The 136,263-nt window shown below is 44.7% G+C and overlaps 2 protein-coding genes across 3 annotated transcripts in view; one reads left to right on the top strand and one right to left on the bottom strand.

Annotated features, from left to right (window-relative positions):
- BABAM1 (BRISC and BRCA1 A complex member 1) overlaps nt 1–9,957 on the bottom strand; it is a 21,840-nt gene extending 11,883 nt beyond the window's left edge. Inside the window, exons 1-5 of one of the 2 annotated variants that reach the window (XM_075264198.1) lie at nt 9,853–9,957; nt 6,737–7,069; nt 2,783–2,841; nt 2,575–2,695; nt 744–822 (exon numbers count right to left, since the gene is read on the bottom strand). In XM_075264198.1, coding sequence (XP_075120299.1) covers nt 744–822; nt 2,575–2,695; nt 2,783–2,841; nt 6,737–6,991 — 514 coding nt within the window. In that variant the 5' untranslated portion in view covers nt 6,992–7,069; nt 9,853–9,957. Of the gene's footprint in view, nt 1–743; nt 823–2,574; nt 2,696–2,782; nt 2,842–6,736; nt 7,076–9,852 lie in introns of both variants that reach the window. The other variant, XM_075264188.1, reaches the window with a different exon arrangement.
- An 8,634-nt stretch (nt 9,958–18,591) lies between these two features.
- On the top strand, nt 18,592–88,044 carry USHBP1 (USH1 protein network component harmonin binding protein 1). Its single transcript, XM_075281316.1, has 14 exons — nt 18,592–18,625; nt 26,686–26,820; nt 29,562–29,731; nt 33,705–33,866; nt 35,247–35,387; nt 36,471–36,556; nt 37,778–37,918; nt 42,291–42,391; nt 59,887–60,019; nt 61,092–61,350; nt 68,011–68,193; nt 69,536–69,624; nt 72,444–72,566; nt 87,873–88,044. Exons 2-14 carry the CDS (start codon nt 26,766–26,768, stop codon nt 88,042–88,044), a joined length of 1,815 nt encoding a protein of 604 aa, XP_075137417.1. The 5' UTR covers nt 18,592–18,625; nt 26,686–26,765.
- The last annotated feature ends 48,219 nt before the right edge of the window (nt 88,045–136,263 follow it).

Below are 136,263 nucleotides of genomic sequence, written 5' to 3'. Positions count from 1 at the left end.
CTCGCATCAGTACAGAGCCAGGTAGTGGCTCGCTTTGAGAGAGATCAAGACATGGCTCAAAACGGGTAATATGTCTCATTAGGGAGAGACAGTTCAGGGATTTATTAGACCATGCATGTGCTGCTAAGAATTCTGGGTAATGAATATGCAAATAAAACCTCATTGTTGGAAAAGGAGAATGAACTCCTAGATAGCTCAAAGAAACCTAAGGACATACTCTAATGAGAAGCAACCACCTCAAAACAGCTGTCTGTGGAGTTGTCCTAGTTATCTTGGCTGTAATTGCCCTATCATGCCTTTAGGTTTCTTTGAAAACCATTGCATTAATCTATAAAGAGCTACCTTGCAAAAAGTAGCGCTGGAACTCATTCCTAGGTCACAATATCTGCCTCAGGGGCCAAAAAATGTCCTCCCAATGCAGCTTTTTCATCCGTCACTTACAACAATGTGGTCTGCTGGGCTCTGTATGGAACCACAATTTTAGCGGCCCGCATATTCGTTATTTTAGTCCTCTGACAGAACAGCACAGTGGACACATGACGCTAGTGTGAACCTAGCCTCATCTGCATATTAATTATTCCAGCCAAAACATGTGTGGCATAGCCAATTTTGCAGCAGACAAGGAAGAGCAGGTAATGGAAGAAGATGGCTACACATGAATGGATATTTTGTGTAACACTTCTGGGGATTGTAAAAACAACATTCCTTAAAAGAGGACCTTTTACCACTTATGTAAAGGATACTGAATGATTCGCAGACATTAGTCTCCAGGTCATAGAGGCAACTACATACTTCTCGGGGGTCTGAAGTAAATCCAGAGAGCTTGAAAATATTAAAAAGCAGAAACCAGAATATAAGACCAAAATAAGCAATACCAAATCTAAAAACTGGGACATTTCCAACCCAAGGCCGGGGCCCCACAGACCGGAAACGCCGTGATTTGCCCGCAGCAGGGATGCTGCGGGAAAAATCGCGGTGTTGTACAGTGCAGGCAAAGTGGATGGGATTCGTGCGAATCCCATCCCCACTTTGCAGAAAAGATTGCAGCACGGACACGCTGCAATTTGCAAAGCCGGTTGCGGCTTTGCAAATCGCAGCATGTCAATGATATCTACAGAAACGCCAGCGTTTATAGATATAATGTTAAAGAGCACCTTTCACCAGATTGGGCACAGGCAGTTCTATATACTGCTGGAAAGCTGACAGTGCGCTGAATTCAGCGCACTGTAGGCTTTCCCGATCTGTGCCCCGGGTAAAGTGTTATTGGTCCCGGTACCGTAGCGCTTTACAGTCAGAAGGGCGTTTCTGACAGTTAACCAGGGCCGCCCTTCTGCCCAGCAGCGCCTATCGCGCTGTACAGTATGAGTATTATCAGGAGAGGGAGAGGAAGGGGGGGGGGGGGGGGAGTTCCTCCCCGCCCCACAGTACAGTGCGATAGGCGCTGCTGGGCAGAAGGGCGTCCCTGGCTGTCAGAAACGCCCTTCTGACTGTAAAGCGCTACGGTACCGGGACCGATAGCGCTTTACCCGGGGCACAGATCGGGAAAGCTGACAGTGCGCTGAATTCAGCGCACTGTCAGCTTTCCAGCAGTATATAGAACTGCCTGTGTCCAATCTGATGAAAGGTCCTCTTTAAAGAGAAAGTCCACAGAGAAAAACTCTGTCAACTCTTAAAAGCGCTGTGGAAAGAACCGCAATGCGTTCACGCAGCGGTTCGTCCCGCAGCGCTTTAGTGCTGCGGATATGGCCTGTGGGGCCTTAGCCTAAGTCGGTTTTTACAAGGAAAAAAAAAAAAGTTTCAATTTAGGATTAGTGGGAGTCCAACACTCAGGACCCCAAAAATCAGTTGTCAGAGGCTGCAGCCTCTACATTGCATATTACACACTATGTTGTACAATGAATTGTAGCTGTCCTTGTTGAAGCACTTCAGCTCCTTACACTTGATTGGCATTGAGCTGAAACAAACTGAAATCTTGGAATTTTCAGTCTGACCACTGAGCATCTTGATAGTCCTGAGAGTATAGATCACTCTTCAGCAGTCATCTTATTATCAAAGTCAAGATTACAACTCAGAAAAATAGGGTTGGTAATCCAATTTATATGATAACCTTATTTAATCTTTATTGGCTTTCCATGTTGATCAGAAGCAGTACTGTTAGATAACACATGGCTAAAACCCTTTCAATCAGGCTGGATGGCAAACACAGAGACTATGACCAGTGGTTCTTAACCAGGGTTTGATAGAACCCTAGGCCATATGCACGGTTCATTTTGTGTACCAGTAAAAAAAACATATACCTAGGTCTTGAATTTGGAAAAAAAAAATCATATTTGATTTATGACTAAAGAAGGGTTCAGTGAATGTGCATATGAAACTGGTGGGTTCGGTACCTCAAACAAGGTTAAGAACCACTGGACTAGACACAGCTGTCCGTTATGATTCACTTTTTTTTAGTTTTAGTTTTCATTAGTTACCAAAGACATGATACATTCCCTGTGACATTGTATATCTGTCATTAAGCTCAGTAACCATTCTTTAAATTGTCAAATATTGGCTTTCCTTGCCTTTACTTACCCACATAGCTTCATTATTAGCAACTACAAGTGCAAATTCATGTCTCTTGTCGATCTTGTGCTTGGTGCGGACAAACATCTCAATCATTTTTTGTGAAGAATTGAGGGCATTGGTTTTGGCTCTAAGGGAAAAAACAAAACAAAACACATTTTTAGCTCCATAGTTCATCAAAATCACATCTGGCACAATATTTCCATAGACAGCCTACCCATTGAATGATTCCAGTTTCTGAGAAGACATTTCTTCTGACAAATCCAGACAGATGATCTAAAGAAGGCAAGTTGAAGAATTACAGCCAAATCACTATAGAAACATGACAATATGCTATGAACCAGACAGTGGAAGAGATTTCTGTTTTGAGACCATGCAGTACATCAGAATACCACCAACACCAAGGTTAGGCTTAAAGGACAATTGCCACTAATATTTTAATTTGTAGACAATTAAAAGTTACCCAATTTTTGTAAATAAAAATAAATAAAAATCTGCAGGTTCTCTCAAATCATCTTAGTGGTGACTCATGTACTCATTGTGTGCAGCTTATCATCAGGTGAACATTCTACTTACCATATTTAGATCAGTTTTGTGGTGAGTTAAGGGGGCATTCACACTACCGTTGGTGACCGTCAGTAGTGTCCGTTGCTATCGTCCCTTACAAGATTTTAGCAATGGACACTAGCTGAACCATCACAAATCTGTTAAAATTTTCATCGATTTCAATGGGCTTTTACCTTGTGTCTGTTAGTGACCGATAGTGTCCAGTATATACCCAATCCTTCAGATGTCTGATTTTTTTTTTTTTAGGGACAAAAAATCCTACATGCAGGTCAGTTTGTGTCAGTTAAAAAAACGGATTCGTGATGGATGTCAGGCGTCCGTTATTTTTTTCACAATGAAGTCTATGGATAATGGACGGACAGCCATCAGTTACTCTCCGTTTTTTTTCTATGCATGCTCAGAAAACAGAAACAAATTTAAAAAAAAAAGGACAGAGTAAAAAAAACACACTAACTGATAGTAATGTGTCTTTTTTTAACTGATTTATTAAATGAATCAGTTAAAAAATGGACACAATAACATCAGTTAGTATCCATTAATGTCTGCTATGATAGGTGTCTGGTTTTTTTAATGGACACCTTCATAACAGAATCCAAAAGTAGTGTGAACCCTGCCTAAGGAGATTATGACTGGATTTCTGAGAAGTGCCAGATCATAGAAAGTTCCTAAATTCATGGTTGTATCCTCTGGCAACTCATCAAGACAAAAGACATCGGTCATCACTGTAATGGTTGGGGGGGGGGGGAAATCTTTTACTCCCCCCCCTTTCATTTTTTTTTTTTTTTTTTTTTTTCTCCAATTCAGAAAGACTCTCTCTTTGGTACGGTTGTTAAGCCCTATACCTTCCATGATGTCCAATTGCCAAATATCAATTGGATAAATATCTCCTCTCAAAATATTTCATTATTAAAGTAGGCAATAATGTTTAAGTTTTAATTATCTGAAAATTTAACTATGTTCATGGAAAACGCCTTGAGGCCGGGGCCCCGTGGGAAAAATTGCAGTGTTTTACAGTCAAAGCAATGTGGATAGGATTCTAGCAAATACTATGCTCACTTTGCAGTATAAACCGCAGTGCGGACACGCCACGATTTCCAAAACCGGTCCGGTTTTGGAGATCACAGAATGTCGATTATACCTACGGAAACGCCAGCGATTTTCCCACTGGTATAATCGAAACAAAGTCCGCAGAGGGAACTACTGCCAAGTTTTTGTCTGAAGTGCAGCAGGAAGAACAGCGATGCGTTGTCACTGTGGTTTTTCCTGCAGCGCTTTTTTTGCTGTAGGACACCCTATGAGGCCTTAGCCTTAATCCAATAAATAAAAATTTGCTATAACAGACACTAAGTTCCCTATTTCCACCACACCAAACAATGTACACCTCTAACACCAATCAACCTTTCTTGGAAATAAATGGCGAGCTCCACAAAATCTATCCATGGATGTTCAGTAGTAGCTAGGGTGGAAAAAGTATTATTCACAAAGAGAGGTGCAAAGTACGTATAGCTTTTTGGGAAGAAACGAAAAAAGGACCTTTCACCACCTCCACCTTTTCAATAGTTGCCACTCCACTCATTTCAGCGCAACTGGAACTGTTTTTTTCTCTAGCACCCAAAATTTTCGAGCAATCATTTCTGTTAGTTTCAGCACAATTATTCTGTCTGTCTTCTCCAGCTCTTCTGGCAAAGAACATAAATAACTGTACTGATGGATTTGGAACGGTGGAGAAAAAATTCCAACTGCGCAGTAAGTGGAACGGCACCTATTGAAGGATGCAAAGGATGGAGGTGGTAAAAAGTCCTTTTTAAAAATGTGCAAAGAAACCATTTCAACCATCATTTAGCCCCATGCACACAACTGAGTGTGCCATACAACACGGGGCAGAGTTTGCAGTGAAATGCATTCGTATGACACTCAGAGTGACATCCGAGGGCATTCTGTGATGTACTCATCTCTCTAGGGCAGCGGTCCTCAAACTATGGCCCGCGGGCCACATGCGGCCCGCCGAGGACATTTATCCGGCCCGCCGCATGTGGCCCGCGCTGTCGTCTGGATCGCTCACTAACGGGGAATCCAATTCCCCGTTAGTGAGTGGATCGCCGCTTTCAGTTGTATGTGCATTTGCACATACAACTGAAAGCTGTCAGGGGCCGCCCGACCGCGGCCTACACTGATGGCTGATGGAAGAGAGTGACCTCTGCCCCCGAGGCAGGCCCAATGACGTCATCGCTCCTGCAGTCTGGAAGGAGGAGGACGCACCACGGCAGCTCTTCATGGGTAAGTAGGACAGTGTGTGTGTGATTGTACTGATGAGCATATAATACGGGGGGGGAGGGTACTCCCCCCACTGTATTATATGCTCATTAGTACCCTCCCTCCACTGTATTATATGCTCATCAGTACCCTCCCCCCCACTGTATTATATGCTCATCAGCATATAATATAGTGGGGGGAGGGTACTAATGAGCATATAATACAGTGGGGGGAGGGTACTAATGAGCATATAATACAGTGGGGGGGTACTGATGAACATATAATACAGTGAGGGGTACTGATGAGCATATAATACAGGGGGGGGGTAGTGATGAGCATATAATACAGTGGGGGGAGGGTACTGATGAGCATATAATACGGGGGGGGGGTTAGTGATGAGCATATAATACAGTGGGGGGAGGGTACTGATGAGCATATAATACAGTGGGGGGAGGGTACTGATGAGCATATAATACAGGGGGGGGAGTAGTGATGAGCATATAATACAGTGGGGGGAGGGTACTGATGAGCATATAATACAGGGGGGGAGTAGTGATGAGCATATAATACAGTGGGGGGAGGGTACTGATGAGTATATAATACAGGGGGGGAGTAGTGATGAGCATATAATACAGTGGGGGGAGGGTACTGATGAGCATATAATATAGTGGGGGGGTACTGATGAGCATATAATACAGGGGGGGCTAGTGATGAGCATATAATACAGGGGGGGTACTGATGAGCATATAATACAGTGGGGGGAGGGTACTGAGGAGTATATAATACAGTAGGGGGTACTGAGGAGTATATAATACAGTGTGTGTGTGGGGGGGTATTGAGGAGTATACAATACAGTGGGGGGTACTGAGGATTATACAATACAGTGTGTGTGGGGGGGTACTGAGGAGTATACAATACAGTGGGGGGTACTGAGGAGTATACAATACAGTGTGTGGGGGGGGTACTGAGGAGTATATAATACAGTGGGGGGTAATGAGGAGCATATAATACTGTGGGGTGGGGGCATACTGAGGAGCAGGGGTGAACCTAGCCTTTTTGCCACCTGAGGCAAAATATTTTGGCCCTCCAGTGTTTTGAGGGACAGTGAACTGGCCCTGTGTTTGAAAAGTTTGAGGACCCCTGCTCTAGGGGCTCTGTTCCGATGACAAGGAGCAGGGTAAGACCTGCTTTATGTTCACTGGTACGGAACCAACCATCAGAATCCCCATTGGAGGAGCATTGGGCCTATACATTCTGTTGGTTGTATGCATTAGGCCTTATTGCTTAAATATGTTCCTCTAGAATTATTACAAATTCTTAATAAATTTGGGATCTTATTTCTGTTACACACCACTTTTTCAGGACAGTTCACCCTTGGAGTTTTGACTTGGAATTCTACAGCGGGAGGAATGATACAACTTGGGGGAGCAGTGACCGGTTGGGAAGGATCTTCTGTCTGTGCTGCTTCACCCTCTCCCTCACTTCGGCTGCCCACTATAGGCTGTGGCGGTACTTCCCGGTCTTCAGCCCCCTCTGGGTTAGAACGTGTACGTGGTCTCTGTTCCAGTGTTCTTTCGCCATCTTCTGCAGGCTCTGAGGTATCCATGTTGCACGTCTCCTCTGTAGGGCTATCCAGCTTGGTAGTTGGATGTTTAGCCACCAATGGATATCAGCAAATGGGATACTGACCCTATGATACAAGAGATGTGTATTATAACATTGTGTCATTTACATTACCTTAAAGATATCTTCGTATGAACCACACCAGTGGCATAACTACCGGGGTAGCAGCGGTAGCAGCTGCCACAGGGCCCCGGGACATTAGGGGCCCGGCGACAGCCTCTACCGCTGCATTTTTTTTTTCTTAATCAGCCTTTACCGGCTGGAGTTACTCCAGATGGTAACAGTCCCTATTTACTTACCGATCCTGGCAGGGGCTGAGATCGATAAGTGACGCCGCGGGCTCCACAAACACTATTATATTCGGGGGTCTTTTCAGACTCCTGAGTATAATGATCGGAGACCGAGGAGAGGTAAGGAAACATAAAAAAAAACAGTGTTACTTACTAGAGATGAGCGAACACTGTTTGGAACAGCACTGTGTGTAGGGGCCACTATGGGGCATAATACTGTGTGCAAGGGCCACTATGGGGCATAACATTGTGTGTAGGGGCCACTATGGGGCATAATAGAGCACACATGAATGGCTTTGTATTACAGTGGATCATCTCAATATCCCATTTATTTTTCATTTCACAGCGTGATGGGATCCACATTTCTTGCTTACCAATAAGAGAAAATGTAAATGAAAATACTACTTAAAATTGATATTCTGTGTTTGTACTTCGCTCTCTAGTTCAATACACTATTGTGAAGCCTCACAACGCAATGTTCTAGATTTGAGAGTAAACATAGGAAATTGATTTTTATATCATTGTGCAGCTAGTGATCACCTCTGTAACTTGGTCCACACATCTCTATATTTTCAACAGCATCCAAATCCATTAATAAATTTTAACCATGTATTTTGTAGGTATCAGCAAGTTTTGCTTTAAACATTATCCTGGTGCATATGTATTGGGCTTTGTTTTACTGGGAAAATACAACAGGTTTTTTTTTTCCCCCTTCCACATTCAATACAACACTGGGGCACCTATATGAAGAGGACAGTCTGTAAATCACACTTTATGCCATAGGAAAACCCATCTTTATTTTTCTACCATTGTTTATGAACAACAGACTTCATCTTTAGACAGTAGGGTAGGGGGACATGTTCAGTTGGGATGTTACGAGGTGAGACAAGCAACAGAATTCAGTGTACGTGGAAGAGGATTAGTACTGCTTTACTGTCAATTATTGAGGGAGAAGTCCATTTCACCTCAGCAAAGGGACAGAGCCCTGTATGGCTAAATAATCTCTGATGTGATTACCTCCACCTGCACTATAAGACATTGTCAACATTAGCTATGATAGAACGCCATCATGTGAGCCTAAGGTGTGAGAACACACAGCAAAATCTCGTTTCTAATCCAAACCCTCCAGAAAAACCTCAACAACAAAAATGAATCAGTGCGTCACGGCCAGCTGTACAAGGCACGAGATGATGCTAGGTAAGCAGACTGGAGGGAGCACAGAGGACGCGACAAAGGCCAATGGGTTGTTTGGATGTGACAACAAGTGAAACAATGTTTACCGATCTGGTCTGTGACTGTGATAGGAGAGAGAATTGTGGGTATGTTCTGTTGAACTTCATATTAGTATTGCTGAAGAGCTTACCCAACTCATCGCTCTCACAATTTTATGCTTGGTTGTTACATCTTCTTCAAACATACAAATTTAACAGAAAGAACGTGTTTTCCCAGAGTTGACTCTTTTTCACCAAATCTCTATATTTTAAAATACTGTGACTCTGTGAAAAACATGTATCCATGTGTTGTCTATGGTTTTCATGGGCTCGCAGACTAGCATAGGGGCAATTGGTCTGCAAATCGTACCAAAACAGGACATCTCCATTTTTTTCCCCAGACTCACGGTTCATGAAAAAAATGTTCATATATATGAATACAAGATCAGCAAGACTGTGCGCTGTTTGTGGTAAAGTCGGACAGGTGAATAAGGTCTAGGGCTGGAATGCAGCCAGAATCTGGTAATGGCAAATTTAGTTATCAAGCCACAAGCTTTAATTCAGGGTGACATTGCTAATAAGGGAACAGAAGCCATAGTGCTGGCTCCCGGGTGAGGTTTTAGCAGAATTGACTGAACTGTTTACTGTCTTGTTAACGGTCGGATTTATTGGTTTGGATGCAAGGCAATTTTAAGTAAAAAAGAAAGTTTTCATTGTGTTTTTAACAACACAGTGCAAGGAGATGGATGCAAATGGACGGGGTTCCTTAGCTTACACTGTGTCACTCCTAGAGCAACATGCAGCAACCGTGTGCGTGTCGCCGGACCATGACTAAACAACATAGACAGCACCTGGATGACATCTGTGTGCCATATAGGCCTCTATTGATTGAGGTGAGGGAGCATGAGCCATAAAAAGGACAGGGATAGAACCAGTTATGAATTTAGTTCCTAGCCCCATACATGGGAAATGCACATTGTTTTTGAATGGGGCTACAGAAATAAATGGGTCAGTGTAAAAACTGGCGAGCACACTGACAGTGCACACAGTGCATAGGCCTTAATGCGGGCCAGAAACCTGCAGGAACTGTGCTCCTTCAAGACTGCTAAAGGTGTAAAACCTATAGTAGGTTACAACCTAAGAGGAAGGCTTTATTACCCCATACAGAGGCAGGAACAACCATTTCTATGGATAACCCATATCATGACCCCACAGACTGGAACCATCTATAGCATGAATGGGCCCTTGTACACAAAGCAACAGCCATGGCTACAGACCATATAGCTCGTCTCCCCCTATTATCAGACGTCACGTGCTCCACTCTCCGAATCACTCCGCCGCACTACTTACCTCTGAATGACCCTCGGGCTCGCCTTACTGCAGCAGCGGAAGCTTATGCCTCAAGCCTCTTTGCTTCTACAATGCTACACACAAGATGCAGACATATTAGAACAGGAAGTGTCTGTAGGGAGTGGTGGATTATGGGAATTGTAGTTTAGCGTGCGGCGCGTTACGGAGTGAATGTGTTTACACTGTGATGGCATATGAAGAGTTACTATCATGGGAGTTGTCAGTCAGGTTTACCGACCGTATACTCTTGGCTTCTGTCTTTCTTATCATGCTGAAATAAATTCACAAGTGAATGCTATTCTCATGCACACGCAGGGGGCCATGTGACGGGACAGAAGTGCTAACACTGTGATAGGGAGAATTTACACGGTTTCCTTTGTAAAAAAACAACAGATTTTTTTCCCCTAAAACATTCTGAAGTCTTTCTACAAATGATTTTAGCTTCATTTATTTGTCCAGCGCCTTGTTTTTTCAGCTAGCTGCACTTAACCCCTTACTGCCAGTGATATTTTTCAATTTTCGGTTTTGACTTCCCTTCATCCAAATCCCATAACCCTTTTATTTTCCCATTCAGGGCTTAGTGTTTGTGAGACAAATTGTTCTTCATAATGGTACCGTTTATTATTCTGTACAATGTACTAGGAAGCTGGAAAAAAAAATGTGCAACTTACTTACAGGCTTTGTTTTTACGGCGTTCACTGTGCAGCCAAAATGACATGTCAGCTGTATTCAATGTTTCGGTACGATTACAGGGATACCAAATTTATATAGTTTTAGTTACTTTTTAATACCTAAACAAAAATCTAAAACTTTGCAAAAAATTTTTTTTCTAAAAGTCACTGACACCTGTAACTTTTTTAGTATTTTCTTGTACAGGGATGCATAGAGCGGACACTTGTACGTTTTAGTTATACCGTTTTGAGGAATGCCTATTTCATTGAACACTTTCAATTTTTATCAGAAGCGAAAAAACGGCATTTGGCACTTTTCGATTGGGCACAGACCAATCTGATCCAGTGTGCGGCATAGCGTCTGAGCACTGACAGGCTGATCCCCACCGCTGTAACCTCTACAGCAGGGGTGTCCAATACGTCGATCTACCGGTCGATCGCAATGGACGTATGGGTTAATCACAGGATGCAGCCAGGGATCCCCGATGTCTGCTTGTTCTCAGTGCAGGCTGAGAGTCAACTCCCAGCCTGCACTGTGAACAAGCACTCTGGACACTTGCAGGCCGCTCTTAGGGATGGAGGGGGCCGGGGTGCTGCTTGTTCACAGCGCAGGCTGAGAGTCATCTACGGACACTGGCAGGCGGGGCTGCCGGTCTCCTGCTCTCACGCTCCACCCGGCCCCACCCACAAACACGCACCAGTCCCGCCCACAAACATGCCAGGCCCCACCCACAAGAAGTGGGTAGTAGACCTTTCTTGGTCATATAATAAAGTAGCTCACATGCTGACAAAGTGTGAGCACCCCTGCTCTACAGCAATGCTATCGTGTTTCCCCGAAAATAGGACGTACCCCGAAAGTAAGGCATGGCAGACATTTTGCTGCCTTGCCTAATATAAGGCGCTCCCCCGAAAATAAGACGTAGTGAATAGAAATAAATGGAAATAGCCGGCAAGCGGGGGGTTAATCGGCGTGCCGGGCGCTTCCATTCATTTCTATGGGAGCGCATGTGGGCACCAACCAGAGGCATTAGCGCTGGATGTCTGCTGACACCAGCAGACACCAGGTGGCTATGGCGGCCGCCCGACTCCCGGGTGGGCGCCATAGTTAAACATCCGGCAGCAGCATGCTCCAGGGCCGACGTCACGTTGGCATGACAGCCGGGAGCCTTGTAAAGGCTCCCCGGCCTGTCTGCAGTGCTTTTCTTTTGCAGGCTGCTCTATGCAACCTGCAAAAGAAATGACGATTTTTTTGCAATGCAATGCAATTGCAAAGGTCTGATCACTAATACAATGCATTAGTGATCAGACCTTTGCAATTGCATTGCAAAAAATCGTCATTTCTTTTGAAGGCAGGTTGCCTGTCTGTAATTTATTACAGGGGGTTAATAAATGCAAAAAAAAGAAATATATATATATATATATATATATATATATATATATATATTAAAAATTCAAATCAACCCATTTCCTTAGAACACATATAAAAGTATGTAAATACTGTGAAACACATACCGTACATGTTAGGTATCCCTGTGTCCAAAATAGCCTGCTCTACAAATCTATAAAAATATTTTTATACTGTACAGTATTTAATAAATGTTAATTTTTATATTTAGCAATATATGTGAATTCTTCTTTGAAAAAAATAAGACACCCCCTGAAAATAAGACATGGCACATCTTTGGGAGCAAAAATTAATATAAGACACCGTCTTATTTTCGGGGAAACAGGGTAGCAGCATTGCAAAGACAACCTCTGAATATTACACCTATTAAGAGTAGAAATTGTCTTAAAACACTAAATAATACGTTCGCGAGGCAATTCGGCCTGAAGATTGAGCATGTCTGTTCTTTTTTCCAGGAGGCGGAACAAACGGTTCCCGGGAAAGAGACCTGATCGGCTCCCATTGATTTCAATGGGAGCTGTCTTTTTGGTCAGGATTTTGAGGCTGAGTTCACACATAGTTTTTTCGTCAGGATTTTAAGGCAGAATCCTGACCAAAAAAACTGCTCCGGCATCCAGTCGCAGCTACTGGTTTTTTGGTGCAGAATGAAAATGGTGAGAAATTTGGTGCAGAATTTTCCACGTGGAAAAAAAAGCCTCCCATTGATTTCAATGGGTTCTGCTAGCTTTCTTTTCCATTGAAATCAAAATTCCACTAGTAGAAAAAAAAGCTAGCAAAACCCATTGAAATCAATGGGAGGCTTTTTTTTTCCATGTGGAAAATTCCACACTAGATTCCTCACCATTTTCCTCCGCAAAATTACAGAACCTGACATTGATATGAATGGAATCTGATTTCAGCGCACAAACTCTGACACGTGTATACGTGCCAGATTGCGCGCCCGTAATCTCCGTGTGAACGGGCCCTTATGCTGTGTTCACACAAAGTTTTTTGGTCAGGAATCTGACTAAAATTCCTCCTCCAAAAACCGCCTCACCATACAGTCCTATGGTGAGGCGTTTTTACAGTCCTATGGTGAGGCGTTTCACACGCAGTTTTTTGCTCAGGAATCCGCCTCAAAATCAGCCTCCCAATAGAGTTCTATTGGGAGGCTTTTTTTTAGAGACTGATTTTGAGACGGATTCCTGACCAAATTCTCTCTCTCCCTTTCCCTATCCCCTCATACTCACCAACTCTCTTCCTCTTTTTCTGGCCGTCGATTCCTTCACAAGAAGCCGCAGCTGGTGCCTGCAAAATAGAACGCCGGCAGAAACAAAATGAAGCAGTGTTCTATTGCGCATTCATGGCTTCTGCGGCTTACTATTGCATGGGCGCCTGTTCCGGATTCCAGGTGAAAAGCAAGAAGAGTGGACAGTGGCACCCCAAAGTCATCTCCAGGATGAGAAGACAGGTAGGGGTGAGGAGAGGGTTATTTGACCCATATTTTTTTGAAAACTGGATAAACCCTATAACTATAGAGTGTGCTTAGGAGCTGAGCAGACACTGTAGCCATGGGTTCTCTGCTATTTTAGGCCTGGTTCACATCTGCATTCAGTAATCTGTTCTGGGTCCCCCCTAACGGAATACCGAATGCATTGGCAAGTGGTGAGCTAATGAAAGCTCATTATAGCCTATGTGGTCCGTGTGCTTTCCAAAAGGTGTCCACACGGAACATGCGGACAGAAAAGTACTTCATGATCCACTTTCCTGTCCGCATGACTTGTGCAGACACCACTTGGGGTCTGTGTGCTTTCACTGCTCACCGCTTGTCAATGGGTTCGGTGTTCCGTTCGGATGGTCCCCATGCGGACTCCCCAAATGGATTACCGAATGCAGATGTGAACTGGGCCTTACACAGCAGGGACCCAACAGCAGTTCCGATGTTCAGACATGACTCTGATGAGGTAAATCTAACCATTCAGATGTCATGTTTAAACGAAACCATGGCATTAGAGTGGTTACTTTCTTCTTTTCCATTGGTAACGGGACTGCAGTGCCAATTCTATACAGTAGAATTGTAGTCTATGGCACATTCAATCTAAATATCACAAGTTTGAGAGTGATCTCATATAAATAAACATAAACACATTAGGTATTTCAGAGTCTGAAAATGCCCAAATTATTCAAATGTAATAACATTTTTCCCATATGTTGAATGCTGTAAACTGAAAGAAATTTTTATTTTCTTCAAAAAATTTGAATGTTTTTTTTTAATAGATATTAAAACATAAAATTATAAAGTTGGTTTTTTTTGCAAATTCCACGCCATTCTGAATTTTTTCCATTTTTCTAGTATATTGTATAGAATACTACATGGTGCCATAGTACAATTTGTCCAGCAAAAAATAAGGTCTATATGAATAGAAAGGTAAAAAAGTTATGTCTTTTGGAAGTCGGGGAGCAAGAAACAAATATGCAAAAATGGAAAATCACTGTGTCCTCAAGGAGTTAATGGATATGTTTACAGAAAGGAATTTCGAGAGGGTTTTATGGAAGTTTTCTGCATGAGAATCCTCTGCAAAATAACATTCCTGTGGAACCCGCAGCAGAAAGCTGATTTTTGGGTTTTTAACACAGGTTTCAGAAGTCTAGGTATACAGTGAGCAGTGCAATGGTGTGCCTACCTTGATGGTGGGGTAAGCAATTGTTATAAGGCTCTGGAGGAGGGGGGTCCCCAAGTTTCATAACAAAAATCCTTTTCTCTTGTTCTACTTATTGAGGTTTATGATAAGGTTGGTCAGACATATCCCCTACAATGCCTGGAGATTATTAAGCTTTAAATTAAAAAGCCTTAGTATATCAGTATATGGTCAAATAAGGGAGGCTGTAGATAAAGATGTAACTAAAAAGGTTACTGCCTGTTCAGCTGTACTTATGGACTCTATAGGCAGTTTTAACCCCTAGGCGCACAAGGACGTAACTACGTCCTGGAGAGAGCTTCCTTAACGTGCCAGAAGGTCACATCCCAGCTCCCGAGGCTTCTTTCTAGCAGGGAGTATGGCTGGGGATCGGGAACCCAGCAGCTGAGACTCCCATGTGACCCACGAGGGACCACTACGTGCCTCCCCTCTTCAGGGATCGCTGTGATTGATAGGTCTGTACAGACCCACCAACCACAGTGCAGCTATGCGCAGTACTGATCCTGAGGCACTGTCATAAAAGACACTGTCCCGGAAAAGGGAGATCGGAGTATCAGCTATATGAGATGGCTGACACTCCGATTTGACCAGAAAGGGACCTGTCGCAGCCTCCACTTTCCAGCGATCACCATTCACAGGACAGCCAGACAGCAGGGGAGAGGAGAGGTATTAGGTTTTTTTATTCTGTCAGGATCCATTAGGGGTATTAAGAAGTTCTTGGATTCATTTTAAATATGAGATCCTCATATTTAAAATTAATCCAAGGCCATCTTCATAGCCTTAATGTATCCTGAGATATGGGGCTCTAAAGTATCCCCCTCCTGCCTTAGGCAGCATCTTAGAGCTGAGGAAGGAGGAGCAGCCCTGCAGACTACACAGAGATGATAAATCATCATTATCGTCTGTGCATAACCTGTATCTGACCCCAGGATGGGTAGCATGGACTTCGGTCCAATTTATCCCTTCTCTTATCAATCAGAGAGCGTACTATTCTTTTGCGCTCTGATTGTCACATAGAGGTATAATGTAATACCCCGCTGAGCCTAATCCCAGCGGTAATACCCCTCCCAATATAACATAACCAGGAAGTTTATTAGCGCTGTGACCCAGACGTTTACCATCGTCCAGGTTGCAGCAGCAAAAGAGTTGCACCAAACACTAATACAACACGTGCACAAAAGTCATCAATAAAGTTTACACTTTTTCACTGTCCCTGTCCTGTCCATACCTGATCTTTATAGAGTAAAATACACAACCGCCTCTCTAGCGATATCTGTTACATGATAAAATAATAACAATAACGATTATTACTAGAGCTGAGCATATAAAACACCTGTGAAAGGCAGTTAGACAAATAACACATTTTCACCCATTTAACTCTCAATATAAAATCCCTGTTTTTAGCAGTTTTCAGATGGGTATAATAGCAGGTGGGGTTTTTTTTCTTTTTTTTTTTTAAGAACCCACAGTACAAATGAAAGCCCCAGATTTCCAGTAGTTTGGGGTTAAAACAACATTTCAATGGAAAAAAAAATTATCTTCTATATTCATGGCCCAATTCTGTGAAACATCTGTAGGGTCAAAAAACTCACTATACTCCTTGATAAATTTCTTAAGAGGTCAAGTTTCCAACATGGGGTCACATTTCAGGAGTCTCCACTGGCATCTTAGAGGTTCTGCAAATGCGACATGGTGCCTGAAACTGATCACATCAATATCTGTCCTCCAACAGTCAAATAGCTCTCTCTCTGTTCTAAGGTCTACCATGTACCCATACAGTAGTTTACGACCACATATGGGGTACTGGGATGTTCAGGAGAAATTGTGTAATGAACTGTGGGGTGCTTTTTCTCTCTTAACCCCTTGTAAAAATGAGAAATTTGGGGCTAAAGAGACATTTTCCTGGAAAGAGAGTAATTTTTCCTTTTCATGACCCAATGGTAGTAAATACTGTGAAACAGCTGTAGGGTCAAAGTGCTCATTATATCCCTTGATAAATTCCATGAGGGGTGTATTTTCTTAAATGCGGTAATTTAAGGGGCCATTCACATGGAGCAAAATGTTGCAGATACTGCGTGTATTATGACACTTTCCCGCGTTGGATCGGCGCCAGAGTCCGTGCGGTAGTTAAAAAAGTTAAAAAATAAAGAAGAATTAAAAATTAAAATCTTCCCTGTTGCCTAGAACATACAGTTAGGGCCAGAAATATTTGGACAGTGACACAATTTTCGCGAGTTGGGCTCTGCATGCCACCACATTGGTTTTCAAATGAAACCTCTATAACAGAATTCAAGTGCAGATTGTAACATTTAATTTGAAGGGTTGAACAAAAATATCTGATAGAAAATGTAGGAATTGTAAACATTTCTTTACAAACACTCCACATTTTAGGAGCTCAAAAGTAATTGGACAAATAAACATAACCCAAACAAAATATTTTTATTTTCAATATTTTGTTGCGAATCCTTTGGAGGCAATCACTGCCTTAAGTCTGGAACCCATGGACATCACCAAACGCTGGGTTTCCTCCTTCTTAATGCTTTGCCAGGCCTTTACAGCCGCAGTCTTCAGGTCTTGCTTGTTTGTGGGTCTTTCCACCTTAAGTCTGGATTTCAGCAAGTGAAATGCATGCTCAATTGGGTTAAGATCTGGTGATTGACTTGGCCATTGCAGAATGTTCCACTTTTTTGCACTCATGAACTCCTGGGTAGCTTTGGCTGTATGCTTGGGGTCATTGTCCATCTGTACTATGAAGCGCCGTCCGATCAACTTGGCAGCATTTGGCTGAATCTGGGCTGAAAGTATATCCCGGTACACTTCAGAATTCATCCGGCTACTCTTGTCTGCTGTTATGTCATCAATAAACACAAGTGACCCAGTGCCATTGAAAGCCATGCATGCCCATGCCATCACGTTGCCTCCACCATGTTTTACAGAGGATGTGGTGTGCCTTGGATCATGTGCCGTTCCCTTTCTTCTCCAAACTTTTTTCTTCCCATCATTCTGGTACAGGTTGATCTTTGTCTCATCTGTCCATAGAATACTTTTCCAGAAGTGAGCTGGCTTCTTGAGGTGTTTTTCAGCAAATTTAACTCTGGCCTGTCTATTTTTGGAATTGATGAATGGTTTGCTTCACCTCAATTGAGAGTTCCTTTGAGCGCATGTTGTCTGGTCACAGCAACAGCTTCCAAAAGCAAAACCACACACCATTTGAATGGGTGAGAGAGATGTCCGGCCATGAGCGGCGGTGAGCGTTTTGCGCTCTCCGCCGCGAAACCGGGATTTTTAATCCGGACACAGAGTCGGACATGCAGTACTCTGTGTCCACATTAAAAAATCCGGTTTCGTGGCGGAGAGCATAAAACGCTCACCGCCGCTCACGGCCGGACCCGGTCTGTGCTTTGCGTCTTCTGGCATGCAGAAGACGGAAAGCACAGAATGGAAAGAAGAACGCAGGTGTGAACCTAGCGTCATTCTGACACGTAAACATGTTCAGAGTGAATGGAGTAACTGCATTTCACCTAAAAATTTTATGCATCTTGCTTGGTGGGTTTGAAAAGTTTGTTGAAAATCGGGCATGACAAGGTGTTAACAGAACCACAGCTACAGACACTGTTCATGCAACTAAAAATGTCACAACCCTTGAGGGAAAGTAAAAAAAAACACTTATTTGTGTAAACTTTAAGGAAAAAAGTAGTATATGGTTTCATAAAACTGGCAAACAAGCAATCTGCTACTGTGCCCTCAAATGTCACCCAATTAGGACTTTGGATAGGACAATGCAAGAAAGGTCACAAATAATATACAATGTCACATGTTAGTTTTAGCATGTTTGTGAAAACCCAGCATAGTAAAATGACAAGCTCCCTAACACAGTTTACCCTGTACTCGCCCTCAGGAAGCTCCTTGCTATGAAATGAATGTCCCTGTTTCCAGATCACGTCCTGTTTCCTCTTCTGGTTTCCAGTGCGTTGCATACTCCTGGTTGCGTTGGATGGTCTGGATAATAGTGGTAAGTGAGTTTATTTATATATATATATACCTTGATAATAAGCTCAGAACATCAGTTCTGTTGTCAACCTATAGAACTGAAATTTAAATGTCGTGATAAACATTTACTGTTGCTTGATAACTTGTGCATGTATTGTAGGGGAAGATCCTTGAACAACATGTAAATACGTTTACTGCTGCACGCGTCTCTAGGTTTTATATAAAAGTATACTCTCTTCTTGTCTCTTGATTTTCTCTGAATAAACCATACACATAACCTGTTCTCACTGGTTCTAACACAAGAAAAAAGCCCAAGTGGATTGTAGTCCTCTATAAAAGTTTCCTATCGCTACATTCACAATAATAAACCACAGCATGTTTAGAGTTTTGTTCTCATTCTGTTTCATATAATAACATTTCTGCTTATATGCCGTTGTTTGTGAGACTCCCTGTATGTTCTATTATAACAAAGTAGGATATTTCATTATCCTGTTTCTTATATTATTTAACCACTCCCTAAGAGCTTCTACTGATGTTTAGAAATACGTGTGCACAACACCGTGCTTGTCTCTTAATGCAGTAGATGGACCCTAAACACACACATATATATATATATATATATATATATATATATATATATAGTATAGTACTCCTTGAATTACAGGTGATAGCTGTCCTCACTCATAGCCCTAGTGACCCTATACAGATATATAGCAAGAGGTATCCTTCTACCTAGACTTGTGCGTCCCACACTGACTACCACATTCTAGGTTACAAGATATTGCCTGCCTCGCTAATCTTTTCACAGAGGGCATACAGCTATCCCATATATTCTGACCCAATACTATTTTTGCTGTTTTAAAGAACATTAATAAAAGTGATGTTTTAATAATAGTATTTCTATGGTTGGGTTGTGTCCCCTACCTTCTGTGATTTGTAGAGGGAAATACAAGAATCTAATATATGCTGTGATAGTCAGGTAGGTTGGTAGTGGGACCTGTCATTCCAACCCCCTCCAGTCCACACATTGTGGATGTTTCTGCAGCATGTCAGCTGCTGTGAATTGTCCTCATCAGTGAGGTTTAAAAGGTCAGCTCCAGCAGCAAGACTTTGGACAGAGCTTGGCTGGAGAGTCAGCAAGAAGGTCAGACTGTTGGAGCTGTCTTGGTTGATGCAACCTACTATTGAGTCTGCTATTATAGGTGAGGTAACCTATGTTGAGTGAAAGCCTAGCCGGGCAGGTATTTATTTTTGTATTGTTTCCTTTTGTTGCTGCACTACCTTTTTGAGTGAAAATAAAACTCTACCTTTGTTGCTAGGTGGGGACACACAAGTCCAGTTTCTTCAGTCCCAAACAAAGGTAGAGTGCAGCAACAAAAGGAAACAATACAAAAATAAATACCTGCCCGGCTAGGCTCTAACTAAACATAGAATAGGCTACCTCACCTAGAATAACAGAAATCCAAAAAGCAAGTAGAATCATTCAGGACACAGCTCCCAAAAATATGACCTCTCTGTCAGCTCTCCAGCCAAGCTCTGCCAAAGTGTTGCTGCTGGAGCTGGCTTCTTAAGCCTCCTTGATGAGGAGACTCTCTGCAGCTGAGTCGCTGCCGGAACATCTTTATTCTAGGGCTAAATTTTATATATATATATGTATATATATATAGTGAGAAGATGACAGGTATGAACTCTAGAACTCTGTTGGGAGGCTGATTTTGAGGCGGATTCCTGACCAAATTCCTGACCAAAAAGCATTGTGTGAACTCAGCCTTAGGCTGAGATCAAACGTGTTTTTTTGGTCTGTCATTTGACGCAGAGGCTGCCTCAGATTCCGGATCATAAAAATGGGTAGCCACAACTGGATGCCAGTGTAGTGCACCGTCATCAAGTTGTGGCACTCCGCTACGGATTAGGCCCAAATGAATAGGCCTACGCGGGAAGGAGTGTCTTCAGGCAGACGTCCGGCCGCGGCATCCGCCTGAAGAATGAGCATGTTTCTTCTTTTTTCCAGGAACCGGAACAATCTGCTCGTGTTAAAAAGAAATGACCGGTTCCCATTGATTTCAATGGGAGCATTTTTTTGGTCAGAATTTTGAGGTGGATTTTGAGGTGGATTTCATCTCAAAATCCTGACCAAAAAACCCTGTGTGAACTCAGCCTTATTAGGGTCGGTATACAGTTAGGGCCAGAAATATTTGGACAGTGACACAAGTTTTGTTATTTTAGCTGTTTACTAAAACATGTTCAGAAATACAATTATATATATAATATGGGCTGAAAGTGCACACTCCCAGCTGCAATATGAGAGTTTCCACATCCAAATCGGAGAAAGGGTTTAGGAATCATAGCTCTGTAATGCATAGCCTCCTCTTTTTCAAGGGACCAAAAGTAATTGGACAATGGACTCTAAGGGCTGCAATTAACTCTGAAGGCGTCTCCCTCGTAAACCTGTAATCAATGAAGTAGTTAAAAGGTCTGGGGTTGATTCCAGGTGTGTGGTTTTGCATTTGGAAGCTGTTGCTGTGACCAGACAACATGCGGTCAAAGGAACTCTCAATTGAGGTGAAGCAGAACATCCTGAGGCTGAAAAAAAAGAAAAAATCCATCAGAGAGATAGCAGACATGCTTGGAGTAGCAAAATCAACAGTCGGCTACATTCTAAGAAAAAAGGAATTGACTGGTGAGCTTGGGAACTCAAAAAGGCCTGGGCGTCCACGGATGACAACAGTGGTCGCCGCATACTTTCTTTGGTCAAGAAGAACCCGTTCACAACATCAACTGAAGTCCAGAACACTCTCAGTGAAGTAGGTGTATCTGTCTCTAAGTCAACAGTAAAGAGAAGACTCCATGAAAGTAAATACAAAGGGTTCACATCTAGATGCAAACCATTCATCAATTCCAAAAATAGACAGGCCAGAGTTAAATTTGCTGAAAAACACCTCAAGAAGCCAGCTCACTTCTGGAAAAGTATTCTATGGACAGATGAGACAAAGATCAACCTGTACCAGAATGATGGGAAGAAAAAAGTTTGGAGAAGAAAGGGAACGGCACATGATCCAAGGCACACCACATCCTCTGTAAAACATGGTGGAGGCAGCGTAATGGCATGGGCATGCATGGCTTTCAATGGCACTGGGTCACTTGTGTTTATTGATGACATAACAGCAGACAAGAGTAGCCGGATGAATTCTGAAGTGTACCGGGATATACTTTCAGCCCAGATTCAGCCAAATGCTGCCAAGTTGATCGGACGGCGCTTCATAGTACAGATGGACAATGACCCCAAGCATACAGCCAAAGCTACCCAGGAGTTCATGAGTGCAAAAAAGTGGAACATTCTGCAATGGCCAAGTCAATCACCAGATCTTAACCCAATTGAGCATGCATTTCACTTGCTGAAATCCAGACTTAAGGCGGAAAGACCCACAAACAAGCAAGACCTGAAGGCTGCGGCTGTAAAGGCCTGGCAAAGCATTAAGAAGGAGGAAACCCAGCGTTTGGTGATGTCCATGGGTTCCAGACTTAAGGCAGTGATTGCCTCCAAAGGATTCGCAACAAAATATTGAAAATAAAAATATTTTGTTTGGGTTATGTTTATTTGTCCAATTACTTTTGAGCTCCTAAAATGTGGAGTGTTTGTAAAGAAATGTGTACAATTCCTACATTTTCTATCAGATATTTTTGTTCAACCCTTCAAATTAAACGTTACAATCTGCACTTGAATTCTGTTGTAGAGGTTTCATTTCAAAACCAATGTGGTGGCATGCAGAGCCCAACTCGCGAAAATTGTGTCACTGTCCAAATATTTCTGGCCCTAACTGTATCTCCCCAAGATTCCTCACATATGTGTGGTCCAGGACTGCTAGGGAGTAGGCCTCAGCTCAGGTGTGGCAGCTTGGACTCATTACTGGTCCTTAAAAGGCTGCAATGTCTGCAGTTTCTAGATAGAGAGTGGAGAGAGTCTGTCTGGAGTTATAGTCTGGTGAGCAGAATCTAAAAAAAATAAATCTAGAAAATCACATTGTATAATTTTAAATAACTAATTTTAATTTTATTGCATGAAATAAGTATTATGATACAACAGAAAAACAGAACTTAATATTTGGTACAGAAACCTTTGTTTGCAGTTACAGAGGTCAGACTTTCCAGTAGTTCTTGACCAAGTTTGCACATACCACAGCAGGGATTTTGGTCCACTCCTGCATACAGAACTACTCCAGATCTTTTAGGTTTGGGGGCTGTCGCTGGGCTAAATTGGGATTCAGCTCCCTGCAAAGATTTTCGATTGGGTTCAGGTCTGGAGACTGGCTAGGCCACTCCAGGACCTTGAAATGCCTCTTTTGGCAAGACTCCTTAGTTGCACTGACTGTTTGTTTTGGGTCATTGTCATGCTAGAAAACCCAGCCATGACCCATCTTAAATACTCTTACTAAAGGAAGGAGGTTGTTGGCCAAAATTTCACAATACATGGCCCCATACATCTTCCCTTCAATACAATACAGTCATCCTGTCCCCTTTACAGAAAAGCATCTCCAAAGTATGATGTTTCTACCCCCTTCACAGTTTGGATGGTGTTCTTGGGATTGTACTCATCCTTCTTCTTTCTCCAAATATGGCAAATGGAGTTGATACCAAAAAGTCCTATTTTGGTCTCATCTGACCACATGACCTTCTCCCATTCCTTCTCTGGATCATCCAGATGGTCATTGGGGAACTTTAAACAGGCCTGTACATGTTCTGGCATAAGAAGGGGGACCTTACTTGCCATGCAGAATTTTTAGCCATGACATCGTAGTGTTTTACTGACAGTAATCTTGAAGACTGTGGTCCCAACTCTCTTCAGGTCATTGACAAGGTCCCCCGTGTAGTTCTGGGCTGATTCCTGACCTTTCTCAGAATCATCCGTACCCCACAAAGTGAGATCTCGCATTGAGCCCCAGACCAAGGAAGACTGACAGTCATCTTATGTTACTTCCATTTTCTAATAACTACGCCAGCAGTTGCCTTCTCACCAAGCTACTATTGTCCTGTATCTCATCACAGCCTTGTGCAGGTGTACAGTTTTGCCCTTGGTGTCCTTACACAGCACTTTGATCTTGACCATCGATTCCCCTAACGGAATAACAATAGCAGATGTGAACCGGGCCACAATTTATCTGCAAAAAAATGATGATAAAATTATAGACTATCATATTTCAATGAACCCATACACATAGATGCCATCTTTTTTGTGGCTGTGTGCCCGGGCCAAATTGAAGAGCTGCAGATTATGGAGCAGGTCCTATATGTGTCCTATACCTGTCCTATATCTGTCTGCATTTGTGGCCCTGTCAATTCATTTTTAATCTATAGGTCATTGAAAACCACATCCGTGCTATATGTGTGCAGGAGGCCTAAGGCAGAAGCCCCACGTTGCGGAAACACTGCGTTTTTGTTGCACTTTTTTTTTTTTTTTCAGTTCTTTGAGCCAAAGCCAAGAATGGCTACAAAAGGAATGGGAAATATCTAGGAAGCTTCTTATATGTCTCCCCTCCCTTCTGCTAAATCTGTCCTGGCTTTGGCTCAGAAAAACGCAGCAAAATTTGCAACAAAAAGCTGCATTTCTGTAACGTGGGGCCTCAGCCTTAAAAGGGTATCCTCATGTACATAGTTTTTTTTTAATTTGTAGTTAATTAAAAATTAAACATTTTAGCAAATATAAGTAATTAAACATTTTGCAGAGTTTTAAAAATTTTCTCTAAATATCTTGTTGTCACAGTCTGTTATCTTGATTGGTTTCCAGTGGATAAAACCACGAATGCAAGAACATCAGAAAATCAGCCATGATTTCTTTATTGTGGCTGGGATATCTTCTGATACATGTATTGTCCCTGCCCGATAAACCGGCTACAATAAGAAATTTATAGCTGGGTTTCTGACAAGTGCCAGACCATAGAAAGTTTCTGCATTAGTGGTCGTAACCATTGGAAACCGATCAAGATAAAAGATGTCACCACTAAGAAAGTTAGAGAAAATCTTTAAAACTTTGCAGAATTTTTAATTACTTATATTTGCAAAAATGTTTAACTTTTAATTATCTACAAATATAGATATGATTATGTACATGGGAATACCCCTTTAAGGTGTTTCTTTACAGTTGGTGACACACTGTGTAGCCAGATGCAGCTATAGCCAAATCCAATCCCCGGGCACCAGTGGTGTCACTTTGGGGTAAGTGAGACACCCATTAATTCCTGGCTGTGGTTTTGCTGTTGCCACATCTCTAGGTCTTAAATTTTACTGAAATTAATCAGTGTTTCACTTACAAAAAGGTGAAAGTACCGGCGGCCGGGGATGAAGCATCCAGGGACATAGTGTTACCTCACTTTGCTACCACTCAAACACACCATACATTTACCACTAATTGTGGGTTGCACATTGCTTCTAATGGAAAAGTACAGGTGTACCAAGGCAAATAGCGGTAAACGTATGTGGCTGGGAGAACAGTATTACAACACCCCTATGCTGTGGTTTGTGCTATATGACTATAGTGTAGGGGTTGTCAGCCTTACAATTAATTATTATTATTATTTATATAGCTCCATTAATTCCCTGATGCTTTACATTTAAGGGTTTACATACGGTACACAAAATATACAAACAGATAATACTAACAATGACCGACTGGCACAATGGGACATAGGGTTTACAGTCTATGAGGGAAGAGGGATAGAGACAGAAGGTGAGGGGAGAGACTGTACAGATGGCGGTGTGGTGATAGTGTTATTGGAGGTTGTAGGCCTTCCTGAATAGGTGAGTCTTCAGGGTCTTCTTGAAGCTTGTGATTATGGGGATCAGTCTTATGTGTTTTGGTAAGGAGTTCCAGAGTATGGGGGATGCACGAGAGAATCTTGGAGACGGCTGTGTGAAGAGTGGATAAGGGCAGAGCGGAGTAGGTAATCTTCGGAGGATCTGAGGTTACGTGTGGGCAGGTACAGGGAGATTGGATCAAAGATATATGGAGGGGACAGGATGTGGATGACTTTGTATGTTAGTGTTAGTAACTTGAAGTCTATTCGCTGGGCAACAGGCAACCAGTGAAGGGATTAGCAGAGGGGAGTGGAAAATAAAGAACAGGGGTAGGGGTGTATTAAGTGAGCAGAACAGTTTAAGGTGGACTGGAGGGGGGCAAGAGGAACGCCTCCTGCTCCTGACAGTACTCGTCCATAGACTAGTACTGGGGGAGGGGTCTTTCCTCACTGCATAGCATCATCGCTGAGCGGTTTGGAACACCCCCTCTGACAGTACAGCACCATGGGCACTACTGTCAGGGGGGTGCGTTTGTCACAGACTGTCATAAACGCCCTTCTGACAGTGAAGAGCTATCAGTTATGGCACTGATAGCTCTTCCCCTAGGGCACATAACAGGAAAGCCGGCAGTGTGCTGAATTCAGTGCACTGCCGGCTTTCTAGCCGTATATAAAACCGCAAGTCTACATGTTATCTATACATTTATTTAAGATTCTAACACCATATAAAATTTCAGAAAAATGAATATAGTATAGAGTTTTAATACCCTGTCAAATTGCTGAACAGAACACCTCAGATGCCATTTTCATGAATGACTATTTCTACTGTGTATGGCATGTACAGGAAGGCAAAATAGTAACCTGCAATAGCAGTTCTACATAACAATAGAAGAAACTATGGCGACAGGAGCTGTTCTATACACCTTTTGTTAAAAGTAACACCACTCTCATGACTGAGGTTGCAGTACACACAATGTTGCAGTTTTATTACAGTTAACCCTCATTTCTGTCCAAAACTGTTTATACTATTTTATAACCTTTTTACTGTTTAGTGCACTATGCTATTTTTAATCATGGCATGTAGTAACATATAATAGGTCTATTGTTTAGCATCCTTACATAATTCTATGCATTTGTGGATTTGAAGGTTTTAATTATTGGCCACCATTGTTACCATAAAATAATTATTATTATCATGGTAAATGAATGTGCTGCTAGTACAACAGATTTGTAGCAATGACCTGATAATATTATAGACTGACAGAATAAAGTGATAATATGGATTCTTTTACAGATAGTGGAAGAACTAAGTACTTTTTTTTGCAAGAAAGTGGAAGATAATGAAATAAGGAAGAGCCATTATATGATAAAGCTATGGAAGAATCATCCAAATCAGAAAATGGAAGACAGTCATCACTGTTAAATCCTGGTAAGAAAGGTACCATAAATGTTATTAAAAAAAAATCTAAGTCCTTTTCTGCCATATAACGAAAACTATTATGAAAAAAATAATGGTATTTTAATGTATAACTACCATCACTTAGTGAGTCATTCAGGTCCAAAATGGCTCTCCAGCCAATAATAGCGCTGTTGTAGGTCTGTGGGTCTAATTTGACAGATTTGCATACAGACAACTGTAGTGTAGGCGGAGGCTGAAAATTTAATTCACAGGCAAATTCATAATGGTATTTGGTGGCAATTCCAGAGGAGAACTGTCTATAGGCAAATCTGACAAACCGGCTCTGCCCCTGGTGCATTTAGATGCATATTTGTACAAAGGTGATTTTCTCTGTATTGCTTCATCAGTTTGTATCTCCACGCAGCAATATCATTAAACCTACAATGATATAGTACTACAAAAAAGTGTAAGATTCATAGTAATATCTTAAATTTAGTAGTACAAAATTACTCACAGTAGAATGTATCTGTATATGCATCATAATACAGTATACAGGGATCAGATATGCTCGGAAGTACCTCCCTTCTGAAAATAAACGGTGGTCCTAGACTAATACCTACATTTAATGGACATTTATGGGATAACGTGTGAATATACTATAAATTCCAGATGGGAAAACCCATTTAAGGGCTCATTCACACTACATATACGGCAGCTTATTCTGAACGTAAAACACGTTCAGAATCAGCGGCGTATAAAGCAGTTCCCATTCATTTCTATGGGAGCCGGCACACGAGCGCTCCCCATAGATATGAATGGGCTGCTTTTTTCACTACGAGCAGTCCCATTGAAGTGAATGGGATATGCTGGCGTGTACGGCTAGCTCTGCTCATGCCGAGCCGTACACGCGGGCACTTCCCATTCACTGGGAGCTAATGAAAGCTCCCAGGCCTGTCATAGTAATATACTATTGCAGTTGGTCTATGAACAGCCTCACTAGTAATGTACAGAATATACCATAGACTGCAATACACTTGTATTGCAGTCTATGGAACTTGTAATCAAATGATTGCAGGTTCCAGCCCCTTAGGTGTGGGGTGGGGGCTAATAAAATAGGGGGGGGGGGGGGGAGTAAAAGATTAAAGTTCTAAATTACCCCCTTTCTCTACAATACATATAAATTATGAATTATACAAATTATAAATTATAATTAATCTCTCATTTAACAAAGAAATAGTATGTATTAGCATTTCACGTTGAAAGAAATTTAGGGCATGCTGTTTCTTGTGAATGCAAAGTCCCATTTGCATTCACTTTAATATGTTGTGTAAGCCGATGGCTGGTCAGGTAATGGAGGGGGTGTACATCTCACCCAGACTACTCAGGTGGGTGAGATGAGAAAACTCCAGAAAGAACATTTCTCAGCAGAAAACTATTGTCTGCTGAGGGTTATTTCAGAGTTCCAGTTACTGGGCTGGATTTTTAGGAATGGCAGGTAGGTTGGTAGTGGGACCTGTCATTTCACTCCCCTCCAGTCCACACTTTGGGGATGTTCTGGCAGCAACTCAGCTGTTGAGAGTCTCCTCGTCAAGGAGGCTTAAGAAGCCAGCTCCAGCAGCAACACTTGGGCAGAGCTTGGCTGGAGAGCCAAACAGAGAGGTCGTTTTTTGGAGCTGTGTCCTGAATTATTCAACTGGCTTTGGATTTCTGCTATCCTAGGTGAGGTAACCTATTCTATGTTTAGTTAAAGCCTAGCCGGGCAGGGATTTATTTTTGTATTGTTTCCTTTTGTTGCTGCACCATTTTGTTTTGTGTAAAAATAAACTCTACCTTTGTTTGGACTAAAGAAACTGGACTTGTGTATCTATGCCACCCCACCTAGCAACCCCAGACCCTGACAGTTGTATATTGTTGGTACAAAATCCACACCAGACAAACACAATTTTGTTCTAGAAAATCGATTCCACACATCAGCATGAAAGTTGAGAGAAATGAGAAAAACAAAGTATACCTTTTTTGAATGCTATGGTTTTAAGTATCAAGAAATAATAAAACACAACAGGTACATACAATTAGGTAAATACAACCTCATATGAATAGCAACACATGACATTACTCTGTGTCATAATTTATTTAACAAAATGTAGGGCAAAATGCAGAAGCAAGTACTTGAGTGAAATGTGAGGCCATCTATCTATCTAACAGCTAAACTTTGTCCGAAAATGATCCCAGGCATACCAACAAATCTACAATAGAATATCTGAAAAAGAAAAGAATCAAGGTATTGCAATAACCAGGCCAATGTTCAGACCTCAACCTAATTAAAATATTGTGGTGGAATTGTAAGGGGAATGTGTAGCCACAAAGTGACCTATTGTTAAAATCATGGTTTTAAACTATGTTCTGTGACTGGTGGATTCTGTGTCCTATCTACATATACAAGATAGCTGCCATCATCACTCTGCTGCTAAGTGAGTGCCAGTTGCAAAAAACTCTCCTATGAAAAACAGTAAGTCTCAGCTTATTATTTGGCTTCATAACTAGAATCAGAACTGCATGTTCTTTGGGTTTTTTTTTAATATAGATAACATGGAAATGTTTTGAAAAACTTACCAAAAATTATTTAAAAATATGTTTAGCATAAAACTTAAAGTTAATTTCTGGAAACACATTCCCTTTAAGATACAGTATTAGTTTCTACATTTTTTTTTCTTGTTATCAGTTGAACATGCCCACTAATATTAGTAAATACTCTTTAAACCATTTTTTAGCACATCAGAATGACCTGTTTCTGCAGCTGCAGGAAGTGATCTCTTCACTGGAAAGACATGTCCTCTCCTGGAGAAATTCTCCAGGAAATGTATCAAGGGAAGAAAGTGTGACATCCCCCTTTGATCTGTGTCCTGACGAAAAATCTGAAATCTTGCATGAATTCAACCAGGTATAATATTGTTACATATATTCCATGAGGTCTCCACTTTTTATCAATAATGTAATTTAATTGAAAATAAGTCACTGTGCAATATTGGCCTTATTTCTATGGTGCGTCATGTTCTAGTTCTCTGAATGCAGCCAGCAGTACAAACAATTGAAGTTTTTCATTCTGGTTGCCATAGTGCTTTCTAGATACAATTTCTCCCATGGTTTATACTGAATTATAGAAAGTGTTATTAGTCTGCTGATTTCTTTGGTAAATACAAGTAAATAAGTCTGATTGTTAGACAGTAGAGATGAGCGAACATTAAAATGTTCGAGGTTCGAAATTCGATTCGAACAGCCGCTCACTGTTCGAGTGTTCGAATGGGTTTCGAACCCCATTATAGTCTATGGGGAACATAAACTCGTTAAGGGGGAAACCCAAATTCGTGTCTGGAGGGTCACCAAGTCCACTATGACACCCCAGGAAATGATACCAACACCCTGGAATGACACTGGGACAGCAGGGGAAGCATGTCTGGGGGCATAAAAGTCACTTTATTTCATGGAAATCCCTGTCAGTTTGCGATTTTCGCAAGCTAACTTTTCCCCATAGAAATGCATTGGCAAGTGCTGATTGGCCAGAGTACGGAACTCGACCAATCAGCGCTGGCTCTGCTGGAGGAAGCGGAGTCTAAGATCGCTCCACACCAGTCTCCATTCAGGTCCGACCTTAGACTCCGCCTCCTCCAGCAGAGCCAGCGCTGATTGGCCGAATTCCGTACTCTGGCCAATCAGCGCTGGCCAATGCATTCTATTAGCCCGATGAAGTAGAGCTGAATGTGTGTGCTAAGCACACACATTCAGCACTGCTTCATCACGCCAATACAATGCATTAGCCAGTGCTGATTGGCCAGAGTACGGAATTCGGCCAATCAGCGCTGGCTCTGCTGGAGGAGGCGGAGTCTAAGATCGCTCCACACCAGTCTCCATTCAGGTCCGACCTTAGACTCCGCCTCCTCCGGCAGAGCCAGCGCTGATTGGCCGAAGGCTGGCCAATGCATTCCTATGCGAATGCAGAGACTTAGTAGTGCTGAGTCAGTTTTGCTCAACTACACATCTGATGCACACTCGGCACTGCTACATCAGATGTAGCAATCTGATGTAGCAGAGCCGAGGGTGCACTAGAACCCCTGTGCAAACTCAGTTCACGCTAATAGAATGCATTGGCCAGCGCTGATTGGCCAATGCATTCTATTAGCCCGATGAAGTAGAGCTGAATGTGTGTGCTAAGCACACTCATTCAGCACTGCTTCATCACGCCAATACAATGCATTAGCCAGTGCTGATTGGCCAGAGTACGGAATTCGGCCAATCAGCGCTGGCCAATGCATTCTATTAGCCCGATGAATTAGAGCTGAATGTGTGTGCTAAGCACACACATTCAGCACTGCTTCATCACGCCAATACAATGCATTAGCCAGTGCTGATTGGCCAGAGTACGGAATTCGGCCAATCAGCGCTGGCTCTGCTGGAGGAGGCGGAGTCTAAGATCGCTCCACACCAGTCTCCATTCAGGTCCGACCTTAGACTCCGCCTCCTCCAGCAGAGCCAGCGCTGATTGGCCGAATTCCGTACTCTGGCCAATCAGCACTGGCTAATGCATTGTATTGGCGTGATGAAGCAGTGCTGAATGTGTGTGCTTAGCACACACATTCAGCTCTACTTCATCGGGCTAATAGAATGCATTGGCCAGCGCTGATTGGCCGAATTCCGTACTCTGGCCAATCAGCACTGGCTAATGCATTGTATTGGCGTGATGAAGCAGTGCTGAATGTGTGTGCTTAGCACACACATTCAGCTCTACTTCATCGGGCTAATAGAATGCATTGGCCAATCAGCGCTGGCCAATGCATTCTATTAGCGTGAACTGAGTTTGCACAGGGGTTCTAGTGCACCCTCGGCTCTGCTACATCAGATTGCTACATCTGATGTAGCAGTGCCGAGTGTGCATCAGATGTGTAGTTGAGCAAAACTGACTCAGCACTGCTAAGTCTCTGCATTCGCATAGGAATGCATTGGCCAGCCTTCGGCCAATCAGCGCTGGCTCTGCCGGAGGAGGCGGAGTCTAAGGTCGGACCTGAATGGAGACTGGTGTGGAGCGATCTTAGACTCCGCCTCCTCCAGCAGAGCCAGCGCTGATTGGTCGAGTTCCGTACTCTGGCCAATCAGCACTGGCTAATGCATTGTATTGGCGTGATGAAGCAGTGCTGAATGAGTGTGCTTAGCACACACATTCAGCTCTACTTCATCAGGCTAATAGAATACATTGGCCAATCAGCGCTGGCCAATGCATTCTATTAGCTTGATGAAGCAGAGTGTGCACAAGGGTTCAAGCGCACCCTCGGCTCTGATGTAGCAGAGCCGAGGGTGCACAAGGGTTCAAGTGCACCCTCGGCTCTCCTACATCAGAGCCGAGGGTGCGCTTGAACCCTTGTGCAGCCTCGGCTCTGCTACATCAGAGCCGAGGGTGCGCTTGAACCCTTGTGCACACTCTGCTTCATCAAGCTAATAGAATGCATTGGCCAGCGCTGATTGGCCAGAGTACGGAATTCGGCCAATCAGCGCTGGCCAATGCATCCCTATGGGAAAAAGTTTATCTCACAAAAATCACAATTACACACCCGATAGAGCCCCAAAAAGTTATTTTTAATAACATTCCCCCCTAAATAAAGGTTATCCCTAGCTATCCCTGCCTGTACAGCTATCCCTGTCTCTTAGTCACAAAGTTCACATTCTCATATGACCCGGATTTGAAATCCACTATTCGTCTAAAATGGAGGTCACCTGATTTCGGCAGCCAATGACTTTTTCCAATTTTTTTCAATGCCCCCGGTGTCGTAGTTCCTGTCCCACCTCCCCTGCGCTGTTATTGGTGCAAAAAAGGCGCCAGGGAAGGTGGGAGGGGAATCGAATTTTGGCGCACTTTACCACGCGGTGTTCGATTCGATTCGAACATGGCGAACACCATGATATCCGATCGAACATGTGTTCGATAGAACACTGTTCGCTCATCTCTATTAGACAGTGTGTTGTGGCTGCATATGTATTGGGTTAATTGCTGGGGTGCACCTGTAAGTTTCCTATTTTAAGCAATGGCAAATAGAGGTGTAGCCGGGCAATTAGAAGGAATTGCATGCACCCACTAATTGTCAGACTGTACATGAACTTGCCATTACTTACAACACCTTGGCATCTAGGATGTTAAATTATGTCCGTTGTGACTAATGGGTTAAAGAGGACCTTTCACCACCTTCATCAATGCCAATTCAATAGCTGTTGCGCCACTGATTCTGGGACAGTTGGAGCAATCAATGCTGTTAGTTTTGGTGCTCTGTACTGTCATGTGGGCGGAAGCAGGCAAGGAGTGTGATTCTGAGATCTGACACTGGCTGCCTCTGATTGGAGCTCAGGAATGGCGGGGGTTAGAGAAAACAATTAAGAACTAGAATTGTTGGAGGTGTTTGGAGGTTTTTAAAAGGACATATTTGTTTTGCCTTTATAGTCAATGTTAACTGATTACAAAATCAACTTGCATGTGCCAGCCCTGTACCTTTGACGTTGCAGGACAGCTCCTGGCAAGATTGCGGGAGCTAACCTGTTCCTATTGCAGCAGTAAGCCTTGTGAAGGCTTCCAGGCCTGCTATAGGAATATTACTATTGAGGCTGGTCTATGAGACCATCGGACTCATCTTTAGGTATGAATAAAGGTCTATTTTTTTTAAAATTGCGGCCATGGACAGCTTTATAAAAGGGCGATTTGGGACACTAAACCCCAAGTATACATGGTCTGTAAGTCTATTTAAGATAGTTTTAAGCTGTGTCCTTAAGGAGTTAAATAACAGCAAAATTTGGCTATTCATAGTAGAGAAAATGTATTATAAAGTACTGTATGTATGCTGTCTATGGCAATAACAGTGTAAACTCTTTCCATACAGATTTCACTTGATGACGTTAAGGCTTTACAGTCTGAGATTACACGATTTCAAGAGAATAATGCATCACTGAGGGTCAAACTTAGGCTTACAGACAAGGAACTTGACAGGTCAAGAGCCACACTGAGCGTCTTTAAGGAGGAAAAGGACAAACTACAAATAAAGGTGCTTGCTTTGCTATGATTATAAAGATGTATCGCATGGTATACCATCATGGAAGAGCAAAGTAAAACTGTCTAGGTGCCAACAGAAAATCTCTGTGCTCCTACCATACATATTTTTTGTTTGTTGTCTTGTCTTTCTTTTTTTATGTTTACAGCTTGTATTAAAAATCATATGTAGTGAATTGCTTCCACTGGTATATATTTTGGTGGTTTTCCTTAATTTATCTCACAACTTCTACTCTTGCCCCTTGCATACAGTACTGTTTTCCAATTATCTTTACTGTCTTGTGAATCTCCAAAGACAACCTGACAGAATATCACTTTTGCTATTACAGTGGATAAACATAATGTGGTGCAATGTGAAAATAATCAAATAATGTGAACCAATTGTTTTTAGCATCAGTTTCAGAAAAGATACAGGGTGCACAATATTTTCCTCATTTTTGTATATTTTCAACTGAAATAAGGGGATTCTCCATAATGGCGAAGGCTGATTAAATAGTTTTTACAGCAAGAGCCGAGTAGATCTCAGATGTAGCAGAGCTGAGTATACGGTAAAGCAGGGACGAAGCAGAAGAGTAGATAGACGAGTCAATGTACAGTAATGCAGATGTAGCAGAGTCCAGTATACGGCACAGCAGGGAGGAAACAGAATAGTAGATACTATTGCTACATCTCCATGGATGCAGCCGGCGCGCAGGGGGTTAAGCGGCCGGACGCCGGCACAGGCTGTGTGCCGGCTGCATCCATTCATTCCTATGGGAGCGTGTTATTTGAAATGGCAGTTTCGAATAGTACTCGCTCATCTCTAGTAGCTAACATTGTTAGCTTTTTCCACAATGCTTGGCCAGTAGCAAAGCATTATGGGAAATAACCCGCGACCTCGATCATGCCTAAAAAGATCAGGATCGGAATTCCAATCACAATCGTGAAATTTACTCAATCGCCGATCGGAATCCGATCTTTTCCAATCCCGATCGCTCAACCTTAGTCAAGAGCAGTGTCATAAGGAGGTGAAGGCCCACCCCCTGTGCACCAATTGATTAAGTTGTATAAGACTTAAAAGTGGCTTCTCTATGCACAATAAGTGCTGTGTTGTGATTTGTAATGCAGACCTATTCAAGTTAATTGGGCATTGTTGCAGAACCAGTATATTGTCCTGTAGATAACGACTGTCAAGTTAAAGGCCATATATTAATCTTCTACCTTCAATCTATAATCTATCATATTTAAGATAATAGAATTTATTAATATCAGTGCTGAAGCTACTGCAGAAGAAACCATACAGAAGAAGTCACCCAATTTTAACAGAGAAAAAATAAAATAAAATCATGGATTTGGTGCCTGGGTGGTATCAAAACAATCTAAGTTTGTTTTGTAGGTGAAGAATTTACAAGATGTTCTGCAAGACAAAGATCTTTCCCCTACTACAGTATCTTCCCCTGGTAGACCTATATTGGAAGAATGTAATAGTGTTACATCTGAACATCATCATATACTGAGTGAGAAGAAGCCTCATCAGGTAAGACCTACAAGTCCAACATGACCTAAAAGAAAGGAAATAAATCAATAAAGTGTACCAATTGTTATAACTTGTTTTGCCTACATCAAATATACAGTATATGTGAATATATAAACTTTGTAATATATCAAGTTGTATCTTTCTCAAAGCTAGCAGCGTGTACTTCACCTTCTTTTACCCACAGATCTTATGTAACTGTAATCTATTTCATTCACTGATTTAATCTAGTGTATACCAGTAAATACTAGACATGCAGGATTTGGGCGCATTGAATTTCTAAGGAATTTTTCTTGTAGGAAATAAGCCTCTGCCAACAGCTTACTCCCCCTTGACCATTGAGAATATATGCACGTGTAGCCTTGCATATATGTGTAAGTGGGTGCGAAGGAATAGCATTGGCCAAGCACAATTTTACTGGAAGTTATCTAAGGTGTAGAATTTGGAGCAACATTTTAGAGCAGAGTTATCACACAGAAAAAGCCACTGTCATACATTTTGTCCATCTTTATACTGTGTGGTCTAAATTTGCACTAAGTGTTATTTACTGATTCAATGTCAGTGCTCTAGTGTAAAAAAAAAAAGTTGTAAACCTCAGGTTTGCAACTTTTAAAATTGCATTTGAGACACAAATTGTTGCAGTTGGCGTTTTTACACCGCCAATGCCACTTTCTGAAAAGGACAGGATATAATTTTTGTAAAGAAACTATCAGAAATGATACCTAAAATCTATGCCAGCTATGATAGGGTGTGCCTTCATAAATAAATCTCGCTCAATATTAGTAAGACATCTGCATCTGAGTCTCCACTCTGCACTGAGGACTTTGCTCTCTGCCAGTTTCAGTATAAAACTGGCTAAAGCCCAATGGATACCCGGCAGAGCCCATTGCAGTCTATGGGGTTCATGGTTGTCCACGGGCAACTGCTGATTTAGTGGATGGAGAGCCCAAAGCTAATGTGAACCAGGACTAAATTTGCCCCATTGTGTTAATATCTTCTGCTTTGTACATTCTTGTATATTGATTTGTTCTTTTTCTCAAACAGTCTCCTGTCTCAATAATACAGAGTGTCATTTGATATTTTCAGAACCTCCCTGGATCCTGGATTTCAGTGACATGTCCTCCTGAAATACATCCAAGTAATATGGAGTCTGAGATGAAATGGTTAAAAGGGTGAGTAAAAAAAAAGACATCAATCAATCAATCAATCAATCAATCACTCCTATGCTGTATAGTCACACTTGGCAGAGCAAGAAATATTATATTACCTTTCTAACTACTAGGTAAGACACAATGGGGGAGACTTATTAAGCAAAATGTCTAGCATGTTGGGCACCACATTTATCAATTTATGAAATATCTTCTACACTTTTTAGATACTTTTCCAACGTCAGCGAAAGAGGGTGTAGCCTCAGGAGAAAATTGTGTGGTTTCAAAGGAAAGGGCTTAGCCTTTGTGTGCCAAAAATGCGGCAAGAACTTTTAAGCCAACTAATAGGAGATATAAACCTAGGTTAGACGGTCTAAGAATATGCCAAACAGCATCAGACACTTTGATACATTTGGTGCAGTTTAAGGGTGCATTCACACTGAGTAAACGCTAGCTTATTCTGAACGTAAAACACGTTCAGAATAAGCGGCGTCTAAAGCAGCTCCATTCATTTCTATGGGAGCGGGGATACGAGCGCTCCCCATAGAAATGAATGGGCTGCTTCTTTCACTCCGTGCAGTCCCATTGAAGTGAATGGGGAGTGCCGGCGTATACGGCAAGCTCTGCTCATGCCGGAGCGTACACGCCGGCACTCCCCATTCACTTCAATGGGACTGCACGGAGTGAAAGAAGCAGCCCATTCATTTCTATGGGGAGCGCTCGTATGCCGGCTCCCATAGAAATGAATGGAGCTGCTTTAGACGCCGCTTATTCTGAACGTGTTTTACGTTCAGAATAAGCTAGCGTTTACTCAGTGTGAATGCACCCTAAGACTGCCTATTCTAAGATTCTAGCTGTTAGTGACCCAGATTTACTAATAATAAGAGTGCAAATGTAGACAGGCACTCTGAAAATGCAACAGATTTATTACAGTGGCTGGTGCTGGATGATAAATCTGGCATATCTTCACACTGTACAGTCTGCATTCATACCACCCTTTCGTTGGCTTACTTTATGCCAAAATTTTTGATGCTATTTTGTCACATTGTAGCTCCCACATCCATGTGTCGAAAAATTAGATTTCCCAAGTTGTGCCACACTGCATCAAAGATACACCACATTTACATCAGTGTCTAGTCATATCCACAATAGTAAATCTGGGACAGTATTAGTAAATCTGCCCCTATATTAATATTCATAGAACTCAGAAGTAGAAGAATAATATTGCCAATGGTTGTATTTTAGGCACCTTGACTGCTTAAAACAGTTGAATGAACAGCTCAGTGTGACTCTACGGGAGTGTAAGACTGATTCTGAAAAACTCAGTATGCACCTTGGTAAGCTGGAATCTACCTGCACAGCACTCCGACTTGGCCTGCAATCCAGGTGACTGTAATTACTATAAGAAGTGTAATTTGAAGGTGACTCTTAATGTGTAAAAAAAATTCACATTATACATTAATGGCCAGCAACAAATTCACTAGCATCTTAATTTTTTAAAGACTGCTACCATACATGGAAAGAGAATAAACATTGAAATCAACTAAACCGTTAAGGGTATGTTCTAGAGATGAGCGAATATCATTCGATTGAGTAGGTATTCGATCGAATATTACAGTATTTGACATATTCGATTTCGATCGAATACCACGTGGTAAACGCAGTAAGAATTCGTATCCCCTCCCACCTTCCCTGGTGCTTTTTTTGCACCAATAACTGGGCAGGGAAGGTGGGACAGGAAGCAGGAAAATGTAGGTATCGAAAAAAAATAGGAAAAAGTAATTGGCTGGATAAAGCAGGTAACCTCCGATTTATTAAGAATAGTGGCAGCCATATTCATGTCAGAGCGATTAGCTTCTGCTAAGCAGGAAAGCTGAAAACAAAAAGCTCTTTTCAGAGCTACACTGCAGGAAGAGTGTATATACTCAAACTTGCCAAAATTTCACAAAAGCCCTTTTTAGGGATCAAATTGATTACAAGTGGTATACACTATATATCTGTATCATAGGGGTGAGAATAAAGCTTCATACTGTCATCACCTGTACACATCTGCACAAAGGGACGAGGACGGGGACATTGAAATCCAGCTGGGGATCCAGGCCACAGTCGAGCTACTGCGGATCCAATGGCTACTGGAGAGGGGAAGCCAGCAGTGCCCCCTCGTCATTAGCACAAAGGGATGGGGATGATAAAGGGGGCGTGGAAATCCAGCTGGGGATCCAGGCCACAGTCGAGCCACTGCAGATCTAATTAGCTACTGGAGAGGGGCAGCCAGCAGTGCCACAATGTCAAGCAGGGTGCAGGGTACCCAGCTGAGGAGGCCTGAGCACCAGGAACCGATGTTACAGTGGATAGCAGATATTGCTTTCAGCGGCATTTGCACCAGCCAGTCAGCCACTACCTCCAGGTGTGTAGTAACACAACAGTCTGCCTCTCCTGGCGATGTAGTGGCTGTGGACCTGCAGCCGGCATGTCCCATCAACAGTACTAATGATAAGACACAGTTCCATGTTTCTGTGCCAGCTCACAAGTTCATCGTCCTCTTTGTCATCGTGCTCCTCCTCTTCCTCTTCCCCTTCCTGTTTTAGGGCTCACCCCAAGGGCCTGAAAATTATTGTTTTAGGGCTCACCCCAAGGGCCTTACAAATAATGTTTTAGGCTCACCCCCAAGGGCCTTACAAATAATGTTTTAGGGCTCACCCCAAGGGCCAAAAACTAAAACTCTGCTGATTAAAGGCTCAACTCACCCAAAGGGCCAAAAACTAAAACTCTGCTGGTACAAGGCTCAACTCACCCAAAGGGCCAAAAACTAAAACTCTGCTGGTACAAGGCTCAATTCACCCAAAGGGCCAAAAACTCTGCTACTACAAGGCTCAACTCACTTTAAGGGTGCATTCACACTGAGTAAACGCTAGCTTATTTTGTAGAGTAAAATTACACTTGTAAATTTTGCTATCCCATTGACTTCAATGATATTTTTTTACAAGTGTAAAAATACGCCTGTAAAAAATACTCCTTTAAAAATACGCCTGTAAAATGTCATTGAAGTCAATGGGATAGCAAAATTTACAAGTGTAATTTTACTCTACATAATAAGCTAGCGTTTACTCAGTGTGAATGTACCCTAAGGGTGCATTCACACTGAGTAAACGCTAGCTTATTCTGAACGTAAAACACGTTCAGAATAAGCGGCGTCTAAAGCAGCTCCATTCATTTCTATGGGAGCGGGGATACGAGCGCTCCCCATAGAAATGAATGGGCTGCTTCTTTCACTCCGAGCAGTCCCATTGAAGTGAATGGGGAGTGCCGGCGTATACGGCAAGCTCTGCTCATGCCGGAGCGTACACGCCGGCACTCCCCATTCACTTCAATGGGACTGCACGGAGTGAAAGAAGCAGCCCATTCATTTCTATGGGGAGCGCTCGTATCCCCGCTCCCATAGAAATGAATGGAGCTGCTTTAGACGCCGCTTATTCTGAACGTGTTTTACGTTCAGAATAAGCTAGCGTTTACTCAGTGTGAATTCACCCTAAGGGTGCATTCACACTGAGTAAACGCTAGCTTATTTTGTAGAGTAAAATTACACTTGTAAATTTTGCTATCCCATTGACTTCAATGACATTTTACAGGCGTATTTTTACAGGCGTATTTTTTACAGGCGTATTTTTTACAGGCGTATTTTTACACTTGTAAAAAAATATCATTGAAGGCAATGGGATAGCAAAATTTACAAGTGTAATTTTACTCTACAAAATAAGCTAGCGTTTACTCAGTGTGAATGCACCCTTAGGGCGTAAAACTCTGCTGGTACAAGGCTCAACTCACCCAAAGGGCCCACAACACTGCTGGTTAAAGGCTCAACTCACCCAAATGGCCAAAAACTCTGCTGCTACAAGGCTCAACTCACCTCAAGAGCCAAAAATTCTACTGGTAAAAGGCTCAACTCACATCAAGGGCCAAAAACACTGCTGGTGCAAGGATCAATTCACCCAAAGGGCCAATAACTAATACTCTGCTGGTAAAAGGCTCAACTCACTTCAAGGGCTTAATACTCTGCTGGTACAAGGCTCAACTCACCCCAAGGGCCTGAAGCTAAGTTTGGGAGGGCTCACCCCAAGGGCCTGAGAAGTAAATTTTTGTATGGCTCAGCTTAAGGGCCTCTAACTTAATTTGGAAGGGCTCACGTGAAGGGCCAGAAAAGTAATTTTTGGAGGTCTCACCACATCACTCACACACACACATAAACAATGACAGTTAAAGGTGGGGGCTGTTGGATTTCCCATTGCTTATGTCATCTCTGGTTGTCATGGGCAACGTGATTTAAAGGGGTGCATGCTAATGTTTCTTTAGCTTAAAATTTGTGTTTCTGTCCATACTAATGTAGAGGAAAGAAGGTTTCCAAGTATTTTTCCACTTTCCATATTGAGTTTGGAGTGTCTAGTTGATAGGCTGTGACAGTGGGATAATCCTGGGACTTAGGTGTGTTAGATGCACCCAGGCATGCTTCCCCTGAGTCAGCTGAGGAATCCACGGGAAGTTAGGGCATGTCGCTTTTTCCCGCTAGCGGGAAAAAAAGTGTACGACTCTTATAATAATAATTATTATTATTATTGTTTATTTATATAGCACCTTTAATTGGTGCTTTACATTTGGGGGTTTATATACAAGATATATAGACAAATAGACTGGCACAGTGGGATAGAGGGCACTGCCCGCAAGGGCTTACAATCTATGAGAGAAGGGGGATAGAGCCAGAAGGTGAGGGGAGGGACTGTTCAGATGGTGATGTGGTGACATAGTATTATTGGAGGTTGTAGGCCTTCCTGAATAGGTGAGTATTCAGGGCCTTTGAAGCCTGTGCTGGTTTTGGAATTCGCTGCGTGTCATCATCGTGGTTGTTACCGAAAAGCGGGTATGGGATTCACTAGAATCCCATCCACTTTGCTCTGACTGTAAAATGCCACGATTTGTTCAGCAGCATTTCTAGTGGGGGCAAATTAAGGCATTTACGCCACATGGGGCCCTGACCTTTAGGGTGCATTCACACGGAGTAAAGTGCCGCGTGATATGATCGTATACGCGGCTCCCATAGAAATGAATGGGAAGTGTTCGGCAGCCCTGCTGTAGCGCCGGCGTGTACAGCTGTGATACACGCTGGCGTTACGTAGTGTGAATGCACCCTTAGACAGATTTTGCTTTCCAATGCCCAGTGAAATTAATTTGAGGCAGTAAAACAACGGTAGCTGTTTTCTGCAGTGGTTTTTGCAAAAAATGCTCCAAAAAAGTGTTACAGATTTTTCTGCATGTCATTCATTTTAATGGGGGTTTGCAAGTACAGAAAGCAATCTGAGTAAATAGAGAAAACACAAAAAGTCCCACCTCCATACCAAGAAGTCCAGTGGCAGTACAGCCAATACAATAGGGGCGTGGAAAACACTAAAAAAATTGCAAAGAGAGGGAAAATTAGCCTCACAGCATTGCCGTACAAGCAGGTAAACCACATGCATTTAATAATTATTTATAGCTGTCCCCTAGAGAACTCCTTTAATGGCCAAACTACCCTCTGTCCTTAAACGGTTAAGTAAAATGTCTTAAATAAAGGATAAATGCGGAGCTACAAATTAAGCTGGGTATGGAATGCAGTATATTGTAATATTTATTGAATTGTGACATATACTCTTAAAGCTGACTTATATTTCATTGAAAATGATTTGACTGTGTAAACAACTAGTAATCTCTACTGTCTATCAATTCTCAGTGAGAGATGTCTGAAGACGTATAGTGTGTTGCTAGCTCTTGCAGAAGCAAAGCAAGAAATCATGCTTGGTCAGGTATCATCAGGGGACATCTTGAACTCAGGTACTACATTAGTCCTTCTGTTAGCATTTAATCAGTTCCATCCTTATTAGAGAAAATAGAAATGTAACTTTGTTGGCAATTTCAATATAAATTTCCCAGTGGTGAAGCTTGTAACCTGTTTTAGAGATGCGTTCTAAAAAAATAATGTGTGGTATACAAATGGCATGTACTGTATACAAAAACAGGTAAGTGTATTCAGCTCACCCCATTCATTGTCTGTAATCCAGTCTCAGTGTGCTCGGATACCAGCGGACCCAACCGGTTACACAATTCCAAGAAGGTTTTAGAGGTTTTGAAAGAGGAACTACATACCATAGAAAGTCAACTCAAAGAGTTTGAAAAGGATACAAATTTTGACACATGTAAATCCAAGATTGAAAAAAAGATTGATGATATGGAGAATATGATCATGGAGAGGAAAAAGAAAAAATTTGTCAGAGACTCTAATGATTATTCAAATGATACAGTATACTTGAATAAAACACCAAGACAAGGACATTTGAGATCGATTTTGAAAAATAAAAATGACATAAATAGAAAAGTTTCATTTTCATCATCGGAACATAGTTCTGATCGTTCTGATCGGTCCGGTTTTTCATATGGAGAAAACACGTATTCAGACACTTCTGCGGTATCTATACCACATGATACAAAAAGACAAAGATGGGGAAGGAATAAAGGAGAGTCAAAAAACGACCACGGAGAGCGGGGAGGAAACATAAGACCAAGGTCAAGATATTTCACTCGCTCCAACAAAAACTTCCATCATGTATAGACACTGACGACTCCAAAGCTTTATATACTTTGGAAAAATATGATAATGTGGTAAATCTTTCTTCATGTGTTTTGTCAGAAGAGGAATTGAAATTACTTTCAAGAGGATTGGGATTCGTACCCAATGAAGATTTCGATTTCTTTAATACAATCTTGGATATTAATAAATTTGTCAGACTCTTGACTGTGAAAAAACATTTCTTTACCTCCGATAAGGAAAATCCCAGTAGTTTGGAACATAGTGATAGCGATAGCGGTGTTGTTGACCAAGAAAATATGTTTATTGATTTGGGGTTTAAGGAACAAACTGCCTTATTGAGTCTGTTGCAATTACAAGAAACTAATATTCCATATAATGATCAGTCTATACAGTGGGTTGGAGCTGATGGCTCCAATCCTTCTTTTTATCCCTTGGGGTCCCGGACTCCCACCTATGCGCTGTTTCAACAGGCTATGGAACGGGACCTCGGGACCCTAAGGGATTCGATATTACAGCAACAAAAAAAGAAGAAGAATATGTCTAAAAAAGAATATGAAGCTATGATAAAACTTAGTAAGAACGAAGACATAGTTATTAAGAAATCTGATAAAGATGGAAAGGTAGTGTTAATGAATAAATCTGACTATAGAGATGCATGTTTAGATACAGTCCTATGAAAAAGTTTGGGCACCCCTATTAATCTTAATCATTTTTAGTTCTAAATATTTTGGTGTTTGCAACAGCCATTTCAGTTTGATATATCTAATAACTGATGGACACAGTAATATTTCAGGATTGAAATGAGGTTTATTGTACTAACAGAAAATGCGCAATATGCATTAAACCAAAATTTGACCGGTGCAAAAATATGGGCACCTCAACAGAAAAGTGACATTAATATTTAGTACATCCTCCTTTTGCAAAGATAACAGCCTCTAGTCGCTTCCTGTAGCTTTTAATCAGTTCCTGGATCCTGGATGAAGGTATTTTGGACCATTTCTTTCTACAAAACAATTCAAGTTCAGTTAAGTTTGATGGTCGCCGAACATGGACAGCCCGCTCTCAAATGATCTGAAAACAAAGATTGTTCAACATAGTTGTTCAGGGGAAGGATACAAAACGTTGTCTCAGAGATTTAACCTGTCAGTTTCCACTGTGAGGAACATAGTAAGGAAATGGAAGACCACAGGGACAGTTCTTGTTAAGCCCAGAAGTGGCAGGCCAAGAAAAATATCAGAAAGGCAGAGAAGAAGAATGGTGAGAACAGTCAAGGACAATCCACAGACCACCTCCAAAGAGCTGCAGCATCATCTTGCTGCAGATGGTGTCACTGTGCATCGGTCAACTATACAGCGCACTTTGCACAAATAGAAGCTGTATGGGAGAGTGATGAGAAAGAAGCCGTTTCTGCACGTACGCCACAAATAGAGTTGCCTGAGGTATGAAAAAGCACATTTGGACAAGACAGCTTCATTTTGGAAACAAAAATTGAGTTGTTTGGTTATAAAAAAAGGCGTTATGCATGGCGTCCAAAAAGAAACAGCATTCCAAGAAAAACACATGCTACCCACTGTAAAATTTGGTGGAGGTTCCATCATGCTTTGGGGCTGTGTGGCCAATGCCGGCATCGGGAATCTTGTTAAAGTTGAGGGTCGCATGGATTCCACTCAGTATCAGCAGATTCTTGAGAATAATGTTCAAGAATCAGTGACAAAGTTGAAGTTACGCCGGGGATGGATATTTCAGCAACACAATGATCCAAAACACCGCTCCAAATCCTCAGGCATTCATGCAGAGGAACAATTACAATGTTCTGGAATGGCCATCCCAGTCCCCAGACCTGAATATCATTGAACATCTGTGGGATGATTTGAAGCGGGCTGTCCATGCTCGGCGACCATCTAACTTAACTGAACTTGAATTGTTTGTCCAAAATACCTTTATCCAGGATCCAGGAACTGATTAAAAGCTACAGGAAGCGACTAGAGGCTGTTATCTTTGCAAAAGGAGGATCTACTAAATATTAATGTCACTTTTCTGTTGAGGTGCCCATACTTTTGCACCGGTCAAATTTTGGTTTAATGCATATTGCACATTTTCTGTTAGTACAATAAACCTCATTTCAATCCTGAAATATTACTGTGTCCATCAGTTATTAGATATATCAAACTGAAATGGCTGTTGCAAATACCAAAATATTTAGAACTAAAAATGATTAAGATTAATAGGGGTGCCCAAACTTTTTCATAGGACTGTATATTAAAGGACGAGACAACTTACAAACAACTTAAAACTAATCCAACAGAGGTTTTTTCAGGGGCTTTGACAAAATTGATTACTAAAGGGGTCAAATTAGGTATATTTTCAGAGAACCAATCCAAACATTTAATTCCACAATTCCCAGTCTTGCCAATATTCCACGGACTCCCGAAAACTCATAAAAATCAGAAATTTCCCCCCCTTCGTCCCATCGTGGCAGGGATGGGATCTATAAATGAAAATATTTGTTCATGGGTTGACAGGCTTTTACAGCCTTTGGTGAACCGTATACCTGGATATGTTCGGGATACAAAGATGCTGTTAAATGTTTTCAAAGATATAATGTGGGATGAAAAATATATATGGGTCACGAGTGACATACAGTCCTTTTATTCTAACATACCACATTCGTTAGCTCTTAGGGCATTGTCATTTCATCTGGAGAGATATAGTAAGTACTCTGATTGTCTATGCGAATACATAATAGAGGTAACGGAATTTTTGTTAACCCATAATTTTTTTCTTTTTGATAATCAGTTTTTTCTACAAATTAAAGGGGCCCCTATGGGGGCTCCCTTCTCACCTTCGCTCGCGAATCTCACGCTAGCATGGTGGGAGGAATTATTCATATTTACATCTGTTAATCCTTTTTTTGACAGGTTAGTCTGGTACGGACGCTACATAGATGATGTGCTCATCATATGGAGTGGGTCAGTAGCGTCCATACCAGACCTTATTGAATTTTTCAATTCTAACCCTATGGGTTTGAGTTTTACCTTTTCATGTGACTCGTACCAGGTTTCGTTTCTGGACATATGTCTTATGGGTAATAAAGATACAGGTAAGATAGATACTAGTTTGTATAGAAAAAGTACTATGGGAAACACATTATTGAGAGCAGATAGTCAACACCCAAATCATACAATAAAATCTATCCCTGTAGGTGAGATAATTCGTACTAAAAGAGCATGTTCTTCTGATACTATATACAAGGAACAATTGGGTATCACATTGGATAGGTTACGTTGTAGAAAATATCCGAAATGGAGTTTAGAAAGGGCAGTTAAGATAGGAGATGAAAAGACACGTGACTCATTATTGGTTGAAAAAACCGCAGGAAAGAGCAAAAGGGATGGTAGATTGACATTTTCGATTCCCTTTAGTAATCAGTTCTCAGCGATTAAAAAAATCTTCTATAAAAACCTTCCGATCTTGCAACAAGATCCAATAACCAACAAAATTATAGAGGAAGGAATACAAGTGGTAGCTAGAAGAGGGAATTCTTTGGGTAGTAGATTGTCACCAAGTTTATTTACTCAGAACAAAGTAGTTTCCAATACGTGGTTAACTATAAAAGGATTTTTTCCGTGTGGAATGAGTCGTTGTAATATGTGTAAATTTGTAAAGAAAACTGACAGATTTGTGAATAGGGATCAACAGAAAGTATATTATATCAAAAAACATCTTAATTGTAACAGTCAATATGTTGTATATGTGGTAGAGTGTACGGTTTGTAAAATCTTATATGTTGGATGCACTATTCGGAGTTTAAAGATCCGTATCTCTGAGCACATAACAGACAGTACAAAAAATGAAGAGAATATTTCCAGTTTATCAAAACATTTTCAAGTAGTGCATGGAGGCAATACTAGTACACTAAAATTTTATGCCATTGAACAGATCCCAAAATTGATTAGAGGTGGTGATAGGAGGAAAAAATTGTTGATTAGAGAAGCATTTTGGATAATGACCTTAGGTACAAGATTCCCTTCAGGTCTTAATATCCGTTCAGATCTATCATATATTTATTAAATACTCACCTTGTTTGTATTAAGTAGTTGTATTTTGAAGTCCCGGAGATAAGGTGTTTGGTTACGGGTCCAGATTAAACTACATTTCCCTACATGCTCCGCTCGATAATATGATAGTCACATGATCGGACTATTTCGTATTACATAAGTGTATAGTCTAGAGGCGGTGAGATCATGTGACTAAGAATGTTGAATTATGGGTAATCACGTGACTGAGGGAGCATGGATGTGGAATTTATACTGAATATGCTAAATCGGAAGAAGGTAAGGACCATATACTTAAGTTTTTTATAAGATTTGGAACAAACAAGTATGTGAAGCTAGGTTTGGGATAGAGTTAACATATAAATATGCGTCTGGCTTATAAACTAGAGTGCCTTGGATAAATAGGGAGATTTAAATATTTGTCTGTCATTAATATGAAATAACGCTATGGATAACGCATAATGTGTATACTAATAGAGATGAGCGAACAGTGTTCTATCGAACTCATGTTCGATCGGATATTAGGCTGTTCGGCATGATCGAATCGAATCAAACACCGCGTGGTAAAGTGCGCCATTACTCGATTCCCCTCCCACCTTCCCTGGCGCCTTTTTTGCTCCAATAACAGCGCAGGGTAGGTGGGACAGGAACTACGACACCGGTGACGTTGAGAAAAGTAGGCAAAACCCATTGGCTGCCGAAAACATGTGACCTCTAATTTAAAAGAACAGCGCCGCCCAGGTTCGCGTCATTCTGAGCTTGCAATTCACCGAGGACGGAGGCTTCCGTCCAGCTAGCTAGGGCTTAGATTCTGGGTAGGCAGGGACAGGCTAGGATAGGAAGGAGAAGACAACCACAACAGCTCTTGTAAGAGCTAAATTCCAGGGAGAAGCTTGTCAGTGTAACGTGGCACTGACGGGCTCAATCGCCGCAACCCAGCTTTCCCAGGATCCTGAATGGAATACACTGTCAGTGTATTCCCGTATACCCGATATATACCCCCGATACCTGTTCCAACGGTGTGCCCCCCCACCTTCACCCCAGAAATACCCTGCAAGTCCCCTAGCAATAGAATTGGGGCTATATACACCCACTATTTTTGCTACTGCCATATAGTGCCATTGTCTGACTGGGAATTCAAAGAATATATTGGGGTTACGTGCACCCACAATTTTTACTACTGGTATACAGTGCCAGTTTCTGACTGGGAATTCAAAGAATATATTGGGGTTATAAATACCCTCATTTCTTGCTACTGCCATATAGTGCCAGTTTCTGACTGGTAATTCAAAGAATATATTGGGGTTACGTGCACCCACAATTTTTACTACTGGTATACAGTGCCATTGTCTGACTGGGAATTCAAAGAATATATTGGGGTTACGTGCACCCACAATTTTTACTACTGGTATACAGTGCCAGTTTCTGACTGGGAATTCAAAGAATATATTGGGGTTACAAATACCCTCATTTCTTGCTACTGCCATATAGTGCCAGTTTCTGACTGGTAATTCAAAGAATATATTGGGGTTACGTGCACCCACAATTTTTACTACTGGTATACAGTGCCATTGTCTGACTGGGAATTCAAAGAATATATTGGGGTTATAAATACCCTCATTTCTTGCTACTGCCATATAGTGCCAGTTTCTGACTGGGAATTCAAAGAATATATTGGGGTTACGTGCACCCACAATTTTTACTACTGGTATACAGTGCCATTGTCTGACTGGGAATTCAAAGAATATATTGGGGTTATAAATACCCTCATTTCTTGCTACTGGTATATAGTGCCATTGTCTGACTGGGAATTCAAAGAATATATTGGGGTTACGTGCACCCACAATTTTTACTACTGGTATACAGTGCCAGTTTCTGACTGGGAATTCAAAGAATATATTGGGGTTACAAATACCCTCATTTCTTGCTACTGCCATATAGTGCCAGTTTCTGACTGGGAATTCAAAGAATATATTGGGGTTACGTGCACCCACAATTTTTACTACTGGTATACAGTGCCAGTTTCTGACTGGGAATTCAAAGAATATATTGGGGTTACAAATACCCTCATTTCTTGCTACTGCCATATAGTGCCAGTTTCTGACTAGTAATTCAAAGAATATATTGGGGTTACGTGCACCCACAATTTTTACTACTGGTATACAGTGCCATTGTCTGACTGGGAATTCAAAGAATATATTGGGGTTATAAATACCCTCATTTCTTGCTACTGGTATATAGTGCCATTGTCTGACTGGGAATTCAAAGAATATATTGGGGTTACGTGCACCCACAATTTTTACTACTGGTATACAGTGCCAGTTTCTGACTGGGAATTCAAAGAATATATTGGGGTTACAAATACCCTCATTTCTTGCTACTGCCATATAGTGCCAGTTTCTGACTGGGAATTCAAAGAATATATTGGGGTTACGTGCACCCACAATTTTTACTACTGGTATACAGTGCCAGTTTCTGACTGGGAATTCAAAGAATATATTGGGGTTACAAATACCCTCATTTCTTGCTACTGCCATATAGTGCCAGTTTCTGACTAGTAATTCAAAGAATATATTGGGGTTACGTGCACCCACAATTTTTACTACTGGTATACAGTGCCATTGTCTGACTGGGAATTCAAAGAATATATTGGGGTTATAAATACCCTCATTTCTTGCTACTGCCATATAGTGCCAGTTTCTGACTGGGAATTCAAAGAATATATTGGGGTTACGTGCACCCACAATTTTTACTACTGGTATACAGTGCCATTGTCTGACTGGGAATTCAAAGAATATATTGGGGTTATAAATACCCTCATTTCTTGCTACTGGTATATAGTGCCATTGTCTGACTGGGAATTCAAAGAATATATTGGGGTTACGTGCACCCACAATTTTTACTACTGGTATACAGTGCCAGTTTCTGACTGGGAATTCAAAGAATATATTGGGGTTACAAATACCCTCATTTCTTGCTACTGCCATATAGTGCCAGTTTCTGACTGGTAATTCAAAGAATATATTGGGGATACGTGCACCCACAATTTTTACTACTGGTATACAGTGCCATTGTCTGACTGGGAATTCAAAGAATATATTGGGGTTACAAATACCCTCATTTCTTGCTACTGCCATATAGTGCCAGTTTCTGACTGGGAATTCAAAGAATATATTGGGGTTATAAATACCCTCATTTCTTGCTACTGGTATATAGTGCCATTGTCTGACTGGGAATTCAAAGAATATATTGGGGTTACGTGCACCCACAATTTTTGCTACTGGTATATAGTGCCAATTTCTAACTGGGAATTCAAACTGCGCAAGGCTCCCGGAAAGGGACGTGGACGAGGCCGTGGGCGAGGTCGGGGGAATGGTTCTGGGGAGCAAGGTAGCAGTGAAGCCACAGGGCGTCCCGTGCCTACTCCTGTGGGGCAGCAAGCATTGCGCCACTCCACAGTGCCAGGGTTGCTTGCCACATTAACTAAACTGCAGGGTACAAACCTTAGTAGGCCCGAGAACCAGGAACAGGTCTTGCAATGGCTGTCAGAGAACGCTTACAGCACATTGTCCAGCAGCCAGTCAGACTCTGCCTCCTCTCCTCCTATTACCCAACAGTCTTGTCCTCCTTCCTCCCAAAATTCCCAAGCTTCACAGAACAATAACCCCAACTGTCCCTGCTCCCCAGAGCTGTTCTCCGCTCCTTTCATTGTCTCTCAACCTGCCTCTCCACGTCACGATTCCACGAACCTAACAGAGGAGCATCTGTGTCCAGATGCTCAAACACTAGAGTCTCCTCCATCTCCGTTCGATTTGGTGGTGGATGACCAGCAACCCACCCTCATCGACGATGATGTGACGCAGTTGCCGTCAGGGCATCCAGTTGACTGGCGCATTGTGCGGGAGGAGGAGATGAGACAGGAGTTGGAAGAGGAAGTGGTGGATGATGAGGACACTGACCCGACCTGGACAGGGGGGATGTCAAGCGGGGAAAGTAGTGTGGATGTTGAGGCAAGTGCAGCACCAAAAAGGGTAGCTAGAGGCAGAGGCAGAGGTCAGCAGCTTAGGCGAAGCCAGGCCACACCCGGAATCTCCCAAGATGTTACAGTTCGTACCCAGCCCCGAAAAACTCCCACCTCAAGGGCACGTTTCTCGAAGGTGTGGAGTTTTTTCAAGGAATGCGCCGAGGACAGATATAGTGTTGTCTGCACAATTTGCCTCTCGAAATTGATTAGGGGCTCTGAGAAGAGCAACCTGTCCACCACTTCAATGCGCCGTTATTTGGAATCCAAGCACTGGAATCAGTGGCAGGCAGCAACGGCAGGACAAAGGCCGCCTGCCGTTCACGCCACTGCCACTGCCTCTGCCACTGCCTCTGCCACTGCCACTGCTGACTGTGCTGGCGATGCACTCCAGAGGACGAGCCAGGACACCACTTCATCTGCCTCCGCCACTTTGTTGACTTCTCCCTCATCCTCCCCTGTTACTGTCTTATCTCCTTCTCCTGCACCATCAAAGGCACCATCAGGCGCTTCTTTACAACAACCCACCATCTCTCAGACATTGGAGCGGCGGCAGAAATACACTGCTAACCACCCACACGCGCAAGCCTTGAACGCCAACATCGCTAAACTGCTGGCCCAGGAGATGTTGGCGTTCCGGCTTGTTGAAACTCCCGCCTTCCTGGACCTGATGGCAACTGCGGCACCTCGCTATGCCGTCCCTAGCCGTCACTACTTCTCCCGGTGTGCCGTCCCCGCCTTGCACCAGCACGTGTCACTCAACATCAGGCGGGCCCTTAGTTCCGCGCTTTGCACAAAGGTCCACTTGACCACCGACGCGTGGACAAGTGCATGCGGACAGGGACGCTACATTTCACTGACGGCACACTGGGTGAATGTAGTTGAGGCTGGGACTGCTTCCCAAACTGGCCCGGTGTACCTCGTCTCCCCGCCTAACATTCCTGGCAGGGACACGAGAAGAACACCCCCCTCCTCCTCCTCCTCTACCGCCTCCTCCTCCGCCACCGCCTCCTCCTCCGCTGTTAGATTGACCCCAGCTACGAGTTGGAAACGTTGCAGCACTGGCGTTGGTAGACGTCAGCAGGCTGTGCTGAAGCTGATCAGCTTGGGGGACAGACAGCACACTGCCTCCGAGGTGAGGGATGCCCTCCTCGATGAGACGGCAATATGGTTTGAGCCGCTGCACCTGGGCCCAGGCATGGTCGTTTGTGATAACGGCCGGAACCTGGTAGCAGCTCTGGAGCTTGCCAGACTCCAACATGTTCCATGCCTGGCCCACGTCTTCAACCTAGTGGTGCAACGTTTCCCAAAGAGCTACCCCAATGTTCCAGAGCTACTGGTGAAAGTGCGGCGCATGTGCGCCCACTTTCGCAAGTCGACAGTAGCCGCTGCTAGCTTAAAATCTCTCCAGCAACGCCTGCATGTGCCACAACACCGGCTTTTGTGCGACGTCCCCACACGCTGGAACTCAACGTTTCAGATGTTGAATAGAGTGGTTGAGCAGCAGAGACCTTTGATGGAATACCAGCTACAAAACCCTAGGGTGCCACAAAGTCAGCTGCCTCAGTTTCACATCCATGAGTGGCCATGGATGAGAGACCTTTGTGACATCCTACGGGTCTTTGAGGAGTCCACAAGGAGGGTGAGCTCTGAGGATGCGATGGTGAGCCTTACAATCCCGCTCTTGTGTGTTCTGAGAGAATCCCTGATTGACATCAGGGATAACTCAGATCACACAGAGGAGTTAGGGATAGCATCCGATCCGTCACAGCTGGAGAGTAGGTCCACACATCTGTCCGCTTCACTGCGTTTAATGGAGGAGGAGGAGGAGGAGGAGGAGGAGGAGGAAGAAGAGTTGTCCGATGATGTGATGGTGATACAGGAGGCTTCCGGGCAACTTCGAATCGTCCCATTGTTGCAGCGCGGATGAGTAGACATGGAGGATGAGGAGGAAATGGAGATTGAACTTTCCGGTGGGGCCAGAGGAGTCATGCCAACTAACACTGTGGCAGACATGGCTGAGTTCATGTTGGGGTGCTTTACAACCGACAAGCGTATTGTCAAAATCATGGAGGACAACCAGTACTGGATCTTTGCTATCCTTGTCCCCCGGTATAAAAACAACATATCGTCTTTTATTCCGGTAGAGGGGAGGGCCAATCGCATCAATGCTTGCCACAGGCAATTGGTGCAGAATATGATGGAGATGTTTCCAGCATGTGACGTTGGCGGCAGGGAGGGCAGTTCCTCCAGTAGGCAACCAAGTTCTCACCGGTCCACACAAACGAGGGGCACACTGTCTAAGGTCTGGGACACCTTGATGGCACCCCCTCGCCAAAGTGCCGCCACGGAGGGTCCTAGTGTCACCAGGCGTGAGAAGTATAGGCGCATGTTGCGGGAATACCTTTCCGACCACAGCCCTGTCCTCTACGACCCCTCTGCGCCCTACACGTATTGGGTGTCGAAGTTGGACCTGTGGCTTGAACTTGCCCTATATGCCTTGGAGGTGCTGTCCTGTCCTGCCTGTCCTATCTGAGAGGGTGTTCAGTGCAGCCGGTGGCATCATCACTGACAAGCGCACCCGTCTGTCAGCTGAGAGTGCCGACCGGCTCACTTTGATAAAAATGAACCACCACTGGATAGAGCCTTCATTTTTGGGCCCACCTGTGTAAAGCACCCCAACATGAAACTCCATGTCTGTACTCAACCTCTCCAATTCCTCCGCATCCTCATACTCATCCACCATAAGCGTTGCACAATTCTGCTAATACTAGGCTCCCTCCACCCTGATTTCCCCCAACTCTGCTGGTTAGAGGCTCCCTCCACCCTGATTTCCACCAACTCTGCTGGTTAGAGGCTCCCTCCACCCTGCTTTCCCACAACTCTGCTGGTTAGAGGCTCCCTCCACCCTGCTTTCCCACAACTCTGCTGGTTAGAGGCTCCCTCCACCCTGCTTTCCCACAACTCTGCTGGTTAGAGGCTCCCTCCACCCTGCTTTCCCACAACTCTGCTGGTTAGAGGCTCCCTCCACCCTGATTTCCACCAACTCTGCAGGTTAGAGGCTCCCTCCACCCTGCTTTCCCACAACTCTGCTGGTTAGAGGCTCCCTCCACCCTGATTTCCACCAACTCTGCTGGTTAGAGGCTCCCTCCACCATGAATTGGTCCAAACTGGGCTGTTTAGCGGCTCCCTCCACCATGAATTGGTCCAAACTGGGGTTTTTAGAGGCTCCCTCCACCATGAATTGGTCCAAACTGGGCTGTTTAGAGGCTCCCTCCACCATGAATTGGTCCAAACTAGGGTTTTTAGAGGCTCCCTCCACCATGAATTGGTCCAAACTGGGCTGGTTAGAGGCTCCCTCCACCATGAATTTGCCCAAACTGGCCTGTTTAGAGGCTCCCTCCACCATGAATTTGCCCAAACTGGCCTGTTTAGAGGCTCCCTCCACCATGAATTGGTCCAAACTGGGGTTTTTAGAGGCTCTCTCCACCATGAATTGGTCCAAACTGGGCTGTTTAGAGGCTCCCTCCATCATGAATTGGTCCAAACTGGGGTTTTTAGAGGCTCCCTCCACCATGAATTGGTCCAAACTGGGCTGTTTAGCGGCTCCCTCCACCATGAATTGGTCCAAACTGGGGTTTTTAGAGGCTCCCTCCACCATGAATTGGTCCAAACTGGGCTGTTTAGAGGCTCCCTCCACCATGAATTGGTCCAAACTGGGGTTTTTAGAGGCTCCCTCCACCATGAATTGGTCCAAACTGGGCTGGTTAGAGGCTCCCTCCACCATGAATTTGCCCAAACTGGCCTGTTTAGAGGCTCCCTCCACCATGAATTTGCCCAAACTGGCCTGTTTAGAGGCTCCCTCCACCATGAATTGGTCCAAACTGGGGTTTTTAGAGGCTCTCTCCACCATGAATTGGTCCAAACTGGGCTGTTTAGAGGCTCCCTCCATCATGAATTGGTCCAAACTGGGGTTTTTAGAGGCTCCCTCCACCATGAATTGGTCCAAACTGGGCTGTTTAGAGGCTCCCTCCACCATGAATTGGTCCAAACTGGGGTTTTTAGAGGCTCCCTCCACCATGAATTGGTCCAAACTGGGCTGTTTAGAGGCTCCCTCCACCATGAATTGGTCCAAACTGGGGTTTTTAGAGGCTCCCTCCACCATGAATTGGTCCAAACTGGGCTGTTTAGAGGCTCCCTCCACCATGAATTTGCCCAAACTGGGCTGTTTAGAGGCTCCCTCCACCATGAATTTGCCCAAACTGGCCTGTTTAGAGGCTCCCTCCACCATGAATTGGTCCAAACTGGGGTTTTTAGAGGCTCCCTCCACCATGAATTGGTCCAAACTGGGGTTTTTAGAGGCTCCCTCCACCATGAATTTGCCCAAACTGAGCTGTTTAGAGGCTCCCTCCACCATGAATTGGTCCAAACTGGGGTTTTTAGAGGCTCCCTCCACCATGAATTGGTCCAAACTGGGGGTTTTTAGAGGCTCCCTCCACCATGAATTTGCCCAAACTGGGCTGTTTAGAGGCTCCCTCCATCATGAATTGGTCCAAACTGGGGTTTTTAGAGGCTCCCTCCACCATGAATTGGTCCAAACTGGGGTTTTTAGAGGCTCCCTCCACCATGAATTGGTCCAAACTGGGCTGTTTAGAGGCTCCCTCCACCATGAATTGGTCCAAACTGGGGTTTTTAGAGGCTCCCTCCACCATGAATTGGTCCAAACTGGGCTGTTTAGAGGCTCCCTCCACCATGAATTGGTCCAAACTGGGGTTTTTAGAGGCTCCCTCCACCATGAATTGGTCCAAACTGGGGTTTTTAGAGGCTCCCTCCACCATGAATTGGTCCAAACTGGGGTTTTTAGAGGCTCCCTCCACCATGAATTTGCCCAAACTCTGCTGGTTAGAGGCTCAATCCACCCTGATTTTCAAAACAAATGTTGGTGCCAACCTCAACTTACTACAAGGGCCAAATTCACTGCTGGTGACAAGCTCTCCTCACTGCAAGTGCCAAATACACATGTTTCAAGGTGTTTTCCTACTGTCAGAGAGGTGGTATTGAGTGTGTAAAGTGTTTAGTTGTTAGGCTGTGATGTTGGGGTAATAGAGGGTCTTTGGTGTGTTAGATGCCCCCAGACATGCTTCCCCTGCTGTCCCAGTGTCATTCCAGAGGTGTTGGCATCATTTCCTGGGTTGTCATAGTGGACTTGGTGACCCTCCAGACACGGATTTGGGTTTCCCCCTTAACGAGTATCTGTTCCCCATAGACTATAATGGGGTTCGAAACCCGTTCGAACACACGAACATTGAGCGGCTGTTCGAATCGAATTTCGAACCTCGAACATTTTAGTGTTCGCTCATCTCTATATACTAACTATCCGAAAAAATATAAATATAAATAAAAATAATAAATAAAAAATTATTAAATAACATAAGCATACAAAAGGATAAAAACTAGTATAGATCGCTATGTGGAGTTTATATGCGATTTAACGACATGCTGAAAATCTTTTGTGCAAGTTTACTGATGTGTAGTAGAATCTCTGTATTTAAATGTGGTATAACAAGATTAAATATGTGGGATATGAGTATATACATATGAGGTTTCAAGAAGGTTGTTGTATATATTGTTGGAGATATATATAGATATAGCAACAATGAGATATATGTTGGTACATTTAAGGGTTAATGTTTTTATGGGTGGAGTTTCAATTGGGGGTTTTAAAAGGAATGTTTGTCAGCATTTGAGTATGCCATGAGGAAGGGACAAGACGTGTCCCGAAACGCGTAGCCGTTTATGTTCATACCCTAATGTGGTTTCCAGTATATTTTTAATGGATTAAGAATAAAGATTTGGATATTTTTAGACTTCGGATAGTGCTGGAAAAATTTTTTGCTTCTTGGAGGCATGTACTGTACACTGGGAAAATCTTCTAAAGTATATGTTGACGTACCCATCAACATTATTGTGTAAGTGAACAATAAAAAGTTCTCTCCTTGGAATATACTTTTGACGAGCAACAACAGGATCCTGCACCCTGATTGTATTAAAATATACTGTCAACTATGCTTACACTATGTACCTTTTTTCAGTGTCAGTTAAAAGCAGAATACACCACTGAATGTCTATAAAAATATATATAATTTTAGCTCACTTCATATAATGTATGCCTGGCTTTTCTTGGGCATGAGTTATAACCGAAATCTATGCAGTTATTCTCTGACTGGCATAGATTTCATTTCTGGAGCATGGAACCTCCAGCGCTGTGTCTGATATAAAGGGGCTCTATCATTGGGAAAAGTCATTTTTAACTAATCACATCCTTGCATAGGCTTTAGAAGTCTATTCCACACCTACCTTTAGTATGTAAATTGCCTCAGTGGTTTCTGAATAAGTCCGTTTTTATTCATATGCTAATGACCTCCCAGCCAGCACAGGAAGTTCCCAGCAGCCTCCTCTCTCCTATTATCTCCTATGTGTGTGCAAACAGGAAGCTGAGTCATCATCATCAGCAGCAGCAGCAGCCTGTGCATAGGAAACAATAGGAGAGGGGGTGCACAATGCATCGTGCACCATTATAATTAGCATATGAATAAAAACGGACTTATTCAGAAACCACTGAGGCAATTTACATACTAAAGGTAGGTGTGGAATAGCATTTCTAAAGGCTATGCAAGGATGTGATTGGTTAAAAATGACTTTTCCCAATGACAGAGCCCCTTTAATAAGAGACCACAGCTGCTTCATTCAGGCACCTCTCATGCTAGCAGGGAAATTGTTGAATACTGGCATGTGAAGTGCCAACCTTAATAAATTCCTCCACTGTGTACTGCCAGCATGTACAGATGTAGTAATTTCCATGGGGTTGGGGTCATTTAAAAGAGCTGTGTAAAATAGGTCTGTTTCTACGACACCTAGAACACTGTTTCTGGTATGATATGAAAGCTGAAATTCTACTGTAGCTATAAAATCTAACAGATGACTAGATAAGAACTATGAAATATATCATATGATAGGTGCTTTCACCCTGAGCATTTTGGTGTTTTTATTTATCCAAATCCATTTAGCTGTTGCAAAGATAAGCCCTTTTAGTGATTATGCAAATTAGACTATACTAGCCAAATGGGCAGTAACACTTTGGTTTCTGCAGGGGCGGGGTCTCTGTGCTCTGTGTCAGCTACTTGGCTAATATATAACCTATTTTGCATTAACATCAAAAGATCTTCTATCTTTGGGCCAGCTGAACAGATTTGGAGAAACAAACACCAAAATGCTCAAGGTGACAGCGCCTATCAGATGATTTATTTATTAATTTACTAGTTTCTGCCCGCAACTTTGTCTGCGGGTTGTTGTTGGCAATGAGGCGCTAATAATTAGCCAAATATGGTTGCCGGTGATCCACCTGCGTCCACGTGTTGGCTCTCCTACATCTGTGCATATGCGTAGCAGCCCCAGCTGTATGCACATTCGTATGGAGAGCAGAGCAAACTGTGGTACCGCGTTGCCTCAGCTTGGCTACATCGGGCAATTCAGATCACAGGGGTTGTGTTGTGTGAGTGTCCTAGTAGTGTCTGTGTTAACAGTGTATAGAGTAGTATATAGTGGTATATAGAGTGTATACAGTAGTACATAGTGGTATATAGTAGTATATGGAGTACATACAGTGTAAACAGCAGCATATAGTGGTATATAGAGTATATACAGTGTATACAGTAGTATATAGTGGTATATAGAGTACATACAGTGTATGCTTTCACATTGTCCGACTACCTCCTGTTTAGCTCTGCCCCAAATTAGCGTGTAGATCCGCCCGCCACATAGCGTGATCCTATGGAATGGCTGAAGGGCCTGTGATGTCATCAAAGGTCCTCAAACGTTGTGTGTGTGTGTGTAAATTCATGCTTAACAGTCATGTAGTGACGTCATTTACCGGGATAAAAAGTAGTCTATATTAAATCGGGGTTCCTATCTACCTATGTGCCAAATCCATTCAGCCGTTTTTGTGTGATTGAGTAACAAACATACAAACTTTCACAGTTATAATATTAGTAGGATTAATGTAGATTAATGTGAGCCCCATATAGGGATCACAATGTGCGTTTTTTTTTTTCCTATCAGTATGTCTTTGTAGAATGGAAGGAAATCCATGCAACCTCGGGGAGAACATACAAACTCCTTGCAGATGTTGTTCCTGGCAGGTTTCGAACCCAGGACTCCAGCACTGCAAGGCTGCAGTGCTAACCACTGAGCCACCGTGTTGCCCCCCCATCAGATGATTTATGTGATTGGGCTTTATTTATTGCAGTATAAATTGCCGCATACAAATGTCTTCTGGTTGGTATAAAACTAGATACAGCTATTTAAAGTACCTCACCCACCTTTGGCAACGGCTACATCTGTACATACTAGCAATAGACAGTTTGTATGGATTCTCTCTGGCAACGCTTAGTTAGTCATAGCTAGGGACGTTTTTAGAGCTTGTCTTCTATGATAATAGGTTAATAAAGTTTATTATAAAAGTGTTCACCAAACACCGCTCTAAGCAATAGTAAAGGTGTGAAATGATCAAGCAGGAATGTATGTAAATACAACGTACATGATTAAAAACTGTCTGTAATATAGTAAATGATGTATGTAAATATAATTATGTATCTATCAAAATAAGGTTGGAAGTTGCTGCCAAAAGACTTGGAGATAAAAACCAAACTGTTCCTGATGGAGGTAAAAAAGATTTTTCAGAGAGAAAGGAGGATATCTGTTTCAGAAACAAGAAAAAAGGCTATGCAAACAATAAACAGGTAAGAAAATACAGTAAATAAAATAATCAATTTCCATGGTTTGAGGTGTGCAGTCCCTTTTTGTTATTAGATTACTTCCCCATTATACTGAACTGAGGCCTGATTCATATCTGCGTTCGTTATTCCATTCAGGGAGTCCACATGGGGACCCCCCAAATGGAATACCGAACGCATTGACAAGCGATGAGCTTATAAAAGCACATGGACCCCATACATTGTCTGCACGGAACATGTGGAGAGAAAAGTACTTCATGAACTACTTTCCTCTTTGCATGACTTGTGCGGACAGCGCGCGGAAAACAAACGGACACAATTATAGTCTAACAGGTCTGTGTGCTTTCATTGCTCACCCCTTGTCAATGCGTTCCGCATTCCCCATGGGGAGTCCTCAAACGGAATACCGAACGCAGATGTGAACTTTGCCTTACTGAGTATTGAGACTCTCAGAAATAAACAAGAAAACTTTGAGGAAACTAACAGAACTACGACAGAAAATTATTTGTTTTTGCATTTCTCTGTTCCCATTGAAATCTATTTACTTTTTTTATGCAGCATAAACTGGTACATACAAATATCTTCTAGTTGATATAAAACTGGAAATACAGCTATTTAAAGTACCCTGCCCAGCTTTGGCAACTGCTACATCTGTACATACTAGCAATAGATAGTTGGTATGGATTCTCTCTGGCAACACACATGTAATGCACATACCAGGTCTTTCTGAGCAAGAGCATGTATTTTCACCAGTTCTTTTAACTTTCTTCATATAAAAGCCTTGTGTTATAAAGCTAAGGATATTATTTGTATGTGGAAGATAATTGAAATTATTTGCATTCAATTAGGGTTGTAGCTACGGCAATCACATGGCACAGTCCATGGTTACCATTAGGGTCAGAATGATTGATAATTGAAAACTAAAAACTGGTGTCAAACTAAAATTCATGTGGTTTAATGCAAAGGCATAAGATACAAGGTGCAAATAAAATGAATGCTCCCACTCTAATGCAGATATACATATATTCTGCCAACACTGAGATTAACATACAAGAATAATGCATGCTTTTTTTTACAGCCCCTATGCTCCTTGGCTCAGTGAAGAAGAAGAGCAGATGCTGAAAGAATACATTCAGTCTCTAAAGTGGGACCTATCTTCCATTACAATGTCAGATTACTTCATCACTGATACCTCACATGCAAAGGAAGCTTCTCAGTGTGTTGAAATGATCAAAGCTAAAGTGGGCAGTGCCATCAGAGATTTATCAGAAGCTTCACCCTGTCTTCCAGAGAAACCTCCCCGAGCGCAGATTATGCAGGATCTCATGTATACTAAGGTGAGGCCAAACTATCATCAGATTCATCAATTGTATCACAGGAATCATGCATTTGTGTGTTTGTAAAAATGCCACAAGTTTCTACAAATTTATCAAAATTGCACACATAGCATGATAAATTTGCATACCTCCTAACCATTCCACATTCAGTGATAGAATCCTAGATTTCATGTGCTGTTCTAAGCAGTGAGTGGTAAGTCCGGGCTTCAGCTCTGTCTGTATTCTCAGATACATACAGTTTGTAGTTTCTGTTTGGAGCTAAATTCCCTATAATGCCTTGCATCCCAGGTCTTATGTACTTCCAAGGTCAGGTCAACCTGTTTCATCCACTTAGCCCACTCCCCACAGTTTGCTGTCTTTGTATGAAGATTGCTGGGACAGACCAGTGCAGAGCTGCAGTGAGTGCTATACTCTGCACTAAAGGAGAACTCTCAATGTTTACTTTCTTAGGCTATGTCTGTATAATGGTTACCTTCTGGCACACAGACATAGCCTGTAAATGTATGATGCTGCATAGTAAATGATGAGCACAACAAAACATAGGATTCATTGGTTAATTCAAGCTCATGTAAAACAGTTACAGACTATGGCCCACGTTTACTTATTCAGTTGTTGCCCAAAATTTCAAGACAGACACAAATTTTCATAAAATTTGCTGTCAAATGTTTCTATATTATACTAAAGTACATTTCTAAGCATTTCATAAGTTTTCAAATTTGTACTAACAAATACATCAAGTTTATGCAAAGACTCAATACGTCCAATGTTGACCCTAAAGCTGGGTTCACACAGGGTTTTTTGGAGCGTATTTTGACGTGCAAAATCTGCTCCAAAAAAGCTCTGGATGCCGTTGTAGTGCACACAGAGTTTTCTGGCATCCATTTGCGACATACCACTCCGGATTAGGCCCAAATGAATGGGCCTAGTCGGGAATGAGCCTTGCGCCACGCTCAAGAAAGGGCATGTTGCTTAATGTCGCCTGCTGAAGAGACCCCAGGACCAATGGGCATGTTTAACCACACTGATTGGTAGTTTGAGAACGACGTCATAAAAGGGCGGAGCATGTTTTGATATCATTCTTTATTTATGCAGTGTTCTAAGACAAAATTGTGAGTTTGTCCGCTCTCTTAGATAAAAAGCAATCTCTCACATGAATGGTCTTGGGATGCTTTAATGTTGGCATGGCAAAGGACTCATGGTAGAAACAGATACCTCTTTACCCCCTATAGTTATGTGCCTGTCGCTACCTTTTTACAAGAAGTACAAGGATTGAACTACAGAGGGCTGGGGTAAAGTTATTTTCTCTGTTTAGGACATCTGGAAGAATGATTGGAGAAGAAATTGTGTTTTTGTGCAAACAAAATTGCAACTTTTGTTATTTCATGCTGCCATAGCCACCTGCCTGAATGGGGGCATGGCAAGTGGTGTGGCACTGAAAACACTAGTTTTATAAATCTGCCTTTTTATTTATTATGACTGGGTTCATTATAGTTGCTTACTACTTACCTAAACTATTTACTTCATTCTTGCTTGTTGCACATGTAAACACAGTAGGATGTAGAGCTGTCTGCATCTATAGGTGGCAGCACGTCACTTTTTCCTGACGATACTTCTGACCAGTGGCGTAACAAAAGTCTTGTGGACCCGGGTGCAAACATTGTCCAGGGCCCCCTGATCCCTCCCTACAGCAATTTTTTTTAAAGTGACGGTTATGGGTGATGCAGCAGTATTTCAGGTACTTCAAAGGGATACAGCTGAAGTATCAAAAACTACAGTTATCAAGAATATAAGGAGTGAGCAGCGCAGCGCCCGGCATGTAAAAACAATAGAGGGAGCTGCGTGCTTTGGGAAACAGCTGATCTGCACAGTCCTAATAGTCTAATGCTTGGTTCACACATCAGTATGCCATCCGTCCGTTTGAATTCAGTTTGACGCTTCAAAACGGACTGATGCACATACTGATTGTATACTGAGACCTTTTTATGCTGATAGCAAACACTGTCATCCCCTGGAGGACACATAAGGGGATTAAAAGTAGCAATTGTAAACAGAGTAGAGATAAGGACATATAATAAATGTCCTTATCTCATATAATAAATGTCCCTATCTCTACTCTGTTTACAATTGCTACTTTTAATCCCCTTATCTGTCCTCTAGGGGACGGACAGCGATTGCTATCAGCATAAAAAGGTGTCCGTATACAATCAGTATGTGCATCAGTCCGTTTTAAAGTCTCAAACTGAATTCAAATGGATGGATGGCATACTGATGTGTGAACATACCCTTAGAGATATAAAGATCAGTGGGAGTTCAACACCTGTGGCCCCTGCTGATCAATTCTTTGAAGTTACTGTGGTGCTTTTGTGAGCGCTGTGACTCCTTCCCTATTCATATGGCAGAGCATCAATTTTATAATCACCAAATAATGCTATTACAGCCTGTAATAATAGTGCACAGCTGCTATAAAACAGATGATGTGTGATGTGAATAGTGTAGGGGTATATAAACAGCAAAAGCTACAGATGACAAGGAAACTCAATATCCACAGTAGCAAACCCACAATTGTATAAGGTATCGACAGAGTTGATAAAACTTAAATTTTAATTCTATTACTGAGAATAAAACCATGTGAACAAAATAATTAATAAAAACACATGCATGTATATGGTACTATCTACCGCATGGACAACACCTGAGGAAAATTTATGAACTCAGGAAAAATATAGCAAGTTTAAAACACTAAGGGTATGTTCACACAGAGTTTTTTGCAGGTGGATTTTGATGTGGAATCTGCCTCAAACTCCACCTGCAAAAATGGCTCCCATTGACTTCAATGGGAGCCACTCGCTTTTTTCCCCCCGCTAGCTAGCAGCCTAAAAAAGAAATGACATGACCTATCTTGCCGCGGATTCCAGGCTGAGTAATCATTGGCTCAAGACACACTCCTGTTTAGGCGCATTCATTCGGGCCTAATTAGGAGTGGGATGTCACAACAGAATGCCGATGCAGCACTGACTAGCCACGTGGAATGTTCACAAGGTGGAAAAGGTTTCCGCCAAATTTTCCTCCGTGTGAACATACCCTAAGAGGTGTTAAAATATAGTTGTCTACTGTCAATATGATAATGGTTACAAGCCCAGACAGATATATCCACAGTCAAGGCATAACAAGTTACGCTGGGTTCACACCAGCATTCGGCACTCCGTTCTCAGGTTTCCGTCTTCTGTATGCAGAAGACGGAAACCTGTCATGCCGAGTCTGGATGTGAGCGCCAGTGAGCGTTTTATGCTCTCCGCGGCAAAACCGTTTTTTTGAAACCGAACACCGAGTACTGCATGTCCGACTCCGTGTCCGGTTTCAAAAAAAAAAAAAAAAAAGGTTTTGCCGCGGAGAGCATAAAACGCTCACCGGCGCTTATGGCCAGACAATTTTCAAACCCATTTAAATTAATGGGTTTGGAAACATGCCGTCAGATTTCCGTCTCCTGCTCTGTTTTGTGCAGGAAATGGAAACCTGCAGAACGGACTACCGGGCACAGATGTAAACGAGCAGTACCACAGACAACCATACCTCATATATAGATAAAAGGACCAACTAGGGAGACTAAGAAAGCAATGATAATAAAGGTTTGATCTCACCAAGGGCAGGAGCATCAATCCAAGGTTCAGGCAATGGGATCATCCATTCTGGTATCAGGTGGAGCTTCAGTCTTCCGCTGACCCTATAATATATCTATACAGTCCCTAGCTCCAAGAAAAGCTCAAGAATAGTGAAGGGGCAGCACACAATATTATACACCCAGCAGTGGCCCCACACAGTATTATATGCCCAGCAGTGTCCCCCACACAGTGGTTTATTATATGCTCTCAACAGCCCCCCTCCGCACCAGTGCTATTATTATACTCTGGGGTCTCTTCAGACCCCAGAGTATAATAATCGGAGACCCAGGGAAGGTGAATATTAGTGTTTGTTATTTTTACTCTCCTTGCTTCACCTTTCCTGGGCATCCTTGCTCCAGCTATCTTCAGATGTCACTGCTGAGGCCTGTAATTGGTCCTCAGCAGTCATGTGGGAGCGCACTGACGTTATTATGTTGCTGTGCCCCATGTGACCACTGAGGCCTAACCACAGGCCTCAGTCATGTAATGTAAGAGCGAGGATACTGAGCCCAGTAGAGGTGAGTATAACTATTCATGATTTTAAGTCACCTGCCTAAGGCTAGCATTTATTGAAAAGGGGCCTGACGACATGCCGGGGCCATTTTCATTTACAATATGTATAGCGGTTAAGGAACCAGATCTTCCCTGACAACTATCATAGTGGTCCGAGGCCCCCAGCCATTTCCAGCTGGCCAAGGGCCATGTACCCCACTGGGCCTGGTTGCTGTCACATCCCCTGCAGCCACGATTGTTATGCCACTGCTGCTGGCTCCATCGATTTTTGTGCAGAAACAGATACAAGAACATTTGCTACATGTATTTCTGCATGCGTTGGACACTTTCAGCGCCTGTACAGAACGGGTCCAGGAGACAGGCAACAAAATACAGTCCTATGAAAAAGTTTGGGCACCCCTATTAATTTTAATCATTTTTAGTTCTAAATATTTTGGTGTTTGCAACAGCCATTTCAGTTTGATATATCTAATAACTGATGGACACAGTAATATTTCAGGATTGATTTGAGGTTTATTGTACTAACAGAAAATGTGCAATATGCATTAAACCAAAATTTGACCGGTGCAAAAGTATGGGCACCTCAACAGAAAAGTGACATTAATATTTAGTAGATCCTCCTTTTGCAAAGATAACAGCCTCTAGTCGCTTCCTGTAGCTTTTCATCAGTTCCTGGATCCTGGATAAAGGTATTTTGGACCATTCCTCTTTACAAAACAATTCACATTCAGTTCAGTTTGATGGTCGCCGAGCATGGACAGCCTGCTTCAAATCATCCCACAGATGTTCAATGATATTCAGGTCTGGGGACTGGGATGGCCATTCCAGAACATTGTAATTGTTCCTCTGCATGAATGCCTGAGTCGATTTGGAGCGGTGTTTTGGATCCTTGTCTTGCTGAAATCTCCATCCCCGGCGTAACTTCAACTTCGTCACTGATTCTTGAACATTATTCTCAAGAATCTGCTGATACTGAGTGGAATCCTTGCGACCCTCAACTTTAACAAGATTCCCGGTGCCGGCATTGGCCACACAGCCCCAAAGCATGATGGAACCTCCACCAAATTTTACAGTGGGTAGCAAGTGTTTTTCTTGGAATGCTGTTTTTTTTTTTGGACGCCATGCATAACGCCTTTTTGTACGACCAAACAACTCAATCTTTGTTTCATCAGTCCACAGGACCTTTTCCAAAATGAAGCTGGCTTGTCCAAATGTGCTTTTACATACCTCAGGCGACTCTGTTTGTGGCGTGCTTGCACAAACGGCTTCTTTCTCATCACTCTCCCATACAGCTTCTCCCTGTGCAAAGTGCGCTGTATTGTTGACCGATGCACAGTGACACCATCTGCAGTAAGATGATGCTGCAGCTCTTTGGAGGTGGTCTGTGGATTGCCCTTGACTGTTCTCACCATTCTTCTTCTCTGCCTTTCTGATATTTTTCTTGGCCTGCCACTTCTGGGCTTAACAAGAACTGTCCCTGTGGTCTTCCATTTCCTTACTATGTTCCTCACAGTGGAAACTGACAGGTTAAATCTCTGAGACAACGTTTTGTATCCTTCCCCTGAACAACTATGTTGAACAATCTTTGTTTTCAGATAATTTGAGAGCGGGCTGTCCATGCTCGGCGACCATCAAACTTAACTGAACTTGAATTGTTTTGTAAAGCGGAATGGTCCAAAATACCATCATCCAGGATCCAGGAACTGATTAAAAGCTACAGGAAGAGACTAGAGGCTGTTATCTTTGCAAAAGGAGGATCTACTAAATATTAATGTCACTTTTCTGTTGAGGTGCCCATACTTTTGCATCGGTGAAATTTTGGTTTAATGCATATTGCACATTTTCTGTTAGTACAATAAACCTCATTTCAACCCTGAAATATTACTGTGTCCATCAGTTATTAGATATATCAAACTGAAATGACTGCTGCAAACACCAAAATATTTAGAACTAAAAATGATTAAGATTAATAGGGGTGCCCAAACTTTTTCATAGGACTGTAGTCATTTGATTTAATGACTTGACTGCCATCTCAGTTCTTATGGATGTGGAGAGTTCTGGGGAACATGAAGTAAACAGTTTCAGTAAGTGATCTTCTATAAAGACCTAAATATATAGCTGGGGAGAAAACATTTGCCCCGGATTCTTGTTGTTTGGGGAGATGCCAAATAGTCACTTGTAAACAGAAGCTACAGCACTAGACATTTTCATTAGAGATGAGCGAACACTGTTCGGATCAGCCGATCCGAACAGCACGCACCCATAGAAATGAATGGAAGCACCTGTGACGCCAGCCGGCTACCGGCAAAGTCAGCTTCACAGGTGCTTCCATTCATTTCTATGGGTGCGTGCTGTTCGGATCTGCTAATCTGAACAATATTTGCTCATCTCTAATTTTCATGCTATTGTAACATGTTTTTAAGTTATAGTAGATTCATACTAGCGTCGGCCTATCTGCTGTTCTGGCACATTTGTTTTTGTCCTTTAGAAGAAATTATCTGAACTGAAAGCTAGCCTGCAACTACTTCAGACAGAGAAACGGACTTTGGAGTTACAATGTTTAACTCAGCAAGAGCAAGAAAAAGCCTATATGCTTATCCGAGATCACTTGCAGATGGAACATAATGAATTGACAAAAGAAGCATCTGGAAAACAGAAGAAAGACAAACAGGTAATGTATACTTCCACTCCTGGCTTTGGCTCACAAAACCTCAGCAAAATCTGTAGCAAAAAAAGCAGCTTCTTTGCAACATTTGTTCTCAGCCTAAGGGGGCATTCACACGGAGTAACGTGGCGCTGATTTTGGCACGATAACACGATCAATGGGTTAAAAAGCCTCCCATTGATTTCAAAGTGTTCTGTGCAGAAAACGAAACCCATTGTAGTCAATGGGAGTCTTTTTATCAGCACTGATTCTTACGTGAGTTGTCGTGCCAGAATCAGCACTGTTACTCCGTGTGAATGCCCCCTAACTTTGGTTGCTTTACTTCGTTGACACTTATGATACATGTCACAATAGGGCTCTTACCCCTTCTTCCGTATCACACTAAGCAGATGATTCCCAACACACCGATATTTACTCTGAAATAAAAAAGATGAGGCACTATATGGGTTTTCAGTGGGATTGGCCACAGCTTTATTTAACAGTATAACATTCAAATTATAAACCAGAATATCTCTCTTGTCTAGTGATTTTTATTTACTGTCTTTCAATGCTGTACTCTGCCCAGATGCCAAAGCAGTGAGGCAATGGGCATGTGGACAACTTCTCTTGGCAACTGGGCATGGACTCCTGCCAAGTGGTGACATCTAAAGAAAGAGGAAAAACAGCAGCCAGAAAGAAGAAAAACCACCAAGACATCTTGCTATTACCACAAACAAAGGGGCCGGGGTGGGTGGCTGCTCCTCTCACTGTGACCAATGTCAGAAGGCAAATGTGCAGTATATGCTACTGCAATATAGTTTCATGTTTACACTCCACCTCCCCAACTGACTTTGGGAATCACAGCCACTGCAGATTATAAACCGTAACTCCATCCCAAGATGCCATGCAGTCCCAAGCCTTTTCCTTGAGTTCAAGGCTATTAATATTCAGCTGGTTCATCTATTCTAACTTTGTCTTTGCTTGAAATGATTCCAGTTCTGTTTCAACATATAAGATGATGCTATGGTAACAGTCATTTTTTTAACTACTATATTTTATCAATTAAGGCTAAGTTCACACCTGTGCCTGCTTTCTGCTGAAAGATTCCATTCCCCTTCCACTTGAAAAATGTGAAGAGAAAAGCACTGTAAGCAACCCTTTTCACCCCTTTCAGGCAGAAACCCAGCAGACCCCATTAAAGTCTATCCGGTCCCAGGGTTTCTGCAGGTAACCATTTATTTTAAGCAGATTAGGTTTCTGTTCAGGGGATCCCCAAGCAGACTCCCCGAATGGAAATCCAAACGCAGGTGTGAACCTAGCGTAACATTTAAAAACATATATTGAGTAGACTTTTTTTTTTTCTACAAAGAATTTCACAGGTGGAGATAGAGAGTCTGCTGAAAGTAAGAAATTCACTTCATCATCTACCATGCAGCGACTACTAGATTCCTTGAAAACGTATGTATGCTATATTTATTCCTTTGCATAGTTGACAGAGCCAGCTATGTGCATTTAGTTTTATCTATGCTCTTTATGCTCCTAAAATAAGGGGAGCATGATATATACATGTAATGTACAGTATATAGTTTAGCCAGAATCAGAAGAGATTATGTGGTGGTGGTGGTGTGTGTGTGTGTGTGGGGGGGGGGGGGGCGTCATTTTTGCTGACCTAAGCCAGTCCAGGACAAGCTGTCCTGGACTGGCTTAGCATCACCATCTCGGCAGCCCGGCACGGGAAGGCGAGTGGTGGATTGGGGAGGCCCTGTGGACGCAGCGCTGCTCCAGCGGCCTCTCCTCATGCTTAGCAGAGAGTAGGTCCTCTCCCTGCCTGCTCTCTGCCTGCTAACGCCGCCCGTCCGCCCCGCCCCCTCCTCCCGAGGCGGGGGGGCTTTTTCACCCCTGGTTATTGTTCCCTAAAGCACGGAGCAATCTGGAAAGAAAAGTGTTAATTCAACCTACCAATGAGGTTAACAAGCCAACTTACAGATAGGTAACAAAACCCTACAAACAAGTATATCTAGGTAGTACCAGACAATGTACCAGAGAGGTGATTGGTCTGATGGAGGGTGTGCCAGTTTTCATAAATCTACCTCGCTGTGTTTTACAGTCCCCACAAAGTGAATGAGATTTCATTTAATCTCATCCACACATCCAGAAAAAAAGCTGCAAAAAACACACTGTGGCAGATTTATAATGTCTTCATAACCCCTGATTTAGTGGAGGTGTGCCTCATGTATGATGAAGTGCACGTCTTCTCTTTATTGACGCACACCCTCTGCCATGATTGGCATTGATTTCCAGCATAATTTGCGCTACATTTTTGACCCAAATGATATTGAATCTGGTGGGGCCAATCCTGAAAGTTTGTGTGTTTGGATGTTTGTGAGTTTGGATGTTTGTTCCTCAATCACGCTAAAACGCATTGACGGATTTGCGTGAAATTTGCGTTTCCACAAACATAGTTTTCGCTTGGGATTGAAACATAGGCTACTTTTGGTGCCACTAAACAACATGGCTTCCTAGCAGGAGACTCACAAAAGCAGGACTCCTAGCCCCAGCTATAGACTCACACACTGCCTGGCATTTCCTGCCTCAACCTGACTGCACACTCCTTACTGTCTCCTCAGGAGTAGCCCTCACTCTACTCACTCACATTTACATATAGCTTTCCACTACACACGGAGGCCAGTTGCTCCTGCCTGCAATTAAAATGGACTGGGATTGCAGGCATTAACACTTGACCCCCCTCCCCCTCAAATACCCCTCCCCCCCCTCCCCCTCAAATACCCCTCCCCCCCTCCCCCTCAAATACCCCTCCCCCCCTCCCCCTCAAATACCCCTTCCCCTTACCTTCAACATTGCAGACCGGCTCCTGCCTGCTGACCTCACAGGAGCCGACCTGTTCCGCTGCCAGCCAGGAGCATACTGAATGCTTCCACGCCTGTGTTTACAATACTACTATCGCAGCTGGGCTATGGACAGCCGCGATAGTAAGGCACACAATCTCTCATAGACGGCAATACACTTGGATTGCCATCTATGGAGACTTGCAATCAAATGATTGCAGGTTCACACCCCTCAGTGGAACGAAGAAAAAAGTAAAAAAAAAAGAAAACAATAAAAAAAAATCAAAAAATCATCCAACAACACATATAAAACTCCAAACTACTGTGATACATATACATATTAGTTACCATTCTGCCCAAAAATGCCCCGTCTATTAATAAATTATTTGCCCTACTCCCTCAATGTCACACTCACACGGAACAAACCACCATTTTGGTTCACACTTTGGACTATCAGTTCAATAAAAGCTCATCTAACCAATACACATTCCCCAGAATGCTATATCTACCGTTAATCTGGACCCGCCATATTGTGGTTGCAAAAAAAAAACCCTTAGGGAGCCTTCACACGGGGTAAACGCCCGTGTATTTTGCCAAAATACACATGTAAAAATACACGTGTCAAAATAAGACTCCCATTCATTTCAATCATATTTTTTACATGCCTGTAAAATGTCATTGAAGTCAATAGGAGTCTTAATTTTACACGTGTATTTGGCACAAATACACGCATTCACTCCGTGTCAAGGCTCCCGTACACTCAGTTCACACCACCGTCTGCTCTCCGTTCTTGCGGTTCCATCTTCTGTTGTCACACAGTTCGCCCCTAAGCGCGGCTGATGCTGGGTTCACACTACCGTTCAGCACTCCGTATTAGGTTTCCATCTTCTGCATGCAGAAGCCGGAAACCTGTCACACCGGGTCCAGCCATGAACGGTGGTGAGCGTTTTATGCTCTCCGCCGAAAACCCTTTTTTTAAAAAAAATCAGCCACAGAGTACTGCATGTACGACTCTGTGTCTGGTTTAAAAAAAAAAAAAAAGTTTTTGCAGCAGAGAGCAGAAAAAAGGTACAGTATGGACATGTCTACTTTACCATAGACCAGCTGAAAGTAACAAAATAAAAATCCTCTGAAAATAACAACAAATTGTCTGTATTACTACATACACACTTTTACAGTTTCACATGTCTGTGTCCGCCCAATTCTCAAATCACCGCAGACGAAGTCGCGGGTAAAAGCTAGTAAATAATAAAGCTGATGGGGCTCTCTGCAGGCCTTTGCCATGCCCCCTTTTTCAGGAAAGTGCCAAAGTTGGGCAGAATTTTAATAAAGTCTCAATTTTTTTCATGTGCAAAGGCCACAACTTGCACAAAAAAACCTGCAAAAACCTTACCTTTGTGTAAAGCTGATCTGTATGTCTTTTCATTTCAGGAGCAGTGAAATGAAAGTAAGAATTGAAGGTCTCATCTCAGAAGCAGAACAATTATCTAGTAAATCCTCTGCTGAGAATACCAAGTCTGCACAGATGATCAAAGATTTCTTCAAGGCTCATAGGTATAGAGATGATAGTTTTGTATGTGCAAAAGTGTTATGCAGGAGAAGGGAAACACTGCAAAGTAAGAAAGAATACATTCAGAGATCGAGGTATTCATAGTTAATTCATCTGGTGTGACCACCCGTCAGGGGAGGAGTCCTGGAAGTAATGACTAGAGATGAGCGAACACTAAAATGTTCGAGGTTCGAAATTCGATTCGAACAGCCGCTCAATGTTCGTGTGTTCGAACGGGTTTCGAACCCCATTATAGTCTATGGGGAACAGATACTCGTTAAGGGGGAAACCCAAATCCGTGTCTGGAGGATCACCAAGTCCACTATGACACCCCAGGAAATGATGCCAACACCTCTGGAATGACACTGGGACAGCAGGGGAAGCATGTCTGGGGGCATCTAACACACCAAAGACCCTCTATTACCCCAACATCACAGCCTAACAACTACACACTTTACACACTCAATACCACCTCTCTGACAGTAGGAAAACACCTTGAAACATGTGTATTTGGCACTTGCAGTGAGGAGAGCTTGTCACCAGCAGTGAATTTGGCCCTTGTAGTAAGTTGAGGTTGGCACCAACATTTGTTTTGAAAATCAGGGTGGATTGAGCCTCTAACCAGCAGAGTTTGGGCAAATTCATGGTGGAGGGAGCCTCTAAAAACCCCAGTTTGGACCAATTCATGATGGAGGGAGCCTCTAAACAGCCCAGTTTGGGCAAATTCATGGTGGAGGGAGCCACTAAAAACCCCCAGTTTGGGCAAATTCATGGTGGAGGGAGCCTCTAAAAACCCCCAGTTTGGACCAATTCATGGTGGAGGGAGCCTCTAAAAACCCCAGTTTGGACCAATTCATGGTGGAGGGAGCCTCTAAACAGCTCAGTTTGGGCAAATTCATGGTGGAGGGAGCCTCTAAACAGCCCAGTTTGGGCAAATTCATGGTGGAGGGAGCCTCTAAAAACCCCAGTTTGGACCAATTCATGGTGGAGGGAGCCTCTAAAAACCCCAGTTTGGACCAATTCATGGTGGAGGGAGCCTATAAACAGCCCAGTTTGGACCAATTCATGGTGGAGGGAGCCTCTAAAAACCCCAGTTTGGACCAATTCATGGTGGAGGGAGCCTCTAAACAGCCCAGTTTGGGCAAATTCACGGTGGAGGGAGCCTCTAAACAGCCCAGTTTGGGCAAATTCACGGTGGAGGGAGCCTCTAACCAGCCCAGTTTGGACCAATTCATGGTGGAGGGAGCCTCTAAAAAAACCCCAGTTTGGACCAATTCATGGTGGAGGGAGCCTCTAAACAGCCCAGTTTGGACCAATTCATGGTGGAGGGAGCCTCTAAAAACCCCAGTTTGGACCAATTCATGGTGGAGGGAGCCTCTAAACAGCCCAGTTTGGGCAAATTCATGGTGGAGGGAGCCTCTAAACAGCCCAGTTTGGGCAAATTCATGGTGGAGGGAGCCTCTAACCAGCCCAGTTTGGACCAATTCATGGTGGAGGGAGCCTCTAAAAACCCCAGTTTGGACCAATTCATGGTGGAGGGAGCCTCTAAACAGCCCAGTTTGGACCAATTCATGGTGGAGGGAGCCTCTAAAAACCCCAGTTTGGACCAATTCATGGTGGAGGGAGCCTCTAAACAGCCCAGTTTGGACCAATTCATGGTGGAGGGAGCCTCTAACTAGCAGAGTTGGTGGAAATCAGGGTGGAGGGAGCCTCTAACCAGCAGAGTTGGGGGAAATCAGGGTGGAGGGAGCCTAGTATTAGCAGAATTGTGCAACGCTTATGGTGGATGAGTATGAGGATGCGGAGGAATTGGAGAGGTTGAGTACAGACATGGAGTTTCATGTTGGGGTGCTTTACATAGGTGGGCACAAAAATGAAGGCTCTATCCAGTGGTGGTTCATTTTTATCAAAGTGAGCCGGTCGGCACTCTCAGCTGACAGACGGGTGCGCTTGTCAGTGATGATGCCACCGGCTGCACTGAACACCCTCTCAGATAGGACGCTGGTGGCAGGACAGGACAGCACCTCCAAGGCATATAGGGCAATTTCAAGCCACAGGTCCAACTTCGACACCCAATACGTGTAGGGCGCAGAGGGGTCGGAGAGGACAGGGCTGTGGTCGGAAAGGTATTCCCGCAACATGCGCCTATACTTCTCACGCCTGGTGACACTAGGACCCTCCGTGGCGGCACTTTGGCGAGGGGGGTGCCATCAAAGTGTCCCAGACCTTAGACAGTGTGCCCCTCGTTTGTGTGGACCGGTGAGAACTTGGTTGCCTACTGGAGGAACTGCCCTCCCTGCCGCCAACGTCACATGCTGGAAACATCTCCATCATATTCTGCACCAATTGCCTGTGGCAAGCATTGATGCGATTGGCCCTCCCCTCTACCGGAATAAAAGACGAGATGTTGTTTTTATACCGGGGGTCAAGGATAGCAAAGATCCAGTACTGGTTGTCCTCCATGATTTTGACAATACGCTTGTCGGTTGTAAAGCACCCCAACATGAACTCAGCCATGTCTGCCACAGTGTTAGTTGGCATGACTCCTCTGGCCCCACCGGAAAGTTCAATCTCCATTTCCTCCTCATCCTCCATGTCTACCCATCCGCGCTGCAACAATGGGACGATTCGAAGTTGCCCGGAAGCCTCCTGTATCACCATCACATCATCGGACAACTCTTCTTCCTCCTCCTCCTCCTCCTCCTCCATTAAACGCAGTGAAGCGGACAGATGTGTGGACCTACTCTCCAGCTGTGACGGATCGGATGCTATCCCTAACTCCTCTGTGTGATCTGAGTTATCCCTGATGTCAATCAGGGATTCTCTCAGAACACACAAGAGCGGGATTGTAAGGCTCACCATCGCATCCTCAGAGCTCACCCTCCTTGTGGACTCCTCAAAGACCCGTAGGATGTCACAAAGGTCTCTCATCCATGGCCACTCATGGATGTGAAACTGAGGCAGCTGACTTTGTGGCACCCTAGGGTTTTGTAGCTGGTATTCCATCAAAGGTCTCTGCTGCTCAACCACTCTATTCAACATCTGAAACATTGAGTTCCAGCGTGTGGGGACGTCGCACAAAAGCCGGTGTTGTGGCACATGCAGGCGTTGCTGGAGAGATTTTAAGCTAGCAGCGGCTACTGTCGACTTGCGAAAGTGGGCGCACATGCGCCGCACTTTCACCAGTAGCTCTGGAACATTGGGGTAGCTTTTTAGGAAACGTTGCACCACTAGGTTGAAGACGTGGGCCAGGCATGGAACATGTTGGAGTCTGGCAAGCTCCAGAGCTGCTACCAGGTTCCGGCCGTTATCACAAACGACCATGCCTGGGCCCAGGTGCAGCGGCTCAAACCATATTGCCGTCTCATCAAGGAGGGCATCCCTCACCTCGGAGGCAGTGTGCTGTCTGTCCCCCAAGCTGATCAGCTTCAGCACAGCCTGCTGACGTCTACCAACGCCAGTGCTGCAACGTTTCCAACTCGTAGCTGGGGTCAATCTAACAGCGGAGGAGGAGGCGGTGGCGGAGGAGGAGGCGGTGGTGGAGGAGGAGGCGGTAGAGGAGGAGGAGGAGGGGGGTGTTCTTCTCGTGTCCCTGCCAGGAATGTTAGGCGGGGAGACGAGGTACACCGGGCCAGTTTGGGAAGCAGTCCCAGCCTCAACTACATTCACCCAGTGTGCCGTCAGTGAAATGTAGCGTCCCTGTCCGCATGCACTTGTCCACGCGTCGGTGGTCAAGTGGACCTTTGTGCAAAGCGCGGAACTAAGGGCCCGCCTGATGTTGAGTGACACGTGCTGGTGCAAGGCGGGGACGGCACATCGGGAGAAGTAGTGACGGCTAGGGACGGCATAGCGAGGTGCCGCAGTTGCCATCAGGTCCAGGAAGGCGGGAGTTTCAACAAGCCGGAACGCCAACATCTCCTGGGCCAGCAGTTTAGCGATGTTGGCGTTCAAGGCTTGCGCGTGTGGGTGGTTAGCAGTGTATTTCTGCCGCCGCTTCAATGTCTGAGAGATGGTGGGTTGTTGTAAAGAAGCGCCTGATGGTGCCTTTGATGGTGCAGGAGAAGGAGATAAGACAGGAACAGGGGAGGATGAGGGAGAAGTCAACAAAGTGGCGGAGGCAGATGAAGTGGTGTCCTGGCTCGTCCTCTGGAGTGCATCGCCAGCACAGTCAGCAGTGGCAGTGGCAGAGGCAGAGGCAGTGGCAGTGGCGTGAACGGCAGGCGGCCTTTGTCCTGCCGTTGCTGCCTGCCACTGATTCCAGTGCTTGGATTCCAAATGACGGCGCATTGAAGTGGTGGACAGGTTGCTCTTCTCAGAGCCCCTAATCAATTTCGAGAGGCAAATTGTGCAGACAACACTATATCTGTCCTCGGCGCATTCCTTGAAAAAGCTCCACACCTTCGAGAAACGTGCCCTCGAGGTGTGAGTTTTTCGGGGCTGGGTACGAACTGGAACATCTTGGGAGATTCCGGGTGTGGCCTGGCTTCGCCTAAGCTGCTGACCTCTGCCTCTGCCTCTAGCTACCCTTTTTGGTGCTGCACCTGCCTCAACATCCACACTACTTTCCCCGCTTGACATCCCCCCTGTCCAGGTCGGGTCAGTGTCCTCATCATCCACCACTTCCTCTTCCAACTCCTGTCTCATCTCCTCCTCCCGCACAATGCGCCGGTCAACTGGATGCCCTGACGGCAACTGCGTCACATCATCGTCGATGAGGGTGGGTTGCTGGTCATCCACCACCAAATCGAACGGAGATGGAGGAGACTCTAGTGTTTGAGCATCTGGACACAGATGCTCCTCTGTTAGGTTCGTGGAATCGTGACGTGGAGAGACAGGTTGAGGGACAATGAAAGGAGCGGAGAACAGCTCTGGGGAGCAGGGACAGTTGGGGTTATTGTTCTGTGAAGCTTGGGAATTTTGGGAGGAAGGAGGACAAGACTGTTGGGTAATAGGAGGAGAGGAGGCAGAGTCTGACTGGCTGCTGGACAATGTGCTGTAAGCGTTCTCTGACAGCCATTGCAAGACCTGTTCCTGGTTCTCGGGCCTACTAAGGTTTGTACCCTGCAGTTTAGTTAATGTGGCAAGCAACCCTGGCACTGTGGAGTGGCGCAATGCTTGCTGCCCCACAGGAGTAGGCACGGGACGCCCTGTGGCTTCACTGCTACCTTGCTCCCCAGAACCATTCCCCCGACCTCGCCCACGGCCTCGTCCATGTCCCTTTCCGGGAGCCTTGCGCATTTTGAATTCCCAGTTAGAAATTGGCACTATATACCAGTAGCAAAAATTGTGGGTGCACGTAACCCCAATATATTCTTTGAATTCCCAGTCAGACAATGGCACTATATACCAGTAGCAAGAAATGAGGGTATTTGTAACCCCAATATACTCTTTGAATTCCCAGTCAGACAATGGCACTATATACCAGTAGCAAAAATTGTGGGTGCACGTAACCCCAATATATTCTTTGAATTACCAGTCAGAAACTGGCACTATATGGCAGTAGCAAGAAATGAGGGTATTTGTAACCCCAATATATTCTTTGAATTCCCAGTCAGACAATGGCACTATATACCAGTAGCAAGAAATGAGGGTATTTATAACCCCAATATATTCTTTGAATTCCCAGTCAGACAATGGCACTATATACCAGTAGCAAGAAATTAGGGTATTTATAACCCCAATATATTCTTTGAATTACCAGTCAGAAACTGGCACTATATGGCAGTAGCAAGAAATGAGGGTATTTGTAACCCCAATATATTCTTTGAATTCCCAGTCAGACAATGGCACTATATACCAGTAGCAAAAATTGTGGGTGCACGTAACCCCAATATATTCTTTGAATTACCAGTCAGAAACTGGCACTATATGGCAGTAGCAAGAAATGAGGGTATTTGTAACCCCAATATATTCTTTGAATTCCCAGTCAGACAATGGCACTATATACCAGTAGCAAGAAATGAGGGTATTTGTAACCCCAATATATTCTTTGAATTCCCAGTCAGACAATGGCACTATATACCAGTAGCAAGAAATGAGGGTATTTATAACCCCAATATATTCTTTGAATTACCAGTCAGAAACTGGCACTATATGGCAGTAGCAAGAAATGAGGGTATTTGTAACCCCAATATATTCTTTGAATTCCCAGTCAGACAATGGCACTATATACCAGTAGCAAGAAATGAGGGTATTTATAACCCCAATATATTCTTTGAATTCCCAGTCAGACAATGGCACTATATACCAGTAGCAAGAAATGAGGGTATTTGTAACCCCAATATACTCTTTGAATTCCCAGTCAGACAATGGCACTATATACCAGTAGCAAGAAATTAGGGTATTTATAACCCCAATATATTCTTTGAATTACCAGTCAGAAACTGGCACTATATGGCAGTAGCAAGAAATGAGGGTATTTGTAACCCCAATATATTCTTTGAATTCCCAGTCAGACAATGGCACTATATACCAGTAGCAAAAATTGTGGGTGCACGTAACCCCAATATATTCTTTGAATTCCCAGTGAGACAATGGCACTATATACCAGTAGCAAAAATTGTGGGTGCACGTAACCCCAATATATTCTTTGAATTCCCAGTCAGACAATGGCACTATATACCAGTAGCAAAAATAGTGGGTGTATATAGCCCCAATTCTATTGCTAGGGGACTTGCAGGGTATTTCTGAGGTGAAGGTGGGGGGGCACACCGTTGGAACGGGGATTTGGGGTGTATATATGGGGTATACGGGAATACACTGTCAGTGTGTTCCATTCAGGATCCTGGGAAAGCTGGGTTGCGGCGATTGAGCCGTCAGTGCCACGTTACACTGACAAGCTTCTCCCTGGAATTGAAGTTATATGTAAGCCCAATATATTCTTTGAATTCCCAGTGAGACAATGGCACTATATACAAGTAGCAAAAATTGTGGGTGCACGTAACCCCAATATATTCTTTGAATTCCCAGTGAGACAATGGCACTGTATAGCAGTAGCAAAAATTGTGGGTGCACGTAACCCCAATATATTCTTTGAATTCCCAGTGAGACAATGGCACTGCATACCAGTAGCAAAAATTGAGGGTGCACGTAACCCCCATATATTCTTTGAATTCCCAGTGAGACAATGGCACTATATAGAAGTAGCAAAAATTGTGGGTGCACGTAACCCCCATATATTCTTTGAATTCCCAGTCAGAAACTAGCACTATATACCAGTAGCAAAAATTGTGGGTGCACGTAACCCCAATATATTCTTTGAATTACCAGTCAGAAACTGGCACTATATACCAGTAGCAAAAATTGTGGGTGCACATAACCCCAATATATTCTTTGAATTCCCAGTGAGACAATGGCACTATATACCAGTAGCAAAAATTGTGGGTGCACGTAACCCCAATATATTCTTTGAATTCCCAGTCAGACAATGGCACTGTATAGCAGTAGCAAAAATTGTGGGTGCACGTAACCCCCATATATTCTTTGAATTCCCAGTGAGACAATGGCACTATATACCAGTAGCAAAAATTGTGGGTGCACGTAAACCCCAATATATTCTTTGAATTCCCAGTCAGACAATGGCACTATATGGCAGTAGCAAAAATAGTGGGTGTATATAGCCCCAATTCTATTGCTAGGGGACTTGCAGGGTATTTCTGGGGTGAAGGGGGGGGGGCACACCGTTGGAACGGGGATTTGGGGTGTATATATGGGGTATACGGGAATACACTGTCAGTGTGTTCCATTCAGGATCCTGGGAAAGCTGGGTTGCGGCGATTGAGCCCGTCAGTGCCACGTTACACTGACAAGCTTCTCCCTGGAATTGAAGTTATATGTAAGCCCAATATATTCTTTGAATTCCCAGTGAGACAATGGCACTATATGGCAGTAGCAAAAATAGTGGGTGTATATAGCCCCAATTCTATTGCTAGGGGACTTGCAGGGTATTTCTGGGGTGAAGGTGGGGGGGCACACCGTTGGAACGGGTATCGGGGGTATATATCGGGTATACGGGAATACACTGTCAGTGTATTCCATTCAGGATCCTGGGAAAGCTGGGTTGCGGCGATTGAGCCCGTCAGTGCCACGTTACACTGACAAGCTTCTCCCTGGAATTTAGCTCTTATAAGAGCTGTTGGTTGTCTTCTCCTTCCTATCCTAGCCTGTCCCTGCCTACCCAGAATCTAAGCCCTAGCTAGCTGGACGGAAACCTCCGTCCCCGGTGAATTGCAAGCTCAGAATGACGCGAACCTGGGCGTCGCTGTTCTTTTAAATTAAAGGTCACATGTTTTCGGCAGCCAATGGGTTTTGCCTACTTTTTTCAACGTCACCGGTGTCGTAGTTCCTGTCCCACCTACCCTGCGCTGTTATTGGAGCAAAAAAGGCGCCAGGGAAGGTGGGAGGGGAATCGAGTAATGGCGCACTTTACCACGCGGTGTTCGATTCGATTCGAACATGCCGAACAGCCTAATATCCGATCGAACATGAGTTCGATAGAACACTGTTCGCTCATCTCTAGTAATGACATGTCCCCCCCCCGCAGAGCCCTGGTCTCAGCATTATCCTGTCTATCTTTACTACTTGAGGAGAGAGAAATATTGAGCTACTCTACATCCACAGAAGAGTTGTGGGAAGTTCTCCAAGATGTTTGACACATCCTCCCTGCCAACTTCCTTCACAAACTGTGTGCAGGTATACCTAGAACAATTGATGCTGTTTTGAAGGCGAAGGGAGGTCACACCAAATATTAATGGCATAAATTTCTCTTTTATTCATTCACTTTGCATTTTTTTAATTGACAAAAATAAACTATTAATACTTCTACCACATATTTGAAGGCATTTTCCTTACTCCTGCGTAAACCTTTTACACAATATTGTTATATATATATATATATATATATATATATATATATATATTAACGCTTGTATATTACAGGTACAGAAGCCTATTCTTTTGAAGTCTACAAGCAGGGGTGATTCTATGACAGAAAGGGAAATAGATTTAAACCTCTGTGTGAAGGGTGGTAGTATTTAGTAGTAGTACACTTGTATATCTCTGTGGTTACATATAATGCATATCACATGTCTGTACTGAAGATGTACTCACAAAATGGCAGTATATCTTAAAGGGAGGCTGTCACTAGGTTTGGGGCGTCTAAATCATCCTTATGCTGGTGGGGTTCAGGACCCTGACCTTTGGTGACCTCATTCCCATCCTCCGCCCCACGTTTAAAAGTTTTATTCTGCCAGAGAAGATCCATGGCTCTCCTCTAGCAGCTCCCTGTGCATACACCGTACTCAATTGAAAATGGGTAATGTGCACCTCGTTTCATTGCATAGGCGCAGGTATACATTCACCAGCTTCAACTTCCCTCAGCACATGTGCCAGGAACTGCTACAGAATCATGATTTTTCTTTAACTTATTAAAACATGTGAAGAAAGCAGCAGATGGGACTAGGGTAGCCAGGTTTGGTCCCCTGAAGCACAGCAGCATTAGGATATGATGCTTATTTAGGGGCCCCAAACCAGGTGACAAGTTCCTTTTATAACCTTTTCCCACTGGAGAAATTTTTCGATTTTCATTTTTGACTCCCTGCCTTCCAAATCCCATAACTTTATTTTTCTGTTCACAGAGCCATATGAGGGCTTAATGTTTTTGAGACAAATTGTTCTTCATAATGGTACCATTTATTATTCTGTACAATGTACTGGGAAGCTGGAAAAAAATCAGAATGGGGTTAAAGAAAAAGTGCATTTGTCCGACTTTTGGGCTTCTTTTATATGGTGCTCACTATGCAACCAAAATATGTCACCTGTATTCTATGTTTCGGTACAATTCTGGGGATACCAAATTTCTATAGTTTTATTTACATTTTAACCCCTTAACAAAAAGGTACAGTTTTGCAAAAAAAAATTTAGCTTTCTAAAAGTCGCTATATTCTAACACCCGTAATTTTTTTTATATTTCTGTGTACAGAGAAGCATAGGGCTTTTTTTTTATGGCACCAGGTTTCCCTTTTTATCTTTACCAATTTGGGGAATATCAGAGGTGAAACAGCGAAAGAAAACACTGTTTGGCACTTTACTGTACGGTAAAAACATTTTTATAGCTTTGTAGACCCGGCATTTTCTGACACAGGGATGCTTTATATGTATGTGTTTCATAGTAAATTTAAATTTATAGTATTCTAGGGAATGGGGGCGAGTTGAACTTTTAATATATATATATATATATATATATATATATATATATATATATATATTTTATATGTATTTTATATATAATTGTGGGAGGACATACCTCCCAACCATCCCGATTTCCGCGGGACAGTCCCGATTTGGGTGACATGTCCCGCGGTCCCGGTTGGAGGGAGATATGTCCCGATTTCAACTCAGATCTGCGTCCAGAGGACGCAGATCTGAGTTGAACACATATGCGGCTGAAGCAAGGAGCTGACACAGGTCAGCTCCTCGCTTCCCCGCTGCCCGCCTCTCTCCCTGACACACGCGGCTGAAGCTGCTCGTGTGCTCGCTTCGCCGCTGCGTCTCTCTCTCTCGCTGACACATGCGGCTGAAGCGAGGAGCTGACCTGTGTCAGCTCCTCGCTTAGCTGCTGCCGCCGGCTCCTGGCTTGTAGACGCGATGTACAAGCCAGGAGCCGGCGGCAGCAGCGAAGCGAGGAGCTGACACAGGTCAGCTCCTCGCTTCAGCCGCATGTGTCAGCGAGAGAGAGACGCAGCGGCGAAGCGAGCACGCGAGCAGCTTCAGCCGCATGTGTCAGGGAGAGAGGCGGGCAGAGAGCAGCGAGGGAGCGGAGGCGAAGTTAAGTTTAATGTGGAGGTGGAACGTGAATCTGGGGGCAGATGAAGGAGAGGACGGCATGACACTGGGGGCAGAGATGGAGAGGACGGCATGACACTGGGGGCAGAGATGGAGAGGACATGAATCTGGGGGCAGAGATGGGGGACAGGAATATGGGGGCAGAGATGGAGGGACATGAATCTGGGGGCAGAGATGGAGAGGACAGGAATCTGAGGGCAGAGATGGGGGGACATGAATCTGGGGGCAGAGATGGAGAGGACATGAATTTGGGGGCAGAGATGGAGGGACATGACACTGGGGGCAGAAATGGAGGGGACATGAATCTGGGGGCAGAGATGGGGGACATGAATCTGGGGGCAGAGATGTGGGACATGAATCTGGGGGCAGAGATTGAGGGACATGAATCTGGGGGCAGAGATGTGGGACATGAATCTGGGGGCAGAGATGGAGGGACATGAGTCTGGGGGCAGAGATGGGGGACAGGAATATGGGGGCAGAGATGGGGGACATGAATCTGGGGGCAGAGATGGGGGACAGGAATATGGGGGACAGGAATATGGGGGCAGAGATGGGGGACATGAATCTGGGGGCAGAGATGGAGGGACATGAATCTGGGGGCAGAGATGGGGGACAGGAATATGGGGGCAGAGATGGGGGACAGGAATATGGGGGCAGAGATGGGGACATGAATCTGGGGGCAGAGATGGGGGACAGGAATATGGGGGCAGAGATGGGGGACAGGAATCTGGGGGCAGAGATGGGGGACATGAATCTGGGGGCAGAGATGGGGGACAGGAATATGGGGGCAGAGATGGGGGACAGGAATATGGGGGCAGAGATGGAGGGACATGAATCTGGGGGCAGAGATGGGGGACAGGAATATGGGGGCAGAGATGGGGGACATGAATCTGGGGGCAGAGATGGGGGACAGGAATATGGGGGCAGAGATGGGGGACAGGAATATGGGGGCAGAGATGGGGGACAGGAATATGGGGGCAGAGATGGAGGGACATGAATCTGGGGGCAGAGATGGGGGACAGGAATATGGGGGCAGAGATGGGGGACATGAATCTGGGGGCAGAGATGGGGGACAGGAATATGGGGGCAGAGATGGGGGACAGGAATATGGGGCAGAGATGGAGGGACATGAATCTGGGGGCAGAGATGGGGGACATGAATCTGGGGGCAGAGATGGGGGACAGGAATATGGGGGCAGAGATGGGGGACAGGAATATGGGGGCAGAGATGGGGGACAGGAATATGGGGGCAGAGATGGGGGACATGAATCTGGGGGCAGAGATGGAGGGACATGAATCTGGGGGCAGAGATGGAGAGGACATGAATCTGGGGGCAGAGATGGAGAGGACATGAATTTGGGGGCAGAGATGGAGGGACATGAATCTGGGGGCAGAGATGGAGGGGACATGAATCTGGGGGCAGAGATGTGGGACATGAATCTGGGGGCAGAGATGTGGGACATGAATCTGGGGGCAGAGATGGAGGGACATGAATCTGGGGGCAGAGATTGAGGGACATGAATCTGGGGGCAGAGATGTGGGACATGAATCTGGGGGCAGAGATGGAGGGACATGAATCTGGGGGCAGAGATGGAGGGGGGACATGAAACTGGGGGCAGATGAAGGGTGTATATGAAACTGGGGGAGAGATAGAGGGGGGACATATAATTTATGGGTGACTGTAGGAGGATTATACTGTGTGCGGGCACATGAAAAATTAACGAGTGGGCGGAGTCAACACTAAAGTGGGCGGGGCTAAATTTGCAGCGGCGCGCTACGCGCACCGCACATTTTGTCCCTCTTTCGGTTCTTCAAAAGTTGGGAGGTATGGGAGGATTGGCTCAGTGGTAGCAGCGATAGACCCAGACAGTCAGAGACAGACACAAAAAATTCCGGTATAAACAGTTTTAGGCTGTACGTTTATTATGGGGGAAAAAAACCTAGTAGAAAGTAAGTAAGCCTTAACTTCAGGCAAAACGGTTGCTTGGTTGAGCGGCTAACTAAACAGGTAATTTCCTAACTATACATGTGGCTTGCTCCAGCCACACAGGCAAAACTCAGGCAGAATACTGGTATCAGTTCACACTGAAGTCTCATCAGTCTTCACAAGGTATGACAGAACACCTCCTCTCTCCCCCAGGAACTGCTCAGTACTGAGGTCTTGTCAACTGTTATAGGCCTTTAATGAGACCCAGCTCCCCTCTGTGCAAGAAGGCTCCTCCCTAGCAGGACAAGAAGAGGTTAACAGGAAAAGTCTTCTCACAGCTAATGCTGGGTTCACACTAGAGTTCGGATTCTGTCCAGTAGGAGTCCGCATGAGGACCTCCCCCCCGGATGGAATACAATCGCAACTGCAAACGCTGAGCAGTTAAAGCACACGGACCCCATAGACTATAATGGGGTCCATGTACTTGCCGTGCACTACCCGCGTGGCAATTTATTAATTATTATAATGCTAATGAATTGCAATACATTGCAAAATATCAGCATTTGTATGACAGGCTGCCATACAAAGGAATGGCAGACAAGCCTGGGAGCTTTCAATAGGCTCCTGATCATCATGACTCGCTTCAGCAAAGTGTCACCTCGTTCAGCTTTGACCGAGATGCCAGTGGCCTTAATGCCCACAATCAGTGTGAGCACTGATCGCAGGCAATAGCACCGGCTATCAGCTATATAATACAACAGAGACCCGGCCATATTTAACCATATTTAAATACCCAACATCTGCCATGCTATTACAGCAGATGTTGTGAAGGTTAGTCCAATTTTTGCAAAGTTGCTTCACATTTTATTTTAGAAGCAAAATGATGCATAATGCAGGAGAGATGTATGCTCTTTAGAGGAACAGGGCTTAAAGGGGGATTCCCACAAACATAACTATATCTATATTTGTAGACAATTAAAAGTTAAACATTTTTGCAAATATAAATAATTTAAAAATTTGCAGTGTTGTAAAGATTTTCCTGATTGCCACTGGATACTACCAGGAATACAGTGACTTTCTATGGCCTGAGACTTGTCTGACAACTAGTCATGATTTCTTTATTGTAGCAGGGTCATCAAACAGAACCACTATATGCACAAGAAGATAGCAGCCCTGCTACAATAAGGAAATCATGACTGGGTTTCTGACAAATGTCAGACTTTAGAAAGTACTTGCATTCATAGTCATATCCATTGACTGTCACCTTTACAATAGTTAGAGAAAATCTTTAAAACACTGCAAATTTTTGAATTATTGCTCTTTACAATTAAGAATTATCTTTTAATTATCTACAAACATGCTTACCTTCATGGGAAACCCTTTTAAGGCCCCTATATGCCTCATGCTAAGTTAACACTAGAGCTGCGATTTCCGTTCTTTGGGTTTGCTTGGGGATCAGAAAAATGGAAACTCTGCTTAAAAAACAGTTACCCACAGAAACCCGCGGACCCCAAAGGCTATAATGGGGTTTGCTGGTTATATCCTGGATTCTACCGATTTTATACTGAAATACTGCTTGCTGGACTTTTCTTTCTGCTTATTTTAAATGGAATAGAGGACGGAATCCCGCTAGTGTGTACCCTGCCTTAGAGAAAAGTTGACAACAAATTAGTACAGGTGGAGTTGGCTATTAGCATGGGCAGGTTCTAGTTTAGGCCAGGGCTATATTGTAACTTTTATTAAACCTACACCCAGACAATAGGCGAATCATCAACAAATTTTAATATGTCTACCCTAATATAAAAACACAGCAACACCTGTCCAGTCAAAAGAAGACAAAAGTACTGCTGAGGTGTCATTTCTATGCGATGCCCTTGATACTGTTATGTGACTTGACCAATATATCGGGAGATTTCACCTTTGGTGTTTCCACACTGCTTTGTCTTTTTTTTTTTTTTTTTTTTAGTATAGCATGAGTACTTTTGTCTTTTTTTGTAACTTTTGTAGCTTTGTGGACTAATTTACTCTACTTAGTAACAATTGCAGTCTACAAGATTGCATAAAATTGGGAGAATTTAGTAGCGCTGGTGATTTTTACACCAGTTTTAATTCATTCCCCGCTAGGCACACAACTTATTAGAATTACCTAGAAGGTCTGGCCTCATATTAATTCTAGAGCATGAAGGTGTGTCTAGTCACAGATATACAACATTCAGGGACTGGCATAGATTTGTGATATAACTCATGCCAGTTTTCTGACATGAGTACTGTAGATCTGATGGACTGGGGCATCTTCAACACAGCACATCTAGATTCCCTCCCTGCTTTAGGAGCACAGGTAGAGATGCAATACAGTGCACCAAAAATGTGCAAAGTTGAGGTGCATTTTTTGCCAGTTTCTAGGTGCATTCAGCTTGGAAACGTGAGCCAGTGCATTCAATTGCACTTCAACTGTATCGTAATATCCGACATCAATTAGTAGGACTACAAAATGTCTCAGTGTAGCCCTGACCTTAATTTTACTGTCTTCCTCTTCAATGCAGGAATCTTTTTCTGACATACCAGAATGCTTGCAGGAAGTACCAGGAGCAGCAGCACAAACTGGAATCTCAGTCTGATCTTATGTCACAACAACAGCAGCGACAGCTACAAAAACTTACGCAAAGTATCCAGAATCTGCAAAAGAAAAAGGACACAGGGGAAACATCCTTGTAAGAGAAAATAGGACATTTAGTGTATCCATTATGTATCTAACAAAGAACTATCACCTTCTCCAACTACATCACTGATTCTTGCTTATTTTATTTTGAAGCTCAAAGAGATAAAAAGAAACAGCTCCTAGCTGCATACAGTGTATTACTTCATAGTAACTGTTAATAAAGGTAAAACTCTCACCTTCATAGGCTGTGAAAAATTTACAACTACTGTACTGTAGTAGCAGTAGAACCGATTGTCAGAGGGTTCCTCTCTGATGGTGAAGAGTAGCAGCAAGGTCCAAACACTCACAGGTGTTACAAATGGATACCAAAGGACAGCAGGAGATTCACCAGGAGTCGTCAAAAAGGACCGCACTTCACCAGATCGTTGAAAAGAGCAAATTGTCTTTTATTGAAGTCACACACACAATGCACATTTCAGGGTATAGACCCCTTTGTCAAGTGTCAATGGACTGGCGGCTCTACTGCTACTACAGTAGTTGTGAATTTTTCACAACCTACGAAGGTGAGAGTTTTACCTTTATTAACCCGCCAGTTGACCTGTGTTGGTACACAGCATCCCCATCAGGGAACTCCAATATCAGAAAGGGGTGCAGATCGTCTGCCATAAGTTGCATGTATCGAGCACTGGTCATTGATCCCTGCACCCGGACAGTAGGGCCCAATTGCGACCATGTGAACACGGCCCAGACCATGACGGAGCCACCTCCAACCTGGACACGTTCCTGTTGGCATGCAGGAACCATGGCTTCATGGGGCATACTCCACACTCTCAAGCGCCTATCGGCTCTGTACAACTGGAACCGTGATTCATCAGACCATGCCACATGCCGCCACTGTTCCATGGTCCAATGATGATGGTCGTGGGCCCATGCCAGTCTTCGAGCTCTGTGTTGTGGCATAAGCAAAGGGACATGGGTCAGGCTTCAACTGTTGAAGCCTATGCGGTGAAGTTCTCGGTGTACAGTCCTGGTGGAAATGGGGTCCTGGTGCCCTATATTCAAATCAGCGGCGATTTGACTCACAGTAGACCATCGAGAGCCCTGTATGACTCTGCAGAGGTGATGTGACGTCCCTTCATTGAACACTCGTTAACGACTGGTGCACTAGTTTACGCGGCTGCTAACATTTTCTCTGGGATATTGCAGGTCCACTGTCGACCTTGGAAGCTCAAATTGCCAGGTAATCTCCAAAATGCTATCCCCCATGCATCTTGCACTGATTATCATCCCACGTTCAAAGCCACGTAACTCGCGATGTGCTGCCATATTCACGAGACACCTGTCTGCATCAGACTGCTCAGATATCCTGGCGACACTAGCGCCATAGGCCACATTGCATCACATTGTTTGAGCGTCATATCCGACACAACCGGCACTGGGACATGCCTTTCCGTGAGTTTTGGCCACTGAGTGTATATGAACAATAAACACACATGTATCAATACAGAAATTGCAGTTATTATACAGAATTGGGTACAAGTACACAATAATAAATAGTGGGGTAAGGCAATCTTACAAGTGTTTACCAGGAGGATTTGATGGTCTCCTCATGTTTCTCCTTAATTTATACTCCTCAGAGGTGGACAAAACACTATTTCGAAGAAGTTCTGCAGTTATCAGGGATAAGGGGTTAGTGAAGAAGTTAATTAGCAGGAAGCTGAAGCAAGTAAACAAATGCAAGAGTTACCAGGAGCACCCAGAGAGACCCAGAAATCATTCAAAACATGGATAAAGGTATATGGGCATTTATTAACACATTAGTAGCACTGACAGACATTTTTTTTTTTTAACTTTTTTTGCCCCAAAAATCCCTTTAATATTTCAAATTGTAATGTGCTGTTTGTGACAAAGTAACAGACTTTTATATATGAAATATTGTAATGTGTTTTCTTGTTGAAGTTAATCTCAATAGGGTGTACATGCTATTTAATACATATTATTACTTTTCTGGGGTGTTACTACCAACCATCAAACTTAACTGAACTTGAATTGTTTTGTAAAGAGGAATGGTCCAAAATACCTTCATCCAGGATCCAGGAACTGATTAAAAGCTACAGGAAGCGACTAGAGGCAAAAGGAGGATTTACTAAATATTAATGTGACTTTTCTGTTGAGGTGCCCATACTTTTGCACCGGTCAAATTTTGGTTTAATGCATATTGCACATTTTCTGTTAGTACAATAAACCTCATTTCAATCCTGAAATATTACTGTGTCCATCAGTTATTAGATATATCAAACTGAAATGGCTGTTGCAAACACCAAAATATTTAGAACTAAAAATGATTAAGATTAATAGGGGTGCCCAAACTTTTTCATAGAACTACAGTATATCCTATTAATATAAAGGTGAATGTTTGTGAGTTTGTGGGTTTGTATGTTTGGATGTTTGTTCCTCAATCACAGCCAAATGGCTGAATGGATTTTGGTGAAAACATATTTGCCAGGAAGGAATGATAGGCTACTTTAAATGTGGGTCACTCACCCCAAATCGCCACCGTCACCCTCCAAACACCCCTCCGGGATCGGCTATAGGAGCTGGCATTCTGCCAGCGCTGCTCTGTCCACGCTCCTCCTATTGGTGCATGGCAGCTGTGGGCGGGCTATGTAGCCAGGGCTGCGGCACCATAGGTTGAGGCCTCAATGTGGGTGTGCCGATTCAGCAGTGACACAGAGAACAACATGGCGGCCACCCACAGGGATCCAGAGCCGCAGCTATGCCAGGCTGCCACACACATCGTGGAGGAGGCTGCTGCACCCGACCCAACAGATACAGGTCAGTGCAGCGGGGGGAGGGGGTGTCCTGGGGGAGGGGGGGTGTCCGGCAGGGAGAGGGTGTCCTGGGCGGGGGGGTCCAGGGGTTGGGGGTGTCCCCCGGTCGGTGTCCCCAGGTCCCCAGCTTCAGTTCCCCAGTTCCTGTGTGTGCTGGCTGACTGCATACACTTCGCGGCTGGCTGCCTGTGTGTCTTATATGAAGCACAGCAAGCTCCGGCGTCTGGTTGCTATGACGCTGGAGCTCACTCTGCTACATAAACGACACACAGGCAACAGCATGAGAAGTCTATGCAGGCAGCCAGCACACACAGGAGCACAGGAAAGAGACACAGGTGAGTGGTACTACACGGGGGCCGCTGTGGGGGGGGGGGGGGCACATGAGACTGGGGGGCAGAGATGGGGGGAGAAACTGGGGGTAGAGATGGGGGGGCCATGAAGCTGGGGGCAGAGATGGGGGGACATGACACTGGGGGGGCAGACATGGGGGGGAGAAACTGGAGGCAGAGATGGTGGGGGAGCATGAAGCTGGGGGCAGAGATGGGGGGGACATGAGACTGGGGGGAACAGATAGGGGGAAGAAACTGGGGGCAGAGATGGGGGGACATGAGACTGGGGGGCAGAGATGGGGGGAGAAACTGTGGGCAGAGATGGGGGGCAAGAAACTGGGGGCAGATGAAGTGAACTGGGGGCAGAGAAGGGGGGACATGAATCTGGGGGCAGAGATGGGGGGAAGAAACTGGGAGCAGAGATGGGGACAAGATACTGGGGGCAGAGATGGGGGGAGGAGAAACTGGAGGCAGAGATGGTGGGGGAGCATGAAGCTGGGGGCAGAGATGGGGGGACATGAGATTGGGGGGCAGAGATCGGGGGGAAGAAACTGGGGGCAGAGATGGGGGGCATGAAGCTAGGGGCAGAGATGGGGGACATGAGACTGGGGAGCACAGATAGGGGGAAGAAATTGGGGGCAGAGATGGGGGGGCATGAAGCTGGGGGCACATGAGACTGGGGGGCAGAGATGGGGGGGAGAAACTGGGGGTAGAGATGGGGGGGCCATGAAGCTGGGGGCAGAGATGGGGGGACATGACACTGGGGGGCAGACATGGGGGGGAGAAACTGGAGGCAGAGATGGTGGGGGAGCATGAAGCTGGGGGCAGAGATGGGGGGACATGAGACTGGGAGGCACAGATAGGGGAAGAAACTGGGGGCAGAGATGGGGGGCATGAAGCTGGGGGCAGAGATGGGGGCACATAAGACTGGGGGGCAGAGATGGGGGGGCATGAAGCTGGGGGCAGAGATGGGGGCACATAAGACTGGGGGGCAGAGATGGGGGGGCATGAAGCTGGGGGCAGAGATGGGGGACATGAGACTGGGGGGCACAGATAGGGGGAAGAAACTGGGGACAGAGATGGGGGGCATGAAGCTGGGGGCAGAGATGGGGGACATGAGACTGGGGGGCACAGATAGGGGAAGAAACTGGGGACAGAGATGGGGGGGCATGAAGCTGGGGGCAGAGATGGGGGACATGAGACTGGGGGGCACAGATAGGGGGAAGAAACTGGGGGCAGAGATGGGGGGCATGAAGCTGGGGGCAGAGATGGGGGGGACATGAGACTGGGGGGCAGAGATGGGGGGAAGAAACTGAGAGCAGAGATGGGGGGACAAGATACTGGCGGCAGAGATGGGGGGGGCAAGATACTGGGGACCGGCACCGATAGGGGGACAAGAAATATAAGTTGCGGGTAACTGCTAAAATATATATATATATATATATATATATATATATATATATATGCGAGTATATGTGAATGTACATGTATGAGTGTGTAGGTAACTGTTGGAGCTTTTGGAAATCGCAGCATGTTAGGGCTCATTCACATCTGCGCCCTGGGTCTCCGTTTTGCAGGTTTTCGTTTCCTGCCCGAAACTAGACAGGAGACGGAAACCTGCAGGCATTTTTCAAACCCATTCATTTGAATGAGTTTGAATAGTGTCCGGCCGTGAGCGCCGGTGAGCATTTTGTGTTCTCTGCGGGGAAACATTTATTTTTTAATCGGACATGTAGAACTTTGTGTCCGGTTAAAAAAAAAAAAAGTGTTTTGCTGCGGAGAGCACAAAACGCTCACCGTCACTCACGGCTGGACACGGTCTGCCAGGTTTCCGTCTTCTGTCAGCAGAAGACGGAAACCTGAAAATGTAGATCGGGCACTAGTGTGAACCCAGCGTCACTTATACCTACAGAAACACAGTGTCCCTATAGATATAACGGAAACAGAAAGTCCACAGAGGAAACCCATCTGTGATGATGCAACAGTCAGGACCTCTGCAGACCAGCTCTTCCAGGACAGCGTGGCTACGGGTAATGGTAACATTTCTAGGAGCCATGCTGATCACTTTCCATATAGTGTAGCAGTAGGTTTAGGTAGTGAATTGTTGCACATCGTATGGTGGGTGAGCAGCACGGCTCCGGGGATGTTATTACCTTTAGCCGCTCTGTCTCGGTATCTCTGGTCTGCAGGGGTCCTGATGGTGGGCCCCTAGAAACAGTTCCACTGGTAGGCCCTAGACACCCCAGTCCGACACTACACACAAGTCCAGATTTTTAGTCCAAAAAGGTAGAGTTTTATTTTTACTCCACAGTGCAGCAACAAAAGGAAAAAAAAAACAATACAAAATAAATACCTGCCCGGCTAGGCTCTGACTAAACACATAAATAGGTTACCTCACCAATAATAGCAGATTCAATTGCAAATTGAATGGTACAAGACACAGCTCCCACAGTGTGACCTTCCAGCTAGCCCTGCAGCCCAGCTCTGTCCAAAGTTTTGCTGCTGGATGGAGCTGACCTTTTAAACCTCACTGATGAGGACAACCCATAGCAGCTGACACGCTGCAGAGACATCCACAATGTGTGGACTGGAGGGGGTGTGGAATGACAGGTCCCAGTGCCAATCCTACCTGCCATTCCTAAAAAGTCCAGCCCAATACTGAGCATGTAACAAAATTCATTCCTGAACTTTCTCTCATCTTGTCCACCTGAGTTGTCTGGGTGATATGTACACCCCCTCCATTATTTTGCCGGCCATCGGCTTACATATCCCCCCCCTTTTCTCCAGACCGGAGGGCTGGGCACTTGTGGCCAACATACAATGGACTCTTGACAGGGTATCAGCATTTCCCAGTAATTTCCCTGGTCTGTATTCCACACTGAAAGAAAAATTCTGCAAGCACAGGAACCATCTGGTAACCCTAGCATTTTTGTCCTTATTCATCTTCATCCATGTAAGGGGAACATGGTCAGTGACCAATTTAAAGTTTCTACCCAGGAGGTAGTACCTTAGGGCATCCAGTGCCCACTTAATAGCCCAACATTCCCTCTCTACAATAGTGTAGTTTTTCTCTGTAGGGGAACAGCTTCCTGCTCAGGTACATCACTGGATGCTCCTCACCATTTACCACCTGGGACAGCACCGCTTCTAGACCTGCATTTGAGGCATCTGTCTGCACTAGGAACTCTTTTCTAAAGTCAGGGGTTATTATCAGTGGCTGCTGGCAAAGAGCAAACTTTAGCTTCTGGAACGCCTCTTCTGCCTCTGGTGTCCAGTGGATCATCACTGACATCCCACCTTTTGTCAGGTCAATGAGAGGCGCTGCAATAGAGGCAAAGTTTGTCACGAATCTTCGGTAGTAGCAGGGGCGTAACTACGGTAGAGGAAGCAGAGGCGGCTGCCACAGGGCCCGGGCCATTAGGGAGCCCGGTGACAGCCGCTACTGCTGCGTTTTTTTTTCTTTTTTTTAATAGGCCGTTACGAGCCCTATTCACTTGCCGATCCTGGGGCATAATACTGTGTGCAAGGGCCACTAAGGGACATAATAGAGTGCGGGTCTTCGACGTCGGTGTCGGTTGGGGGGGCCCATGTCAAAAGTTCGCCCCGGGCCCCGCCATTCCTAGTTACGCCACTGGGTAGTAGCCAGCAATGTCAAGAAATGCCCTGACTTGTTTCTTGGTTAGCGGTCTTGGCCAGTTCTGTATTGCCTCCACGTTATTGATTTGGGGCTTTATTACCCCTTTGCCAATGACATAGCCCAGGTACTTGGCTTTCTCCAGCCCTAAAGCACATTTTTCAGGGTTGATAGTAAGGCCTGCCTCACTTATGGAGTCTAGTACTGCCTGCACCTTACAGAGATGACTTCCCCAGTCTGGGCTATGAATGACCACATTGTCCAGGTAAGCTGCTGAGTAGTCATGATGTGGCCGCAAGATCTGGTCCATCAACCTCTGAAAGGCAGCAGGAGCTCCATGCAAACCAAATGGCATAACCCTGTACTGGAACAGACCTTCTGGAACAACAAAGGCAGTTTTCTCTTTGGCTTCCTCTGACAAAGGTATTTGCCAGTAACCTTTTGTAAGGTTCAGTGTGGTTATGTACCTGGCATTACCCAACTTTTCAATAAGCTCATCAACCCTGGGTATGGGATGAACATCACATTTTGAAATTTCATTCAGTTTTCTAAAATCATTACAGAACCTCCAAGTACCATTGGGCTTTGGTATCAAGACAATTGGGTTAGACCATTCACTTTTGGACTCCTCAATCACGCCCAACTCCAGCATTTGTTTAACCTCAGCTGACACTACCTCCCTACGTGCCTCTGGTATTCTGTAGGGTTTGAGGTTTACTTTTCTCCCAGGTTCTGTCTCTACATGGTGCTCTATCAGGTGTGTACGCCCTGGTAGATCGGAGAACTTGTGTCTATCTCTCTGCAGGAACTCTCTTGCTTCCTGTTACTGGGGCACTGGTCTCATTCACACGGACTGGAGGGATTGGTGGCAACGAATCACTCACCTCTGTATTTGAGGCCACCAAGGATTCCCTCTGGTTCCAGGGCTTAATCAAATTCACATGGTAGATTTGAAAAGGCTTCTTTTTCCCTGGTTGGCGAACCTTATAGTTGACTGGCCCTACTTTTTCCACAATTTCATATGGGCCTTGCCATTTTGCTAAGAACTTACTTTCCACAGTCGGCACCAAAATAAGGACTCTGTCCCCTGGATTACATTCACGGATTCTGGCAGAACGGTTGTAAATTCTGATTTGGGCCTCTTGTGCTCTTTGCAGATGCGCTTTTACAATTGGCATGACTGTTGAAATGTGGTCCTGCATTTGAGCTACATGCTCTATGACACTACGGTATGGCGAAGCCTCAGTTTCCCAGGTTTCTTTGGCTATATCAAGTAAGCCCCTGGGGTGTCTACCATAGATTAATTCAAAAGGGGAGAAAACGGTAGACGCTTGTGGAACCTCTCTAATAGAGAACATCAGGTATGGCAACAGGCAATCCCAGCCACAACCATCTTTTTCTACCACCTTTTTAAGCATATGCTTGAGAGTCTTATTAAAGCGCTCCACTAACCCATCTGTCTGAGGGTGATACACAGAGGTCCGAATGTGGGAAATTTTAAACAGCTTGCATAGCTCTTTCATCACCTTTGACAGGAACAGTGTGCCTTGGTTGGTCAGTATCTCTTTAGGTATGCCTGTTCTTGAAAACATATAGAATAACTCACAGGCAATAGTCTTTGATGTCGTATTACGCAAGGGAACCGCCTCAGGATAGCAAGTAGCATAATCCAAGACAACCAGAATATATTGCTAAACCTGTAGCTGACTTGACTATTGGACCGACCAAGTCCATACCAATCCTTTCAAAAGGCACTTCAATGATGGGACAGAGGAACCAAGGGACTACGGAAATGTGGGGCTGGGGCATGTACCTGACACGTAGGACAGGACGCACAGTAGTTCTTCACTTCCCTGTACACGCCTGGCCAATAAAATCTTTGGAGAATCCTCTCCTGTGTTTTTTCTGCCCCTACGTGTCCCCCAAGCACATGATTATGGATCTTATCAAGTACCACACGGCAGTATGGCTTTGGTACGAGAAGCTGCTCTACCATTTCCCCATTACTTTTTGCAACCCGATACAACAGGTCATTATTCATAGCAAAATGTGGGAATTGGTGGTCAGCATCAGGTTCCTGAGGCACATTGTTAATAACTAGAGATGAGCGAACAGTGTTCTATCGAACTCATGTTCGATCGGATATTAGGCTGTTCGGCATGTTCGAATCGAATCGAACACCGCGTGGTAAAGTGCGCCATTACTCGATTCCCCTCCCACCTTCCCTGGCGCCTTTTTTGCTCCAATAACAGCGCAGGGTAGGTGGGACAGGAACTACGACACCGGTGACGTTGAAAAAAGTAGGCAAAACCCATTGGCTGCCGAAAACATGTGACCTCTAATTTAAAAGAACAGCGCCGCCCAGCTTCGCGTCATTCTGAGCTTGCAATTCACCGAGGACGGAGGTTTCCGTCCAGCTAGCTAGGGCTTAGATTCTGGGTAGGCAGGGACAGGCTAGGATAGGAAGGAGAAGACAACCAACAGCTCTTGTAAGAGCTAAATTCCAGGGAGAAGCTTGTCAGTGTAACGTGGCACTGACGGGCTCAATCGCCGCAACCCAGCTTTCCCAGGATCCTGAATGGAATACACTGTCAGTGTATTCCCGTATACCCGATATATACCCCGATACCCGTTCCAACGGTGTGCCCCCCCACCTTCACCCCAGAAATACCCTGCAAGTCCCCTAGCAATAGAATTGGGGCTATATACACCCACAATTTTTACTACTGGTATACAGTGCCATTGTCTGACTGGGAATTCAAAGAATATATTGGGAATACAAATACCCTCATTTCTTGCTACTGCCATATAGTGCCAGTTTCTGACTGGTAATTCAAAGAATATATTGGGGTTACGTGCACCCACAATTTTTACTACTGGTATACAGTGCCATTGTCTGACTGGGAATTCAAAGAATATATTGGGAATACAAATACCCTCATTTCTTGCTACTGCCATATAGTGCCAGTGTCTGACTGGGAATTCAAAGAATATATTGGGGTTACGTGCACCCACAATTTTTACTACTGGTATACAGTGCCATTGTCTGACTGGGAATTCAAAGAGTATATTGGGAATACAAATACCCTCATTTCTTGCTACTGCCATATAGTGCCAGTTTCTGACTGGGAATTCAAAGAATATATTGGGGTTACGTGCACCCACAATTTTTACTACTGGTATACAGTGCCATTGTCTGACTGGGAATTCAAAGAATATATTGGGGTTATAAATACCCTCATTTCTTGCTACTGCCATATAGTGCCAGTTTCTGACTGGTAATTCAAAGAATATATTGGGGTTACGTGCACCCACAATTTTTACTACTGGTATACAGTGCCATTGTCTGACTGGGAATTCAAAGAGTATATTGGGAATACAAATACCCTCATTTCTTGCTACTGCCATATAGTGCCAGTTTCTGACTGGGAATTCAAAGAATATATTGGGGTTACGTGCACCCACAATTTTTACTACTGGTATACAGTGCCATTGTCTGACTGGGAATTCAAAGAATATATTGGGGTTATAAATACCCTCATTTCTTGCTACTGCCATATAGTGCCAGTTTCTGACTGGTAATTCAAAGAATATATTGGGGTTACGTGCACCCACAATTTTTACTACTGGTATACAGTGCCATTGTCTGACTGGGAATTCAAAGAGTATATTGGGAATACAAATACCCTCATTTCTTGCTACTGCCATATAGTGCCAGTTTCTGACTGGGAATTCAAAGAATATATTGGGGTTACGTGCACCCACAATTTTTACTACTGGTATACAGTGCCATTGTCTGACTGGGAATTCAAAGAATATATTGGGGTTATAAATACCCTCATTTCTTGCTACTGCCATATAGTGCCAGTTTCTGACTGGTAATTCAAAGAATATATTGGGGTTACGTGCACCCACAATTTTTACTACTGGTATACAGTGCCATTGTCTGACTGGGAATTCAAAGAGTATATTGGGAATACAAATACCCTCATTTCTTGCTACTGCCATATAGTGCCAGTTTCTGACTGGGAATTCAAAGAATATATTGGGGTTACGTGCACCCACAATTTTTACTACTGGTATACAGTGCCATTGTCTGACTGGGAATTCAAAGAATATATTGGGGTTATAAATACCCTCATTTCTTGCTACTGCCATATAGTGCCAGTTTCTGACTGGTAATTCAAAGAATATATTGGGGTTACGTGCACCCACAATTTTTACTACTGGTATACAGTGCCATTGTCTGACTGGGAATTCAAAGAGTATATTGGGAATACAAATACCCTCATTTCTTGCTACTGCCATATAGTGCCAGTTTCTGACTGGGAATTCAAAGAATATATTGGGGTTACGTGCACCCACAATTTTTACTACTGGTATACAGTGCCATTGTCTGACTGGGAATTCAAAGAGTATATTGGGAATACAAATACCCTCATTTCTTGCTACTGCCATATAGTGCCAGTTTCTGACTGGGAATTCAAAGAATATATTGGGGTTACGTGCACCCACAATTTTTACTACTGGTATACAGTGCCATTGTCTGACTGGGAATTCAAAGAATATATTGGGGTTATAAATACCCTCATTTCTTGCTACTGCCATATAGTGCCAGTTTCTGACTGGTAATTCAAAGAATATATTGGGGTTACGTGCACCCACAATTTTTACTACTGGTATACAGTGCCATTGTCTGACTGGGAATTCAAAGAGTATATTGGGAATACAAATACCCTCATTTCTTGCTACTGCCATATAGTGCCAGTTTCTGACTGGGAATTCAAAGAATATATTGGGGTTACGTGCACCCACAATTTTTACTACTGGTATACAGTGCCATTGTCTGACTGGGAATTCAAAGAATATATTGGGGTTATAAATACCCTCATTTCTTGCTACTGCCATATAGTGCCAGTTTCTGACTGGGAATTCAAAGAATATATTGGGGTTACGTGCACCCACAATTTTTACTACTGGTATACAGTGCCATTGTCTGACTGGGAATTCAAAGAGTATATTGGGAATACAAATACCCTCATTTCTTGCTACTGCCATATAGTGCCAGTTTCTGACTGGTAATTCAAAGAATATATTGGGGTTACGTGCACCCACAATTTTTACTACTGGTATACAGTGCCATTGTCTGACTGGGAATTCAAAGAGTATATTGGGAATACAAATACCCTCATTTCTTGCTACTGCCATATAGTGCCAGTTTCTGACTGGGAATTCAAAGAATATATTGGGGTTACGTGCACCCACAATTTTTACTACTGGTATACAGTGCCATTGTCTGACTGGGAATTCAAAGAATATATTGGGGTTATAAATACCCTCATTTCTTGCTACTGCCATATAGTGCCAGTTTCTGACTGGTAATTCAAAGAATATATTGGGGTTACGTGCACCCACAATTTTCACTACTGGTATACAGTGCCATTGTCTGACTGGGAATTCAAAGAGTATATTGGGAATACAAATACCCTCATTTCTTGCTACTGCCATATAGTGCCAGTTTCTGACTGGTAATTCAAAGAATATATTGGGGTTACGTGCACCCACAATTTTTACTACTGGTATACAGTGCCATTGTCTGACTGGGAATTCAAAGAATATATTGGGGTTACGTGCACCCACAATTTTTACTACTGGTATACAGTGCCAATTTCTAACTAGGAATTCAAAATGCGCAAGGCTCCCGGAAAGGGACGTGGACGAGGCCGTGGGCGAGGTCGGGGGAATGGTTCTGGGGAGCAAGGTAGCAGTGAAGCCACAGGGCGTCCCGTGCCTACTCCTGTGGGGCAGCAAGCATTGCGCCACTCCACAGTGCCAGGGTTGCTTGCCACATTAACTAAACTGCAGGGTACAAACCTTAGTAGGCCCGAGAACCAGGAACAGGTCTTGCAATGGCTGTCAGAGAACGCTTACAGCACATTGTCCAGCAGCCAGTCAGACTCTGCCTCCTCTCCTCCTATTACCCAACAGTCTTGTCTTCCTTCCTCCCAAAATTCCGAAGCTTTACAGAACAATAACCCAAACTGTCCCTGCTCCCCAGAGCTGTTCTCCGCTCCTTTCATTGTCCCTCAACCTGCCTCTCCATGTCACGATTCCACGAACCTAACAGAGGAGCATCTGTGTCCAGATGCTCAAACACTAGAGTCTCCTCCATCTCCGTTCGATTTGGTGGTGGATGACCAGCAACCCACCCTCATCGACGATGATGTGACGCAGTTGCCGTCAGGGCATCCAGTTGACTGGCGCATTGTGCGGGAGGAGGAGATGAGACAGGAGTTGGAAGAGGAAGTGGTGGATGATGAGGACACTGACCCGACCTGGACAGGGGGGATGTCAAGCGGGGAAAGTAGTGTGGATGTTGAGGCAGGTGCAGCACCAAAAAGGGTAGCTAGAGGCAGAGGCAGAGGTCAGCAGCTTAGGCGAAGCCAGGCCACACCCGGAATCTCCCAAGATGTTCCAGTTCGTACCCAGCCCCGAAAAACTCCCACCTCGAGGGCACGTTTCTCGAAGGTGTGGAGTTTTTTCAAGGAATGCGCCGAGGACAGATATAGTGTTGTCTGCACAATTTGCCTCTCGAAATTGATTAGGGGCTCTGAGAAGAGCAACCTGTCCACCACTTCAATGCGCCGTCATTTGGAATCCAAGCACTGGAATCAGTGGCAGGCAGCAACGGCAGGACAAAGGCCGCCTGCCGTTCACGCCACTGCCACTGCCTCTGCCTCTGCCTCTGCCACTGCCACTGCTGACTGTGCTGGCGATGCACTCCAGAGGACGAGCCAGGACACCACTTCATCTGCCTCCGCCACTTTGTTGACTTCTACCTCATCCTCCCCTGGTCCTGTCTTATCTCCTTCTCCTGCACCATCAAAGGCACCATCAGGCGTTTCTTTACAACAACCCACCATCTCTCAGACATTGGAGCGGCGGCAGAAATACACTGCTAACCACCCACACGCGCAAGCCTTGAACGCCAACATCGCTAAACTGCTGGCCCAGGAGATGTTGGCGTTCCGGCTTGTTGAAACTCCCGCCTTCCTGGACCTGATGGCAACTGCGGCACCTCGCTATGCCGTCCCTAGCCGTCACTACTTCTCCCGGTGTGCCGTCCCCGCCTTGCACCAGCACGTGTCACTCAACATCAGGCGGGCCCTTAGTTCCGCGCTTTGCACAAAGGTCCACTTGACCACCGACGCGTGGACAAGTGCATGCGGACAGGGACGCTACATTTCACTGACGGCACACTGGGTGAATGTAGTTGAGGCTGGGACTGCTTCCCAAACTGGCCCGGTGTACCTCGTCTCCCCGCCTAACATTCCTGGCAGGGACACGAGAAGAACACCCCCCTCCTCCTCCTCCTCTACCGCCTCCTCCTCCGCCACCGCCTCCTCCTCCGCCACCGCCTCCTCCTCCGCTGTTAGATTGACCCCAGCTACGAGTTGGAAACGTTGCAGCACTGGCGTTGGTAGACGTCAGCAGGCTGTGCTGAAGCTGATCAGCTTGGGGGACAGACAGCACACTGCCTCCGAGGTGAGGGATGCCCTCCTCGATGAGACGGCAATATGGTTTGAGCCGCTGCACCTGGGCCCAGGCATGGTCGTTTGTGATAACGGCCGGAACCTGGTAGCAGCTCTGGAGCTTGCCGGACTCCAACATGTTCCATGCCTGGCCCACGTCTTCAACCTAGTGGTGCAACGTTTCCTAAAGAGCTACCCCAATGTTCCAGAGCTACTGGTGAAAGTGCGGCGCATGTGCGCCCACTTTCGCAAGTCGACAGTAGCCGCTGCTAGCTTAAAATCTCTCCAGCAACGCCTGCATGTGCCACAACACCGGCTTTTGTGCGACGTCCCCACACGCTGGAACTCAACGTTTCAGATGTTGAATAGAGTGGTTGAGCAGCAGAGACCTTTGATGGAATACCAGCTACAAAACCCTAGGGTGCCACAAAGTCAGCTGCCTCAGTTTCACATCCATGAGTGGCCATGGATGAGAGACCTTTGTGACATCCTACGGGTCTTTGAGGAGTCCACAAGGAGGGTGAGCTCTGAGGATGCGATGGTGAGCCTTACAATCCCGCTCTTGTGTGTTCTGAGAGAATCCCTGATTGACATCAGGGATAACTCAGATCACACAGAGGAGTTAGGGATAGCATCCGATCCGTCACAGCTGGAGAGTAGGTCCACACATCTGTCCGCTTCACTGCGTTTAATGGAGGAGGAGGAGGAGGAGGAGGAGGAAGAAGAGTTGTCCGATGATGTGATGGTGATACAGGAGGCTTCCGGGCAACTTCGAATCGTCCCATTGTTGCAGCGCGGATGGGTAGACATGGAGGATGAGGAGGAAATGGAGATTGAACTTTCCGGTGGGGCCAGAGGAGTCATGCCAACTAACACTGTGGCAGACATGGCTGAGTTCATGTTGGGGTGCTTTACAACCGACAAGCGTATTGTCAAAATCATGGAGGACAACCAGTACTGGATCTTTGCTATCCTTGACCCCCGGTATAAAAACAACATCTCGTCTTTTATTCCGGTAGAGGGGAGGGCCAATCGCATCAATGCTTGCCACAGGCAATTGGTGCAGAATATGATGGAGATGTTTCCAGCATGTGACGTTGGCGGCAGGGAGGGCAGTTCCTCCAGTAGGCAACCAAGTTCTCACCGGTCCACACAAACGAGGGGCACACTGTCTAAGGTCTGGGACACCTTGATGGCACCCCCTCGCCAAAGTGCCGCCACGGAGGGTCCTAGTGTCACCAGGCGTGAGAAGTATAGGCGCATGTTGCGGGAATACCTTTCCGACCACAGCCCTGTCCTCTCCGACCCCTCTGCGCCCTACACGTATTGGGTGTCGAAGTTGGACCTGTGGCTTGAACTTGCCCTATATGCCTTGGAGGTGCTGTCCTGTCCTGCCGCCAGCGTCCTATCTGAGAGGGTGTTCAGTGCAGCCGGTGGCATCATCACTGACAAGCGCACCCGTCTGTCAGCTGAGAGTGCCGACCGGCTCACTTTGATAAAAATGAACCACCACTGGATAGAGCCTTCATTTTTGTGCCCACCTGTGTAAAGCACCCCAACATGAAACTCCATGTCTGTACTCAACCTCTCCAATTCCTCCGCATCCTCATACTCATCCACCATAAGCGTTGCACAATTCTGCTAATACTAGGCTCCCTCCAACATGATTTCCCCCAACTCTGCTGGTTAGAGGCTCCCTCCACCCTGATTTCCACCAACTCTGCTGGTTAGAGGCTCCCTCCACCCTGCTTTCCCACAACTCTGCTGGTTAGAGGCTCCTTCCACCATGAATTTGCCCAAACTGGGCTGTTTAGAGGCTCCCTCCACCATGAATTGGTCCAAACTGGGTTTTTTAGAGGCTCCCTCCACCATGAATTGGTCCAAACTGGGCTGGTTAGAGGCTCCCTCCACCATGAATTGGTCCAAACTGGGCTGGTTAGAGGCTCCCTCCACCATGAATTGGTCCAAACTGGGGTGGTTAGAGGCTCCCTCCACCATTAATTGGTCCAAACTGGGCAGGTTAGAGGCTCCCTCCACCATTAATTGGTCCAAACTGGGCTGGTTAGAGGCTCCCTCCACCATTAATTGGTCCAAACTGGGCTGGTTAGAGGCTCCCTCCACCATGAATTTGCCCAAACTGGGCTGTTTAGAGGCTCCCTCCACCATGAATTTGCCCAAACTGGGCTGGTTAGAGGCTCCCTCCACCATGAATTGGTCCAAACGGGTTTTTAGAGGCTCCCTTCACCATGAATTGGTCCAAACTTGGCTGTTTAGAGGCTCCCTCCACCATGAATTGGTCCAAACTGGGGTGGTTAGAGGCTCCCTCCACCATGAATTTGCCCAAACTGGGCTGTTTAGAGGCTCCCTCCACCATGAATTGGTCCAAACTGGGTTTTTTAGAGGCTCCCTCCACCATGAATTGGTCCAAACTGGGCTGGTTAGAGGCTCCCTCCACCATGAATTGGTCCAAACTGGGCTGGTTAGAGGCTCCCTCCACCATGAATTGGTCCAAACTGAGGTGGTTAGAGGCTCCCTCCACCCTGATTTCCACCAACTCTGCTGGTTAGAGGCTCCCTCCACCCTGCTTTCCCACAACTCTGCTGGTTAGAGGCTCCTTCCACCATGAATTTGCCCAAACTGGGCTGTTTAGAGGCTCCCTCCACCATGAATTGGTCCAAACTGGGTTTTTTAGAGGCTCCCTCCACCATGAATTGGTCCAAACTGGGCTGGTTAGAGGCTCCCTCCACCATGAATTGGTCCAAACTGGGCTGGTTAGAGGCTCCCTCCACCATGAATTGGTCCAAACTGGGGTGGTTAGAGGCTCCCTCCACCATTAATTGGTCCAAACTGGGCAGGTTAGAGGCTCCCTCCACCATTAATTGGTCCAAACTGGGCTGGTTAGAGGCTCCCTCCACCATTAATTGGTCCAAACTGGGCTGGTTAGAGGCTCCCTCCACCATGAATTTGCCCAAACTGGGCTGTTTAGAGGCTCCCTCCACCATGAATTTGCCCAAACTGGGCTGGTTAGAGGCTCCCTCCACCATGAATTGGTCCAAACGGGTTTTTAGAGGCTCCCTTCACCATGAATTGGTCCAAACTTGGCTGTTTAGAGGCTCCCTCCACCATGAATTGGTCCAAACTGGGGTGGTTAGAGGCTCCCTCCACCATGAATTTGCCCAAACTGGGCTGTTTAGAGGCTCCCTCCACCATGAATTGGTCCAAACTGGGTTTTTTAGAGGCTCCCTCCACCATGAATTGGTCCAAACTGGGCTGGTTAGAGGCTCCCTCCACCATGAATTGGTCCAAACTGGGCTGGTTAGAGGCTCCCTCCACCATGAATTGGTCCAAACTGGGGTGGTTAGAGGCTCCCTCCACCCTGATTTCCACCAACTCTGCTGGTTAGAGGCTCCCTCCACCCTGCTTTCCCACAACTCTGCTGGTTAGAGGCTCCTTCCACCATGAATTTGCCCAAACTGGGCTGTTTAGAGGCTCCCTCCACCATGAATTGGTCCAAACTGGGTTTTTTAGAGGCTCCCTCCACCATGAATTGGTCCAAACTGGGCTGGTTAGAGGCTCCCTCCACCATGAATTGGTCCAAACTGGGCTGGTTAGAGGCTCCCTCCACCATGAATTGGTCCAAACTGGGGTGGTTAGAGGCTCCCTCCACCATTAATTGGTCCAAACTGGGCAGGTTAGAGGCTCCCTCCACCATTAATTGGTCCAAACTGGGCTGGTTAGAGGCTCCCTCCACCATTAATTGGTCCAAACTGGGCTGGTTAGAGGCTCCCTCCACCATGAATTGGTCCAAACTGGGGTGGTTAGAGGCTCCCTCCACCATGAATTTGCCCAAACTGGGCTGTTTAGAGGCTCCCTCCACCATGAATTGGTCCAAACTGGGTTTTTTAGAGGCTCCCTCCACCATGAATTGGTCCAAACTGGGCTGGTTAGAGGCTCCCTCCACCATGAATTGGTCCAAACTGGGGTGGTTAGAGGCTCCCTCCACCATTAATTGGTCCAAACTGGGCTGGTTAGAGGCTCCCTCCACCATTAATTGGTCCAAACTGGGCTGGTTAGAGGCTCCCTCCACCATGAATTTGCCCAAACTGGGCTGGTTAGAGGCTCCCTCCACCATGAATTGGTCCAAACTGGGGTTTTTAGAGGCTCCCTCCACCATGAATTGGTCCAAACTGGGGTTTTTAGAGTCTCCCTCCACCATGAATTTGCCCAAACTGGGCTGTTTAGAGGCTCCCTCCACCATGAATTTGCCCAAACTGGGCTGGTTAGAGGCTCCCTCCACCATGAATTGGTCCAAACGGGTTTTTAGAGGCTCCCTTCACCATGAATTGGTCCAAACTGGGTTTTTTAGAGGCTCCCTCCACCATGAATTGGTCCAAACTGGGGTGGTTAGAGGCTCCCTCCACCATGAATTTGCCCAAACTGGGCTGTTTAGAGGCTCCCTCCACCATGAATTGGTCCAAACTGGGTTTTTTAGAGGCTCCCTCCACCATGAATTGGTCCAAACTGGGCTGGTTAGAGGCTCCCTCCACCATGAATTGGTCCAAACTGGGCTGGTTAGAGGCTCCCTCCACCATGAATTGGTCCAAACTGGGCTGGTTAGAGGCTCCCTCCACCATGAATTGGTCCAAACTGGGCTGGTTAGAGGCTCCCTCCACCATGAATTTCCCAAAACTTGGCTGTTTAGAGGCTCCCTCCACCATTAATTGGTCCAAACTGGGCTGGTTAGAGGCTCCCTCCACCATGAATTTGCCCAAACTGGGCTGTTTAGAGGCTCCCTCCACCATGAATTGGTCCAAACTGGGCTGGTTAGAGGCTCCCTCCACCATGAATTGGTCCAAACTGGGCTGGTTAGAGGCTCCCTCCACCATGAATTTCCCAAAACTTGGCTGTTTAGAGGCTCCCTCCACCATTAATTGGTCCAAACTGGGCTGGTTAGAGGCTCCCTCCACCATGAATTTGCCCAAACTGGGCTGTTTAGAGGCTCCCTCCACCATGAATTTGCCCAAACTGGGCTGGTTAGAGGCTCCCTCCACCATGAATTGGTCCAAACTGGGGTTTTTAGAGGCTCCCTCCACCATGAATTGGTCCAAACTTGGCTGTTTAGAGGCTCCCTCCACCATGAATTGGTCCAAACTGGGGTGGTTAGAGGCTCCCTCCACCATTAATTGGTCCAAACTGGGCTGGTTAGAGGCTCCCTCCACCATGAATTTCCCAAAACTTGGCTGTTTAGAGGCTCCCTCCACCATTAATTGGTCCAAACTGGGCTGGTTAGAGGCTCCCTCCACCATGAATTTGCCCAAACTGGGCTGTTTAGAGGCTCCCTCCACCATGAATTGGTCCAAACGGGTTTTTAGAGGCTCCCTTCACCATGAATTGGTCCAAACTTGGCTGTTTAGAGGCTCCCTCCACCATGAATTGGTCCAAACTGGGGTGGTTAGAGGCTCCCTCCACCATGAATTTGCCCAAACTGGGCTGTTTAGAGGCTCCCTCCACCATGAATTGGTCCAAACTGGGTTTTTTAGAGGCTCCCTCCACCATGAATTGGTCCAAACTGGGCTGGTTAGAGGCTCCCTCCACCATGAATTGGTCCAAACTGGGGTGGTTAGAGGCTCCCTCCACCATTAATTGGTCCAAACTGGGCTGGTTAGAGGCTCCCTCCACCATTAATTGGTCCAAACTGGGCTGGTTAGAGGCTCCCTCCACCATGAATTTGCCCAAACTGGGCTGGTTAGAGGCTCCCTCCACCATGAATTGGTCCAAACTGGGGTTTTTAGAGGCTCCCTCCACCATGAATTGGTCCAAACTGGGGTTTTTAGAGTCTCCCTCCACCATGAATTTGCCCAAACTGGGCTGTTTAGAGGCTCCCTCCACCATGAATTGGTCCAAACTGGGTTTTTTAGAGGCTCCCTCCACCATGAATTGGTCCAAACTGGGCTGGTTAGAGGCTCCCTCCACCATGAATTGGTCCAAACTGGGCTGGTTAGAGGCTCCCTCCACCATGAATTGGTCCAAACTGGGCTGGTTAGAGGCTCCCTCCACCATGAATTTCCCAAAACTTGGCTGTTTAGAGGCTCCCTCCACCATTAATTGGTCCAAACTGGGCTGGTTAGAGGCTCCCTCCACCATGAATTTGCCCAAACTGGGCTGGTTAGAGGCTCCCTCCACCATGAATTGGTCCAAACTGGGCTGGTTAGAGGCTCCCTCCACCATGAATTGGTCCAAACTGGGCTGGTTAGAGGCTCCCTCCACCATGAATTTCCCAAAACTTGGCTGTTTAGAGGCTCCCTCCACCATTAATTGGTCCAAACTGGGCTGGTTAGAGGCTCCCTCCACCATGAATTTGCCCAAACTGGGCTGTTTAGAGGCTCCCTCCACCATGAATTTGCCCAAACTGGGCTGGTTAGAGGCTCCCTCCACCATGAATTGGTCCAAACTGGGGTTTTTAGAGGCTCCCTCCACCATGAATTGGTCCAAACTTGGCTGTTTAGAGGCTCCCTCCACCATGAATTGGTCCAAACTGGGGTGGTTAGAGGCTCCCTCCACCATTAATTGGTCCAAACTGGGCTGGTTAGAGGCTCCCTCCACCATGAATTTCCCAAAACTTGGCTGTTTAGAGGCTCCCTCCACCATTAATTGGTCCAAACTGGGCTGGTTAGAGGCTCCCTCCACCATGAATTTGCCCAAACTGGGCTGTTTAGAGGCTCCCTCCACCATGAATTGGTCCAAACGGGTTTTTAGAGGCTCCCTTCACCATGAATTGGTCCAAACTTGGCTGTTTAGAGGCTCCCTCCACCATGAATTGGTCCAAACTGGGGTGGTTAGAGGCTCCCTCCACCATGAATTTGCCCAAACTGGGCTGTTTAGAGGCTCCCTCCACCATGAATTGGTCCAAACTGGGTTTTTTAGAGGCTCCCTCCACTATGAATTGGTCCAAACTGGGCTGGTTAGAGGCTCCCTCCACCATGAATTGGTCCAAACTGGGGTGGTTAGAGGCTCCCTCCACCATTAATTGGTCCAAACTGGGCTGGTTAGAGGCTCCCTCCACCATTAATTGGTCCAAACTGGGCTGGTTAGAGGCTCCCTCCACCATGAATTTGCCCAAACTGGGCTGGTTAGAGGCTCCCTCCACCATGAATTGGTCCAAACTGGGGTTTTTAGAGGCTCCCTCCACCATGAATTGGTCCAAACTGGGTTTTTTAGAGTCTCCCTCCACCATGAATTTGCCCAAACTGGGCTGTTTAGAGGCTCCCTCCACCATGAATTGGTCCAAACTGGGTTTTTTAGAGGCTCCCTCCACCATGAATTGGTCCAAACTGGGCTGGTTAGAGGCTCCCTCCACCATGAATTGGTCCAAACTGGGCTGGTTAGAGGCTCCCTCCACCATGAATTGGTCCAAACTGGGCTGGTTAGAGGCTCCCTCCACCATGAATTGGTCCAAACTGGGCTGGTTAGAGGCTCCCTCCACCATGAATTTCCCAAAACTTGGCTGTTTAGAGGCTCCCTCCACCATTAATTGGTCCAAACTGGGCTGGTTAGAGGCTCCCTCCACCATGAATTTGCCCAAACTGGGCTGTTTAGAGGCTCCCTCCACCATGAATTGGTCCAAACTGGGCTGGTTAGAGGCTCCCTCCACCATGAATTGGTCCAAACTGGGCTGGTTAGAGGCTCCCTCCACCATGAATTTCCCAAAACTTGGCTGTTTAGAGGCTCCCTCCACCATTAATTGGTCCAAACTGGGCTGGTTAGAGGCTCCCTCCACCATGAATTTGCCCAAACTGGGCTGTTTAGAGGCTCCCTCCACCATGAATTTGCCCAAACTGGGCTGGTTAGAGGCTCCCTCCACCATGAATTGGTCCAAACTGGGGTTTTTAGAGGCTCCCTCCACCATGAATTGGTCCAAACTTGGCTGTTTAGAGGCTCCCTCCACCATGAATTGGTCCAAACTGGGGTGGTTAGAGGCTCCCTCCACCATTAATTGGTCCAAACTGGGCTGGTTAGAGGCTCCCTCCACCATGAATTTCCCAAAACTTGGCTGTTTAGAGGCTCCCTCCACCATTAATTGGTCCAAACTGGGCTGGTTAGAGGCTCCCTCCACCATGAATTTGCCCAAACTGGGCTGTTTAGAGGCTCCCTCCACCATGAATTGGTCCAAACGGGTTTTTAGAGGCTCCCTTCACCATGAATTGGTCCAAACTTGGCTGTTTAGAGGCTCCCTCCACCATGAATTGGTCCAAACTGGGCTGGTTAGAGGCTCCCTCCACCATGAATTGGTCCAAACTGGGGTGGTTAGAGGCTCCCTCCACCATTAATTGGTCCAAACTGGGCTGGTTAGAGGCTCCCTCCACCATTAATTGGTCCAAACTGGGCTGGTTAGAGGCTCCCTCCACCATGAATTTGCCCAAACTGGGCTGGTTAGAGGCTCCCTCCACCATGAATTTGCCCAAACTGGGCTGTTTAGAGGCTCCCTCCACCATGAATTGGTCCAAACTGGGTTTTTTAGAGGCTCCCTCCACCATGAATTGGTCCAAACTGGGCTGGTTAGAGGCTCCCTCCACCATGAATTGGTCCAAACTGGGGTGGTTAGAGGCTCCCTCCACCATTAATTGGTCCAAACTGGGCTGGTTAGAGGCTCCCTCCACCATTAATTGGTCCAAACTGGGCTGGTTAGAGGCTCCCTCCACCATGAATTTGCCCAAACTGGGCTGGTTAGAGGCTCCCTCCACCATGAATTGGTCCAAACTGGGGTTTTTAGAGGCTCCCTCCACCATGAATTGGTCCAAACTGGGGTTTTTAGAGTCTCCCTCCACCATGAATTGGTCCAAACTGGGGTTTTTAGAGGCTCCCTCCACCATGAATTTGCCCAAACTCTGCTGGTTAGAGGCTCAATCCACCCTGATTTTCAAAACAAATGTTGGTGCCAACCTCAACTTACTACAAGGGCCAAATTCACTGCTGGTGACAAGCTCTCCTCACTGCAAGTGCCAAATACACATGTTTCAAGGTGTTTTCCTACTGTCAGAGAGGTGGTATTGAGTGTGTAAAGTGTGTAGTTGTTAGGCTGTGATGTTGGGGTAATAGAGGGTCTTTGGTGTGTTAGATGCCCCCAGACATGCTTCCCCTGCTGTCCCAGTGTCATTCCAGAGGTGTTGGCATAATTTCCTGGGGTGTCATAGTGGACTTGGTGACCCTCCAGGCACGGATTTGGGTTTCCCCCTTAACGAGTATCTGTTCCCCATAGACTATAATGGGGTTCGAAACCCGTTCGAACACACGAACATTGAGCGGCTGTTCGAATCGAATTTCGAACCTCGAACATTTTAGTGTTCGCTCATCTCTATTAATAACTGTCACATTATCACGAGCATTAGCAAGAGTGGGATCTCTCAATTGTGTAGTACCAAAATTATCCCGTGAGACCTCTAACTCAGGTATATTAGGCTCAGGGGCTGGGGAAGAGGCATCATCCTCCTCTCCAGCTAGGACCTGTAACAGAAAGGTGTCATCTTCCTCATACACTTTAGGACTAGGTGGGGTTTCCACATTTGGCTTTGTGGTTGTACCTTTTCCCCACAAATCCCAGAACAAAGGGAAATCACATCCCAAAATCACATTATGCATAAGGTTTTTTACAACACCCACTTCATAATAAACAGATCCTAATACAGTCTCTATTCTGACATTAGAAATGGGGTAGTCCTTGATATCCCCATGGATGCAACAAACACTCATACGTTTGTCCTGGATAAAGTCCCCAGCTATCAAGCTGGCATGCACCAGAGTGCCCAAGCTACCAGAGTCCAACAATGCCTGGACAGAATGGCCACTCACAGGCATGAACTGCAAACAAGGTTTGATGCTTACCAATGTCACAGTCCATTGGCTCAGAGGTAAATGGATACTGAGCAGCAACATGTCCCCGCTCATGGCATCTCCAACATTGTACCAGCCCTGGTTTCTCTAGTAGAGAGTCCCTTTTTGGGCTGTTGGATGGCCTGGGAGACATCTCTAGAACTCTTTTCATTCCTCCCTCAAATACCGGAACGGTGTTACCAGGAGGTGCCCTCCACCGGGTGTTCCTGGAGGATGGTCATTGTGGAGTTTCAGCCTCAGTCGTCAGGTACCTCTCCAGAAGGCTGACAAGTTGGTTGGCATCTTTGGGGTCTCCAACCCAGCGCTGCAACACAGGAGGGAGAGCTCTGGGGAACCGGTCTAGGACCACCTTCCCCACCATCTGCGCAGGGGTACAGGTGTCTGGTTCCAGCCACTTTTTCACCAGGTGAATCAGGTCATACATCTGGGATCTGGCAGTCTTGTCCATATTGTAGCTCCAGGTATGCACCCGCTGGGCACGGACAGCAGTGGTTACCCCCAGCCGAGCAAGGATTTCCGCTTTTAACTTGTCATAGCCCTGGACACAAGTCTCTGCGGGCTAGTTACACCAGCCTCTTTAACCGGTTAAGGACCGGGCCCAAAAGTATGTTAAAGACCAGGCCTCTTTTTTCAAAACTGACATGTGTCACTTTAAATGGCAATAACTTGGAAACAATTTAACTTACACAAGTGATTTTGAGACTGTTTTCTCGTAAGACATTATACTTCATGTTACTGGTAAACACTAATCAATATTTTTGTATTTATTTATAAAAAAAAGTAGGAAATTTTGGAACAAATTGCAATTTTCAAAATGTGAAATTCTCTGCTTTTCAGGCAGATAGTCATACCACCCAAATACATGAATAAATATTATCTCCCATATCTCTGATTTTATCTGCATCATCTTTTGATTGTCTTTTAATTTATTTTTGATGTTACAAGTCTTACAAGTGTAACAGCGATTTTCTAGATTTACAAGAAAATTCCCCAAACTAATTTTTTAGGGACCACTTCAGTTCTGAAAGGAATTATAAAGGCCTGTATAATTGAAACCCCCATAAATCACCCCATTTTCAAAACTACACCCCTAAAATTATTCAAAACAATATTTGGGATGTTTGTTAACCCTTTAAACATTTCATAAAAATAAAAAATAATATGGAGCTGAAATTTAGACATTTAATTTTTTTTCACTAATACATTCATTAACCCCTTCCCGACATGCGCCGTAATAGTACGGCGCGTGTCGGGGCTGTAACTATGGCGACCGCCCGGGAGCCGGGCGGCCGTCATAGCCGCCGGGTGTCTACTGCTTTAAGCAGTAGACAACCGGCTCTAATGCCTCCGATCGGTCCCCGGACCGATCGGAGGCATTAACCCTTCCGGCGCTGCTGTCAAAGGCGCCGGAGGCGCCATCTTCCTGGCGGCGCATGGGCGCCGCCATTTTGGCAGAGATCGCCGGCTCCTGGAGCATGCTCCAGGGCCGACCCCCCGTTGCCATGACAGCCGGGAGCCTTGTTAAGGGCTCCCAGTCAGTCTGCAAATTCTCTCTTTTGCAGGCTGGTGTATACAGCCTGCAAAAGAGATGATGATTTTTTGCAATGCATTGCAATGCATTAGCATTGTAATGCATTGCATTAGTGATCAGACCCCCTGGGGTTCAACACCCCTAGGGGGTCTAATAAATGCAAAAAAAAAATTAAAAAAAAAGTAAAAAAAAATATAAAAAAATATAAAAAGTATTAAAAGTTCAAATCACCCCCCTTTCCCTAGAACAAATATAAAAGTAGTTAAAAACTGTGAAACATATACATGTTAGGTATCCCCGCGTCCGAAATCGCCCGCTCTACAAATCTATAAAAATATTTTTCCTGTTCGGTAAACGCCGTAGCAGGAAAAATAGTCAAAAGTGCCAAACCGCCGTTTTTTCACTGTTTTAATTCTGATAAAAATTTGAATAAAAAGTGATCAAAGCAATAACATTTCCCGAAAATGGTAGAACTATAAAGTACACCCGACCCCGCAAAAAAAGACGCCCTATGCATCCCCGTACACCTATGTATAAAAAAGTTACGGCCGTCGGAATATGGCGACTTTTAGAAAAAAAATTTTTTAACACCGTTTTGGAATTTTTTTTAGGGGTCAAAATGTAAATAAAACCATATAAGTTTGGTATCCCTGGAACCATACCGAAACACAGAATACAAGGGACATGTCATTTTGGCTGCACAGTGAACGCCGTAAAACCAAAGCCCGTAAGAAAGTCGCAGAAATGCATTTTTTCTTCAAATCCACCCCATTCTGAATTTTTTTCCTGCTTCCCAGTACATTATATAGAATAATTAATGGTGGCATCATGAAGAAAAAATTGTCCCGCAAAAATTAAGACCTCATATGACTCTGGGAGCGGAGAAATAAAAAAGTTATGGGGTTTAGGAGGGGAGTCAAAAATGAAAAGCGAAAATCAAAAAATGCCATCGGCGGGAAGGGGTTAAGACCTAAAATTAACACATTCACAATATGTGTATATGTGGTTTACAGTTACCATACATTTTAATGGATACACGCTGTAGGCACCTGCACAGTGGTACAGTTAACTCCAGCCACATTCATTGTACCTCATGATGTACAGTAGGTGATGAGTATTCGTCCCCAAATAAACCCTTTTATTGAAGAGCTGTAGCTAGTAAGCCACTTGTACTGAGAAATGGGAATGAAATAACAAGGGAAACATATAAGTTATATATACTGTAACAGTATGAATATAACACACTTTATAAACTGGCCCTATCTGTCTATGAGGCAATTGTACGGTACCAGATTAATACAGTCTCTTAGCTCTGTGCTGTGTTCCCTTGGTGCAGGCCTGGGTCCAGGAACTCAGCAGACTCTGCCCTGTTTCTGTCTTGGGTGAAGGTCTGAACGCAGTGATGGCGGTAGCTCAGGGATGTCTAAGGCACAGTCTGTAACACACACACACAGCAATCCTCTATAACGGTGAGGCAACTCAAGACAACAGTCTATGCAAAATTGGTTGAGCTTCAGCCATCCATAGAAAGCCTCTCAACTGGGCTTTAGTCTCTAGGAACACTCTCAGCAACACTGATGCTTTTTCTTGTAAGTCTCTGCAGTGCTTCAGGCCTTATACTGTGCCCTAAGTCACAGACAAAGATGTCCGACTTTTAAAGCGGACAGCAAAACCCAACATGTAGGTTTTTGCTGTCCGCTTGAAAAGTCGGACATCTTTGGGAACGGACAGTTAAGGACACCCACGGACAGTAAAAGAACGCACCTGATGTCCATTTAAATCAATGCAAAATGTCACGGACACAGCTAATGTCCACTGCTAATGTCCGCACAATATTGTGCACGGACATTAGCAGCGGACACTAGCTGTCGGACACCGACGGTAGTGTAAATGCTCCCTAACAGGTCCTCACAGCACTGAATCTGGGCCCAAACTGGCTGCTCTGAGCTTCCTGCTCCAGGTCACCTCCTTTGGACTGCACCATTCAGCAGGAAGAAACAGGGAGATTATTGTCTCTCGTATTAGTACAGTCCTAGGCAATGATTCCTCACACCAGTAGGTGGCAGCAAAACAACACAGTTAAGGCACTTTCATAGAAAAGTGAATAAGGGGCAACTGACTCGTACACTAAACTAATATGTTTTAGAATAGTAATAACTAAACATAGTTTGGTATTAGTTTACCTCACTGCAACAATAAGAGGGATGCCACATTGTAGGCCCAACTTGTCTATAATTTGGCTCAAGGTCCTTAACCACTTCAGTACCGGGCCAATTTGTGGTCCAGGACCAGACACATTTTAGGTTTATTTTGTATGTGCGGTTTTGAGGGCTGTAACATTTTTCCCGTATGTCTCAGTCAACTAATTTTTGTGTCTTTTTTCGGGGACACATAGGGCTTTATTTTTATGTTATCATTATTTTCGAATGTGTTTTCATTTTTTTTATATCTGGGAAAATATAAACAAAATAGGAGGGAAATTGTGTCTGGTTTTCAATTTTTTTTTTTTTTAAAATTTAATAACACAAAGTGTCACTGAAAAACTTTATAATATAGTTTTTCCTCTCCGTTACGGTAATTTTTATTTTGTATGGTGTCGTCGGGGGTGGGGCTATAACCTTTAATAACAGCGTTTTATTAGCGTATTTATTTATTTTTTATTATTATTTTATTTACATTTTTTTAAAACTTTTTTTATTATATTTTTATTTTATTTTTTTTCCAGATTGTGTCCCCATAAGGTGATAAGAGACCTTTGGGGACATCTGATCACTTATTTTTTTGTACTGGAGGCTGATTTCTCCTATAACTGGGGCTGGTACATTTAACCCCAGTTGCAGGAGAAATCCAGCCTCCTGCACGCTGTATATACAGCTTACTGAGCTGATCTGGGGTCCTGTAGGACCCAGCAGCTCTGGTAAGACTCTGCTCCCAGTGGATCACGTGTCAGCCGGGTCAGAGGGCAGCTGATTTATGGCAGCGTCCATAGATGTGTATACAGCGCTCATTGAGCACTGTATACACAACGATTGAGTAGGCAGGGGAGGTAATAAATCTGCCCTGTCTTCTCTCTGGGAGCTCCGGCTGAAATTACAGCCGGCTCCTAGTGCAGCTGCTGTGCAGCTGCTGTGTTCTGATGGACGTACAGGTACGTCCTGTCAGAACTAGGCAACCACTTCCCGGACGTATATAGTCTATGGGCGGTCCGGAAGTGGTTAAGAGAGTGTTTCATGGGAATATTTCTAACCTTTTTCCAGATTGTGCTGTTGTGTACTTTTCTTTATTTGATCATTAATTTTTTTTTCATTTGGCTTATAAATGTTCTTAAAGGGGTATTCCCACCTTGCACTCCTGTAAAATCTTCTTTCTTCCTGGTTTCTTGCATCATTTGGTGGGCGGGGTTTCACAGGCAACTTGCCGTTTAGCTCCACCCCCAAATTAACGTGTAGCTCCGCCCACCCACACTGGACTATGACGTACAGGCAGCAGCAACTCCATTCTGTGTTACATACAGAGACTGCCTGTCTCTGCCATAATGAACACAATTGAATTAGCTAGCCTGATAACTGGGAGAACAGAAGAAATGAAAGCAGCTCCTCTCCCCTATCTGAGTGCAGGACCTAGGTCACGTGGTGTAGACACAGGAATAGCTAGATACACAGGCTCGCTCCCGTGCACTTAGCCCCTCCTCCCTCCCCTGAGAGCAGCAGATACATCACTTGACTTTTGAGCAGATAAGTCAGGGCTGTGGCCACAAAGAATTGAATAAAGTAAGATAGTGGACAAACAAAGCAGCTTTGCTGAAGCAGTGTATTTAGGAAAAGTCTTACATCCACATTAACAAGCAGTATAGATAGGATCCTTGTGATGGGACAACCCCTTTAAGAAAAGATTCAAATGTAAAATAGAAAGAGTTAGAAGATAGTAACACTAAGAAACCAGACATATGATGAGGCCAATCCTATGAGCATGAACTACTAATACAAGTGAACACATATGTATACATAGTCACAAATGTTTAACCCTATAAGATGTTATTTTTGGTTGTCTTGTATGTGAATGCTATAACATGAGGAATGAGGTGAAGAGATGAGAAGTCCTCAGGGATTGATCAGCATTTCCTAATGTACTCCAGTTATGGGTTACATCATTTACAAAAAAGGACAGAATTATTAATGAAGGGTTAAACAATAGTGTAATGAGAAAGACCAATTGTTTGTATTTGTCTGTCTAATAAGATAACTTGATAACTCTGGTCCATGTATTGTGTTCATTGTGTTATCTTATCAGTAAAATGGTGTAAAAAGCTGGACTCAATTACAATAAAATGAGACATTTATTCATATAATGAGACTGTGTATATCTCTGTATCCTATGCCCTTGTTCTGTTTTATTAACTAGGTTTTTACAGAGGATATTCAGAAAAATTTGGTCTGCACATCAAATTGCTACAAGACACAGCAAAGGCAATCCTGAATCTAAAGTCACAATTGTCATACATTAACCACTTCAGTACCGGGCCAATTTGTGGTCCAGGACCAGACACATTTTCGTGTTTTTTTTTTTGTATGTGCGGTTTTGAAGGCTGTAACATTTTTCTCGTATGTCTCATTCAACTAATTTTTGCATCTTTTTTCGGGGACACATAGGGTTTTATTTTTATGTTGTTTTTATTTTCAAATGTGTTTTATTTTATTTTTTTTTATATCCGGGAAAATATAAACATAATAGGAGGGAAATTGTGTCTGGTTTTCACTTTTTTTTAAAAAAAAAAAATTAATAACACAAAGTGCTACTGAAAAACTTTATAAAATAGTTTTTCCTCTCTGTTACGGTAATTTTTATTTTGTATGGTGTTGTCAGAGGTGGGGCTATAACCTTTAATAATGGCGTTTTATTAGCATATTATTTTATTTATTTTTTTAAATTATTTTATTTACTTTTTTTCCTTTTTTTTTTTTTTTCAGATTGTGTCCCCATAAGGGGGACATCTGATCACTTTTTTTTTGTTAGGGAAACTGATTTCCCCTGCAACTGAGGCTGGTACATTTAGCCTCAGTTGCAGGAGGAATCCAGCCTCCTGCACACTGTTATTTACACTTACAGAGCTGATCTGGGTCCTGTAGGACCCAGCAGCTCTGGTAAGACGCTGACACCGGTGGATCACGTGTCCGCCGGGTCAGAGGGCAGCTGATTTATGGCAGCGTCCATAGCTGTGTATACAGCGCTCATTGAGCACTGTATACACAGCGATCGAGAAGGCAGGGACGGGAATAAACCTTCCCTGCCTTCTCTCTGGGAGCTCCGGCTGAAGTTACAGCCGGCTCCCAGTGTCAGCAACTGCACAATCTCCGTGCAGCTACTGTGTTCTGACTGGACGTACCGGTACGTCCTGTCAGAACTAGGCAATCACTTCCCGGACGTATATAGTCTATGGGCGGTACGGAAGTAGTTAAAGGAAATCTGTCATCAGTGAATCCTAGTATTGTTATAAACCAGCCTCTGCCCACGACTTTATCTGCGTGTTGTTGGAGTAGATGATCTTCCTATATTCAGCAAATTGCTTCCGTCGATGGTTTGCCTGCTCCAGCATTTCAGTAGCTTTCAAGTTGTCTTGCTGCTGAACATTTTCTTCACGCCGTGCCTGTGATTCTTCCAGCATCTTGGCAGCTCGCTGGGACGCCATATAATGAACTTGTTCTTGGTATTTATGATCTGCTTGCTCTAGCATTTCAGCAGCCCTCAAGCTGGGCTGCTGCTGAACTTGTTTCTCGCATTGTGCCTGTGATTGTTCCGGCATCTCAGCAGTTCGCTGGGACACCATATAATGAGCATGTTGTTGGCATTGATGGTCCACCTGCTCCGGCGTTTCAGCAGCTCTCAAGCTGGCCTGGCACTGAAGTTGTTCCTCCACCGTGCCTGACATTGTTCCGGCATCTCAGCAGCTCACTGGAAAGCCATATAATGAGTGTGTCGTTGGCATCAATGATCCCCCTCAGCTCTGTTTCAGGAGAACTCAGTTGACTTAGTCTGGCTAAATTCATAGCTCTGGTTGTTTGCGCCAAATTAGATTTTCTTTTTTGCGACATGTTTAAAATTGGCAAACTGCCAACGCAAAAACGGCTGAATGGATTTGAACGAAATTCAGCTAATAGATAGTTTGTAACCTGGATTAAAACATAGGGTACTTTTTATCCCGGTAAATGACATGCCTTCACAACTGTTATGAATTTATGTTCCCATACTACAGTCCTATGAAAAAGTTTGGGCACCCCTATTAATCTTAATCATTTTTAGTTCTAAATATTTTGGTATTTGCAACAGCCATTTCAGTTTGATATATCTAATAACTGATGGACACAGTAATATTTCAGGATTGAAATGAGGTTTATTGTACTAACAGAAAATGCGCAATATGCATTAAACCAAAATTTGACCGGTGCAAAAGTATGGGCACCTCAACAGAAAAGTGACATTAATATTTAGTACATCCTCCTTTTGCAAAGATAACAGCCTCTAGTCGCTTCCTGTAGCTTTTAATCAGTTCCTGGATCCTGGATAAAGGTATTTTGGACAAACAATTCAAGTTCAGTTAAGTTAGATGGTCGCCGAGTATGGACAGCCCGCTTCAAATCATCCCACAGATGTTCAATGATATTCAGGTCTGGGGACTGGGATGGCCATTCCAGAACATTGTAATTGTTCCTCTGCATGAATGCCTGAGGATTTGGAGCGGTGTTTTGGATCATTGTCTTGCTGAAATATCCATCCCCGGCGTAACTTCAACTTCGTCACTGATTCTTGAACATTATTCTCAAGAATCTGCTGATACTGAGTGGAATCCATGCGACCCTCAACTTTAACAAGATTCCCGATGCCGGCATTGGCCACACAGCCCCAAAGCATGATGGAACCTCCACCAAATTTTACAGTGGGTAGCATGTGTTTTTCTTGGAATGCTGTTTCTTTTTGGACGCCATGCATAACGCCTTTTTTTATAACCAAACAACTCAATTTTTGTTTCCAAAATGAAGCTGCCTTGTCCAAATGTGCTTTTTCATACCTCAGGCAACTCTATTTGTGGCGTACGTGCAGAAACGGCTTCTTTCTCATCACTCTCCCATACAGCTTCTATTTGTGCAAAGTGCGCTGTATAGTTGACCGATGCACAGTGACACCATCTGCAGCAAGATGATGCTGCAGCTCTTTGGAGGTGTCTGTAGATTGTCCTTGACTGTTCTCACCATTCTTCTTCTCTGCCTTTCTGATATTTTTCTTGGCCTGCCACTTCTGGGCTTAACAAGAACTGTCCCTGTGGTCTTCCATTTCCTTACTATGGTCCTCACAGTGGAAACTAACAGGTTAAATCTCTGAGACAACGTTTTGTATCCTTCCCCTGAACAACTATGTTGAACAATCTTTGTTTTCAGATCATTTGAGAGCGGGCTGTCCATGTTCGGCGACCATCAAACTTAACTGAACTTGAATTGTTTTGTAGAAAGAAATGGTCCAAAATCCCTTCATCCAGGATCCAGGAACTGATTAAAAGCTACAGGAAGCGACTAGAGGCTGTTATCTTTGCAAAAGGAGGATCTACTAAATATTAATGTCACTTTTCTGTTGAGGTGCCCATACTTTTGCACCAGTCAAATTTTGGTTTAATGCATATTGCGCATTTTCTGTTAGTACAATAAACCTCATTTCAATCCTGAAATATTACTGTGTCCATCAGTTATTAGATATATCAAACTGAAATGGCTGCTGCAAACACCAAAATATTTAGAACTAAAAATGATTAAGATTAATAGGGGTGCCCAAACTTTTTCATAGGACTGTATATTAAACTCCTCTTGGCAGCACCTTATCTCAGGTTCTGATAAAGCCAGGGCTCTTATCTCTCAGTGTAAACACACAGCTAACCCTCAGTGGATTGTGTACAAGCATTTGCATATTATCTGATCTGCACCAGGCAGTGATAACAAATTGACAATGGGCAAACACCTTTAATCCAAATTGGCAGTTTGCCAATTTTAAACATGCCTGGAAAAAGAGTTCTCCTCAAGCGGAGCTGAAGGGTATCATTGACGCCAACAACACACTCATTATATGGCGTCCCAGCTAGTTGCTGAGGTGCCGGAGCAATCACGGGCACAGCACGAGGAACGAGTTCAGCGGCAGGCCAGCTTGAGAGCTGCCAAAACGCCGGAGCCGGCAAACCATCGATGCCAACAACATGCTCATTATATGACATCCCAGCGAGCTGCTGAGATGACGGAACAATCACAGGCATAGTGCGAGAAACAAGTTCAGCGGCAGGCCAGCTTGAGAGCTGCCAAAACGCCGGAGCCGGCAAACCATCGATGCCAACAACACGCAGACAAAGTCGCGGGCAGAGGCTAGTAGTGTAATATTTTTTATAGGATTCCTATGTAATTGTCTTTTATGTGTGTCTGTGATAAGGTATATTTGTATGGAATCTCCAATGGGAACAGGAAACAATAACAGGAAAAAACAGGAAAAAAATAATGAGAGCAGAAAAAAATAATGGGAGCAGGAAAAAAATAATCTCTACGGATCTACAAAATATGTTGGTGCTACGTAAGCAAAAAAATAAAATACAATAAAATATATGGTCAGATTCCTAGGGCAATAACTTCTAACATACTATATTTTTCTGCAATTGTAAAGCTACTATATTTACTCCTATTGTAACACTGTACTGGTCTTCTAACTACTATGAAACATTGATCCCTCTTTTCATAATATTCTGTCAGTATAATTATTTACTCACAACTTCTGTATTAACGTATCCAATTTTCACTTTTTAGTGCATTAGTATGCTTGAAGGGCTCACATTTGTGCATACCTAATACTAATCTTTGTAGTGTCTAAGCTAAAATGATTGGGAGAGTTGGGTTTAATTTGCAATGTGCAATGAATGATTGGTCCACTAGGGGGAGATCTGTTCTTAAATTTGCATATTTAGTATCAATAAGTCTAAATTCTTATCTGGGTTGTACTGTAGTGGGAATGTATTATAAAAAATATAATTAGCTGAATTAAATATTAAACTTTAAAGTTAATACATAAATAAAGTAAACATATGATGTCATTGTTGAACAAGAAATGTACACAAATGTCATAGTGTTTGTCTAGATTCCCGATTCTAGAAAGCCAGCAAATTTCCAACACAAAGACACAGATGACAATTATTCTGTGCCAATTATGACACACTACCAACATACAGTAACACTGTTAATACAATTTTCTAGGCTTTGAAAAGATTGAGGCTAAGGTCCAAAGCATCACAGTTTTTCCCGCAACGCTTTTCACAGAAAGTTCGCAGAGGTTTCCTCAGCAGACTTCCTGCTTGAATTATACCTATAGATATAGCTTTTCTGTCGGTATAGTTGACATGCTGCATTTTCCAAAACCGCTGCACATACTTTACTATCCAGTGACTGTAAAACACAGTACTTTTTTACCCCTCATGGGGCCCCAAACTTAAGGGGGTTTTCCAACCCCAAATAGATTTTTCATTCTGAAGACCTATCCATAATATGTGTATAGTCATGGCCAAAAGTTTTGAGAATGATACAAATATTAATTTTTACAAAGTCTACTGCTTCAGTTGTTCTAATGGCAATTTGCATATACTCCAGAATGTTATAAAGAGTGATCAGCTTAACAGCAATTACTTGCCAAGTCAATATTTGCCTAGAAAATGGACTTTATCCCCCAAAACACATTTCGACATCATTGCAGCCCTGCCTTAAAAGGACCACCTGACATCGTTTCAGTGATTGCTCCATTAACACAGGTGTGGGTGTTGATGAGGACAGGGCTGGAGATGGGTCATGATTAAGTAAGAATGACACCACTGGACACTTTAAAAGGAGGCTGGTACTTGGCATCATTGTTTCTCTTCTGTTAACCATGGTTATCTCTAAAGAAACACGTGCAGTCATCATTTCACTGCACAAAAATGACCTAACAGGGAAGAGTATCGCAGCTAGAAAGATTGCACCTCAGTCAACAATCTATCGCATCATCAAGAACTTCAAGGAGAGAGGTTCCATTGTTGGCAAAAAGGCTCCAGGGCACCCAAGAAAGACCAGCAAGCACCAGGACCGTCTCTTAAAAGTGTTTCAGCTGCGGGATCGGGCTACCAGCAGTGCAGAGCTTGCTGAGGAATGGCAGCAGGCAGATGTGAGTGCATCTGCACGCACTGTGAGGCGGAGACTCTTGGAGCAAGGCCTGGTCTCAAGGAGGGCAGCAAAGAAGCCGCTTCTCTCCAGAAAAAACATCAGGGACAGACTGATATTCTGCAAAAGGTACAGGGAGTGGACTGCTGATGACTGGGGTAAAGTCATTTTCTCTGATGAATCCCCTTTTCGATTGTTTGGGACATCTGGAAAACAGCTTATTCGGAGAAGACGAGGTGAGCGCTACCACCAGTCTTGTCTCATGCCAACTGTAAAGCATCCTGAAACCATCCATGTATGGGGTTGCTTCTCAGCCAAGGGAATCGGCTCTCTCACAGTCTTGCCTAAAAACACAGCCATGAATAAAGAATGGTACCAGAATGTCCTCCAAGATCAACTTCTCCCAACCGTCCAAGAGCAGTTTGGCAATCAACAATGCCTTTTCCAGCATGATGGAGCACCTTGCCATAAAGCAAAGGTGATAACTAAATGGCTCAGGGAACAAAACATAGAGATTTGGGGTCCATGACCTGGAAACTCCCCAGATCTTACTCCCATTGAGAACTTGTGGTCAATCATCAAGAGACGGGTGGACAAACAAAAACCTACAAATTCTGACAAAATGCAAGCATTGATTGTGCAAGAATGGACTGCTATCAGTCAGGATTTGGTCCAGAAGTTGATTGAGAGCATGCCAGGGAGAATTGCAGAGGTCCTGAAGAAGAAGGGTCAACACTGCAAATATTGACTTGCTGCATTAACTCATTCTAACTGTCAATATAAGCTTTTGTTACTCATAATATGATTGCAATTCTATTTCTGTATGTGATAAAAACATCTGACAAACACACATAAAAACCAGAGGGCAGCAGATCTTGTGAAAATATAATATTTGTGTCATTCTCAAAACTTTTGGCCATGACTGTAGATTAGTATGAAATCTATAGATGTCCAACATCCAGACTCTACACAGATCAGCTGTTCCAGCACTGATAGTGGAGGGGGAGCGCATGCAGAATGGATCCTATTCAAGTAAGGGTTGGTTCACACTAGCGCTTGTATTCTGTCAGCAAGGAGTCCGCATGGAGACCCCCCTGAACGGAATACCAACGCTAATGCAAGCGCTGTGCAGTTAAGCACACGGAGCCCATAGACTATAATGGGCTCCGTGTGCTTGCCGCGGAATATAAGCGCTAGTGTGAACCAACCCTAATAGGCGCAACACTACAATTCCCAAAAACCTGTATGCAATGAATGGGACAGTTTCACCGTTCCTATTAAATAGGAAGGTTGCTTCACATGCTCCTTATCCACCAGAGACTTCTGACACCTAGAGGCTCCTGAAACAGCTGATCTGTGTGTGGTTCAGATGATACACCATTTTCTGAAGAGTTTTATTTTTAGTGTTGTCTATGCACCCAAAATGACATGTTACCTTTATTCTGTAGGTTATGATTATGGCAATATTAAAATCATAGTATATACATATCTATCTATCTATCTATATATATATATATATATATATATATATATATATATATATATATATACAGTCTTATGATTTGAAGCGGGCTGTCCATGCTCGGCGACCATCAAACTTAACTGAACTTGAATATTTTGTAAAGAGGAATGGTCCAAAATACCTTCATCCAGGATCCAGGAACTGATTAAAAGCCACAGGAAGCGACTAGAGGCTGTTATCTTTGCAAGAGGAGAATCTACTAAATATTAATGTCACTTTTCTGTTGAGGTGCCCATACTTTTGCACTGGTCAAATTTTGGTTTAATGCATATTGCACATTTTCTGTTAGTACAATAAACCTCATTTCAATCCAGAAATATTACTGTGTCCATCAGTTATTAGATATATCAAACTGAAATGGCTGTTGCAAACACCAAAATATTTAGAACTAAAAATGATTAAGACTAATAGGGGTGCCCAAACTTTTTCATAGGACTGTATATTTGATACTGGTTTGGTGCAGTGTCTCCTTAGTTTGGGCCCAATTTTTGGCTCCCATTGACCTAAAATCTTGTCCCACTATATACACTACAGTATTTACACTTTTCAGAATAACGCTGGGTTCACACCTGCGTTCATGTCTCCGTTCTATGGTTTCCGTCTTCTGCATGGCAGAAGATCTGTTTTATGCAGGAAACGGAAACCTGCAATAAGGACAGTGAACGCAGATGTGAACGAGCCCTTAGATAATGCTCAGGGTGAATGAAATGTTTTATTCACGTTGTGAGGTATTTTTCATATATAGACATCTGTTTCTCAGCTTTTTCCCAGATTTTTTTTTTTATTTTCAACTCAGAGTTCATTGAAGTTTGATAATTGTCAATTTCTGCTTCCAGTGCCTGGACCCTAAGCCCAAAATCTCCTCATGTTGGGCAACGTCATCATAAGTTGTTTTTTTTTTTTTTTTGCTTAGAATCAGCACCCATAGTTGTCAGTGTTTGTTGAATGACCAGGGAGATTAAACACTGTAATTGTCTCAGACTGGAATCGGTAGGTACCACATCACCATCAAAGTCATTAGTTTCCACTGGAGTCAGAAGGGCCCTGCCACTATATTGCCAGCTTAGATATATACTATATATTGTCAGGGTCTGGGGTTGCTAGGTGGGGTGGCATAGACACACAAGTCCAGTTTCTTTAGTCCAAAACAAAGGTAAAGTTTTATTTCCACTCAAAAATATAGTACAGCAACAAAAGCAAACAATACAAAAATAAATCCCTGCCCGGCTAGGCTCTAACTATACACAGAATTGGTTACCTCACCTAGAATAACAGAAATCAAAAAGCCAGTTGAATCACTCAGGACACAGCTCCAAAAATATGACCTCTCTGTCAGCTCTCCAGCCGAGCTCTGCCCAAAGTCTGCTGCTAGAATATCCCCAAAGTGTGGACTGGAGGGTGTGGAATGACAGGTCCCACTACCAATCCTTCCTGCCATTCCTAAAAATCCAGCCCAGTAACCGGAACTTTGAAATAACCCTCAGCAGACAATAGTTATCTGCTGATAAATGTTCTTTCTGGAGTTTTCTCATCTCATCCACCTTAGAAGTCTGGGTAAGATGTACTCTTCTCCATTTCCTGACCAGCCATAGGTTTACATATCACCCCCCCCCCCCTCTTCTCCAGACCGGAGAGCTGGGCATTTTTGTGTCCATCATAAAATGCACCCTTGATAGGGCATCAGCATTTCCTAGCAATTTCCCGGGTCTATGCTCCACACTGAATTTTTTTTTTGCAAGGATAGGAACCATCTGGTAACCCTAGCATTACTGTCCGTATTCATTGACGTGAGAGAGGCATGGTCAGTTATTAACTTAAATTTTCTGCCCAGGAGGTAATACCTCAGGCATTCAGTGCCCACTTAATGGCCAAGCATTGCCTTTCCACAATAGCGTAGTTTTTCTCTGCAGGGGACAGCTTCCTGCTCAGATACATCCTCACCATTTGCCACCTGGAACAGCACTGCTCCTAGACCTGCATTTTAGGCATCTGTCTGCACCAGGAACTCCTTCCTAAAATCAGAGCCTATCAGCACTGGCTGCTGGCAAAGAGCTAACTTTAGCTTCTGGAACGCCTCCTCTGCCTCCGGTGTCCAGTAGATCATCACTGACTTCCCACCTTTTGTCAGGCCTGTGAGAGGAGCTGCAATAGAGGCAAAGCTTGGCACAAACCTCCGGTAGTAGCCAGCAATGCCAAGAAATGCCCTGACTTGCTTCTTGGTCAGTGGTCTTGGTCAATTTTGTATTGCCTGCACCTTATTGATTTGGGGCTTTATTACTAGAGATGAGCGAACGACGTTCGATCGAATTGGTATTTGATCGAATATCAGGCTGTTCGAGACATTCGATTCCAATTGAATACCACGTGGCAAACGCACTAAAAATTCGTATCCCCTCCCACCTTCCCTGGCGCTTTTTTTGCACCAATAACTGTGCAGGGGAGGTGGGACAGGAACTATGACAATGTAGGCATTGAAAAAAAAAAAATGGAAAAAGTAAATGGCTGGCTAAATCAGGTGACCTCCACTTTATACGAATGGTAGATTTCAGATTCGGTTCATATGAGACTGTGAACTATATGACTGTGAGACAGGGATAGATGTACTGGCAGGGTTATCTAGGGATTACCTTTAGTTAGGTAGGAATGTTACTCAAACAGCTCTTTGGGGCTCTATCTCGTGACAGCCCATTATATGCTAGTCGGGATTCCTGTCAGCTTGCGTTATGCGGGAGCTGACTTTTTCTCATAGGAATGGATTGACCAGCGTTGATTGGCCGAATGCCATACAGTGTACAGCATTCGGCCAATCAATGCTGGTTCTGCCGGAGGAGGCGGAGTCTAAGATCGGTCCATCGCAGTCTCCATTGTGGTCCGATCTCAGATGTAGCAGAGTTGACACAGCTCTGCTAACATCTCAGGTATAGCAGAGTTGAAACAGCTCTGCTACATCTCAGGTGTAGCAGCATTGAGCGCACAGCACTGTTACATCTCAGGTATAGCAGAGTTGAGAGGGAGCTGACTTTTTCCTATAGCAATGCATTGACCAGCGTTGATTGACCGAATGCCATAAAGTGTACAGCATTCAACCAATCAATGCTGGTTCTGCCGGAAGCTCGTCTGTGAGGAGGCGGAGTCAAAGATCGGTCCACAGCAGTCTCCATTGTGGTCCGATCTCAGATGTAGCAGAGTTGAGTGCACAGCTCTGCTACACCTGAGATGTAGCAGAGCTGTGTCAACTCTGCTATACCTGAGATGTAGCAGAGCTGTGTCAACTCTGCTATACCTGAGATCGGACCACAATGGAGACTGCTGTGAACCGATCTTTGACTCCGCCTCCTCACAGACGAGCCTCCGGCAGAACCAGCGTTGATTGGCTAAATGCTGTACACTGTATGTCATTTGGCCAATCAACGCTGGTCAATGCATTCCTATGGGAAAAAGTCAGCTTCCGCTCAACTCTGCTATACCTGAGATGTAGCAGTGCTGTGCACTCAACGCTGCCACATCTGAGATGTAGCAGAGCTGTGTCAACTCTACTATACCTGAGATGTAGTAGTGCTGTGCGCTCAACGCTGCTACATCTGAGATGTAGCAGAGCTGTGTCAACTCTGCTATACCTGAGATCAAACCAAAATGGAGACTGCTGTGGACCAATCTTAGACTCTGCCTCCTCACAGACGAGCCTCTGGCAGAACCAGCGTTGATTGGCCGAATGCTGTACACTTGTATGGCATTCGGCCAATCAACACTGGTCAATGCATTCCTATGGGAAAAGTCAGCTCCCGCATTATTAGTGGCATAATACAGGGACTTGGGCATGTTAGATGCCCCCAGGCATGCTTCCCCTGCTGTCCCAGTTGTATTCCAGAGGTGTTGTCATCATTTGCTGAGGTGTGATAGTGGACTTGGTGACTCTCCTGAGTCGAATAGTAGTTTCCCCTGAAACAAAGCTTTTTTCCCCATAGACTATAATGGGATTCAATATTCGTTCAAATAGTCGAATATTGAGGGGCTATTCGAAACGAATACTGAATATTTCGCTGTTCGCTCATCTCTATTTATTATCCCTTTTCCAATTGCATAACCCAGGTACTTGGCTTCCTCTAGCCCTAAAGCACATTTCTCACGGTTGATAGGCTTGCCTCAATTATGGAGTCCAGTACTGCCTGCACCTTACAGAGGTGACTTCCCCAGTCTGGGCTATGAATGACCACATCGTCCAGGTAAGCCACTGCATAGTCACGATGTGGCTGCAAGATCTGGTCCATCAACCTCTGAAAGGTAGCAGGAGCTCCATGTAAATCAAATGGCATAACCCTGTACTGGAACAGCCCTTCGGGAACAACAAAGGCAGTTTTCTCCTTGGCTTCCTTAGACAAAGGTATTTGCCAGTAACCTTTTGTAAGGTCCAGTGTGGTTATGTACCTGGCATTACCCAACTTCTCAATAAGATCATCAACCCTGGGCATGGGTTAAGTGTCAAACTTTGAAATCTCATTCAATTTTCTAAAATCATTGCAGAACCTCCAAGTACCATGGGGCTTTGGTATCAAGACAATTGGGTTAGACTACTCACTTTTGGACTCCTCAATCACACATAACTCCAGCATGTGTTTAACCTCAGCTGACACTACCTCCCTACGTGCCTCTGGTATTCTGTAGGGTTTGAGGTTTACTTTCCTCCCAGGTTCTGTCTCTATATGGTGTTCTATGAGGTGTGTACACCCTGGTAGATCAGAGAACTTGCGTCTATTTTTCTGCAGGAATTCTTTTGCCTCCTGTTGCTGGGGCACTGATAGGGTTTCATTCACACAGACTGGAGGGATTAGTGGCAACGAATCACCCACCTCTGTATTTGAGGCCACCAATGATTCCCTCTGGTTCCAGGGCCTAATCAAATTCACATGGTAGATTTGAAAAGGTTTCCTTTTCCCTGGTTGGTGAACCTTATAGTTGACTAGCCCTACTTTTTCCACAATTTCATTTGGGCCTTGCCATTTCACTAAGAACTTGCTCTCCACAGTAGGCACCAAAATAAGGACTCTGTCCCCTGGGTTAAATTCTTGGACTCTGGCAGTATGATTGTAAATTCTGCTTTGGGCCTCTTGTGCTCTTTGCAGATGTTCTTTTACAATTGGCATGACTGTTGAAATGCTATCCTGCATTTGAGCTACATGCTCTATGACACTACGGTATGGGAAAGCCCCCGTTTCCCAGGTTTCTTTGGCTATATCTAGTAAGCCCCTGGGGTGTCTACTATAGACTAATTCAAAACGGGAAAAACCTGTAGACGCTTGTGGAACTTCTCTAATAGAGAACATCAGGTATGGCAACAGGCAATCCCAGTCACGACCATGTTTTTATACCACCTTTTTAAGCATATGCTTGAGAGTCTTATTAAAGCGCTCCACTAACCCATCTGTCTGGGGGTGATACACAGAGGTCCGTATGTGGGTAATTTTAAACAGCTTGCATAGCTCTTTCATCACCTTTGACATGAACGGAGTACCTTGGTCAGTCAGTATCTCTTTAGGTATGCCTGTCCTTGAAAACATATAGAATAACTCACAGGCAATACTCATTGATGTCGAATTACGCAAGTGAACCCCCTCAGGATAGCGAGTAGCGTAATCTAAGGCAACCAGAATGTATTAGTGACCTCTATCTGACTTGACTATTGGACCGACCAAGTCCATACCAATGCTTTCAAAAGGCACTTCAATGATGGGCAGGGGAACCAAGGGACTACGGAAATGTGGGACTGGGGCATGTATCTGACATGTAGGACAGGACGCACAGTAGTCCTTCACTTCCCTGTCCACGCCTGGCCAATAAAATCTTTGGAGAATCCTCTCCTGTGTTTTCAACACCCCTGGGTGTCCCCCAAGCACATGATTATGGGCCATATCAAGGACCACATGGCGGTAAGGCTTTGGTACGAGAAGCTGCTCCACATTTTCCCCATTACTTTTTGCAACCCGATACAAGAGGTCATTATTCATAGCAAAATGTGGGAATTGGTGGTCAGCATCAGGTTCCTGAGGCACATTGTTAACAATTGTCACATTATCACAAGCATTAGCAAGAGTGGGATCTCTCAATTGTGCAGTACCAAAATTATCCTGTGAGACTTCTAATTCAGGTATGTTAGGCTCAGGAGCTGAGGAAGAGGCATCATCCTCCTCTCCAGCTAGGTCCTGTATCAGAAAGGTTTTGCCCTCCTCATGCACTTTGGGCGTAGGCGGGGTTTCCACCTTTGGCTGTGTGGCTGTACCTTTTCCCCACAAATCCCAGAACAAAGGGAAATCACGTCCCAAAATCACATTATGCATAATGTTTTTTTACAACACCCACTTCATAATAAAGAGATCCTAATATAGTCTCTATTGTGACCTTGGACATTGGGTAGTCCTTGACATCCCCATGGATGCAACAAACACTCATACGTTTGTCCGGGATAAAGTCCCCAGCTAGCAAGCTGGCATGCACCAGAGTGACCAGGCTACCAGAGTCCAACAACGCCTGTACAGAATGGCCATTCACCACAACTTGGCAGACCTGAGGCCCAGTCTCTAGTCCCGATGTTGCACAACAGACAGGTCTGGCAAATAATGATTGACGCCTACCAGCGTCACAGTCCATTGGCTCAGAGGTGAATGGGCACTGGGCAGCAATATGTCCCCGCTCATGGACTCTCCAGCCCTGGTTTCTCCAGCAGAGAGTCCCTTCTTGGGCTGGTGGACCGCCTAGAAAACACATCTCGAGCTCTTTTCCCTCCGCTCTCAAATAACGGAACAGTCTTACTGGGAGGTGCCCTCCGCCGGGTGTTCCTGGGGGATGGTCGCGCTGTAGAATCATCACGGAGTTCCGCCTCAGTCGCCAGGTACCTCTCCAGAAGGCTGACAAGCTGGTTGGCATCTTTAGGGTCTCCAAGTCCAACCCAACGCTGCAACGCAGGAGGAAGAGCTCTGGTGAACTGGTCTAGGACCACCTTCTCCACCATCTTTGCAAGGGAACAGGTGTCTGGTTCCAGCCACTTTTTCACCAGGTGAATCAGGTCGTACATCTGGGATCTGGCAGGCTTGTCCATCTGGTAGCTCCAGGTATGTACCCGCCAGGCACGGACAGCAGTGGTTACCCCCAGCCGAGCAAGAATTTCCACCTTTAGTTTATCATAGTCCTGCACATCTTGCTGGCAGAGGTCATAATAGGCCTTCTGTGGTTCACCGGTCAGATAGAGAGCAATGACATCTGCCCAGTTCACAGCTGGCAGTTTCTCCCGTTTGGCCATTCTCTCAAACACAGGAAGGCCTCCACATCATCATCTGGGGTCATCTTTGGCAAAGCTCTTTGCACAGCCCGCTTCTCATCTCTGTGCTCCACAGGTCTTTGTGAGCTAGTGACAACAGTCACTTTAAGGAGCGCAATTTTCTCCATCAGCAAATGATTTGTTTGTTGTTGCTGCACATTGGGCTGTACAAGATGCTTCAGTATCTCCTCCATAGTCTGGGTCTGTATAGCGGCAGCAGCCTTCACCCAGGACATAAAAAGAAATTTTCTCCAGCAAGGAGTGGAAGTGTTGTTGCCCCTAGCAACTGCTGTATGCCAGCATCCTCCACCAATTGTCAGGGTCTGGGGTTGCTTGGTGAGGTGGCATTAGACACACAAGTCCAGTTTTTTTAGTCTAAAACAAAGGTAGAGTTTTATTTTCACTCAAAAATATAGTGCAGCAACAAAAGAAAACAATACAAAAATAAATCCCTGCCCAACTAGGCTCTAACTAAACATAATAATAGGTTACCTCACTTAGAATAACAGAAATCAAACAGCCAGTAGAATCACTCAGGACACAGCTCCAAAAATATGATCTCCTTCATTGGCTCTCCAGCCAAGCTCTGCCCAAAGCCTGCTGCTGGAGCTGACTTCTTAAAGGGGTATTCCCACGTCGCATACTCACCAGTCTTCGCTGCTGTAAAATCTTCTTTCTTCCTGCTTTGTTGCGTCATGGGTGGGCGGAGTTACATTCCGCTCCTCCGCCCCCCCTCCGGAATAGCAGCATCGCTCCTGCCACTGCTGGCTTCATGCAGGGCAGGAGTGTAGCGATGTCGCAGGCACCTATGCCGGCGTCTAACCCTCCCCGGCATCCGCCTTTCTATTACAGCAGATGCCGGGTCTGTATTGGCATTGTGAAGGCTGGGGAACTGACTGGTCTCACCATCTATGAGTGCGCACGCAGGGACAGCAGCATAGAAGCGACGTCATCTCGCCGCTGGCTTTGCATGCCCACCCTGCCCACCAATGACGCAACAAAGCAGGAAGAAAGAAGATTTTACAGCAGCGAAGACTGGTGAGTATGCGATGTGGGAATACCCCTTTAAGCGAAGAGATGTCGCAGGCCCCGGCACCTGTGCTGGCGTCTAACCCTCCCCGGCATCCGCCTCTCTATTACAGCGGATGCTGGGTCTGTATTGGCGGCCCCTTCGCCCCAAAGTGTAAACTACCCCCCCCCTCCCCCTGCTCACAGTGCTCGTCCATAGATGAGTATTATAAGGAGAGGGAGGGGGGCGTTCCTCCCCGCTCCACAGTACAGCGCTATAGGCGCCGCGAGGCAGAAGGACGTTCCTGGCTAACTGTCAGAAACGCCCTTCTGACACTAAAGCGCTACGGTCCCGGGACCGATAGCGCTTTACACCGGGCACGGATCGGGAAAGCCGACAGTGTGCTGAATTCAGCGCACTGTCAGCTTTCCAGCAGTATATAAAACTGCACGTGCCCGATTTGATGAAAGGTCCTCTTTAAACCTTATAAAGAGCCTTTCCACCTTTGCAGCTTTGGATTTTAGCGTGCAGCCTGTGACTAACTATCTTATGACTATTCAAGGCTTCTTGTATCTTCCCTGCGCTTCGGTAATAGGCAGCGCCGCACCTCCCATGAGGCGACCTGAAGCGAGCGCTTCAGGCGGCGCTATGCCAGGGCCTCAGGGAGGGCGGCATTTTTGCTAACCTAAGCCAGTCCAGGACAAGCTGTCCTGGACTGGCTTAGCACGGAGCGGTGGTTTGGGGAGGCCACTGGAGCAGCGCTGCTCCAGCAGCCTCCCCGCACGCTCAGGCAGAGCGCAGGCAGTCTCCGGCCCTGCTCTCTGCCGCGAATGGCGCTAAGCCCCGCCCCTTTCGCTAAACCACGCCCCCGCTCCGCGGCTTTCTGCACTTCGCCTCGGGCGGCGAAAGGGGCAGATTCCCCCCATGGTAATAGGAGCTTGCTATGCTTCTCTAGTTTTGACTCAGCTTCTGACTTTCCTTCTACGCAGCCCGGCACCTCCCATGAGGCGACCTGAAGCGACCGCTTCAGGCGGCGCTATGCCAGGGCCCCGGGGAGGGCGGCATTTTTGCTTACCTATGCCAGTCCAGGACAAGCTGTCCTGGACTGGCTTAGCGTCACCGTCTCGGCAGCCCGGCACGGGAAGCGAGCAGTGGATTGGGGAGGCCCTGTGGACGCAGCGCTGCTCCAGCGGCCTCCCCTCACGCTCAGACAGAGAGCAGGTCCTCTCCTGCCTGCTCTCTGCCTGCTAACGCCGCTCCACCACGCCCCCTTTGCTCCGCCCGTCCCCTTCACTCCACCCCGCCCCCTCCTCCCGGGGGGAGGCGGCTGTCGTCCGCCTCGGTCGGCAAAAAAGGTAGGTTCACCCCTGCTTCTACACCCTTTTGAAAGCTACTAGATTGACTGTTCATTTCTTGGCCACATGATAATCAATATTTTAGAAGGAAAATCATGGAAATTTTACAGTGGGGAGCAAAATTGACATTAGGACACTGAGAAATTTGCTGGGAGAGTTTACAAGTCCCGTAACAGTTTTGGAAATTTGTGGATGGGATTCACTAGAATCGTTTGCAGAGAGCTTGAAACACCACTTCTTTTTTGTCACAGCATTTCCACCACGGCCAAACCATGGCATTTATGCCACATGGAGGCCCCGGCCTTAATGTGAAAAACCAAGATCCAAGACTAGTGAATTTGACAGGCACAATTAGGTTTTTGGTGACTAAAAGTTAACAACCCGTCAAAACAACAGGCATGTGAATAGCCCTGTAGAAATCGGTTGGGAAGATTTATTATTGCTTGGGTTTGTGACTTTTTAAACCGTAGTTGTGACATAAATTGTGACCAAAATGTGGTGCAGTGAGCGCATACTCTGGAATTAGCCATCAGCCCTGCCAGATTTATTTTCATTTACAACAAAAAAGAACTGGTGTAATTATGCTGGAAATCTATGCCAGCTAAGAACAGGAGTAGATTTCACTCCAAGTCAGTGGCGTAACTACCGGAGTAGCAGGGGTAGCGGCTGCCACAGAGCCCGAGACATTAGGGGCCTGATGTCAGCCCCCACAACAGTGTTTTTTTTTTGTTTTTTTTTTATAGGCCGTTACCATCTGGAGTTACTTGAGCCGGTAACGGGCCCTAATTACTTACTGATCCTGGCAGGGGGCGTGATCGGTAAGTGATGCCACTAGCCCCACAAACACTCTTATTATACTGAGGGGGGGTCTTTTCAGACCCCCAAATATAATGATCAGAGGCCCGGGAGAGGTAAGATAACATAAACTGTGTTACTTACCTTTCCACGCTCTCAGCAGGCTTCGGCCTAGTCATGTGACGTCTGTACGTCATTAAAGATGGCAGACACCACAGAGGACTGCAGCGTAGCCGGGGATAGGTAAGTGACAGTGTTTTTTTATGTTTGTATCCCCAGAGGATAATACAGACCCCAGGATTCAGACCCCAGAGGATAATACTTGGTCATGGGTG

Source organism: Leptodactylus fuscus, chromosome 1 (genome assembly GCF_031893055.1).
Source record: "Leptodactylus fuscus isolate aLepFus1 chromosome 1, aLepFus1.hap2, whole genome shotgun sequence".
In the NCBI taxonomy this organism is placed as follows: Eukaryota; Metazoa; Chordata; class Amphibia; order Anura; family Leptodactylidae; genus Leptodactylus; species Leptodactylus fuscus.
This window is presented reverse-complemented; position numbering and strand designations above follow the sequence as displayed.

Excerpts from the sequence above, each read along its gene's own strand:
- USHBP1 (XM_075281316.1), top strand. The coding sequence starts at position 26,766 with ATGGAAGAATCATCCAAATCAGAAAATGGAAGACAGTCATCACTGTTA. Across the intron at positions 33,867-35,246 it reads AGGACAAACTACAAATAAAG|GTGAAGAATTTACAAGATGT; the intron begins GTGCTTGCTTTG and ends TTTGTTTTGTAG. Across the intron at positions 37,919-42,290 it reads CGACTTGGCCTGCAATCCAG|TGAGAGATGTCTGAAGACGT; the intron begins GTGACTGTAATT and ends ATCAATTCTCAG.